General features: G+C 43.4%; 2 protein-coding genes across 2 annotated transcripts; one reads left to right on the forward strand and one right to left on the reverse strand.

Moving 5' to 3' along the window:
• Nucleotides 1–526: 526 nt before the first annotated feature.
• Nucleotides 527–28,904, forward strand: LOC141131552 (uncharacterized). Its single transcript, XM_073618942.1, has 5 exons — nt 527–703; nt 3,993–4,061; nt 6,035–6,158; nt 9,257–9,361; nt 26,064–28,904. Exons 1-5 carry the CDS (start codon nt 605–607, stop codon nt 27,023–27,025), a joined length of 1,359 nt encoding a protein of 452 aa, XP_073475043.1. The 5' UTR covers nt 527–604; the 3' UTR covers nt 27,026–28,904.
• Nucleotides 28,905–35,238: 6,334 nt separating this feature from the next.
• TERB2 (telomere repeat binding bouquet formation protein 2) lies at nt 35,239–64,912 on the reverse strand. The gene is made up of 7 exons (XM_073618943.1): nt 64,849–64,912; nt 60,202–60,283; nt 56,591–56,730; nt 56,454–56,515; nt 48,197–48,258; nt 47,617–47,705; nt 35,239–35,763 (listed from the first exon to the last, which is right to left on the reverse strand). The coding sequence occupies exons 1-7, from the start codon at nt 64,910–64,912 to the stop codon at nt 35,672–35,674; spliced, it is 591 nt and encodes a 196-aa protein (XP_073475044.1). The 3' UTR covers nt 35,239–35,671.
• Nucleotides 64,913–144,179: the final 79,267 nt, after the last annotated feature.

Genomic DNA, 144,179 nt, shown 5'->3' on the forward strand with positions numbered 1-144,179 from the left:
TCATGAACAAAGTGTATTTTCTTTACAGAAAAAAAAATGCGTTTGAAATACCGCTGCACAAATACCACGTTACATAAAAAATTTGCAAAATCCACCAATTTATTCTCTAGGGTCTCAGCTTTAAATATGTAAATATGTAAATATATATATATATATATAATATTTGGGAGTTCTAATAAACTTTCTAGCAAACAATACTGATTGTTACATGTTGTAAACAAAAAGTGCCAGAAAAGGTGGTTATCACAGCTCCCTGCACTGCCTTAACCATCCTGTAGATGTCACTCTATCCACACATCAGGAGGAGTAGAGCACAGTCTCACACTTGTGTACAGAAGGATGTGCATGGTTGACCAGCAATAGGGACCAGCACATTGCATTCATATGGAAAACACAGGCGCTTAGGAAGAGGAGAAGTAGTAATAATAATCATCCTCAATAACTTCATCCTGAGCCTCTAGAAGTCATTACTCAAGCTCAGTGTTCTCCCAAACTACTGCGACTGAACAAATCACGTGACAGTCAGCTGACTTGCTTGTGGCATAGACTACAATTCCCAAGATGCTTTGTGCAGGCTGCTGGACCAGACCAATGTGGGGCTTTTATGATTACCCAGCAGTTGGCACTCCTTTCTGCATGCTGTGCATTGGAGGACCTCATTTGGGCCACGTGGTCAGCAGTTGAGGTTCATACACACAGGGAGGTATGAGCTTGAGTACATGTTTGTACTTTGTAGTTGTGGTGTGTTCTGCTTGTGTGAAAGATGCAATTGAAAACTGTTTGGCCTCGTTCACACGGGGTGTATGGCGATGTACAGGTGTTCCGTGCACACCGGTGCAGGCAGTCCAATAGCTTTCAGTTGGGATGCAGCGGCTACAAAGACACAGCTGCTGTTCCCAATGTTACATCCATACAGGCACATGGCCCCAAATACACTCAGTATGTGTTCAGGGCATTGCACCCACATGCATAGCTGCCAACTGTCCCGAATTTCCCGGGACATTCCCGGGACTTGGACTTCATTCCCGGATTTGTGGCGTCCCGGGAAATGTCCCGAAAAATTCGGTTCCGGTTTTTTGAAACCGCCGCCGCCGCTAGAGGTCGGCAATGTCTCCGCCGGCCGCCATTTTGTTGGAGTTCAGGAAGACGGCTGGGGGGGGGGCTAGACGAAGCTTCTGCGTCGCCGCCCACCCCCTGCCCCGCTCCGCCTCGGCCCGCCCCGCCTCGGCCCGCTCCGCTCCGCCTCGCCCCGCCTCGGCCCGCCCCGCCTCGGCCAGCCCCGCTCCGCCTCGCCCCGCCTACCCCCCGCCCCGCTGCCAGTCTGTTATGGAAAGGGGCGGGGGTTCTAGGTGGGGGGTGAGCGCGCGCACCGCTGTGGGACACGATGTGAGTGGGGGGGGGGCACAGGGGACACCTGATGTGAGTGGGGGGGGGGCATTGGGGACACCTGATGTGAGTGGGGGGGGGCACAGGGGACACCTGATGTGAGTGGGGGGGGCATTGGGGACACCTGATGTGAGTGGGGGGGCACTGGGGACACCTGATGTGAGGGGGGGGGGCACTGGGGACACCTGATGTGAGGGGGGGACACCTGATGTGAGGGGGGGGGCACTGGGGACACCTGATGTGAGGGGGGGGGGGCACTGGGGACACCTGATGTGAGGGGGGGACACCTGATGTGAGGGGGGGGCACTGGGGACACCTGATGTGAGGGGGGGCACTGGGGACACCTGATGTGAGTGGGGGGGCACTGGGGACACCTGATGTGAGGGGGGGACACCTGATGTGAGGGGGGGGGCACTGGGGACACCTGATGTGAGGGGGGGGCACTGGGGACACCTGATGTGAGGGGGGGACACCTGATGTGAGGGGGGGGGGGCACTGGGGACACCTGATGTGAGGGGGGGACTCCTGATGTGAGGGGGGGACACCTGATGTGAGGGGGGGGCACTGGGGACACCTGATGTGAGTGGGGGGGGCACTGGGGACACCTGATGTGAGTGGGGGGGGCACTGGGGACACCTGATGTGAGGGGGGGGGCACTGGGGACACCTGATGTGAGGGGGGGGGCACTGGGGACACCTGATGTGAGTGGGGGGGGCACTGGGGACACCTGATGTGAGTGGGGGGGGCACTGGGGACACCTGATGTGAGTGGGGGGGGCACTGGGGACACCTGATGTGAGTGGGGGGGGCACTGGGGACACCTGATGTGAGTGGGGGGGCACTGGGGACACCTGAGTGAGGGGGGGGCACTGGGGACACCTGATGTGAGGCGGGGGCACTGGGGACACCTGATGTGAGGGGGAGCTCCGCCGGGGACTCCTGATGTGAGGGGGGGCTCCGCCGGGGACTCCTGATGTGAGGGGGGGCTCCGCCGGGGACTCCTGATGTGAGGGGGGGCTCCGCCGGGGACTCCTGATGTGAGGGGGGGCTCCGCCGGGGACTCCTGATGTGAGGGGGGGCTCCGCCGGGGACTCCTGGTGTGAGGGGGGCTCCGCCGGGGACTTCTGATGTGAGGGGGGCTCCGCTGGGGACTTCTGATGTGAGGGGGGCTCCGCCGGGGACTCCTGGTGTGAGGGGGGCTCCGCCGGGGACTCCTGGTGTGAGGGGGGCTCCGCTGGGGACTCCTGGTGTGAGGGGGGGCTCCGCCGGGGACACCTGATGTGAGGGGGGCTCCGCCGGGGACTCCTGATGTGAGGGGGGCTCCGCCGGGGACTCTTGATGTGAGGGGGGCTCCGCCGGGGACTCTTGATGTGAGGGGGGCTCCGCTGGGGACTTCTGATGTGAGGGGGGCTCCGCCGGGGACTCCTGGTGTGAGGGGGGCTCCGCTGGGGGCACCTGATGCAAGGACGGACTCTGCTCGGACATCTGAAGCAAGGACGGACGGCTGGTGGCAGGCGACGTGGCAGGTGACACGCTCAGGGATCCCACTGATTCTGCATTATGGTGAGTTGAATGATTTCATTTTATATTACAATGTAATAATAGAAATAATGCGCTTCAATCATCCTGACACCATAACAACCATGGTGCCGGGATGATTGAAGCATTAACACCAGGTGTCTGGAGTATCTTTATCTGCTGATTGTTAAACTTTCTAGAATACACATATTTTTATTATGTAGGATCTGGGGCTGCTGTCCCGTCATTTCCCTCTCTCTCCCCCTCTCCCCCCCCCTCTCCATCCCTCATTCATTTCAGACTCTAACCACACCCTCTAGAGCCACGCCCATTTAAGCCACGCCCACAATTTCGCGTAAACCACGCCCATTTTTCGGCGCTTCGCGCGCCACACTTGTCTGTTTTTGATAGGCCACGCCTGCTGGTGAATGCCCCGCCCCCTAATTATTGGACAGCTCCGCCTACAGCCACAAAAGTGTCCCACATTTTTTTTTTACAATGTTGGCAACTATGCCACATGGATGTCACATTGGAAACAGCAGCTTTGTCCGTGCAGCCACTGCATCCCAATTACCAGCTTTGGGGATGCACGGTATAACCGAACAGTCACTGCAGTTATTTTAGTTTACTCCCACTTTAAGTTTATGGAATTAAACACCCATCTCTGACCTTTACCTATAGGTAGTGTAAATATCTCTTAAACGTGCACAATTTAGAAGATATTTACTGTACATGCAGCCAGTGACATCACTGGCGCATGCGCTCCGAAGAAGCAGCCACCCTGGTCGTTCCTTCAGAGCCCTGTGCCGTAAACTATCTCCCGTGTGGCATGCGTGAGTGATGTCATTGCCACAGCGGTGAGAGCTCGGCGCTGGAAGGGCTTTGTTTTAAGGTAAGTTTTTAACATGGTGTGCTAGTATGCTATGCTTGCTAGCACATTATGGCTTTATCTTGCAGGGTACAAAAAAAGAAAAAACATCCAGCAGTTTACTACCGCTTCAATGGGATTCAAATTACTGGTTACATCTCGTTTAATAAAATTGCATATAAAAGTTTGGCAAATATGTTACACTTTTTTTTTTTTTAAAGGACATGACTCAACCACTTCGAAAGAAAACAGGTGTCCGAGAACAGAAACAAAACAAGAAAACTACAGATGTATGTAGAAAAACAGCACTGGCAATTTTAAGAACCTGCTAAATAAGTTTTAAAAATGAGTGTGTGTGTGTATATATACAAAATGAGTACACCTCTTACATTTTTGTAAATGATTTATTATACCTTTTCATGTGATAACACTGAAGAAATTACACTTTGCAACAATGTAAAGTAGTGAGTGTACAGCTTGTATAACCGTGTAAGTCCCCTCAAAATAACTCAACACACAGCCATTAATGTCTAAACCGCTGCCTACAAAAGTGAGTACATCCCTAAGTGAAAATGTCCAAATTGGGCCCAAAGTGTCAATATTTTGTGTGGCCACCATTATTTTCCTTAACCAACCCTCTTGGGCATGGAGTTCACAAGTTGCCACTGAAGTCCTCTTCCACTCCTCCATGACGACATCACAGAGCTGGTGGATATTAGAGACCTTGTGCTCCTCCACCTTCTATTTGAGGATGCCCCACAGATGCTCAATAGGGTTTAGGTCTGGAGACATGCTTGGCCAGTCCATCACCTTTACCCTCAGCTTCTTTAGCAAGGCAGTGGTCATCTTGGAGATGTGTTTGGGGTCGTTATCATGTTGGAATACTGCCCTGCGGCCCAGTCTCCGAAGGGAGGGGATCATGCTCTGCTTCAGTATGTCACAGTACATGTTGGCATTCATGGTTCCCTCAATGAACTGTAGCTCCCCAGTGCCGGCAGCACTCATGCAGCCCCAGACCATGACTCTCCCACCACTATGCTTGACTGTAGGCAAGACACACTTGTCTTTGTACTCCTCACCTGGTTGCCGCCACACATGCTTGACACCATCAGAACCAAATAAGTTTATCTTGATCTCATGAGACCACAGAACATGGTTCCAGTAATCCATGTCCTTCGTCTGCTTGTCCTCAGCAAACTGTTTGCGTGCCTTCTTGAGCATCATCTTTAGAAGAGGCTTCCTTCTGGGATTACAGCCAGGCAGACCAGTTTGATGCAGTGTGTGTCTCATACGTCTATTTCCCAAAGACAACCTCTGGATATGACGCTGAGCACGTGCACTCAACTTCTTTGGTCGACCATGGCGAGGCCTGTTCTGGGTGGAACCCGTCCTGTTAAGCCGCTGTATTGTTTTGGCCACAGTGCTGCAGCTCAGTTTTAGGGTTTTGGCAATCTTCTTATAGCCCCTTCCTGTTCCAACATGACTGTGCACCAGTGCACAAATAAGGTCCAAAAAGACATTGGATGAATGAGTTTGGGGTGGAGGAACTTGACTGGCCTGCACAGAGTCCTGACCTCAACCCAATAGAACACCTTTAGGATGAATTAGAGCGTAGACTGTGAACCAGGCCTTCTCGTCCACATCAGTGCCTGACCTAGAAGAATGGTCAAACATTCCCATAGACGCACTCCTAAACCTTGTGGACAGCCTTCCCAGAAGAGTTGAAGCTGTTATAGCTGCAAAGGGTGGGCCAACTCAATATTGAACCCTATGGACTAAGACTGGGAAGCCATTAAAGTTCATGTGCGTGTAAAGGCAGGCGTCCCAATACTTTTGGTAAAAAGGGTGTATATATATATATATATATATATATATATATATATATATATATATATATATATAATGTGTGTGTGTATGTATGTGTGTGTGTATATATATTATATATATATATCTATCTTGTAGCCAGTTATTGCCAACCTGCAGAATTGGGATGCTTTTGCTTTGACCACAGCGTGGGTGCTGTGCAGTGTACCCACAGTTTTTGTGCAAGTTAACTGTACTTTCCCATAGACTTCTATTATGTCCCGTGGTTTCGATTCGCTTTCTGAAAGTGTACCAAAACTGCAGGACATAATAGAAGTCTATAGAAAAGTGCAGATAACCTTCACGAAAACTGCAGTTACACTGTGCTGTGACCAAAGTGCAGTGGATCAGTGTGAAGCTGCCCTTATGCTGACAGAAATATAACTTTGCTATATTTCAGGCAGTCCACTTTGATGATGTAGCCATCTACTTCTCTGAAGAAGAATGGAATTGGTTAGACGCAGAGCAGAAAGATCTCTACAAGTGTGTAATGCTGCAGAACTACAATGCACTCAGATCTCTTGGTGAGTAGTCAGCAGTTTTATAGTTTGAGCATGGGACCTGTATGCTTTGGTTGCCAAGGCTCAGGAGGTAAAGTTTAATTTGATGCACATTTGTATTGTGATGACAAAAAAGTAGTGCAGGAGTGTTTTAGGGCACAATTAGAATTAAAATACTAAGATAACACTGTATGATGAAGTGCATTGCTTCACTGCAATAGAATCAGTTCACAAAGCTCATACTAGGATCCGTATGCTTTCCTATAAAGTGACAACGGTGAGTTATCCCAGATTTGAAAATTAGTCACATGGCCAAATTAGAGCACCTTGTACCCCTTGAAATTTTCCACAATTTGTCATGTTACAACCCAAAACATGTATTTTATTGGGATTGTATGTGATAGACCAACACAAAGTGGCACATAATTGTGAAGTTGAAGGAAAAATGATAATGATAATCGAGCACAAGTTTTCTATCCTCCGACTCAGTGGGATATATGTAGCGCCAGTTACAGGCGGCGATCGCCGTCTGGCCTGGTGGCTCGCCCCCCCCGCAGCTATCGTGCGTGGCGTTGGTGGTAGCCCCTCTAGCGTGCTGGGCGTACATAAGGCGCCTCCCTGGACATGGATTCCTCAGCTTCACATGAGTAGACAGAGCACATCATGGAAACACTGTGCTCCACTGTGCACACATTCAAGGTAATCACCATAGAATCTCCACACACTGTTCTTCAGTGGGCTACTGAATTATTAATATTAATTTTTATAATGGTGCAGAGAGGGTGGGAGCATTTAATAGCTGAAAAAACTTCTCCCTCACAGTGCCACGTACTCCAGACAATATTGCGGTGATGCATTTATGCAGGCTTCATTTGCATGACACTACTTTTGGAAGTCCTACTACACAGAGCTGAACCCAACTATCACATTGAGAACTGATTTCAGCGATTATTAGGTACGGCGAGGGAAACGGCAGCTCTTTTTTTTTTTTGTCCTCTACATTGTACTCTTGACCCTGCTGAAGTGCTCATTGCTACTGCTAGGATATAAGTTCTGCTGTCATGTCTTTAGAAAGGTGCATGGGGACTGCAACATGGGAAGGAAGGGATGTACGTTTGAAGTTCTTACTGCTTATGAAGGACTGTAAGTCTGCTATATTTGCCTTCTCTGCAGCCATGCAACTTCCATGAGCTTCCTTGCTGCTGACATCTTCACCCCTCTTAACTGGATAGCCCGGGATGGCAGAACTCTAGTGAATGTATAGGGGAGTTGATTCATCCCGGCACCACAGAATGCTGAGAGGGTACATTTAGAAGAAACCTTGCTGGCAGCAGTGTTAATTTTGTCAACTAAAACGTTTTAGTCGATTAAATGAATATTGTTTTAGTCGACTAAAATACGACTAAAACAACTGAGTTGACTAAAATGCCATTTTAGTCAAAAGACTAAAACTAAATTGAAATTTGACTTCAAAATTAACATTGGTCTGTAGTGCATGTTCATACCTCAGTGCCATAATAAATAACATTAGATTTTTCACTCCAGCAGTAAATAATGAGTTTGGAAATTGTAGACAAATGTTAACTAATGCATTACAATTTAATTACACCTATTAGATTTTAGACGACTAAAATGAGTTTTAGTCGACTAAAACGTAGGACATTTTAGTCGACTAAAATGTACTGGAGATTTAGTCGACTAAATACGACTAAAACTAAAACAATTGCAGAAGACTAAAATGGGACTAAAACTAAAATGTAATTTTAGTCCTAAGGCTAAAACTAAATCGAAATTTGCTGCCAAAATGAACACTGGCCGGCAGGCAGAATTACAGAATAAACACACATTCATTGCACAAATATAGTTGTGGCAAAACACTACTGCAAGCCCTTCCAAAATTAAGAATTTTCCCTATGATTTTGTTTTGGTGACCGCACAAATTTTTTTCATTTAACCCACCAAAATAGGGGCACAATAAAACCTGACAGGGGTTCTAGCCCTTACCATATCTATCTAAAACGTAAAAAAAAAAGTCTGCTTGCCTAGGACTTGATAGGGCAAAATTACCCAGTAGAAAGGCAGTCAATACAGGGCCTTTTTAGCTTTGGTAAGCACATTCTACTGTACCCTTTGTGGTCTATGTTGTATACAAGTTGTCATGTACCATGTGGCAGAGCCTGACGTGTAGAAGGAGGCCTCCCATACAACCCTGGCTGTGTGACCACTGATAATGTGACAGTGGGTGCGAGAGCGTGGCGAGGTATGAGTGCCTGTAAGATGTTTCGTCAGCTGTGGCAGCAGGTAACAGGAGCGTCATGAGGGACAGGTCGGATCACTGTAACAGCGGATGGCAGCAGACCTGGGCCTGGGCAGGCGGTAGCTGCTTGTCGGGCAGATTGCTGGTGCGGCAATTGGGATCGGTAACACTCAGCAGGTGAAGAAGCAGCAGAGACCAGGTAGCATGCAGAATAGGGCTGGAGAATAACTGGATGCAAGGTCAGACAATCCAGGTGCGCAACAGACGGTCAGATAACGGGCATAGACCGCAGGCAGAGAATGGCCAGGGTACAAGCAGGGGTCGGCAACGTAGAATCAGGCAGATAAACAGGAGATAGATCAAATCCAAGGTCAGGGCAAGAAGCGTTCCAGCAAGGTCAAGATAAGCCAGGTCAATAACACGAGTCAATACAGGGACAGATGCAGGGACACAGGTAATAGCTGCAGATCAGATAGCACTGCTGCAGTTAAATGGTGTCGTTGGCGCCAACGTTAGCAGCACGTGCACGGTTATACACACGCAAACTGGCCCCCCACATCTGCACAACTGTGGACGTAGAAGCTTCAGATGTGCTAGTGCCTTCCTGACCCAAGTTCTCTGCTAAAGTATTAACATGAATGTTATGATTGGGATTATGGTGTTTAAAATGTTCAGAATTCTCTGTGTAATGGGTAGAAGTTATTGTAAGCTACAATTTCTGTGAGGTGCAATGGCTACAGGTAGATGTTTGGTAACATTGTCACAATAATATAATATCCTAGATTTCTGTGAGTTTACAGTGCCTAAAATAAGCAATAAAGAAACATCACGATTACCATAGATGATTTTGCTATTTAATTTCTAGGATATGTTAATGAAGAACCAAGTTTAGTCTCAAAACTTCAGCTTGGAGAAAAACCTTGCTTGGGAGCTCAAAGTCAATGGACGAATCCTCAATATTGTGCTGCAGGTGAGTGAGATCCATATTGGTCTATAGATGTACAGTCCTGAATGGGGACCAAGCTGATGTATAAGTTCCTTGGCAAAAATAACAATAAATTGGTATGCTAAGCAAAATGCACCAACTTTCTGGCAATTTAACTAGCTTTTTATCATAAGAAAAAAAAACAAAAAAAAAAACGATCAAGGCAACTTATCACCAATAGTTGCATAGCAAGACCACTTACTGTTATCTCACATATATATTATTATTATTATAGCCAAATTTACCACCCTAACCACAGCTTTTACATTACATAGACAAGTAATATACCGAAACGTGCGGATTGTTCCCGATTGGTGTGCTATTACTTTGTGGAACGTTTTGCCGAATGGTTCACGAAATATCGTCGTTTTTGCGGCGAAATTGGTCCAATAGGAATGAATGGCGAAATGTTCAAAACTAGAGTGGGAGGTGACAAAAGCTGACAACCCCATGATCAGCCAAAACATTATGACCCCCCCTCCCATGATCAGCCAAAACATTATGACCCCTCCCATGATCAGCCAAAACATTATGACCCCCCCCATGATCAGCCAAAACATTATGTCCACCCCATGATCAGCCAAAACATTATGTCCCCCCCCCCCCCCCCCCCATGATCAGCCAAAACATTATGTCCACCCCATGATCAGCCAAAACATTATGTCCCCCCACCCCCCATGATCAGCCAAAACATTATGTCCCCCCCCCCCAATGATCAGCCAAAACATTATGTCCCCCCCCATGATCAGCCAAAGCGATATGACCACAATATGATCAGCCAAAATATTATGACCACCCCATGAAAGAAAAAATAATAATAAAAAAAAAATCATTTTTGAAAAAAATGTTCAGCTCTTTCAGCTAATGATGGGACAACTTCAGCTTTTTTACTACTATTTATACTTTTTAAAATATTAAGCTTTTTAACACTTTTCACAGTTACTCAAGCTACTCCACCCAGTTACTCCGCCCATTCCACTTGTATACTAATGTAGGTGGAGGCAAGAACACTTCCCACAATTTCCCCAGAAATTGTAGCTTTTCTAGTTTCAGATGTATTCTGCTTCTGATGGGAGTTTGCGGTAGGTTACCATCATCTGTCTGGTCATTTTTCAGGCTTAAACAAAAAGGCTGAAATTGCCATATGGCCAACATGAGGATAAAGTCACAGAGCAAAATTAGTACTGTTGATTAGTACACTTGTCATTTTAAAATGATCACTGCTCACTGGAAAAGAGTGTTTTATTTTATTTTTCTCGAATCGTCTTCCAGGGCAGCATCCGAGAGATAGGCTCCTCCTCCCTAAAACAGGAAACACATTAGTCCACCATTATAAATTTCACACTCTTACCTGTGTGCCTCAGTTGTTTGTGTTTCCTCCGGACCCACAGGAGCTGCAAGAACGTTTGTTATTTTATTTTCACCTGTCTCTGTGCTTGTTGCAGGAGACCCCCTGCCAGCATCCCATACAGCCCAAGGGGCTTTGGGAGGGCGAGCAGGCGCAGCATTGGGCAACGTTGCTCAAAGCCTGAGATTTCGCCCCTACTGAGGGGTCTGCAATCATCCCCCCAGGCTGCAGGAGGACTCTGTCATCCCCACCCCATGCCGCTGTTTAGGCCTGTGCATGCTTCCGCAAGCACCCCCCTCTGGCTTTCCGCAGAATCTGGAGCCCGCCAGGGGGGATGGATACATGCATAGATGGGCGCCCCGCCGCCGCCGACCGCTGCCGAAAACCTCAGCAGCAGAGGGTCTAGCAGGGAGGGGTTTGCATCTCCTAAATTAGGTCCCTGGTGGCTGCGGCTGTCCCCCCAAACGAATCCGCCGCTCTCCAGCAGCGTCCTCACCGCCACAGGCCGCTACAGGAAGTCGGGGGTGTACCAAGATGGCGCCGAGGAAGTTCCGCTTCCGGGTTGGCGGCCATTTTCCCGTAGTCTATCTACTGCGGAGATAGAGCAGGGACACCTAGGGGCGGGAAGTTTAAAAAAAAAAAAAAAAGAGAAAGAAAACAGAATACAAATAGCAAATTTGTTCAATGCTACCCTTCACTACCAACACAGTTACTCTACAATACAGCGGCATGTGCAGGTGTGTCCACCAACCTGCACGGGGTCAGCCGGGGGCGGGGCCGGAACTTATGCAGGAAGCAGATAAAAAGGCCTCTAAGCAGAGGATCCTGGTGGCTGATCATGTCTGACGCTTCCCCACCCTGCCCTGCAGATCCTGCAAATCAGGACAGCTCCAAGGTAAGCCAGAATATTCTTGAATTATCTCTGTCTTAACCTCTTTACTGCCTATCTACAGGCAGTTCCCTTGACCACCTAAACTCACGGGGTTTTTTTTTTTTTTTTTTTTGTTCTCTATGCTCGCTTGCAGGCAAAGACCCCTGAGGAAAGGAAGGCTAAAGGCAAAACATGTGCCTCATGCAGCCACAGGCTTTCCCCAGATTGGAAAAAGCCCCTGTGTCAGAAATGCTTAGACAAAATGGTGGCAAAAGAATCACAGGGATTTTTGAAAGACCTGCTCAATTCTTTTAAGAAAGAAATTCAGAGCACCATGGCACCACTACGCTCAGCTATAGAGAAATTAGAAACGCCAGCAAGTGTCGCTCAGGCCAGTATCCCATCTACCAGCGGAACACACATTCCAAGGGAGAACAAGGTACAGGCAGAACAAGAGGTGGATTCAGATGAATCTGAACAATCTGAATCAGAAGACGGTATCTGTTCAGACTCAGAGGAGGAAGATGACACGACAGACTGCAACCTGTTTCCTTCTGAGGACACAGACAGTCTTCTCAAAGCCATCACTGACACTCTAGGCATTAAAGAACAGAAAACCGCAGAACTCACTATGCATGACAGAATGTACAAAGGGCTCCAGCCCAAGAAGCCAAGAACGTTCCCGGTACACCAAACACTTAAAGACATAGTCAAAAAGGAATGGGAAGACCCAGAGAAAAAGCTTTTCATGCCCACCACAATCAAACGCAGATACCCGTTTGCGGAAGCAGACACCAAAACCTGGGCTAAATGCCCCAAGGTGGATGCCTCTCTGGCAAAAATCACGAACAAATCGGACTTGGCTTTTGATGACGCAGGTACCCTCAGCGACCCCATGGACAAGAAAATAGAAGCTCTCCTGAAAAGGGCATGGGAAGCAGGGGCGGCAAACCTAAATCCGGCTATTGCTTCCACCTGCACAGCCCGAACCTTGCTAATCTGGCTAACCCAGCTGCAAGATCTATTGGAGAACGACACACCCAGGGAGGAACTAATTAAAACCATCCCCACACTAACTAGAGCGGCAGCTTTCTTGGCAAATGCTTCAGCAGAAACTGTCAGAATATCCTCTAGGACCACGGCACTACTAAACTCGGCCCGCAGAGCCCTGTGGTTAAAATCCTGGGGGGGGGATGCACCTTCCAAGAACCGTTTATGTGGCATACCATTCACTGGAGACCTACTGTTTGGTCCCGAACTAGAAACAGTCCTGGATAGGACTGCAGCAAAAAATAAGGGGTTCCCTCAAACCAAGAAGAGACAAGGGAAGGCGCCCTTTCGGCATTTCAAGAAATTCAATAAGCCAGGGGCAAAAAAGCACTGGGGTCAACAAAACAAGAAAGGCAAAGGTGAATTCATCCTCAAGCCTAATACCCAAAAGAACAAAAAACAATGACTGCCTTCAGGTGGGGGGCAGATTGGCGGCTTTCTCCCACCAATGGGAGGAGATAACAGAAAACAAATTCATACTGCGCACCATAGCGGATGGTTACGCAATAGAATTCTCCAACCGCCCCCCAACCAAATACTTAGCGACCATGCTACCCAAGGACAGCAATCAAGCAAAGGTGTTTCTAGAAGCCCTACAGAAACTATTAGATCAGAAGGTGATTTGTCACGTTCCCCAAGAGGAGGAACAAAAGGGCTTCTACTCACACATCTTCGCAAAAAGAAAACCATCAGGCAAACTAAGGCTGATACTAAACCTCAAACCACTCAACCGAGGAATAAGATACAAGAGATTCAGAATGGAATCTATCTATTCAATCAGGAACATCCTACCGCAGGAGACATTCATGGCAACACTAGACTTACAGGATGCCTACCTACATGTCCCCATAAGGAAGGATCACCAAAAGTTTCTAAGGTTCGCAATCCAGGGGCCAGCAGCTACGCTGCACCTACAGTACACAGCTCTCCCCTTCGGAATCTCCTCAGCTCCAAGAATATTCTCAAAAATAATGGCGGAAGCGCTAAAAGGTCTAAGACAGGAGGGTATTGGAATAATACCATACTTAGACGACCTCCTGTTCTTTGCGGACTCAGCAGCAATCCTAGAAAACAACCTGCGCAAGAGTATGATCTATCTGCAAAACCTGGGATGGTTAATAAACGCAGAGAAATCGCAAATGATCCCAAGCCAGAGAGTAGTGTACCTGGGATACGTGCTGGACTCCAGACTGTCAAAAATTTTCCTAACAAAGGAAAAAGACGTAAAAATGACGCAAGCAATTACGTCCCTGCTAAGGAACCATTCCACAACGATCAGACACGGAATGTCCGTACTAGGACTGATGACGTCTTCCATTCCAGCCATCACCTGGGCACAAATTCACATGCGACCCTTACAGAACTACATTCTGTCTCAATGGGATGGCAGGCAAGCATCCCTAGAAAAATCCATTCCCGTCCCCGCCACAGTCAAACAAACACTCCACTGGTGGCTCAACCCACTTCGGGTCATCGAGGGGCGCAGATGGGCTCAAGTCAATCCAGTCAGCATCACCACCGATGCAAGCGCCCTAGGATGGGGAGCCCACATGGAAGGGCGGTTCTCGCAAGGGAAATGGACACCCAAATGGGCACAAGCCTCCTCAAACTTGAGAGAGCTGAAAGCTGTGGGGGAAGCGCTAAAAACCTTCAAGCCAGCATTACAGGGGAAGGATGTAAAGATACAATCAGACAACGCAACGACAGTCGCATACCTAAACAGACAAGGGGGCACAAAATCCCAAAAACTGATGAGACTGACACAATCTATCCTACTGTGGACAGAAGTGAACATAAGATCGATATCCGGTATTCATCTAAAAGGAACAGACAATACAGTGGCAGATTTCCTGAGCCGGAAAACGATAAAACACACGGAATGGTCGCTAAACCAAACAACCTTCACTCAAATCACCCAGAAGTGGGGAATACCCGAAGTAGACCTATTTGCTTCCAGGGCGAACGCAAAATCTCCGATATTTTTCTCCCTGGACCCTACAGATGGCAACAGCGGGGTGGATGCTTTCAACCAAAACTGGAAATGGCATCTGTGCTATGCATTCCCTCCAACTGCCATAATCCCAAAAGTAATCCAAAAAATCAAGGCAGAGAAAACAACAGTAATACTAATAGCACCACACTGGCCCCAGAGAGCATGGTTCAGTCATTTAAAAAATCTCAGCATACAACCTCAGCTGACACTGACGGACCGCCCGGATCTACTGTCACAAGGCCCAGTCAACCATCCGAACCACAAAATCTTGAAGCTCTCGGCTTGGTTACTGAGAGGGTAAAACTCCAGAACAAAGGCCTGTCAGACAGAGTAATCAACACCATCTTAAACAGCAGAAAGCCGGTAACGAGAGCCATCTATGAGAAAATAAGGAAAAAAATTGTTTCTTGGTACGAAGACAGACCAATCTCCAACGGTGGGATAATTCCAATAGTTTTGGACTTCCTACAAGATGGTGCAGACAAAAACATATCACCAAGTACCCTGAAAGTACAAGTTGCAGCACTTTCCTCGGTCATGGATACTAGACTAGCGGAAGACCCGCTGATAAGACGATTCCTCATAGCTCTTAAAAGATCCAAACCAGCCAAATTGTACAAAACTCCCACCTGGGACATGGGCACAGTACTTAAGGGCTTTCTTTCCCCTCCGTTTGAACCTATCGAGGACAGCTCAGACAAAAACCTCACGTTAAAAACTGCGCTCCTTCTGGCCTTAGTATCCGCCAGAAGAGTGAGTGAGATCCAAGCTCTATCTTCAATAGAACCATACTGTCTAATACATCTGGACAAGATAATTCTCTCTCCAGATCCGGCCTTTCTACCCAAGGTCTCTTCTACATTTCACAGAACCCAAAACATCGTCATACCCTCACTTCCAACAACCATGGATAGTAGGAAAAGAAACATTTACAGCAAACTTGATGTAAGGAACACGCTCATAGCGTATCTCGAAAGAACAAAAGAATGGCGTAGAACGACCTCCCTCTTCATCCTCTATGCAGGAATCAACAGAGGGAAACAAGCTTCAAAAAGCACCATCAGCAGATGGATAAGGATGGCCATACAGATTACCTATAAGGCACAGAATCTCACTCCACCTAGTGAAATCAGAGCGCACTCAACTAGAGCCTGGGCAACCTCGGCCGCAGAGAAAGCAGGGGCAACTCCGGAGCACATCTGCAGGGCAGCGACATGGTCGAGCTTCAGTACTTTCGCTAAGCACTACCGCATAGACCAGCTGTCTGACCAAGACCAAGCATTTGGTCGTAAAGTGCTCCAGTCTCTAACCCCACCCTAGTAAGTATTGCTTGATATATCCTCTCGGATGCTGCCCTGGAAGACGATTCGAGAAAACAGAGTTAGGTACCTGGTAACTCTTTTTCTAAGAAGTCTTCCAGGGCAGCACTAGTTCCCACCCTTGAAACAACAAAAAACAGGTACAGAGGGGGAGCTTGCAGCTTACAGGGAATTCCTTCGGTGCTTTAACATAACTGAGGCACACAGGTAAGAGTGTGAAATTTATAATGGTGGACTAATGTGTTTCCTGTTTTAGGGAGGAGGAGCCTATCTCTCGGATGCTGCCCTGGAAGACTTCTTACAAAAAGAGTTACCAGGTACCTAACTGTTTTTTTATCAGAAGAAATTTTTATTGGAACACATTCAAGCATACATGTTCCATAAACACTCAGAAAAGAATGTGAAGTTGTAACATACAAAAATACACAATACAAATGCACAAATAATCAATTGCAGCTTCCAACCGCATAGAGCTCAGGATAGAGAACATACAGCCTCACCTAGAAAAAGAGCATATTTATTTCTTCTTTTTTTTTTTTGTTTTTTTTTACTTTAAAATTTACAGAAAGTGAAATAACTATTGTGATTGGGAAATCACAACCTCTGCTCACAATGAATTCTGGTTTTTTTGAGAACTACAAAGTTAAAAGTAAAGATTAGAATATAGGGTGATTTAACATGTGCAAGTAGAAGCCAGGCATAGTTAAAGGTTAAGTTCACCTTTATGAAAAAGAATAATGAATGCATATATTTGTGTGGCATGCTCAAGAGTCCATTTATTCTGAAACACAGGCAGCACACCTAGAATGTACCTTGAGCTGCGCATGCACAGCCTAGGGGCCATACACACAGGTCGAATATTGGTCTGCTTCAGGCAGTTCAACGGAAGCTGGTCGACTGTGGCTGAGAGTACTGACTGGTGGGAGCGTCATCCCGCTGTCCCCCCTGTCAGAACACAATAGCTCAGCGGGGGAGATTGTTGTACTAACATCAGGAAGTTAGTACAGTTGCTACTGCTGAGCTCTTCAGTTTCTTTGTTTTGTTTTTTTTCTTCCGTTCAGCCCGCTGGGTAAAACGAAAAAAATTGAATAGTGTGTACCAGGCTTTAGTGTAAATTTCAAAGATAATTGTCAACATGCAACAAAGTGGTTTTATTTCAGAAGAGACATGGGCTATTTATTGCATAAAAAAACATGCTTTCTCCTCAATATTATTTTTAATTTTTTTTTTTTTACACCTTGGCTCCACTTTAAGGATCAGTAAGCTGCAATATATTACATTTTTGCTTTTGGGTTTAGATAATCTTTAAACTAAAGAACAAAACTTTAATATGTTGCAGCTTGCCTGACCTTGGAAGTGGTAGCTGCATTTTTCTTGTTAGGCTTTTTTCTGTTATTTACACTGGAGTTACTGTCTGTATCATGGTTCCTGTTGTTGGATGAGAACAAATTTTCACTGTAGGCTATCTAAGGAGCAGCAACATTGTCCAATTTAGACAGTATGTATGTTAGGACTAAAGAACACCTCCCCCTCCTCATCTTCATAACATGTTATGTGTATAGAAGCGAACTGAGAAGGGTAATAAGGTTGCTTAGTATTTCAGGTCATTATAAAAGAAGACCATAGCATTTAGGAGAGATCAGTGGGTATTTTGTAAAGCAGATAATCAATATTTTGCCACTTGCCGACCAGCACACGCACGTATACTGCGTCAGGTTGGCAGCTCTGAGCGAATCGCCGTACCTGTACGGCGGCTCGCCCAGTTGCAAGCGGGAGCGTGCCCACGGGTCAGGTGGACTCTATGTCCGCCTGCGACCTGCGATCGCCTAGTACAGAGGCAGAATGGGGATCTGCCAGCATAAACAAGTGGCTCCCCATTCTGACAAGGGACATGACAGAGCTACTGTGATCAGGATCTTTGTCATGTCGCAGTGAGCCCATCCCCCTACAGTTAGAACACATCTAGGGAACACACTTAACCCCTTGATTCCCCCTAGTGTTAACCCCTTCTCTGCCAGTGTCATTTTTATAGCACTGATCAATGTAATAATGTCGCAGATAAAATCGCCGCCATTACTAGAAAAAACAATAAAACAAATAAGTCCCTAAATCTATCCCATAGTTTGTAGACGCGATAACTTTTGCGCAAACCAATCAATATACACCTATTGCGAATTTTTTAAATGTATTTTTACCAAAAATATGTAAAAGAATATATATCGACCTAAACTGATGAATAAATGTGGGTTTTTTTGGGGTTTTTTTCAAAATTGTCGCTCTTTGTTTTATAGCGCAAAAAATAAAAAGCGCAGAGGTGATCAAATACCACCAAAAGAAAGCTCTATTTGTGGGGGAAAAAAACACGTCAATTTTGTTTTGGGTACAACGTCACACGACCGCGCACTTGTCAGTTAAAACGATGCAGTGCCGTATTGCAAAAAATAGCCTGGTCATTAAGGGGTAAATCCTTCGGGGTTGAAGTGGTTAAGGACTGTTAGGCTGCAATACAGTTACATTTTTGCTCTTAAATGTAGATATTTGAATGAAAATTATGAATAAAAACTGAGCTTCTCTAAGTTGCATTAGGTTTGGCTTAAAAATAAGAGTATGGTCTACCTGTTCGCATTGACATAGGGTAGTGCAATTAGTCCCCTAGCAAGTAGATCTGTGTTTTTTTTGTTTTTTTTTTTGTTTTTTTTTTTTTGTTTTGTTTTGTTTTTATGTTTTTCGGGTCATTCGTTATCGAAATTCCAAAATCTGGAAATTCACAATTTCAAAAATTAAGAAAGACAATCAGAAAATTTGAAATAACTAACTAATAATAACTATTACTAACTATTTAAATTATAGGTATTGGAATTTCCTTTCAAATTTGGCTGTTAGTGAACAATTACGAATTTATCCGAAGTTACGAATTATCCGAAATAACGAATGCCACATCTAAACAAATGAAATGGAACAAATTAATAATAAAAGGTTTTTATTATTGTTACGTTCCATTGGTCCATTCGTTATTTTGGATAATTCGTAACTTCGGATAAATTCGTATTCGTTACGTTCACTAACCACCAAATTTGAAAGGAAATTCCAATACCTATAATTTAATAGTTAGCAATAGTTACATTATTAGTTAGTTCAGGTTTTCTGGTTTTTGAATTTTCGGATTTTCGTTCTTATTTTTTAAAATTTTATGAATTTTTAAATTTCGAATTTTCGCAAAAAAATTGTTAAACGGGTTTTTGTTAATTCAGATATTTCTGAATGAACGAATTTGTTGAAATTCGTTAAAACAACTAATTCGGAACGAAACGAATTGCACATGTCTACTAGCGAGCTGTTGCAGGTTTTAGAAAGGGCCTAGCAGGTTAACCACTTGCCGACCGCCTAACGTATATATACGTCGGCAGAATGGCACGGGCAGGCAGAATCACGTACCTGTACGTGATCTGCCTCCCGCGGGCGGGGGGTCTGATCGGACCCCCCCCCCGGTGCCAGCGGCGGTCGGCATTTGACTGGGAGCGTCGGGAGGCGAGGGGGAGACCATCCGATCGTGGCCCCCCCCCACGCGATCGCTCCCAGCCAATCGGAATCCTCCCCTGCCTGTGTGTAGTTTCACACAGGCAGAGGATGTGATGTCATCTCTCCTCGGCTCGGCAGTTTCCGTCCAGCGCCGAGGAGAGAAGACATGTAAGTGCACAACACACACAAACACACACAGTAGAACATGCCAGGCATACTTTACACCCCCGATCCCCCCCCCGATCGCCCCCCGATCCCCCCCCCCCCCAATCACACACCCCCCCCCCCCGTCACAAACTGACAGCAAGCAGTATTTTTTTTTTTTTTTTTTTTTTTTCTGATTACTGCATGGTGTCAGTTTGTGACAGTTACAGTGTTAGGGCAGTGAATATTACCCCCCTTTAGGTCTAGGATACCCCCCTAACCCCCCCTAATAAAGTTTTAACCCCTTGATCACCCCCTGTCACCAGTGTCACTAAGCGATCATTTTTCTGATCGCTGTATTAGTGTCGCTGGTGACGCTAGTTAGTGAGGTAAATATTTAGGTTCGCCGTCAGCGTTTTATAGTGACAGGGACCCCCATATACTACCTAATAAATGTTTTAACCCCTTGATTGCCCCCTAGTTAACCCTTTCACCACTGATCACCGTATAACCGTTACGGGTGACGCTGGTTAGTTCGTTTATTTTTTATAGTGTCAGGGGACCCGCCGTTTATTACCTAATAAAGGTTTAGCCCCCTGATCGCCCGGCGGTGATATGCGTCGCCCCAGGCAGCGTCAGATTAGCGCCAGTACCGCGAACACCCACGCACGCAGCATACGCCTCCCTTAGTGGTATAGTATCTGTACGGATCAATATCTGATCCGATCAGATCTATACTAGTGTCCCCAGCAGTTTAGGGTTCCCAAAAACGCAGTGTTAGCGGGATCAGCCCAGATACCCGCTAGCACCTGCGTTCTTCCCCTCCGCCCGGCCCAGCCCAAGTGCAGTATCGATCGATCACTGTCACTTACAAAACACTAAACGCATAACTGCAGCGTTCGCAGAGTCAGGCCTGATCCCTGCGATCGCTAACAGTTTTCTTGGTAGCGTTTTGGTGAACTGGCAAGCACCAGCCCCAGGCAGCGTCAGATTAGCGCCAGTACCGCTAACACCCACGCACGCACCGTACATCTCCCTTAGTGGTATAGTATCTGATCGGATCAATATCTGATCCGATCAGATCTATACTAGCGTCCCCAGCAGTTTAGGGTTCCCACAAACGCAGTGTTAGCGGGATCAGCCCAGATACCTGCTAGCACCTGCGTTTTGCCCCTCCGCCCGGCCCAGCCCACCCAAGTGCAATATCGATCGATCACTGACACTTACAAAACACTAAACGCATAACTGCAGCGTTCGCAGAGTCAGGCCTGATCCCTGCGATCGCTAACAGTTTTTTTGGTAGCGTTTTGGTGAACTGGCAAGCACCAGCCCCAGGCAGCATCAGGTTAGCGCCAGTACCGCTAACACCCACGCACACACCGTACACCTCCCTTAGTGGTATAGTATCTGATCGGATCAATATCTGATCTGATCAGATCTATACTAGCGTCCCCAGCAGTTTAGGGTTCCCACAAACGCAGTGTTAGCGGGATCAGCCCAGATACCTGCTAGCACCTGCGTTTTGCCCCTCCGCCCGGCCCAGCCCAGCCCAGCCCACCCAAGTGCAGTATCGATCGATCACTGTCACTTACAAAACACTAAACGCATAACTGCAGCGTTCGCAGAGTCAGGCCTGATCCCTGCGATCGCTAACAGTTTTTTTGGTAGCGTTTTGGTGAACTGGCAAGCACCAGCAGCCTAGTACACCCCGGTCGTAGTCAAACCAGCACTGCAGTAACACTTGGTGACGTGGCGAGTCCCATAAGTGCAGTTCAAGCTGGTGAGGTGGCAAGCACAAGTAGTGTCCCGCTGCCACCAAGAAGACAAACACAGGCCCGTCGTGCCCATAGTGCCCTTCCTGCTGCATTCGCCAATCCTAATTGGGAATCCACCACTTCTGCAGCGCCCGTACTTCCCCCATTCACATCCCCAACCAAATGCAGTCGGCTGCATGAGAGGCATTTTCTTTATGTCCTCCCGAGTACCCCTACCCAACGAACCCCCCCAAAAAAGATGTCGTGTCTGCAGCAAGCGCGGATATAGGCGTGACACCCTCTATTATTGTCCCTCCTGTCCTGACAATCCTGGTCTTTGCATTGGTGAATGTTTTGAACGCTACCATTCACTAGTTGAGTATTAGCGTAGGGTACAGCATTGCACAGACTAGGCACACTTTCACAGGGTCTCCCAAGATGCCATCGCATTTTGAGAGACCCGAACCTGGAACCGGTTACAGTTATAAAAGTTAGTTACAAAAAAAAGTGTAAAAAAAAAAAAAAAACACAAACAAAAATATAAAATAAAAAAAAAAATAGTTGTTGTTTTATTGTTCTCTCTCTCTATTCTCTCTCTATTGTTCTGCTCTTTTTTACTGTATTCTATTCTGCAATGTTTTATTGTTGTTATGTTTTATCATGTTTGCTTTTCAGATATGCAATTTTTTATACCTTACCGTTTACTGTGCTTTATTGTTAACCATTTTTTTGTCTTCAGGTACGCCATTCACGACTTTGAGTGGTTATACCAGAATGATGCCTGCAGGTTTAGGTATCATCTTGGTATCATTCTTTTCAGCCAGCGATTGGCTTTCATGTAAAAGCAATCCTAGCAGCTAATTAGCCTCTAGACTGCTTTTACAAGCAGTGGGAGGGAATGCCCCCCCCCAACGTCTTCCGTGTTTTTCTCTGGCTCTCCTGTCTCAACAGGGAACCTGAGAATGCAGCCGGTGATTCAGCCAGCTGACCATAGAGCTGATCAGAGACCAGAGTGGCTCCAAACATCTCTATGGCCTAAGAAACCGGAAGCTACGAGCATTTTATGACTTAGATTTCGCCGGATGTAAACAGCGCCATTGGGAAATTGGGAAAGCATTTTATCACACCGATCTTGGTGTGGTCAGATGCTTTGAGGGCAGAGGAGAAATCTAGGGTCTAATAGACCCCAATTTTTGCAAAAAAGAGTACCTGTCACTACCTATTGCTATGATAGGGGATATTTACATTCCCTGAGATAACAATAAAAATGATTTAAAAAAAAAAAAATGAAAGGAACAGTTTAAAAATAAGATAAAAAAATAATAATAATAAAGAAAAAAAAAAAAAAAGCACCCCTGTCCCCCCTGCTCTCGCGCTAAGGCGAACGCAAGCGTCGGTCTGGCGTCAAATGTAAACAGCAATTTCACCATGCATGTGAGGTATCGCCGCGAACGTCAGATCGAGGGCAGTAATTTTAGCAGTAGACCTCCTCTGTAAATCTAAAGTGGTAACCTGTAAAGGCTTTTAAAGGCTTTTAAAAATGTATTTAGTTTGTCGCCACTGCACGTTTGTGCGCAATTGTAAAGCATGTCATGTTTGGTATCCATGTACTCGGCCTAAGATCATCTTTTTTATTTCATCAAACATTTGGGCAATATAGTGTGTTTTAGTGCATTAAAATTTAAAAAAGTGTGTTTTTTCCCCAAAAAATGCGTTTGAAAAATCGCTGCGCAAATACTGTGTGAAAAAAAAAAAATGAAACACCCACCATTTTAATCTGTAGGGCATTTGCTTTAAAAAAATATATAATGTTTGGGGGTTCAAAGTAATTTTCTTGCAAAAAAAAATTATTTTTTTATGTAATCAAAAAGTGTCAGAAAGGGCTTTGTCTTCAAGTGATTAGAAGAGTGTGTGATGTGTGACATAAGCTTCTAGATGTTGTGCATAAAATGCCAGGACAGTTCAAAACCCCCCCAAATGACCCCATTTTGGAAAGTAGACACCCCAAGCTATTTGCTGAGAGGCATGTCGAGTCCATGGAATATTTTATATTGTGACACAAGTTGCGGGAAAGAGACAATTTTTTATTTTTTTTATTTTTTTTTGCACAAAGTTGTCACTAAATGATATATTGCTCAAACATGTCATGGGAATATGTGAAATTACACCCCAAAATGCATTCTGTTGCTTCTCCTGAGTACGGGGATACCACATGTGTGAGACTTTTTGGGAGCCTAGCCGCGTACGGGGCCCCGAAAACCAATCACCGCCTTCAGGCTTTCTAAGGCCGTAAATTTTTGATTTCACTCTTCACTGCCTATCACAGTCTCGGAGGCCATGGAATGCCCAGGTGGCAAAAAACCCCCCCAAATGACCCCATTTTGGAAAGTAGACACCCCAAGCTATTTGATGAGAGGTATAGTGAGTATTTTGCAGACCTCACTTTTTGTCACAAAGTTTTGAAAATTGAAAAAAGAAAAAAAATTTTTTTTTTCTCGTCTTTCTTTATTTTCAAAAACAAATGAGAGCTGCAAAATACTCACCATGCCTCTCAGCAAATAGCTTGGGGTGTCTACTTTCCAAAATGGGGTCATTTGGGGGGGGTTTGTGCCACCTGGGCATTCCATGGCCTCCGAAACTGTGATAGGTAGTGAGGAGTAAAATCAAAAATGTACGCCCTTAGAAATCCTGAAGGCACTGATTGGTTTTCGGGGCCCCGTACGCGGCTAGGCTCCCAAAAAGTCCCACACATGTGGTATCCCCGTACTCAGGAGAAGCAGCTAAATGTATTTTGGGGTGCAATTCCACATATGCCCATGGCCTGTGTGAGCAATATATCATTTAGTGACAACTTTGTGCAAAAAAAAAAAAAAAAATTTGTCACTTTCCCGCAACTTGTGTCAAAATATAAAACATTCCATGGACTCAACATGCCTCAAAGCAAATAGCTTGGGGTGTCTACTTTCCAAAATGGGGTCATTTGGGGGGGGTTTATGCCATCTGGGCATTTTATGGCCTTCAAAACTGTGATAGGTAGTGAGGAGTAAAATCAAAAATGTACGCCCTTAGAAATCCTGAAGGCAGTGATTGGTTTTCGGGGGCCCCGTACGCGGCTAGGCTCCCAAAAAGTCCCACACATGTGGTATCCCCATACTCAGGAGAAGCAGCTAAATGTATTTTGGGGTGCAATTCCACATATGCCCATGGCCTGTGTGAGCAATATATCATTTAGTGACAACTTTTTGTAATTTTTTTTTTTTTTTTGTCATTATTCAATCACTTGGGACAAAAATTGAATATTCAATGGGCTCAACATGCCTCTCAGCAAATTCCTTGGGGTGTCTACTTTCCAAAATGGGGTCATTTGTGGGGGTTTTGTACTGCCCTGCCATTTTAGCACCTCAAGAAACGACATAGGCAGTCATAAATTAAAGGCTGTGTAAATTCCAGAAAATGTACCCTAGTTTGTAGGCGCTATAACTTTTGCGCAAACCAATAAATATACACTTATTGACATTTTTTCTACCAAAGACATGTGGCCGAATACATTTTGGCCTAAATGTATGACTAAAATTGAGTTTATTGGATTTTTTTTAGAACAAAAAGTAGAAAATATCATTTTTTTTCAAAATTTTTGGTCTTTTTCCGTGTATAGCGCAAAAAATAAAAACGGCAGAGGTGATCAAATACCATCAAAAGAAAGCTCTATTTGTGGGAAGAAAAGGACGCAAATTTCGTTTGGGTACAGCATTGCATGACCGCGCAATTAGCAGTTAAAGCGACGCAGTGCCGAATTGTAAAAAGTGCTCTGGTCAGGAAGGGGGTAAAACCTTCCGGGGGTGAAGTGGTTAAGTTCTGCCTTTTTAGAAACCTTCATCTGAAGATGTTATAATGCATATCTGTGTATAAGTATCACCTAGTGCATTTGTTTTTGCTTTGATATATATAGTTTAGGGGCATGTAAACCCGAGAAAATGTAATATATTGCAGCTTACTAGTCCTCGGATGTGTTGGCCACATTATTCTTCTTTTTAAAGCCCTGTTTCCCTCTTATTTTCACCTAGTGATCCTGCCAGGATCCACACTTCCTATCCTAGGCTGACAATACTTGCTGTATTTTATCAATAGATAAGCAGTATTGTCATTGAGACAGGAAATGTCAGGGCTATAGATCCCAACCCGCTTTCCTAAGCTTTTTACTACAGAGGGAACCGTAAACTGCGTAGAGGGTTCTTTACGGTAAGAGGGGTAAGAATGTGGAATTTTCTTCACCAAGCAGTGGTTTCAGCAGGGAGCATAGATAATTTCAAAGATTATTAGATTGGCATTTAAATGACCACGACATACAGGGATATACAATGTAATATTGATATAAAAGCGCACACACACACAGGTTGATAGACTTGTGTCTTTTTTTTTTTTCCCAACTTTACCAACTATGTAACTAAGAGGGAGGTTCTCTGTAATTCAAAGGTGACATAGACATGACTGATAATGTTATTTAAGAGAACAATGCAAGGGGGGTTAATGGGGTAACACAGATTTATTTATTTTAGCATGATCTACAGGTATTTATTGCAAATACTATATAACAGCATACTTTCAAGAGAACATCATTGTTAATGTATGATGTAATGGTGTACAGCCTACTCCTACTATACATTTTATTGCTTTATAATTTACTATTAGATTTTCAAGATGACTTGTACTCTCCCCGGAATATAGAAAACCATGACATCAATAAGACAAAAAGTCACAGACCTTCAGAAAAAAAGCAGAAAGATCGTACACAGGGACCTTTGAAAGATCAGATTTTAGCACCATCATTTGCTAAAACTTCAGTATATAATCTTCGGCAGCGTGTGAAGATCCAGAATACACGTGAAGAGAAGGAGAGGACAGGGAATGGACAGTGTGGTCATCACCAGAACATGTCCTCAGTCATCACCAGACAGAAGCAGAGGCCTCAGTCAGCAAAGGCCCCCTATACCTGCAATGAGTGTGGGAAAAGCTTTGCCTTTTCTTTATACTTAGACAGTCACATGAAGTTACACTCAGGAGAAGCACCGTTTGAATGTTCCGAGTGTGGGAAGTGCTTTAAATATAAATTGCAGCTACATAGACACCAGCCCATACATACAGGGGAAAGACCATATGGCTGCAGTGAGTGTGGGAAATGTTTCTCATTCAGGTCTACACTGATGAAGCACCAGCGCGTTCACACTGGAGAAAAGCCCTATAAATGTTTGGAATGCGGCAGACACTTTAGGTTCTCCTCTTCCATAATCGTACATCGGAGAACTCACACTGGGGAAAGACCTTTTACTTGTAAAGAGTGTGGTAAAACCTTCACTCAGGGTTCAGCTCTAACCATCCATCAGAGGTCCCACACCGGTGAAACACCCTACAGATGTGCGGAGTGTGGCAAAGGCTTCAGTCATAAGTCACATCTTATCACACACCGGAGGCTTCACACTGGTGAGCGCCCATATGCCTGCAGTGACTGTGGCAGTACATTTAGCCATAGTTCCCAAGTGATAGTTCACCAAAGAACCCACACGGGGGAAAAGCCGTACACCTGTAATGACTGTGGAAGATCATTCGCACAAAGTTCTCACCTTAATCAACATCGCAAATGCACTCATTCATGACCAACATTGCTGAAGATTGGCAGGAGCAGTTTGTGAAAAAAATTAGCAACACAACTGCATTAGGTTTAGTTTCTTACCCGTTTTAGGTTTATTGCTTTCTGTGGTCGAGCTGGGAAGTGTCAGCCTCCCAATTTGTTCTGGTGACCATTGGCACTGGGACAGAAAAGTTATAGGAAATCCAAAATGTTACAGTTCTCATTCATCAATATTAGACTTGTATAGATTTTCATTTGCTTTCTTGTATTCTAATCTGATGAGTTTTTTATTGTCAATGTCCTTTTTCACTCAGCTGCATACAGTATGCATCTAAGCTACTTGAAAAAGTTATTGGAAAAGGTCATTTGATAATGAGTCATTTTAAGAAACCTGTCAGCCTTTCTATATTCTGTCATACTGATAACCTCATCAGAGAAGAAATGTATTTAAAATGCTGGACAGTATTGTAAAAAGAGATTTTGGAACCATGAAGTGCAATCAATCCCTGCTTTTAACTAGGGTTACATTTACAGGAGTATCTGTACTCGTGCAAATGCTCCGATACCTGAAACCTTTCATGCCCGGTTCTTTCAGCTGCCAGTGGGATTCCCCCAACTGGCAACTAAAATGTAAAGAAAAAAACAGCAATTATCAGTTGTTAAGAAGTGGGCCGCCCCGTTCTTAACAACCGATGACTCATTCAGCTGTCCCTGGGTTTCCCCTGTTGACAGTTGAAGTGTAAACTTAAAGCAGACCTTCAGTATTTTTTTATTTTAACTTTCCATCTATTAAATCTTCTGCTCTTGTTGTTTTAAACTTTGGAAAGTAAATTTTTTTTTCTGCCAGTAAATGCCTTATACAGCCCACTTCCTGTTTCTTGTTTGATCATTAGCCTAGGCTTATGACATCATGCACAGCTCTCTCTCCCACTCTCGTGAGAGTTTGCCAGGAAGTGAGGGGGGATGATTCATAAGAGGGCCAATGAGAGCTGCAGAGCTGGAGGTGTACCTCTGTGTGTCTGTAAATCCAGGAAGTGAACAGGCGGCAGCTTCAGCTGTCCAAATTTAAAATGGTTGCAGCCAGATTCAGTGGAGGGAGATTTCTGCAGCATATGTGGCAAGTACAGAATCACTGTGTGTGTGTGTGTGTGTGTGTGTGTGTGTGTGTGTGTGTGAGAGATAGATAGATAGATAGATATATAGATATAGATATAGATATAGATAGATAGATATATATATATATATATATATATATATATATATATATATATATATATACACACACAGTAGGGACGGAAAGTATTCAGACCCCCTTAAATTTTTCACACTTTGTTATATTGCAGCCATTTGCTAAAATCATTTAAGTTTATTTTTTTCCTCATTAATTTACACACAGCACCCCATATTGACAGATTTATTTTATATATTTTATTTTATATTTTTGCAGATTTATTAAAAACGAAAAACTAAAATATCACATGGTCCTAAGTATTCAGACCCTTTGCTCAGTATTTAGAAGAAGCACCCTTTTGATCTAATACAGCCATGAGTCTTTTTGGGAAAGATGCAACAAGTTTTTCACACCTGGATTTGGGGATCCTCTGCCATTCCTCCTTGCAGATCCTCTCCAGTTCTGTCAGGTTGGATGTAAACGTTTGTGGACAGCCATTTTTAGCTCTCTCGGAGATGCTCAATTGGGTTTAAGTCAGGGCTTTGGCTGGGCCATTCAAGAACAGTCACGGAGTTGTTATGAAGCCACTCCTTCGTTATTTTAGCTGTGTGCTTTGGGTCATTTTTTTTGTTGGAAGGTAAACCTTCGGCCCAGTCTGAGGTCCTGAGCACTCTGGAGAAGGTTTTCGTCCAGGATATCCCTGTACTTGGCCCCATTCATCTTTCCCTCAATTGCAACCAGTTGTCCTGTCCCTGTAGCGGAGAAAAACCCACACAGCATGATGCTGCCACCACCATGCTTCACTGTTGGGACTGTATTGGACAGGTGATGAGCAGTGCCTGGTTTTCTCCACACATACCGCTTAGAATTAAGGCCAAAAAGTTCTATCTTGGTCTCATCAGACCAGAGAATCTTATTTCTCACCATCTTGGAGTCCTTCAGGTGTTTTTTTAGCAAACTCCATGCAGGCTTTCATGTGTTTTGCACTGAGGAGAGGCTTCCGTCGGGCCACTCTGCTATAAAGCCCCCGACTGGTGGAGGGCTGCAGTGATGGTTAACTTTCTACAACTTTCTCCCATCTCCCGACTGCATCTCTGGAGCTCAGCCACAGTGATCTTTGAGTGGTTCTTTACCTCTCTCACCAAGGCTCTTCTCCCTCCATAGCTCAGTTTGGCCTAATGGCCAGCTCTAGGAAGGGTTCTGGTCATCCCAAATGTCTTCCATTTAAGGATTATGGAGACCACTGTGCTCTTAGGAACCTTAAGTGCAGCAGAAATGTTTTTGTAACCTTGGCCAGATCTGTGCCTTGCCACAATTCTGTCTGAACTCTTCAGGCAGTTCCTTTGAACTCCTGATTCTCATTTTGCTCTGACATGCACTGTGAGCTGTAAGGTCTTATATAGACAGGTGTGTGGCTTTCCTAATCAAGTCCAATCAGTATGATCAAACACAGCTGGACTCAAATGAAGGTGTAGAACCATCTCAAGGGTGATCAGAAGAAATGGACAGCACCTGAGTTAAATATATGAGTGTCACAGCAAAGGGTCTGAATACTTAGGACCATGTGAAATTTATTTCAGTTTTTCTTTTTTCATAAATCTGCAAAAATGTCAACAATTCTGTGTGTTTTTTTTTTTTTTTTTTTTTTTTTTGTCAATATGGGGTGCTGTGTGTACATTAATAAGGATAAAATGAACTTAAATGATTTTAGCAAATGGCTGCAATATAATAAAGTGAAAAATTTAAGCTTCAGAATAAGAAAGATTGTTTTTATTACAAATTATGTAAGCAGACTGCAGTTCCGCTTCCTCTTGAAGTCCTGGAAATTGGAGCTGTCAAAAAAAAAAGCAGCTGGGCAATGTTTATCAACAACATTGCTCAGCCAAAAGATAAAAAGAAAGAGATTATTTTTGTATCTTACTGTTTTTCTTCATCTACAGATCAAAGGGATGAACTTTGTTCTGCAGATGAAGTTAGCTTAAAGCAGGGGTCTCAAACTGGTGGCCCTCCAGCTGTTGCAAAACTACAACTCCCATGAGCCGTTGCAAGGCGGACAGTTACAAGCATGACTCCCTCAGGCAGAGGCATGATGGGACTTGTACTTCCGCAACAGCTGGAGGGCCACCAGTTTGAGACCCCTGGCTTAATTAAAGCAACCTGTCAAGTTTTTTTTTTTTTTTTTGTTGTTTTTTTTTCTTATTAAACATTCCTCTGTTTAACCACTTAATTTACTCCTTATGCTCCTCCATTAAATTATTATTTTCTAGCTGATTTTCTTTTTTGTTCACTTCTACTTTATAAAAATAATTAAAACTTTTTGTTTGCTTTGTTCCTTGATATTTTTACACCTTTACCTGCGTACTTTCAAGTTTCAAAGTGCAAAATTAAAACAAAAAAATGTATTTCATTTGTAAATAACTTTTTAATGCTTTTGTAACATTGCTGACAGCTGAAGTATGAACAAAACAGTTGCGGTAGGTATCGGGGAGTACTAAAAAAAAAAAGTATTGGTGCATAGCTACTTTTTACCTTCACTCAGGAATACTGTCTGACAGTACAGCTTACTTTGTGGTAAGGTCTGGAGCAATTCTGGTACTTGCATTTTTTTTAAATGTTTCCATGTGAGAGACAAGCACTCCAAAATTAACAAAGGTATTTTTTACATTATAGCGCTACCCCTGTAGGGGCTTTCTGAACAATTACAGAGGCTGCCTGTCCCTGCAAGCACCAGTCCATTCACACTAGCTTCAATAATACAGTCTCAGCCTCTCACCTGAAGACCATGGGGCAAGTCTTTTTGGCATCTGGTTACTTTGCGCAGATGCAAAACTGCCACTACCCAGAGCAGCTTCCAGAATGATACACGGTAACAGAGATCAGTTTAGGCTCTTTACTCGCAGGTCTCCAGGACAGCTGTCACCTTCCATCCTGCTCCGGACACGGCCCTGTGAGTGAGATGGCACCTCTCCATACCAGATCCCCCGTGGTGAAATTCTTTAATCATCTCCAAGCAAAGCCCATCCAGGCCCTCAGCCCTTGCACTGCTGAGGCCTCAAGAGCAACTATACAGTTAATGGGCAGCAGGGGTGAAGGAACCCTGCTCTCCAGTATGTCAAGCTATTTATCACCATTCCATCTCGCTTCCGGACACTCCTCTCCATGGATTGGCTGGAACCTGATAAATATTCAGGCTGGTTGCTTTGGAATCTCCTTCCAGAGGCAGGGGGAAGCAATTAAACTCCTAGCCTGTGAAACTCCCAAGCAGACCAGGCCAAACAATTACTGCTCCCTTGATTATAGAAGGAACCAGCCTTAATTTACCTAGCATCCTACACTAGTAGGGTGCTACAACATCAAAGGGTGAGCCACCAAGATACTGCTAAAATTAGATAAATGTGACCAACGGCAATTTCACTCTTGAAGAATGTAGCTTTTTCTGCATGAATTGACCATTCCCTGGACTGTAGCGTATCTCATCTTGTCATGCTGCAACGGAGGTCCAGGATCTGACTGTGCAGTCAAACAGCGCAGAATTACAAACCCATTGGCATTTTAAACCTTTCTTATGTATGTATTTTAGTTGTGCATTCAGCTTCTCCTCTGCATTTAGCCCTATAGGCACATCCACACTACAACACAAGGGGCTGTAATGCATAATGCAGTGTACTACAATGGACCTTTTTTCATGCATTGAGCTGTTCTGTGTTAGGCAGCCTGTTCAAAATGATTGGGCTGTAATGCACAAAAGAATGGTGCAGGCGACATTTTTTTTTTTTCCACAGAGCACCACACAGGAAACCATGCGTATTGGAGTGACTTTCACGGTGCGTGGCTCTGCAGGACATGCAACGTATGGGTAACTGCATCATAACTAGGGTGCTAGGTCCTAGGTGGATACTACATTCTGGGTTGTATTTGCCTTCTTGTTCTGCTTTTTTCAAATGCAAGTAACAAGCTAGCAAGTTGTTACAATTCTGTCTACCGTTCCCTTGGGTTGATTGGTGTTTGTAAATCTGGATACAATTGGCTGATTTGCCTGAACCTGTGCATGCAGAACTGTCTGATCTAATGAAATTGCATAAATTGGGAACAGAGAAAAAATGTAAATAAATAAATGTATGATTCTTTTCAGATTAAAAATGTCTGTATGAATATAGTCAGGTGAATCAAAAACATTCATATTAGGCCCCTTACACACAGAGCTGCCTGCGTTTTAGTGCACCGAGAAGGGACAGATGCAGTGTCCAGTCCCATTGCCTGCAGCCCGTTGAAGTCTATGGCTGCAACTGGATGGTGCTGAACGCTGTACCATGTGGTACCCTTGGCCCTATGCATTTAAGGACGAACGCCCGAAACACAGGTCTTCTGTGCTCAGCAACCCTATTCAGTGCAGAAACTAAAACGTCACCTTTATTAGTTTTTCTTTTACCTGTCAGACCCCCAGAAAAGGCTATTAATAACAACAACATGGAGGCAGTTACCAATCTTATTCATTTATATGAAAGGACATTCTGCACAGGTTACCAATAGCGGCGAGGTGCTGGAAATATTTCAACCAAGTGAGAAATTTACCTTGAAGCAGTATTAAACTCAAACGCAAATATTTTATATTGCAGCTTACCAATACTTTAGATGTAGCGTCTACATTCATTTTCTTTTTTAGGACTTCTTTCTTCTATATCCATGGTGATCTAGTCACTAAGTCTGTTTTTCAAAAGAACGAGCTCTCTTGTAGATGTATTGTTTACAGAAATGAGACAAATCATATACCACTGACAGGGGTGCTTACAATGATCAGCTTTTATTTATCTATGTAAAAGGCCTCGTTCACACCGTGGCGCAGACACGTCAGATTTTCCGCACGCGTCCTGAAAGGGCACACAAAAAAAAATTGTTCTCTATGTGCCTTCACAGCAAAACACTGATATCACGTGCGGATTTTTTTAGCATGGGAAAGAAATTGACATGACAACATTGGTGTGAATAGGGCACATAACGGAAGCCCATTAAAACTGATGAAATCTGATGTCAGCTTTGCCATCAGTTTGAATGCATTCTTATATGCAAAAAGATCATTTGTTTGTATACAATATATCAGGCTCAGTTAGCAAAGTTTAACCACCCCAAGTTTGGACACTTTCACCCCCTTCCAATCCAGGCCAATTTTCAGCTTTCAGCACTGTCACACTTTCGATGACAATTACTCAGGTGGTATTTATTCACCACTGGGTTTTATATTTTTTGCTATATAAAACAAAAAGACCAAAAATGTTGAAGGAAAAAAAAGTTTTTCTTGGTTTCTGTTTATAAAATTTTGCAAATATTTATTTTCTTAAATTTAGGCCAAAATGCACTCTGCTACATTTCTTTGGTAAAAATAACCCTAATCAGTGTATATTAATTTAGTCTGTGTGAAAGTTATAGTTTACAAAGTACAAACTATTATATATATTTGAAAATCGATTAGTCCTGCTTAGGGATTGGGCAGCAAGGATTAAAGAGCCAACTTAAAGAGGAGCTCCAGCCCACCCCCACCAAAAAATGACAAATACTGTAGCTGCTGACATTTAATATTAGGACACTTACCTGTCCAGGCATTCTGCAATGTCAGCACTCCAGCCAGTTTTTCAATCGGCTCTCAGGAGCTGCCGCAGTCATTCCTTGTAAGGGAAACCGATAGTAAAGCCTTGTGGCTTCACAGCCAGTTCCCTACTGCGCATGCGCAAAGCGCGCTGTGCTTTGTGAATTACCCGGCGGCGGGGAAACGGGTACCCTCTCCCCTCCCCATGTAAAAACATGGAGTAAACATTCAAAAAAGTTTTAGTATCCTTCTTTAAAAAAAAAAAAAAAAAAAATTGCAGTAATTCCAGGTCCATCCAGGGTGACGCTCCTGGAATTACTGCACATTGCTGTTTTTTATGACTGAAGGATACTAGCACTCTATGGAACTTTTCAATGTTTACTCCATGTTTTTACAATAAACCCACTATACAGTGTTACACTATGTGTGTTTTTGTTTTTTTTTTTTTTTTATACTCCTTTCCATGGATCATCATTTTTACTTCTGACGTGGATCAATATATATCATGGAGTCTGTCTTCTGATGTTGGAACCTCTCTAATACTGGAAGTGGTTTACTCTCAGATCATAGTTATATGCTGAACCTTGTTGAGGTTTTAACTCATGAATGCCTATTTGACTCCTATGCTGTTTAGTATACGAGTCCACCAAGTCCAAGTGCAAACCTTATCTTTTGTTTATCTACATGATCAAAATTTGATATCACCAGGAGAAGTGTGAGACTTTTTTCATGCTGCACAGTCAAGAATCCTTTTGAATTTTGATTTATTCATCTTTTGAACTTTTATCCTGAATTTCAATTTATTTACATACATATATAGTTATATCCATACGATATTGTTGATATTACATTTATTTTTTTTCACAGTTCATTTATTTTTTATTTGTCACCTTTGGAGCACCACATTGTCTACCTTTTTGTATTTACACTGTATGTCTAGTGAATGTTGGCAGCCTACTAGATTTATGCACAATTTTTTTCTAGTCTTTATCCTGCTGATTGATTGACATCTCCTCCTACCGTTAAGCAGCTGACACTGGGACGTCCTATAACTCTAATAGGCAAAGCTATCCTGTAACAGTGGCAGTTAAAGTACTGGTTCTACTGGCAAGCTCAACAGGTAACAAAGTAATTATTAGAATCAAGAGGCTTTGTTTTTCAAACAAGGCAGCACAGAAATGCAAGAATAAAAGGTGTCAATGTGTGTAAAAGCAAATGTTTTCTGTAATATGGCCCTGTGAGAAACTGCACCTGTCAGTCAAAAGCACCCTGTAATTATTCAGGACAAAATGTTGCCACAAGGCTTACAAAGTGGCTGTCGGAATCCATGATCACAGATATTATCTGTTTACGGTTAGAACAAGACTTTCAGAAAAAATGTCTGTTAAACCCCTGCGTCCTAAATGGACAAATTGGCTCACTGTGACTAACTTCATATTGTCTTGGCTTGCCAGCAATGATGAATTAAGTGGCCATCCGAGGCCCCAAGCTCCTAGTCCATTTACTCCTTTTATTCTCACCCACTTTTCATAGGGTTTTTTTTTTTTTTTTTTTTAAGACCATCTCTTAAAAGCAGGGAGGTACACGGCAAAATGGCCTCATCCTACGGGAAGCTAGTATGCTGGTGCAGCTAGTACAATAAAGATATGCTGGCAGAATGTAAACAAACATTAGAGGCGATGGACAGGATTGCAGGCTAAGTATATATCTGGCTTGGCTGTTTCAAGATGTTTCTCTAAATTAAAAGAATGAGACTAAGAATTTCTCAGTAATCCAAAAAAGCAAAACTGTTGTTAGCGTGATCATATTATTTAATTTTTGTACAGAAATCCAATGCAAAAATATTACATAAATATTATAAACAGATGGTAACATAACAATCAACACTTTTTTTCCCTTTAAAATTTGTAACTTGGAGCTTAAATACAATAAACTAAATATTCTGAGGAGTCCGGTGTAAAATCATGCAGCTCTCCTGGGAATTTTTTCAATTGATCAATGGAAATATAACCTATAAGAGATAAGATCTACTTAATATAATGAGAAACACCCCTTCCCCCTTGATGGCAATGCAAGTAAAGAAAGAAATGAAAAAGTTTTAAAAAAAAAATAAAATAAATACAAATATAAAATAAATGTAAAGATACCCCTGTCGCCCCTTATACACTCCCCATGCAAACAAGCAGTGTTGGACACACATGTATGAAAACATAAAGTGCGCTACACATGGGAGGTATTGTCACCAACATTAGAGCAATAGCAATAATTCTAGGGCCATAATTTAAGGTTAACTCTAAACTGATAACCCATAATGGCTTTTAAAACATCACCTAGGGAGAATTTTGGGTACCATCATTTTTGTGATTTCACGGGTTTATGCAATTTTAGGGCTTGACATGTTTGATATTTACTTAATGCAACCCCATCTTTTATATTCCACCAAAAATAATTGGGTATAATATTGTTTTGTTGACACCAAAATTTATTTTAGTGTATTTTTTGTTTTAAAATCTGTGTTTGATAAATGGCTGTGCAAATAACAAAAAAGTGAAACTGCAAAATGTATCTGGGCTCATCGGCCTCTTGCTTCAGGGTATGTGGCCAGATACATTTCTACACGTATGGTGGACTTGTCCTAAATTGCGCCACTTTTGGATGAGGGTACATTCTATTATTTCAGTTTTGACAGTCAGTATTACCAAAGACGCAAGTGTTACCCTACCGAATAAACCAATCGAAAATGTCCCGAGACACAGACAGACGGTAATATACTTCATGTTCTTGGCGGAAAAAAATGCTTTTGTGAAAAGCCCAGTTATAGATATAGCCTTAATATAGCATAAACTCATGTGGATAATGCTAAATGAAAAAATGGTTAGTGTCTTGTGAGACAAACAACCCCTCTTCGACAAAATATGGTCTCCCTGGCTTGCTTATTTACAGGTTCCTGACATGAGGTGCTGACTCCAGGAACGGTTGGCGGTAGATTCCCTTGACGGACTAGTCATCTTTTCTTCTCCCTTCTTCTGACCTCTTTTTTCTTCCTTTCCTCTTGTTATGCCAGTCCTGCGACCAATACCTTTTCACCCCTACACCCCTGATCTCTGATCTCCTAGGCTCAAAAATAGCACATCGCTCTTCCCTAACATTGTTTTGTGTCAGCCTTGAACATTTTTCCCCAAACACAAGAGTAGCTATAAGGACCCAGTTCTAAACCTACAACCTCTGCTGTGTCTGGCAGACAGTTTCTCTTCTTGCTGAGCCACCTGAGATGCTGGACAGCTCCCTGCCTGATTCCTTAGACAACCTTGCCTTGTGTCTTGTTTCTCTTGAACCCTTTGCTCTTCCCGTTAACTTCCCATTTAGGTCAGGCCTTTGCACTTCTTGTTTGCCAGATTGTGTTCTCTCCAGCCAATATCTCACTCTTGACATTCCTGTTGCCATCCCAATCTTCGCTACCATTTGTTATTGACCTTTGGCTAGTTCCATGACTATGTTTCTACTTGATACCAACCTGCAACCACTTGTTACTGACCTTTGACTTGTATTCTGACTAAGTTTCTGCTTGATCCCTACCTGCTATACCTGCTGCTGGACCCCAGCTTGCTTACTTCCTGGTGGGGTGATCCTGAGGACCGTGACCTGATACTAACATGCAGCAAAACCCATCTCCACCATCAGGAGCTCTGGTAAATACCCATTAGTCCTTGGGTGAGCATGTGTCATTCATCAGGGTGACCTGCATATATACCTATCCTGCTGGTCGATGGGAGCCTCTACTGCTTTAGCTACTGATTTCTGAGCCTGCCCGTGACAGTATTGCTGGTCTACTTTCTCCCTGTGGCTAAATTTATCATTGCCAAACCGTGGAACACCATGGACGCTCCCATTATTAGAGATACTCTTTCCATACTGAATCACCTATGTGAAATTGAAAATAAATGATTAGCCTTTAACCACTTCCCGCCCAGCCTATAGCAGAATGATGGCCGGGAAGTGGTTCAGTTATCCTGACTGTGCATCATATGACATCCAGCAGGATAAGCCGTGATTGCACACCCGTAGGGGAGCGCAGCGTGGCGATCAGTGGTGTGGTGTGTCAGTCTGACACACCGCATCACCGATATCGGTAAAGAGCCTCTGACGGAGGCTCTTTACCACGTGATCAGCCGAGTCTAATCACGGATGATCACGATGTAAACAGGAAGAGCCGTTTATCAGCTTTTCCTCACTCGCGTCTGACCGATGCAAGCCGATCGTCAGCTCTCCTGACGGGGGGGGTCTGTGTTGTTCTGTTTATCAGCGAAGCTCCCCCCCAGGCAGATGCCGCTAGGACCACCAGGGATGCCCACAAAGGAAACCAACAGGTATGCCAGCCTAGGCCACCAGGCATATGCCAATCAGTGCCCAGGCAGCTGCCAATCAGTGCCCATTAATATTGCCTGCCAGTTCCATCAGTGATGCCTATCAATGCAGCCTTTCAGTGCCCATCAGTGCTGCATATCAGTGCCACCTCATCAGTTCTGCCTTATCAGTGCCCATCAGTGAAGAAGAAAACTTATTTTTCCTTGTCAAAAGAAGTTTATTGAGTATACAATGTTATAAAGATACATAAAGTAAGTTTACAAGGATCTATAAAGTAAGCTCATTGTTTTACAGTAGGGTTTATATAGGTAAATATCATGAAATTTCAAATATTAAACGTTGGGTTCACGTAAACCTAAATTAAAGATATATATCATTTCCTTAGTTACTTTTGTAGGTATTAAAATGATTTATACCTACTATACATATTGTTTACAAGTAGAGTGTATATAGGTCAAATAAATTCTGATAATAAGCTTTAATCGTAAGGTGGAGAAAAGGAAAGAGAAAGAAGAAAAAGGGTTGAAAGGTAGAGGTATGGTCCACAAGGTTGTCCCGCTCGTCAGTTTATTATTCTTTTTAGTTCTCTTTGAAGCCTTAGAATGGGTGTCTCTGTAAGTCATTTAATCTGTTACCATGGCAACAGGACAGAGTCATTGAAGTTTGACAGGAACTGTTGTTTTATCCAAGGATGCCAAAGTTTTTCAAATTTTGGAATTTGATTTTGATCGATGGCTACCATCTTAGCATGGGACATTGTATTATTCATTCTGTGAATTGTTTCTGCTAGTACCAATGTAGGAGATTTCCATGCCTTGGCCACTGTTTGTTTTGCAGCCGTTATTAGTTGGATCATAAGTTTGAATTGAGAGAGTGTTAACCATTCCGGTTTTAGATTAAGTAAAGTTAAATATGGATCTGGTTGTATTATTTTTTTAAATATTTTAGATGCAATCACGAAGACTTCCTTCCAGAAGGTTTGGATTACTGGGCACGTCCACCATATGTGTAAATATGTGCCTATTTCTGGGCATCCTCGAAAACAAAGAGTTGAGGTATTAGGTGAATATTTTGCCACTCTAGCGGGTACAAGGTACCAGCGAGTTAGGACTTTATAATTTGTCTCCAGTGCTAAGATGTTGGGTGAAGATGACTTAGATGTGAGCCATATGTTAGACCAGTCTGTGTCTTCTAAAGTTCGTCCCAGGTCCTCCTCCCACCTCTGAACGTAAGAGGGTCTATTAAGATTTGCTACTCCATATAATTGATTATAAAGTGATGAAATTGTACCTTTAGCAAATGGATCTTTTGTACAGATTGATTCAAAAATGGATAATTGGGATAATGGTGTATCCCCCTTTAGGAATGGTGTATAGAAATTTTTGATTTGGAGATATCTAAATATCTCAGAGTTTGGTAGATCATATTTTTCTCTAAGCGATGGGAATGAAAGGAATGATTTAGATGCTATGAAGTCATTTAGTGTCTGAATGCCTGATGTTGTCCAAGCTTTAAAAGAATTTGGGTAGATCCATGCCGGATAAAAGGCCGGATTTCTGATAAAAGAAAGGAGAGGATTGTGTGGAGATTGTAACTGATATTTGTTTTTTAGTTTATCCCAGAGAGATAAGAAGTGTTTAGTTATGGGATTATGAATTTTAAAGCGGTCTTTAGGATCAAGCCATAATAAATTTGATATTAATAGAGGGTCATTTTCTGAAGCCTCTATAAATACCCATAATGGGATTTCCTGTTTTGCATGGTATTTGGACAGACTGGCCAAATGTGCTGCTCTGTAGTAGTTAGTAAAATTAGGGTATCCCAGGCCTCCTTTATTTTTGGGAAGATGTAGTGTGTGTATAGGTATACGTGTTTTAGAAGAGCCCCATATAAACGAAGTTGCTCTTTTTTGTACTATTCTCAAAAAATAGGAAGGAATTGGAATAGGGAGGACTCTGAATAGATAAAGCAATTTGGGTAGAATAGTCATTTTGATTGCATTAATCTTCCCTATCCAGGATAAAGGAAGTTGCGACCATTGTTTTATTAGATTTGTGATCTGTCTTAATACAGGAGGATAATTGGTTGAGAATAAGTCAGAATGAGATGCTGTTAAATGAATTCCAAGATATGGGATTGATTTTTCTGCCCATGTGAATGGGAGTGCAGCCCTAGCCGGGATCAATTCCATGTTTGTGAGTGAAATATTAAGCACTAGGCATTTCTTAGGATTAATCATAAGGCCGGATAGGGCTGCAAATCCATCAAGAGCTGGTATTAAGTTAGGACCAGAGACCTGTGGTGATGATAGAAAAAGTAATATATCGTCTGCAAATATACATAATTTGTGTGTAATACCTCCTACTTCAATGCCAGTTATAGTTTGGTTTGTTCTGATGTATTGGGCCATGGGTTCGAGTATAAGGGCAAATAATAAGGGAGATAATGGGCAACCCTGTCGGGTACCTCTTTCGATATTAAAGGCTTCAGATTTGTATCCAGCATATTTTATATAGGCTTTGGGTTTATTATATAATGCTTTGATCCATGTTAAAAAGTGGGGTCCAAAGCCCCATTTTTGTAATGAATATTGCATATATTGCCAGGATACTGTGTCAAATGCCCTCTTAATATCGAGAGATAGAAAACATAAAGGGATTTTCCGTTTTTTAGCAATATGTGCCAATAACACTGCTCTGCGTATATTATCACCTGCCTGTCTATTTGGCATGAAGCCTACTTGATCTCTATGTATTAATTTTCCTATAATGCTATTGAGGCGTTTTGCTATTATTTTTGCTAATAATTTAATATCGAGGTTTAACAGAGAGATAGGCCGATAATTCACACAGGAAGTATCATCAGAAAGGGGTTTTGGGATCATACAAACAATTGCCATTAGTGTTTCTTGCCGAAAAGAATGTCCATCTAGAAGTTTGTTAAAAGTTTCAGTGAGAATGGGAGAGAGTATTTTTGAGAATGTTTTATAGTATAAAGCCGAGTAGCCGTCTGGGCCTGGTCTTTTGTTAAGTTTTAGGTCTTTTATGGCGTTAGCAACTTCATCTATAGTTATAGGCTCATCCAAACTGCTTTTTTGATTCTGAGATAACTCAGGTAAGGTTATTTTTGAGAAGAAGGATTCAGCTTCTGTAGGATTAAATTCATTGTTTGTCTTGTATAAAGTTGCGAGATGTGAGTGAAATTTATGGACTATTTTAACTGGATTACAAGTGTAAACATTTTTTGATAATTTCAAACGTATTGGTTTGAAAGATTTGTTGAATTTAATGCCCGAGCCAAATATGTACCTGGTTTGTTTGTATTCATGTAGAAATTGTGTTTGGAGCGTTTGAGGGATTTATCAACTGACTCAGTGAGAAATAGATCGTATTCCAATCTAGATTTTTCCAGATGAGATTTTGTACTCTGAGATGGATTATCTTGAAATGATATGTAGGCTGCATTAAAATTGAGTTCTAGTTTTTTTGCTAGATTTTTGCGTTCCCGTTTAAATAGTGCCATTTGTCTTTGTATTGTACCACGCAAGACAGGCTTATGAGCTTCCCACAGTGTTATTGGGGAGATGTCTGTTGTATTATTAATTGATATGTATTCCTTTAAAGCTTGTTCAATGGCTATCTGATGTAGTGGGTGTTTGAGCATTATGTCCAGTAAGTACCACGTTGGGTCATGCGCTTTTGGTATGGCTGAGGCTATAGTAGTGTATACTGCATTATGGTCAGACCACGGAATCGGAATTATATCCGATGCAATAATTTCTGGTATCATTCCTATTGTTAGAAAAATATCTATTCTGGTGAAGGTTTGATGAGGGTGCGAATTTCTTTTTCATTGGGTTACTTTCTCTCCATGAATCTACCAGATTGTATTTGGAAAGAAGTTGAGAAAAAGGTAATCTAGAGGTTATTTTGGATGGTGTAAAAGGTGATTTATCTAGAAATGGGAGGAGGACCTGGTTCGAATCCCCACACATTATCACTGTTCCTATTTTGTGTGTATTAATCACTTGTAATATATGTGAGAGGAATGGTGTAGGTTGTTTGTTAGGAGCGTAGTAGGAAATCACCGTGATTGCTGTATCCATTATATAACCCATGAGTATCAGGTATCTACCTTCTGGGTCTTTAATTTCTGATGATAAGGTGAATGGTGTGGATCGGTGAAATGCAATTAGAGTTCCCCTTTGCTTGGTACAGGCAGAAGCCGTGTAAATTTGTTGATAAAAAGGAGAAATATATTTTGGAGTAGAATCTTTGGTGAAGTGTGTTTCTTGGAGGCATACTATGTGAGCCTTCTTGTTATGGAAAGTACGGAAGGCTTTGGTCCTTTTTTGAGGGACATTTATTCCCTGAACATTCAGGGAAAGTATATTCAGTGTTGCCATGGCAATAGATCAAATAGTTTTGACTTACTTTTTGTTATGCAGAGCTGACTGCGCAGATCAACCTGTGTGGACTGAAGAGATGAATAGATAGAAAAGAAACCAGTGAATTCTGGAGTAAAGAGTAAACAAAAAACATATGAGATTAGATGATACATTGTATAAATTATTTTTTGCAAGTAATCACAATTTACCCGTGAAAGAGAATAAATATCTCTCTCAGGGGAATAAGTGCCTTTGTCACACTCCCACATAATATGGTTGGGAGAATGAGGAGGGCTAATGGGGGTACAGGGATCTTCCGCTTACAGGAGAGAAGTGCTATGTCAAAAGACATCAAAATGATGTTTCATTAATTGGAGTGCAGAATATAGTTTTTGTTGAAATTATTTATTCCAGGGTGGTTGTATATGGTTAGTCTTGCCCTAGGCTAAATAATTCAGTTAGAAAGGTACTGTTAATAACTTTGGTATTGATGAAGATAGTTTGAATTATTTTGGGATTTTAACCCTTTTAGAGTAAACAATTACATATTTTATTCATATGTAACTGTTTAGATATGTTAACTCATAAAATTGAGGTTGTATTGCTTCAGATTAGAATAAACAAAAACATAATTCTAGGAACTAGTTAGGTAATAATAGATTTGTTTTAAGAAAAGAAAGAAAAATCTTCCATTACTTCTGGATTATTGAACATATTTGTCCTAAAAAATAATAAATCTATTGTTATTACCTGATAATATATAACTGAACAAGAATTTCCTTATTTCACTTATATATTCTAAGGCTATATGAATCAGAAGTAGTAAGAAATATAACTGGAATGTAACATGATCCCACACAGTGTGTGACTATCAGAATGCAGTTACATTCAGTTATAAATATAGGTTTTTTATAGAGAACCATCTCTTAGTATAATAAATGAAGAGATATCAGGAATTAGGATGTCAGTCCATTGAATCTTCTTGGTCCATGGATGATGTGGCATAACGGCCTCTTTTGTGAGAATGATGATTCCCATTTTGTTCTGAAATTTTCTGGGTGCTGCCTGAAGGTGAAGATGACGCCATTCTTCTGCGTGTGGGAGTGTTGCTGCTTGTGGGTTCTGTCAGATTTAATTTTAAAAGGGTTTGTTGTAGTTCATCTGCTGATCTGCTTCTGTAAATTGTACCTTGGTAGTTAAATCTGACTGAAAAGGGGAAGCCCCATTGATACATAATGTTGTGGCGTTGCAGTTCCATTAGTTGGGGTTTCATGGATCGTCTTTTAGTAATAGTAAGTTGGGATAGGTCAGCAAAAATTTGATAATTGTGTCCTTGAAAATTAAGTTCCTTTTTTTCTCTTGCAGCAATTAGTATTTGTTCTTTCGTTCTGTAATAATGAAATTTTGTGATTATATCACGTGGGGGTCCATCTTTCTTTTTGCCTGTGAGGGCTCTGTGTACTCTGTCCAGTTCTAAACGTTCAATAGGGATATCTGGCTTTAGTTCTTGTAATAGAGCAGTAATAGTAGATTGCAGGTCTGTCACAGTTTCAGGTATTCCCCTTATGCGCAAGTTTGAACGTCTGGCTCTATTTTCGTAATCTTCGAGCTTAGCTTGAAGTATTAAATTCTCTTTTTTTAATTGTTCCAATTCTGTTATATTTTCTTGGGTTGTAATTTCAATTTCATCCATTTTTATTTCTAAGGCTGCGGTGCGGTTTCCCAGCTCTCTTATTTCTTTGGTTAGGCTTTTTGTTATTTGGTCTGAGGTTTGTTTTAAAGCCTTATGAAGCATCTTTTCAAATTGTAATAATATTACTGGGGATACTGAGGAGGCTTGTGGAGAAGTTTGTGAGAGGATTTCTTCTGTATCTGACTCAAATGGAGAGTCTTGCTGTGACATTTTTTGTCTGTGAGAGCGCCCTGATGCTGTATCTTGTGAGGTGACTGGAGCTGCTTCAGCTGCAGTGAGTGCCTGTGAGCTCTTTGTGAGGTGATTTTTATTTCTGCCACGGCTTCCTCCCAGTACCATATTTCCTGCCCAAACTTTCACAGTTTGTTCCCTGGGGCAAAAAGGTTCAAATAGATACCTTTTGAGCCTGCAGGCTCCGCTTTGTCCTTCTCTTCTCTCCTCAGCGGTGTGGAGCTCTAACAATGCATGTCTGCTCCGCTAGGCTCCGCCTCCTGCCTCCCGAAAACTTATTTTTCAACAAAAGATTATAACAGAAACAAAGAAACTTTTTTAATTTTCAGTCTTTTTTTATTTGTTTAGCAAAAAATAAAAAACACAGAGGTATTCAAATACCACCAAAAGAAAGCTCTATTTATGGGAGGAACATTATAAAAATTTTGTTTGGGTACAGTGTAGCATGACCGTGCAATTGTCATTTAAAAAGTGACAGCGCTGAAAGCTGAAAATTGGCTTGGGCAGGAAGGGGGGGTAAGTGCCTGGTATTGAAGTGGTTAAAGATGTATCCAAGCTGAAATTCCTTAACCTTTTGGTCCTTATGGTTGTATAATCCCAACTGCAGCCCTCAAATTTTCTACTCGCATTTTGCAAGTAGAAAATGATGGCTGGCGAGCATGGGCTGTTTCGGAGGGGGGGGGGGGGGGGGGGGGCGAGCACCGCCGGCAGGCAGGGTTGAACGGGAGCCGTTTTCCCAGCCAGGAGAAGGAAGGAGAGAAAGCGTAGGGCTGGCCGATCATCAGAGCGGGGATTGCCCACTGTAACAGCTTTCATTTCATTTGAATTGCTGGGTTACCGGTGTTCTATCAGAAAATTCAACCTTAGTGATGTTCCATCGCGGCCATCTTGGTACACCCACACTCGTCTGCAGTAAGCCTACAGTCTGGAGTCGCCAAGCGGACATCTTTTTACACCCACCAGAGTCTTGCATTTTACACCTATTTTAACCAGTAATCTGAGCTTATATAGTGAAATACAGTATTTATAAATCCGTCAAACTGTTGAATTTGAAAAGCAGCCGTGTTCTATCAGATTAGCAAACCTGTGAGATCAGCAGGCTTGCCGATGCTTCAAAATTCAACATCAAAACAGTCACACGGACTTTCAAATACTGTATTTGACTATATAAACTCAGTTTACTGGTAAAAGGAAGTGTGAGATGCAAGACTTCATTTGGTATAAAAAGATGTCCGCTTGCTGCCTTCTGACTGTAGGCTTACTGCAGATGAGGGCGGGTGTACCAAGATGGCCATGCCGGAATGTCACTTCCGTTACATGGCTGATGGCTTTGTGACTGGAAACCGGCGCCGCTCACCACAACACGGTCCCACCTCCTCACCTGGCGCCGCTCACGTCCCACGCATTTAATAGACAGAACACTGGTCCAATGCCGGGAGGCAGGACTATGTGACGTGAGTGGCGCCGGGAACCCAGCAATTCAAATGAAAGCTGTTACAGCGGGCAATCCCCATTCTCTGATGATCAGCCAGCTCAACTCTTCCTCTGCATCGGCGAAGGCACTGCTCACGCTGTGAAGGGTACTAATAATGTTGTTAATATTTATTTTTGTAACTTAATTCTACACAAAACATTTAAGTGTAATTTCATGAGGTAATTTATGAGGGTGTGTTTAAGGGCGGAGCATGGTTGGGTGGGGCAGCTGGTGGCAAGAAACCCTTAAGGCCTGGCTAGTAGCTAAGGACTTGTAATTGAGCCCTGTCATTTGTACAATTAATCCTTGACAACTGTTACTATATCTTACTCTGTTATTAGGCTGTATATAATGTTTTTTTCACTTTCTTGTTCCCTTTCCCACCAACAATACTGCCCCACCCCCTTTTTCTCTTCTTCCCTCCCCTCTTTGCTTCCCCATGTGGAAAAGATGATGTCCTTCACAACTTTGCTGTCAGCCGCATTGTATTATTGCATTGCTAATTCGTCCTTTATTAGAACACTATACCAGTGGTTGCCACACTGCAGCCCTTGCTTTTATTTGTCTCTTGGGGCACTATTTCATTCACTGACACCAAGATGGGGCACAATTCCTCCCAATGACACCAAAGATGGAGCACAATTCCCAATGATGGGGCACAGTTCCTCCCAATGACATGGAACCAATGACACCAACAATGGGGCACAATTCCTCCCAATGACACAAATGGTAGGGCACAATTCCTCTCACTGACACCAGAAATGAGCCATGGTTTACTCCAAGCAATGCTGATACATTTTCTACTTCCGATGACCACAGTCCGGCCCCCCTAAAGTCTGAAGGACAGTAAACTGGCCCTTTGTATAGAAAGTTTGGAGACCCCCTGCACTATATCCATTCAATTATTTTCTGTGGTTTGTCTTCTCTGCTATATCTCCTGTCCCTGTGTGACATGGGGCATCGTAATGCACTTTTTGCAGTGAGTCCACATCAGACGGGCATTTATAGTTAAAGGCCTGGTAGCCCACATTTATAAAAATGGAAAAACAAAACACAAGTCCATTCAGGATTTCCCCACATAGGGGGTTCAAGCTTCAGTTAAATACACAAAATCCAATTGAAAATGCTAGTCCACCTGGCTACTCTTCAGCAGTACTGCTGCTATAGGTACTGGCCCCTCAAAGGAGCTCCTTGGATGCACACAGTCTTAGGCTCCTTGGCCGCACACAGCATCCATCTTCACACAGAGCCTCGCTCACTAGCAGCCACTGCTCCAGCTCCACCTTCCTCCCCCTTCTACTCTCACCAGCCCCTCATTATATGGGCTGTGTGCAGCTAGGCACACCCTGCTGGCTATTCTCAAGACCCGGACACGGGGTTGGAGATCCCGTCCCACCCAAGACTCTTAGGGATCTCCAAACTACAGAGTCCCATCCGGCAATAGCTAAATCTGAGCAGTTTTCTCCATTTAGAATCTACTCGCTGTAGTTTTGCAGTCAGAAGGCATACAAACTCTGTGTCCATTTTCAATCCCTTTCCATAGGGGCAGAGCCTCGCTCTGCCACACCTGTTATACTCATTTCAATAAAGAAATATTATTTTTTAAAAAAGTAATTTCTAGCAAGAAAAATGCAGATATTAACATAAGCAAAAGATTTTAAAAATTACTTTAACCTGGTAATCAACAATTATGTTTGACGAAAGGCAAGTTTACCTATGTGCATATTATTTCCAGGAAAATTCTGAAAGGTATGGCATATCCCATCATCAGAGGATCCATTATCAGACATCAATTCCTTATTCCTACACAGTAACAAAAAATGGCATTGTGATATTCTACATAGGTCTATGAAGGAGAGATACTGCCTGCATCAATCAGAAGCAACGAATGGATCAGAGTGATTATCCGTGACAGTACTGACCAATCAGAATAATTTCAGCATTCCCGGAGGTAAGTACAGGGGTGACTGGGGGTGTGGGGAGGGTGTTCGCTGTTAGTTCAGCTTTATATTTTTTCTGTAAAGGTGAACGAACAGCTTAAGTAATACTTACAAGTCTTGTCCCTCCCCCAGCCTGCGACTGGACAGCTAAAGGAGAAACATCTGACTGATGAGCACATCTCTGTCACTCTGCTCATTCCGATCTGCATACTTGCTATAGGTATGTGATTTGAAAAGTACTGAAAACGGTGGGCCTGCAAAAGAGCCAGGCATGCAGCATTTTCAGAAGGAAGTCAGCGATTGCAACCTTCATATTTCTCTTATGACAGGTTAATTTCAACTGTTGCTCCTTACCTTAAATCACATTCCGGATTCCCGTGATCATTCTCTTCAGCACCACACAAGGTTTTAACATCCTAAAGCCAACATATATATTTTAGTTGAAGTATAAATCACTGTAACTACAGAATAAATGCCTGGGGCTATACCGGCTATAACAGTGGAGCCGAGAAGAAAAAAGAAGAATTAAAACGTGATGTACTTTGTAGGACACATTGCATTAGTTGGGCTGTTTAAATTGTAAAGAGTTTTATGGTAGCTGCCAAAGCTGACCTCTGGAAAATGCTAGATGTCTGTTTTTTTATGCAGATTTATTGGCTTCTGTACCTTTTGAGTCCTGGACCTGGAAAAATGATGCAGAAAGGAGATCTGACATAATTCTGACTTCTCATCTGCTTCTCCTGGATCAGTAAATAATAAACTCGAAAAACAGCCAGCCGTCCAACATTTTCAGAAGGCAAGGTCACCAATGGCAGCCTCCATAACCCTGTTATCCCCCTCCATACAGAGTTACTTTAACCACCTCAATACAGGGCACTTTCACCTCCTTCCTGCCAAGGCCATTTTTTAGCTTTTAGCGCTGTCGTATTTTGAATGACAATTGCACGGTCATGCAACACTGTACCCAAATACATTTTTTTAATCTTTTTCTTCACACAAATAGAGCTTTCTTTTGGTGGTATTTACTCACTGCTGGAATTTTTTTATTTTTTACTAAAAAAAAAAGACTGAAAATTTTGAAAAACAAAAGTTTTTCTTAGTTTCTGTTAGTAAATTTTGTAAATAAGCAATTTTTTTTTCCTTCACTGATGTGCGCTGATGAGGCTGCACTGATGGACACTGATGAGGTGGCACTGATGAGGAGGCACTAATATGCGGCACTGATGGGCGGCATGGATAGGCAGCACTGTTTGGTACTGATGGCGGCGCTGATAGGCGGCATTGATAGGCAGCACTGTTGGGCACAGATGTTAGGCATTGATGGGCAGCACTGATGAGCAGTCACTGATGGAAGGCACTGACTGGCATCACTTATGGGCACTGATTGGTGGCACTGCTGGGGCTTTCCTGTAATCAGGGCACTGATGATCAATGCAAACAAAGCCTGGGGAATGCCCAGGAAAAAACCAAAGCCTACTTACCACCAGCTCGCAGACAACCAAATTAACCTAACAGTAGGTGTTAAAAACAGGGGTTTAGTCCGCACGCATTTGCAAATGCATGCGTAAGCCACAGAGCCTCATCAAGGCACCCTGATATCTGTGGTCCTAACACTAAAATATGAGTGTCCCAACAGTGGAGGCACATGCATTCTAATGGATAAATGGTGGCAGGTGGACTGAAGGGCAGCCCACCCCTTCTTAAAAAGGTACAGAAGCACACCAAACACCCAGCCGCTTACTGCGATAGCCAGCTATAAATGAAGACGGTGGCAAGTTTTTTTAGATCACCTTGGTGTTTATTGGTCCAGAAACGCACCAGCACCTTTGCAGCCATAGTGCTATTTGCTGGGTGTTTGGTGTGCTTCTGTACTTTTAAGAAGGGATGTGGTGGTAGGGTTGCCACCTCATCCCTTTAAACCCGAACACATATGAATTACACAGGTTCTGAGGCTAATTTAATGCAGATAAGGCACCAAGTGAGTTTAATTACCACCTTAATCAGCCACAGAACCTGTGTAATCAATATGTGTTCGGGTTTAAAGGGATGAGGTGGCAACTCTAGATGGTGGACAGGCGGGAAGTGGTTAAAGTGTCTGTAAACACAAAATGAAAAAAAGGTTGCATTGCCTCTCTATAATATTCATAGGTTATATTAGCTATTGTTTTTTTTTAAAAAAGCATGCAATAAACGTCTAAAATACATGCTGACCTCGTCAGTTTTCTATACTCCCTGCACTGGTATGACAGCACACACCTGAACTCTATTGGCAGCACACACCTGATTTCTGCACTCTATAGGCAGCACACACCTGAATACTGCACTCTATAGGCAGCACACACCTAAACTCTGCACTCTATAGGCAGCACACACCTAAACTCTGCACTCTATAGGCAGCACACACCTAAACTCTGCACTCTACAGGCAGCACACACCTAAACTCTGCACTCTACAGGCAGCACACACCTAAACTCTGCACTCTACAGGCAGCACACACCTAAACTCTGCACTCTACAGGCAGCACACACCTAAACTCTGCACTCTACAGGCAGCACACACCTAAACTCTGCACTCTATAGGAACTCTGCTCTATGTGCAGCGCACACCTTAACTCTGCTCTCTAGGCACAGTGCACACCTGCTCTCTGCACTCTATAGGCAGCGCACATCTGAACTCTGTACTTTATACGCAGCATACACTAGAACGCTGCACTCTATATGCAGCGTACACCTAAACTCTGCACTCTATACGCAGCGTACACTTGAACTCTGCACTCGCAAGTGTGTTTGAGCTTTGGGGTGCACACCTATGGCAGCAGCACAGATGATTATACCTCACTGACACGTGTCCCCTCCTGAGTTATAGTGACAGTCTCTCTCCATGCCAGGTGGTCCCTTCAGTCCACTCCAGCCCAAACAGCACTGGCAGTTCCACTGTCAGTGGGCATGCACAGTTCTGAGCTGAGTGTCACAGCCATATTTTTTACTGCCAACCTTTCCTGTTACTGGCAGGAAAAAAGCGTCCATTTTTTACTGGCTGCCAGTAAAAATACTGGCACACTGGCAGCGGTCTTTCAAATGCATTTTTTGGGGAAAAAAATACACTTTAATTAATAAAAAAAGATTTTCTTGTATAATGTAGATGTGATGTTATGCCGCAAGAATCACAAGAGAATGGAGATCTTTATTCTAGGCAAATTCTAAGCAAAAAAATTGCGATTTTCATTTTTCCCAGAATCATGCATCTCTACGAGGCAGTATGTCCTCCAGAGGCAGCCATCCTATTCTATCAGATTGTAGAGCACATATCTACTGGCTCAGCTTGTGACATAATTTTTAAGAGCAGAGTCCAATTCTGTATTTGCCAAGGATAACTGTGAAGGGTTATGGTGTGAAGGCACCACAAACACCCAAGGCCCAGTTTTTCCACACCTGTGTGACATAATTTTTAAGAACAGAGTCCAATCAAGCATTTGCCAAGGATAACTGTGAAGGATTATGGTGTGAAGGCACCAACACCCAAGGCCAAATTTTTCCGCACCTGTTACTTCTATCCAAAGATTGCAAAAGAGACACCAGGCTTTAACTACTGTAAAAAAAAAAAAAAAAAAAAAAGTTAATCTTCACCTGAATGTACTGTAATTTGGCTTCTTCACATAAGGCTTGCTCACTGTGGAGCAAAACTTTGTTATTTCCATTCAAAGTCTGCAAAGAGATACCAGAATTTATCCAAAAAAAATCTCTAATCTTGTTCCAAGTGCACTAAAATGTGCCCTCATCATCCAGACTGGCTTCCCAAGCCAGTTTACAAAATAAAGCTTGCAGGGAAAATCAAATTTAAATGTAATTTTTTTTTAATATATATCAGTTTTGTTGCTACAGGTTCTATACACGTGTAGCACCCTGGAGTTTAGGCAGGGTTGCTCCTCACAAATTTGCTTGCCAGGAATAATTATCCTGGTTGATAGAGATTCATTGATTTCTTCCTAAGTTTGGCCTTGTTGCACTTTCTCTTCTACCACTAGGTGGCCGGGTAAATTGGTGGTACTGCATATGAGAAGGGCAACGCAAGGTCAGATTATGGGTATATGGGGGCATCTCACCCAACGGGCAGGGGTTTTCTTGAATCCCTTGGCCTGTTGGGAGAATCTATATATTTGGGTGGAGTCAGGCGATATGTGTTCTGTGCCACCTGGACGGCTGTCTGGGTGGATGTGTGTTGTATTGCTGGGGCCGAAGATTGGGCCTATCCCGGGCACATTTGGTTGCTAGGCTGTCTGAGGGCCTATTAGTTAAAAAGGTAGTAGGAAAAAATCCAGATAGTTCTAAGGGATAAAAGGATTGGGCAATCTGCAGTCTTCTCCCAACAGTTAAAAATATCTTTATTGGTATCAAAAGTACATAATGATGTAAGTAAGCAAACTACATACAAGACAAAATAAAATAACATTAAAAAGACAATGCAGGGGGCGTGGCCGGGATGGAGGACTGAACAGACGTGTTTCATGAGCTCTCTTGGAGTGTTATCCAGGAAAACTATCCGTGCCTTGCGACTGAGCCTTCCAGAGGGACCCTGTGCTCTCTGGATGCCTTCCAGAACCCCGGGCTACCAGAAGAGGGGTAAGAAACTAAAATTTCCTCCAAATATCCCGGTACAAAACAACCCGGTCCCCTGCTCCACAGGATCCCCTGCGCACCATGGCGTCGCAAACAGACCATGAGGCAGATCCTGTCTCTGCCCCCACAGGACTGCCGGAGATTATGGCGGTTATCAACTCTTGCCAATCTATTACCTCCTGCCAGACCACCTTGGCTTCTAAGATAGAGGAGGTCCAGTTAGATGTGGGCATAATACGACAGGATCTGGACAAAATCCGCTCCAGGGTCTTGGAGGCTGAACGGCAGGTAGGAGGAGTGGTGGACACAGTAACAGACCATGCTGCCTCTATCCGTACCCTCTAAACAAAAGTATGAGCCCTTGAATATCGGGCAGAAGATGCCGAAAACCGGAGCAGGAGGAACAATCTCAGGATTGTGGGCCTCCAGGGGGGTTGAGGGACGTTCCCGGACCCTCTTTACGGAGGACCTGTTGCGCTTTTTATTGCCAGCTGCTCAGCTTTCCCCGTACTTCGCAGTGGAGAGGGCCCACCATGTGCCGCCCTGGCCGGGGCCTGAGGGAGCCCCTCCTCATACCTTCATCCTCAGGTTATTAAATTTTCGTGAACGGGACGAGTACTGGATTATGGAACCTGGGATCCAAGAGGAACTACCAGAGGCATTGTGTAATTGTTGGATAAATAATGCAGATTCTGCTGGACCTCTGGTGCTGTGGGACACCTTTAAATCTTGGCTTAGAGGTGAATACATGGCTTACATAGCCATGAAAAAGAGGCAGTCTGCGCAGTCTCTGAGGCTACTGGAGGAGCAGGCAAGGCTGAAGGAGGTGGAATATGTGCGGTCTCCTGATCTGGCTCACTATGTGACCTGGCAGGACACCCTGAGGGAATTTTGTCTCTTATCAGGGTTGAGCTCACCAAGAAATCTATGTTAGAAACCGCCCAGAGGGTATTCGAATTTGGGGATAAGAATGGTGGGCTGCTGGCCTGGCTTGCCAGGGGGCAGCATACTGTAACTCACATTGGTAGGCTGAAAGATCTGGACGGCAGTCTGTTGACAGCTCCAGCGGATACCAGTGCGAGATTCCTTGAATTCTACAGGACTCTATATTCCTCGAGGGCAAACTTTGATAACTCACATTTGCTCCACTATCTGAACCAGGTCACGCTCCCCTCTTTGGAGGTGGGGAATTGTGCAGAGCTAGACAGGGACATCTCCCTGGAGGAGGTACAGAAGGCATTGGGTTCCATGCAGCAGGGAAAGGCCCTGGGACTGGATGGAATACCCATCGAATTTTACTCTGTATACCAGGAATTCTTAGCACCTAGATTCACCTCATTATTGCAGCAGTTCTTCACCTTGGACTCCCTACCGGAGTCGTTGTCTGATGCGATTGTGATATTGGTGCCCAAACCTGGCAAAGACCGTGAAGAATGTGCCTCTTACCGGCCTATTTCCTTAATTAATGCTGATGCCAAATTGAGGCTTGGCAAGGTAATAGAGGAGAAAATATCCCTATGTGCGGATGACATCCTGCTATATTTACAAGATGGAGGCGGCCCTGGAGGCTTTCAATGAGTTTGGATGGTTCTCAATTCAATATCAATTGAACTAAGTCTGTCCTTTTCCCTTTGGATGCGCAGGCCAGGGACTCAGCGTCCCAGTCTGCGTTGAAGTGGATAGAAGAATTCACGTATTTAGGGATTAGGATATCGCGTGACCCTCAGTCCTTCCAACGCCTTAACCTCCAACCCATAGTCACACGCCTTAAAGACCATTGCTCCAAGTGGGCTAATCTTCCCCTTAATTTACTAGAGCGAATTAATATGTTAAAAATGATCTCTCTACCCAAGTTTAACTATATCTTTCGGAACTGCCCTGCGTGGATACCCCAGGCCTTCTTCAGGGACATAGATGTGGGAGGTGGCTAGACACACACAGTCGGACTTTGTTCGGACATTCCGACAACAAAATCCTAGGATTTTTTCCGACGGATGTTGGCTCAAACTTGTCTTGCATACACACGGTCACACAAAGTTGTCGGAAAATCCGATCGTTCTAAACGCAGTGACGTAAAACACGTACGTCGGGACTATAAACGGGGCAGTGGCCAATAGCTTTCATCTCTTTCTTTATTTATTCTGAGCATGCGTGGCACTTTGTCCGTCGGATTTGTGTACACACGATCGGAAATTCCGACAACGGATTTTGTTGTCGGAAAATTTTATATCCTGCTCTCAAACTTTGTGTGTCGGAAAATCCGATGGAAAATTTCACATTTCTGCATTTCATCATGTGACAGTTTTTTTCTAGGGTTGCACCGATACTAGTATCAGTGCTGATACCAAGCATTTGCACGAGTATCAGTACTCGTGCAAATGCTCCGATGCTTGATCCAATACCTGTTGTATCGGACCAGGCATCCTTACGCTCAGCAGGGGTGGCCAGGCAGCCTTACAGGTGATCAGTGCGGCGGTGAGGGCAGTTACAAGCACCTATCTCCCTGTATATCTTTTCTGACAGCCGCTTCTCCTCCTGTCCCTCCTTCGGCTGTCAGCTGCTTTATTAAAAGCCACACAAAGAGATCAGTGCTTTTAACTGCCCCCACCACCGCACTGATCACACTGACTGTCCCCCTGTCTCCTCCTCCGGGTCTTCCTCCCTCTCAGCGGTGTCCTCCTCTCTCCAGGCCCCTGGCTCCTTTGCCCACTCTCCAGTATCCTCCTCCCTGTCTCCGGATCCCTGGCTCCTTCCCCCTCTCAGTGGTGTCCTCCTCCCATCTCAGTGGTGTCCTCCTCCCCTCTCTCTGCGTCCCCGGCTCCTCTACCCTCTCCCCAGAGTCCTCCTCCCTCTTAGCGGTGTCGTCCTAGGGAATCTCTGTCCTCGCTCCCTTTCTTTGTCTCACTCCCTCCCCCACACACACACACACACACACACACACACACACACACACACACACACACACACACACAAAGAAAGCATTGCAAAATAAAAAATAACAAAAGAAAAAATATATATATTGTAAAAAATAAAAAAAATAAAATTGTAAAAAATAAACTGTAAAAAAAAATAAAATAAAAATAAACTACTGACACAGTCCAAGCCTCAGTAAGTGCCCATCAGTGCTGCATGTTAGTGCCACTGTCACACATTAAAAAAAAAGCTATCGATAATTGGTACCGGCGAGTACTTAAAAAAAAAAGTATCAGTGCAATCCTAGTTTTCTCTCCCAATTCAATAAAAATTAATAGAGTGTATACTTTAATGGAACTAGACAAGCAAAGTACATGTATTAAGCACACAGCCATGCTTGATAAGTGTGCTGGAGTAGCTTCTAATAGCAGAAAGAAGTAGTAAACCACATTACTACTTTTTAGATGAGTCCCTTAAAAATGTGTAAGCAGGCAGGGTTTTTTTTTTTTTTTTTTTTTTAAAGGGACATGTTGTCTATTCTGCAATAAAACATGCATTGTATGGAAACCCATTCTTTACAGTTCTCTGTTTATACATGGTACATTCTATGGGCTCTGAAGAAGAAGGTGCTACCTTCGAAGCGTGTCAGTAGCAGCAGTCTGCACGTCTTCTCCATAGGATCTGGAGACTGCTACCAGTGGACCGAATACCACTAGCCATAGATCATTTATGCGTGATTTTCATCTACCCTTGTGAGTAGTAGTTTTTACGTGTTCTTCTTTAATAAACTTTTTAAGGATAATGCACAAGACCGGTGCGCCCTCTTTCTTCTGTTTTTGTCTCATTCCATGCATTTGCCTGACAATGATGTACTCGTTATTTTTGTATACTTTTTTCCTGCCACATTCTATGTAAAAATGTTCATATAAATAAAGAATGTAAAAAAAAATGGTGGCTCAAAAGGTGTTGTGCTGCAGCATGCCAACAGGGCCACTCACTGCTCAAATATCAGCCATTTCATTAGAGACAAGTCAAAGCTTGATCAGTGAATGGCCAGCTTAAGACTCTTATTTTGTACTGACCTGCTTCTTCTGTAATGTGTCATCCTGTTCCCAGATAAAGCTGCCAATTTCTCTTCTGATTTCTTTTACATACAAAAATAAGATAGTGTGAATAATATTTTTAGACAGATTTATAAACCTCACGCATGTATACCAACCTTCGTGAAGACAAGCTGGGGGGAGGATAAAATGTCCAAGGGCCATCGGATTGTTAGCTTTAGATCTGGCGCTTGTTTTTAGGAAGCTGGCATGGAAGACAGTAGCCTTGTTTTCAGCATAATCCAGACTGTTATATATTCTGAAATAAATATGTCCCACATATTAGCACCATATCAGCAAATTAAAGGAATATAGTAACTCATGTTATTGTACAACCATCTTTAACAGTACTTACCACAGTAAGGGTTAGCAATACACAGACAGATCACAGACCACATAAGCAGTGAAAGGCTCTGTAAGATGCCTGCTAGACCTGAAGTCAAAACTGAAATGAGGTAATCTGATTTCCTTGCGGCTGCCATTAGAAAAATTGTTGCCCTCTCCCCCAAGGCCCCTTTTTACATGGGGCAGACTCCGCCTGTAGCTTGCCTGCTCAGCAGGGAATCCTTTCTGCTGATTCCCGCTGTGTAGGCGGATTGCTGGTCCGTGTCCACTTATACACAGCTGACACAGACACAGCCCTCTCTCCTCTATGGGCTGTCGAATGTAAATGGACCGCCTGTCCACTTACACCCGACGGACATCCGATCCGCTAGATGGGTGGGGATCCCCATCTGTTTGTTTTTAGCAGATTGGATCGGATCGGATTGGATGTTGGTGGGTGTAAACAGATACATGTTTGGTTACACCCGCCGCTCCATAGAGGATAATGTAGGGTCCGATTAAGTTCACCTGAAAAACTGACAGGCAGACCCGATCAGTCAACCCTAGTGAAAGAGGCCAAAGTGCTCACCCCTGTTCTGTGTGGGTCACCCAATGTGCATGCACCTGCCATTTTACCTAAAAGCTAAGTTCACCTTTACAGAAGCGACTGTGTGGGCTGAGCCCTGCACCACCGCGCTGTTTTTAAAAACTGACATCGGGCGCAGGGAAAAAAAATCCCCTTGCTGGCAGTTTTAAAAAATTGCATGCGCACACTGGGATTGATTTACTAAAACTGGAGAGTGCAAAATCTGGTGCAGCTGTGCATGGTAGCCAATCAGCTTTTCAGCTTTGACAAAAAAGAAACTGGAAGCTGATTGGTTTCTTTGCAGAGCTGCACCAGATTTTGCACTCTCCAAGTTTAGTTATTCTACCCCATTGTGTGTGAACAACAACATCTGTCAGATTTATACTTTGTTAAGAATCAATGGCCAGCCTCCCCGCTGTACAGATGTAATCCTTCATCTGAGTGATTATATGCCAATTGTGCCTCCGACCTACCCTGGACACGACAAACAACGCATCCAGGGTTGATGTTTCTGCCGAGTTCTGGCTACACATTAAGTGGCCATAGCTTATTGTCCAGTTTGTATGCGTTGCACCGTCCAGAAGTTGCATGTAGCGGTCTCTGAATGCAGCAAACTTTGTGCCAATGGCCACCTGTGTAAATTCAGCCTTACCTGATGCTTCCATAGAAGGCTGAGGGCTTGACCAGATATTGTACTGTTCATAAAATCCCTTTAACCACTTACCCACTGGGCACTTAAACCCCCTTCCTAACCAGACAAATTTTCAGCTTTCGGTGCTCTCACATTTTGAATGACAATTACTCAGTCATGCAACACTGTACCTATATGAAATGTTTGTCCTTTTTTCATACAAATAGAGCTTTCTTTTGGTGGTATTTAATCACCGAAAATTCTGTAAAAAAATGCATTTTTCTTTGTTTCTGTTATAAAATTTAGCAAATTAGTAATTTTTCTTCATATATTTTGACCAAAATTTATACTGCTACATATCTTTGGTAAAAATAGCCCAAATCGGTGTGTATATTATTTGGTCTTTGTGAAAGTTATAGAGTCTACAAGCTATGGTGCCAATCTCTGAAAATTGATCACACCTGATGCACTGACGGCCTATCTCATTTCTTGAGACCCTTAGCCTCGGTTCACACTGGGACGACTTGTCAGGCGACCTAGGTCGCCTGACAAGTAGCGTCCCGTTCAGTACAATGGAACCGTTCAGTACAATGGAACCGACTTGCGTCGCTCCGACTTAGAAAAAGGTTCCTGTACGACTTTGGGGGCGACTTACATAGACTTCTATACAGAAGTCGTTTTGCAAGTCGCCCCGGCAGTCGTGTGCAGGTCGCCTCGGTGAGCCGAACTGCAAGTCGTGCCGCCTCTGGTGTGAACCGAGGCTAACAAGCCAGGAAAGTACAAATACCCCCCAAATGACCCCTTTTTGGAAAGTAGACATTCCAAGGTATTTTGTTAGAGGCATGGTGAGTTTTTTGAAGTTGTAAATTTTTCCCACAATTCTTAGCAAAATCAAGACTTTTTTTCACAAAATTGTTATATTAGCAGGTTATTTCTCACACACAGCATATGCATAGCACAAATTACACCCCAAAACACATTCTACTACTCCTCCTGAGTATGACGATACCACATGTGTGAGACTTTTACACAGCGTGGCCACATAGAGTGGCCCAACATTCTTGACTACCTCTTGCACTTTTGAAGGCCCTGGAGAACCAGGACAATAGAAACGCCCCAAAAATGACCCAATTTTGGAAAGAAAACACCCCAATGTATAATCTATGAGGCATAATGAGTCTTTTGAACATGTCATTTTTTTCTATGAGTTTTTGGAAAATGTGTAAAGAAAATAAAAAACGCATTTTTTTTCACAATGTTGTCCATTTACACAATGTTTCTAACACAGAGCATGTACATACCAAAAATTACACCCCAAAATAGATTCTCCTACTCCTCCTGAGTATGGCGATACCACATGTGTGAGACTTTTCCACAGCCTGGCCACATAGAGAGGCCCAACATGCAGGGACATAAGTTTCAAATCTAATTTGACTACCTATTACACTTTTATGAGGCACTGTAGTGACATAGATGAGAACTGATGTGGCATGAATGGGGGTGGCTGTGTATGGATGGAATGACTGAGCATGAATGAGTATGGTTGAGTATGGCCGGGTACGGCTGAGTATAGCTGAGTATGGATGGGATGGCTGGGTACGGCTGAGTACGGCTGGGGTGGATGGGATGGCTGAGCATGGATGGATGAGTATTGCTGAGGATGGATGGATGGATGAGTATGTTGAGCATGGATGGGGAGGGATGAGTATGCTGAGTATGGATGGGTGAGCATGGGTGGATGGATGAGTATGCTGAGTATGGATGGGTGAGCATGGATGGATGGATTAGTATGCTGAGTATGGATGGCTGGAATGTGCACATATCAGCACTATTGCCACTACACATCCAGCCCACAGCGCTGCTGCCACTGATCTCTCCCCATCTCCCCTCACACTGTACAGAGCGGGGAGAGAGGAACCGGACATGACGCCGGTTTGTTTACAAGTGATCGCCCCGTCGTTTGACTCAGCAATCGTGGTAAACGGGCACTATCAGCAGCCGTTTACCGTGATGGGCCGGGTCCTCTGGACTCGGCGGTCACAGATATTCCCGGGTGCGTGCAAGAGCGGGATTCTGGGAGGACGTCGATGTACCCCCTTCCAGAGTTATCAAGCCGCGCTGTAGCCGTCATTCGGCTATAGTGTGGTCGGCAAGCGGTTAAATACCTTTTCACTTTTGGTTGTTCATACCTCTGGGTATCATGGTGGGCTGCATCACTGCTGAAGAGGTAATGAGCATGGTGATGAGTTGTAGTAACACCGCCTTCAGATTCTGTAATGTAAACCACAATGCATTAACTGACTTTATATGTACAGTATGTGTATGGGCTCAGATTTACCATTAAGACCTAGGCCTAGGGAAGCAATAGCTGGGGGATTGTCAGGCAGTTAGCGCTCATTCGCACGGGTGAACGGATCTGTACATCTGTGCAAAGGGCGGTGTTTATCTGTATGGAAGCTAGGGTTGCCACCTCATCCCTTTAAACCTGAACACATATGAATTACACAGGTTCTGTGGCTGATTAAGGTGGTAATCAAACTCACTTGGTGCCTTATCTGCATTTAATGAGCCTCAGAACCCTTGTAATTCATATGTGTTCGGGTTTAAAGGGATGAGGTGGCAACTCTAATGGAAGCACAGGCGGTCTATGCAGCCACATGCCACCAGCCTTGTTTAAGCCTGGGTTCACACTTATGCAAATTGGATGTGGATTTTCACGCATCCAATTCGCATGACAGGAGAATGTGACTGGCTGTAAATGGAGCCAGTTCACACAGCTCCGGGGCGGCCGCTGTCCACACTGGAAAAGGGTCCTGTGCGTCTTTTGGCTCAGTTTTAGGTCCAAATTCAGGCAAAAATTCTGACCTGTTCCGCAGCTGAAACAGAGACCAGGGACGCACTGGACCCCCTGCTGCAAGCCGTGGCCGCAACTAGTGTGAACCTGGCCTAAATCAGTGACAGGCTGATGGCTGCACAGATCTTCATGCATATGCCTGAATGTACATCCATACATCATAGTTGCCAACATTGAAAAAAAAATATGTGGGACACTTTTTTTTGCTGTAGGCGGAGCCAATCAATAATTAGGAGGCGGGGCATTCGTTTGTAGGCGTGGCCTAGTAAAAAATAATAGTTGCGGCGCGCGAAGCGCGCCGCGGCGAAAAATGGGCGTGGTTTACGCGGAAAGTGGGCGTGGCTTACGTGGAAAGCGGGCGTGGCTTACGCGGAAAGTGGGCGTGGCTCAAGAGGGTATGGTTAGAGTCTGAGATGAATGGGGGAGGGAAAGGGGGAGAGGGAAAGGGGGAGAGGGAAAGGGGGAGAGGGAAAGGGGGAGAGGGAAATGACGGGACAGCAGCCCCAGGTCCTACACAACAATAGAAATATGTGTATTCTAGAAAGTTTAACAATCAGCAGATAAAGATACTCCAAACACCTGGTGTTAACGCTTCAATCATCCCGGCACCATGGTTGTTATGGTGTCAGGATGATTGAAGCGCATTATTTCTATTATTACATTGTAATATAAAATTAAATCATTCAACTCACCATAATGCCGAATCAGTGGGATCCCTGAGCGTGTCACTAGCCACGTCGCCTGCCACCAGCAGAGTCTGTCCTTGCATCAGGTGCCCCCGCCAGAGTCTGTCCTTGCATCAGGTGCCCCCGCCAATGCAGCCCCCCCTCAGTTAGTGCAGCCCCCCCTCAGTGCAGCCCCCCCTCAGTGAAGCCCCCCCTCAGTTAATGCAGCCCCCCCCTCAGTTAATGCAGCCCCCCCTCAGTGCAGCCCCCCTTCAGTTAGTGCAGCCCACCCTCAGTGCAGCCCCACTCAGTTAGTGCAGCCTCCCCCCCTTAGTGCAGCCCCCCCAGTTAGTGCAGCCTCCCCTCAGTGCAGCCCCCCCCAGTTAGTACAGCCTCCCCCCTCAGTGCAGCCCCCCCCTCAGTTAGTGCAGCCCCCCTCAGTGCAGCCTCCCCTCAGTGCAGCCCCCCTCAGTTATTGCAGCCCCCCCCTCAGTTAGTGCAGCCCCACTCACTGCAGCCCTCCCTCAGTTAGTGCAGCCCCCCTCACTGCAGCCCCCCCCTCAGTTAGTGCAGCCCCCCCCTCAGTTATTGCAGCCCCCCCTCAGTTAGTGCAGCCTCCCCCCCTCAATGCAGCCCGGCCCCCGCTCAGTGGAGGAGCGGCCGGTGTTCTGCCGAGAAAGTTCCCCTCGGCAATGGCGGACCCCCTGTACTGCGCAGGCGCAGCGCTTGCGCAGTACGGGGCTGGGGAACTTTCAGGAAGACACGGCGCCGGTGTCTTATCGAATTCAGTCCCCTATCGTATAGTGTCCTCCCTGTACTGCGCAGGCGCAGTACGGAGGACAAAAGAGACTCCGAAAGTCTCCGAAGTTCAACAGCTGATCGTCAGCTGTACACGGCGCCTGCGCATTTATTCTTACCCTATGTCCAGGATCATTCCCTACTATCCAAGTGGACATAGAGTTAGAATAAATATTTGCCGAGCGCAGCGAGGCCGTGCCCGAAGCGTGGCGAGCGAAGCGAGCCCGCGAGGGGCCCTCTTACACTGCCATCGCTAACAGGTGCCCGAGCGCCGTGTACAGCTGATGGTCAGCTGATCAACTTCGGGCATTTTCGGCATCTCCTGCTCCTCCGTACTGCGCAGGCGCTGCGCCTGCGCAGTACGAGGCGGACACTATCTGATACGAGGACACTATATGGCAGAACACCGGCGCCGTGTCTTCTGCTCGCTTCAGTGGAGAGGGGAGGGGCCGTGCAGCCAAAGAAGCCGCTTCATTGGCTGCACGGATCGAGCCCCCTTCCCCTCTCCACTAGAGGCAGCTAGAGCGGCAGCGCCGGCCGCCATTTTGCTGGAGCCCGCTGCTCCAAAAAAAAAAAAAAAAAAAAAAAAAAAAAAAAAACCAACATTCCCGATTTTCCTTATGGAAAATCCCGATTCGGGACACTCTCCAATCGGGACGAGGGTCCCAAAATCGGGATTGTCCCGGGAAAATCGGGACTGTTGGCAACTATGATACATGAGTGACTGATGCACAACTCTTACCACAGACAGACTGCAGACAAGGAAAGCTGCACTGCTTGTATCCAAGAATGATAATCTGTCCCTAACATGGATAATCACTCCATGTGCGATTTAAATTTGAACACTTGCAGATGGCTGTAACTGCTGTCAGGTTGTCATTGTGAAGTGCATCCACCTGTGAGTCCAGCCACAGGTATTTTTTGGATTCTTGCTGCAGCTGGCATGTGTGAGTGAGGCCTAACACTAATCTTCGGCCTTGTTTACACTTGAAGAGCGGTCCGCGTTTCTCCAGAAAACATTTGGCAGGTGGTGAGGAGGCATTGCATTGCCTCCCAACCACCTGTTTTAACCCCTCAAATGCCTGACTACCGTGCCGCAACTGTGTGCATTTTGTGCTGATACAGGCTGGTTGCACTGAGGCCCTGTTCACATAAATAGGTCATGTTCAGTGGGAAGTAGTGCTCACTGAGTGTGATAGAGGGTACAATTCCTGCTGCAGTATATCCCCCACACCACCACTGCCCTTCTATCTAAAGGGGGAGTGTTTGAGGGGTGGTAAAAATGTGGCTCAACTGCATGGTGTAACTGCACCCAAGCTGCTAGTGTAAAAGAGTCTTGGAGTTCTCTGAAGGGTAATCTGCATTTGAATTGCTCTTCAATCGCTCTGAATCGCGTTTGACAGGCAATGAGGAGGTGTTATATTGCCTCCTCACTACCTGCTTTAGCCCCTTGATCCCCACACATGCATTGAAAGCAAAAGGGGGCATGATTTCTGTACACCTGTTCAGCCATGTGTACACCTCCAGCTGCTTCCACTACAGCTAAAGGGGGTAGCGGTTGGGAGGTGGTAAAAGGGCAGCCGCAACACAGGGATTTACCACCCCCCAACCACACGTGTGAATGGGCCCATGGGGAAAAAGCCTGAAAAAAGCGGAACTATGGACTGGAGCTCAGGCAGACTACAGCCCAGTAGCTCGAAATTTAAACTAGGGACACTATTGCTTGGGGCAGGAGCCCTACATTTAAAAGAAAAGCTCTCCTACTAAACATATAGAAAGTACTGTAAGGGCTCGTTCATACTAACAGATGAGGGACAGTAAAACCCTGCAATTCAGCTGGATTATTACAGCTCCCCCTTTAGCTGTAGAGGCAGAGGCTGGGGTATACACATGCTGTGGCTGCAACAGTTTGCTTCATGGCTACAGCAGCAATTATACCCCCTGACACGTTCGGTGGGCGCAGCATCTGCCAAATGTGACCCATTCAAGGAAATGGGGCCGCTCTGCAAGCCCTGGACAACTGCGTGTAATAGATGTGGTTTGTGGCACACTAGTGCGGGGTTCAAGAGGTTAAAACAGGCAGTGAGGAGGTAATACAATGCTTCCTCACACCTGATAAATGATCTCTGATGAGCGATCCAAGTGTGGGTTGCTTTTCAGGGACTAAAGCTAGTGTGAAGAAGCCCTAATGCTGTAATATAAACAATGAGTGGTAGTAGAGAACATCCATCGGTTCATCTGTCAGTACTGACTTTAGGAAGGAATCTGGTTGCCATGATGACTGAACTTTGCCCTTAGCACAGTCTCATTGAATAAGACCCCTTGTTATTAATTCCGGCCTAGTTAAGCAGAATTACCTACTTCTAAAAGGTGTTTGTGTATAAACAATGACAGCTTATAGGTAAATGAGAGACACATTCATGTAAGCAGAGGCCCTCCATATTTAGAGGTCAGTTTTCCATTCTAGCACTGTACAATAACATGATCTAAAGTACAAAGTATGAGAGAGATTTTCTAACCCCAAATCTGGATCAGGCTGCTGTTTACACTCTGGGAGAACCAGGCCTTCTTCCCCCGAAACATGTCAGCGAGCCGTACGAGGCAGAAGATGTCAGTCATGTGACCTGTGTGCTGAGGAGACTGACACAATATGAGAGGCTGGACATAAGTATGCAATGCTTTAAGAGGACCTGTCCTGAATAAAAATGTGTACTGTGCCATTGCTGTTTTTTTTATTTCACCACTCAACATTCTAAGATGGGAAAGAGGGACACATAAGGATCATTTCACAAAGCTAACACACCAGGATAAGAATCCTTCAAGGGTTAGTTCACCTTTTTACCAAAATACTGCCTATGCAGGTAAGGGGTGTCTGTAGATAAAAACAAACTGTGCAGCTCTAAATAAAGTTAAATAATGCCCTTGCTATAGGTGTAGGCCATTTACATACCTCATGAAGGTGAACAATAATAGCTAGGCCTCATGAGGTACAGAAATGGTCTACACCTATAGCAAGGGCATTATTCCAATTTAGTCAAAGCTGCAGTTTGTTTTTATCTGCAAACTCCCCTTATTTGCATAAGCAGGTTTTTTGGTAAAGGTAAACTAGTACTGAGGGGAAATTTTTTTTTTTGCCATCTGTGTCCCATTGCAGATAATGTCCTTTCACTTGTTCCTTAGCTACAACAGGAAATGAGAGGAAATCCCTGCAAAGTGAGTGAAATGTCTGGTAGTCACCCAGGTAGTCCACTAGTGTCCCCATAAAAAGATTTCTTCTCTATTCCTGTTTTGGTGACCACTCAAAATGTAGGATTTCCCCTCACTTTCACTTTTAGCGATGACATCACCAGGACAATCAAGGAGGGTCTATCACTGGCAGTGATAAAAAGCTGCCAGGTGTTCTAATCCCTCTCCACTCTATCTGAAACTAACAAAAAAGGCTTTCTATTCAGTTTCATGGGTCTTCAAATTATGGCCCTCCTGTTGTTCAGAAACTACAATTCCCATCATGCCTAGGCATGTCTGTGAATGTCAAAGTTTTACAATGCCTCATGGGATGTGTAGTTCTGCAACAGCTAGAAGGCCGTAGTTTGAAGATCTCTGAGTTATACTTTAACTTCTTGAGTCCCAGCACCATTTTAAAGCGTCACTGGGATCATGGGCTTTTTAAACACACTCCTAGCAGCTATATCTTTAAGCAGGCCATATATGGGTCAAATTTCAAAAGAATTTCCTCATTCATAACTATGAATTTTCTTTTGGATTTTGCATCATTAGTGGGCTGTAGCAACAGCTGATTTTCATGTGGTCATCGATTTTGAGTGATTGGCCATGTTGGAAATTTTTGTAAAAAATGAACAAATTTCTAATCAATGATGGGAGAATCATGCAAAACATATAATCAAAAAAGAAATGCGCATGAGTGCAAGAAAAGAACATTCTTAGAAAGAAAAGAAGATTCCCGGTCACAAAAAAAATTTTCTGTAGCAACATGAGGTGGAATTGAAGGCTTGGTTGGTTGAATTTCAAAATCATTGGTGTCACTATTGGCTCATAAAACGCACAAAATTTCTGATTTTCGGAAGAAAATTTTTTGGGATTCAACCCATGTATGGCCTGCATTATAGTATGTGTACATTTGTTACGCTCAGGGCCGTCTTTAACGCAGGCCAAAAGGGGCAGCTGCCCAGGACCCAGTCATTGTTGTGGGGCCCAAAGCAGCTGCCCCTTGAACCCGCGTGTTGCCATACATTAGACAATTTTTGTTTATTTTACCAGGTGCAGTGACACCTCTGGAGTCTAGCCGCGGCAGTCTCAGCTCCTGCTCTCCGCTGCCAGGCCAGCAGTGATTGGTTGCCCAGCATCTAGCAACCAACCACGTGGTTACTATGAGTCTGCCCTGCCCCCCCCCCCCCCGACATCCGGAGAGCGGAACTTTCTCCTGCAGTCCTGGGCTGGCTGCTGCCAAGCCTCCCGGCTCACTCTTGCAGCTGTTAGTGGTTGGCTGCTAGAAACCAACCACATAGTTTGCCTGACCCCGCCCCCCAGTGTGGAACTTCCTCCTTCACCTGTCCACAGCCAGTGCCCCACCTTCCCCGTTCTTCGCATGTTATGAACTCAGAAAAGGTAAGGAACTGCTGGAGGTTTATATTTAATGTTAGCTCTGGGGTCCCTGATACTGTAAGAAGGGTGGACCTAAAGACCCTGATGTATGCGTGGGGATTTTCTGGGGACCCTGATGTGAGGATAAGAGCTCTGGGGACCCTGATGTAAGAAGGGGGTCATGGGGACCCTGATGTAAGAAAGGTGGCTCGGGGGACCCTGATGTAAGAAGGGGGGCTCTGGGGACCCTGATGTAGGAAGGGGGGCTCTGGGGTCCCTGATGTAAGAGTGAGAGCTCTGGAGACCCTGATGTACGGAGGTGTGCTCTGGGGTATAAGGTAAGGGGCTCTGGGGGCCATGATGAAAGAAGGGGGAGCTCTGGAGACCCCGATGTAACGAGGGGAGCTCTGGGGACCCCGATTTAATGAGGGGGCACTGGGGACCCTGATATAAGGAGGAGGGCTCTGGAGACCCCAATGTAAGTATGGGGGCTATATGGACATTGATGTAAGGAGGCGGGCTCTCCTGGCTCTGGGGACACTGTTGTAAGAAGGGGGAACTCTGGGGGCTCCAATATAACGAGGGGGGCTCTGGGGACCTTAATATAATGAGGGGGGCACTAGGGACCCCGAAGTAATGCGGGGGCTTTAGGCACCCTAATGTATGGAGGGGATAACTCTGGAGACCTTGATGTAAGTATGGGGGCTATAGGGACCTTGAGGTAAGAAGTGGAAGCTCTGGGGACCCTGATGTAATGAGTGGAGCTCTGGGGACCCTGAAGTAAGGGAGGTGGCTCTGGGGAGCATGATATAAGAAGGGATGATTCTTGGGAGGGGACCCTGATGAAGGGGGGAAATGTTTAGACCCTGATGTAAGGAGGGGGGTGGATCTGAGGACCCTAATGTGAGGTTTGGGAAACTCTGGGGACCCTGATCTAAGAAGAAGGCTCTGGGAACCTTGATGTAAGGAAGGGGCCCTGGGGACCCTAATGTATATATAGAGGGGATAACTCTGGGGACCCTGATGTAAGTATCGGGGTGCTCTGGGGACCCTTATATAAGGTGGGGGAATCTGGGGAGCTCAATACAAGGAGGGGATAACTCTGGGGACCCTGATGTAAGTATGGGGCACTGGGGACCCTTATATATTGTGGGGTCATTCTGGGGAGCCCAATACAAGTAGGGGATAATTCTGGGGACCCTTGTAAGGAGGAGGACTCTGGGGACCCTGATGCATGGGAGGGTGGCTTTAGGGACCCTAATGTAAAGGAGGGGTGGCTCATGGGACCCTGATGTAAGGGGGATTGCTCTGGGGACCCTGATGCACAGGAGGGTGGCTCTGGGGACCCCGATGCATGGGAGGGTGGCTCAGGGGACCCTAATGTAAAGGGGTGGTGGCTCAGGGGACCATGATGTAAATGGGGGGTAGGCTCTGAAGACCCTGGAGTAAGGGGGGAGGGAGACTCTGGAGACCCTAATCTAAGGGAGGATATGTGATGGAAACACTTAATTAAAAAAATAAATGATCAGGTTTACTGTATATGTGTCTGTGAAACTGTTTCACATGTGCAGACCGTTCAGATCCGCCTGTCATTTTTTTCAGGCGGATCTGAACGGTCGCTCCATACAGCTCTATGGAGCGTCGAATGTCAGCAGTGACATGTCCGCTGACATCCGATCTGCCCCGATCTGCTCCTCAAAATCCAGATGGATGGATGTCCTATTTTCCATCCGTCTGGTGGATCGGATGAAAACGGACAGGCGGTCCCTAATCATCCGATCCCCCCATAGGGGAGAGCGGACTCTCCAACAGGTCCGTCCCGGCACAGAGTGCAGAGATGGACTTGTCATCCGCTGGCTCAGCGGGGATCAATGGAGCGATCCCCGCTGAGCAAGCAGAGTACTAAAAACGGACAGCCCCATGTGAAAGGGGCCAACTTGTGGTACAAGGACTATATGTGTGTGCAGTGTATACAGCGAGTAGGCACAGATTCTGTTTAATCTTCCCACTGTGAGCTGGGTACACACTTAAAGTGGGAGTACACTCCCATGCATGAATTGTACCTATAGGTAAGCCTATAATAAGGCTTACCTTTAGGTACTGTAAATATCTCCAAAACGTGCACCGTTTAGGATATATTTACTGTACATCCACCTGGGCCGTTCCTTCAGAGTCCTGTGCCGTAAACAGTGGCTCTCGCACACATGATGTCATCACATCTCCGGCCACTCATACAGCTGGAGTTTGCGAACCCGGAAGGAAGACAGATTGAAGCCTTGTCAGTGGTGAAAGCTCCCTGCTGGAAGGGCTTCATTCTAAGGTAAGTTTCACATAATGTGCTAGTATGCAATGCATACTAGCACATTATAACTTTGCCTTGCAGGTTAGAAAAAAAAATTGCCAGGGGTTTACTACCGCTTTAAAGATTTTTCGTTCAATCAGCAGGTTTAAACAAAAAAGAGACAGATCCCCATATTTAGCGATCCTGATGCAGGGATCTTTGCCACTGAGACCTTGTATTCAGATAGGGGGGATTCCCTGGGGCAGGAGCTCCAGGAGATCACTGTGTGATGAAACCCATCTCGGGACACGGAGTGACAGAGAGACAGATGGAGGGAGCTGAGAACTTGCATGTAGGCAGGGAGAACCGAGAGGACACTGACTGACAGGTGACAGCAGGTGAGTGTCACTGATCCAGTCCCCATCCAGCACTGACACTGATCCCATCCACCCCAAGTACTGCCACTGATCCCTTCCCCCCCAAGCACTGCCACTGATCCCATCCCCCCACCAGAAGTGCCACTGATCCCATCCCCCTAACACTGTCATTCATCCCACCCCCCCCCCTTCCCCAGCACTGCCATTGATCCCATCAACCCCCCAGCACTGCCACTGATCACATCCCCCCCAGCACAGCAATTCATCCCATCCCCCCCAGCACTGCCACTGATCTCCCCCCCACCACCACAACCACTGCTATTGATCACACCCCCCAGGCTCAGCAACTAATGGGTGAGTGGTAATCACTAAAAAGTTCCTATATGTGAAATGGCATTGTGAATAAATAGCCCATGAGGGAAAAACAGTCCAAACAGGTGAAATTAAATCACAAGTGTTTAGGTAGATATCAATGTTGAAATTGAAGCGATATTCAACCTCTGAAGCATAGGCCACCATCCAGTAGGAAATTACCATAGATTGTGAATTCATCACCGATGAAAAAAAATGGATACTTTTACTGGACTCAGTGGAGTCAAACAGGCGTGGAACTGGGAATGTGGTCATTCTCAGGAAACAACATGTGAGGTCAGCTTCCGTTCAACCTTGTCACCGGACCCAATCATGGACTCCACCATTCTTAAAAGAAAAAGGCCACCACATAGTGTAAAACCATCAACTATGGGTTTTATTGTAAAAGGTAGAACACACTAAAAGGCATGCCACAGATGATGTTCTATTGAACGAAACCGGTTGGATAGACTGAACTAGCTCCACGTTACTGCGCTTCTTGGATGTATTTGTGATTGCATACCTTATCTTGCCTGTTTATATCATCATTGATGTAAGTGTTCTACCTTTTACAATAAAACCCAATAAAACACCTCCCCACCTGGGTTCAGCCAGGTATTTAAGGAGGCCTGCCCCCTGCCAATCCAAGTTGGGGATTGGTCAAGGCTCCTTAAGATACCCCAGGCAGCCCCACCTCTCATACCCTCCTGTTCTTCTAGCACTTTCTAGAAGGAAGAGGGAGGTGACAGTGAAGTGATGCGACCTGTGAGTCACCAGCTGCTACCCTGAGCCACTCCCGACCCAGAATGAAAACAAACAGGCCTAGCAACCAGCTAGGTCTGCCTAAATTTACCCACCCTGCCAACAAAAATCCTCACTCTAGCACCTACCTAACTAGAGGGTGCTACAAGAGTGTACAGTTGTACAATTACTTTGGGCCCCTTTAATTGAGCTAGCTAAAGACACAAGATTTCTACCATCAAAGGACTACTTTATCTCTCACCCCCCCCCCCCCCCCGACAAATGACAGGAACATTAGGCGTCTATCTGGCCCCATATCACCAAGGAACTCTATTTACTCTAATGCCCCGTACACACGGTCGGATTTTCCGATGGACAATGTCCGATCGGAGCGTGTTGTCGGAAATTCCGACCGTGTGTGGGCGCCATCGGACATTTTCCATCGGATTTTCCGACACACAAAGTTGGACAGCAGGAGATAAAATTTTCCGACAACAAAATCCGATCGCGTCAATTCCGACCGTGTGTGGCCTGTTCCGACGCACAAAGTGCCATGCATGCTCAGAAGAAATTCCGACACGGGACAGCTCGTTCTGGTAAACTTAGCGTTCGCAATGGATACAGCACTTTCGTCACGCTGCAATGTTCAAAATGGTTTAATACAGCGCACTCTCTTCTTCTTTATAATGTGACAAGAATTAAGTAGTTTTGATGCTCATATTCACACACACTTCTCACAAACTTTTATTTGTGTTTTTTTAGTGGGATTCCCTCAATATATTGTTATTAGTTGTCACATCTGACAGTTTTATATTTTTTATGTTTTTTTTTTTTGTATTTTAAGCCTTTTTTTTTCTTTAATGTTTGGATTTTTCCAAGGCTGATCTTTGTTCAATGTTATTTTTATTTTTACTCCAGAATATTTTTGTGTGTGTTTTGTGTGTCAAGTTACCCCAACACCATTATTATCTTTTATTATTTAATCTCCAGGAGATTTTTTGTTGTTGGTGTCCCTTGTTCATTTCACATTGTATATTTGAAATGTACCTGAATCCTCACAAACAAACTGTCATTTTTGAAGGAAAACACATAGGAGAGTATAATTCAAAACAAAAATCCTTTATTAAGGGATCAGAACCAAACAAAGAGGAAGGCAACACTGGAGAAACATGAGAAATTAGTGAAGCCTGGGACCCCCACGGCAGACATCAATTCTTGAACATCAAAATTGGTGGCCTGAGGAGTCCATATGTAAGGGAGGGCAGTCTGGTCCAGAATTCACAGAGATCCGGATAGCAGCAGATGACATCTGTGTCCCCAGGATGTGGTACCACAAGAGGCTGCATTTTTTGGCCGACCAGACTGGATCCAGGGTCCTCACTTTCTGGTCTTCCTTTCACGCTTCCTTCCCGGCTGTGGCTGTGCAGTTGGAGATGTGGCAGGAGGAGGAGTAGGACCTGGAGGAGGACTGGAAGGACCTGGAGGAGAGGGAGGACGAGGAGGAGCACCTGCAGGAGGAGGAGTAGGACCTGGAGGAGGAGGAGGACTGGGAGGACCTGGAGGAGGAGGAGGAGGAGGACCATCGCAAAGGTGTGTTTGAGGTGTAATTTGGCCCCTCATACCTTTCTCCAGAGCCTCCGATATGAGGGCCTGACACATTACTATTTGGCCCTTCTCCATCCTCTGCATTTTATATGCAATGAAGGCAGCAATGTTCTCCTGCATGGTGTGGGGTGCTCCCAGGACCTCTGTAGCCCTCCAAAAGAATCTGATAGCAGCCTCCTCTAGGGTACTCCTCCTACTGCCACTTTCTGTTTTCAGGGGGGGTAGAGGGACCTTGATATCAGCCAGCCGGCTCGGCCCGGCCACCTCCTGGCTGAGACTTCCCTGTGTATGAAAAAGAGACATGGTTTTAGTTTTTGCATCATCAATCACAATCATAAATTAGTACTCCCAACTAACATCTAGTTAACATCATTGATTGGACAAGCAGAAATATTTAGAGGAATGCTATACCTGGCTCAATCTGGGCTCCTCCACATATCGCCTGGAAGGCCCAGGTTGGGCATCAGAAGCCTCAGCCGGACGGGAAGGAAGCGTGGAAGGAAGACTTGAGAGGGATGGCCTGGGTTCAGTCTGGCCTGCCAGAAAGTGCAGCCTGTCATAGTACAACATCCTGGGGACATAGATGTCATCTGCTGCTCCGGATCTCTGCGAATCCAGGACTTTCTTGCGCTCCCTCAGATATGTGCTCCTCAGGCCACCAATGAATTGATTTAAATAGTTGATGTCTGCCGTGGGGATCACCTGCTTCACAATTTCACACAATTGCTCCAGTGCTGCCTTCCTCTTTGCTTGGTTCTTGAAATGGGGGTGGGTAATCTCCCACAGACAGGGCAGCTCCCTTAGCATCTCGAGGAATAATGACATGAAGTCAGTATCTTTTAATAAGATATCCATGTTCACTGCAAGACACAACACAAGACAAAGCCTAATGTCAGACAAAACTCTCCTAATCTTGTTACAATATAGGCCTCAATCTAGAAGCAGTATAGGCACAAGTTTGTCTCTTACCTTTGTTTTTACGATCGGCGCGTGCAATGCTCCTTCCTCCGCTCACAGATCGTACGTAATACGCACGCGTGTTACGCTTTATACACACTGCGCATGCGTGTAACTCCGCCCGCCCCTGACGTTCTTTCTAGTCTATTCCCCGCCCCTTTTCGTTCGGCGCAGTGGGTGAAGAGCATGATGGCAGAGTTACAGCAGGTGCATGCTAATTCTAGCAACGAGGAGGAGGAGGAGGAAAGCCCGGATCCAGGCACGTCCCGATCCAGAAGGAGACGTTTTAAGGCCACAAATATGTCGTTTGGGGAGATGTTGGAGATGGTAGACATCATGAGGAAGTCCGACTATGACGGAAAATATGGGCCTTACCCCCACCCCAACATCCAAAAGGCCAAAATCATTGGTAAAGTGGTCCGGAGTCTGGAGAGGAATTTCGGGGTACGAAGATCTAAAGATCAGCTCAGGAAGCGGTGGTCGGACCTGAAGTTGAGAGAGCCAGAGCAGTACCGAAAGATCCGGAGAGTGCTGCAAAAAAGTAAGTAGTTGTGCTGTGTTCCTATTCTTTCTGTCTTTATTACGTTCGTTCTGCTCCATATGCTTTTATTAATTGTAACGTTTAAAAGGGCAACTTTAATGTTCATGGGCCCATTATTCGTTCGTATCAAACATTTTTATTTCGGCCTCTAGAACACCATTGTTTAGGCCATATGCATTTTCACACATTTTTTGGGGCCTACTTGGATGCCAAATATTTGTTTGTGTAGATGGGTTTGTTACTAGAATGAAATGACAACTAGATTGTATGTAAGGAGAGGACACAGAGCAGCTGTTTTCACATCTGGACACTGGAGCACTAGTGTGGGACCCCAGAACACCATTTTTATTAGGGGGGGCACACAGGTGCTCCAGTGTATACTATAGGGGGGTCTCCATCTGTGAAGCTTGTACCAAACAGGTAAAGTATTGCAGCTTGACAAAGGGCAATAAAAAAAATATACATCTTGGAACTCGGCTAAAATTGACAATTGTACCCCACTTCCAAGCAATGTTTCCTATTTCTAGTTCTGCCATCAAATATCTGTGTGCTAATTATACCATTTTTGTTTTACATAGGGGAGAAAAGACTCGGAGGACACCCCTCATCTGAGGAGACCACAGACCCCCCACCTATGGAAGAAGGTGAAATACCCCCAAACGAAGAAGAAGAGCAGGAGGAAGAAGAAGACGTGGTGGAGATTGGCACCACAACAGGTGAGTGTCTGCGACCACAGACTCAGGTAAACGAGATGGATGGTGGCAGATTTTTGAGACCTTTTTTTTGTTCTTTATCTCTTTTTAGGTGATCGTGATGTGAGGGATCCTGAACGCTTTACTTCAGAAAGTGCCCAGATCCTGATCGGGGAGATCATGGGGTGTAATCTCCAATTGCAAAACATCCAGAAACAAATCAGTGATGTTATTAAAAAAAATAATAACATCATTGATGTTTTGGGGCGAATTTAAACCCCACAAAATCACCTGTTTTATTGTGGTCCAATCTTCCAAAAATGTTTAAAATGTTTAGAAAAGCCAAATTTGGAGGATGCACACAGTGTGCCAACATGTGCTATCTGCCATCACGGGAGATCAATGGACGCGTTTTGGGGGTGCAACACCTTCCTCAATTATAAAGTAGCGTTGAGGAAGGGCTTGCTCCCCCAAAACACGTCCCTTGATCCCCCGTGATGGCAGAAAGCACATGTTGACATTCGTAAATTGGTGTGCATCTTCCAAATTTGGCTTTTCCAGGGGTGATTTCCCCCCATCTGAACGCTATATCAAACACAGTTCCTAAATACTGATGTCTGATATAGCCTTCAGGTTTTACCTAATGTGAACTTTGTAAGTTCAAGTTTTTTGGCTTTCTTGTTGGTTTTACACAGGCCTGTTTTATCTGAAATGGTTATTTCGAGTTTTGATAATGCTACTGCAAAAATTGTTATACAACAAACATGTTGGTTTGTTTTAAAAACCTTTCGTAAATGCACATGTGATTGTGCAGGTATAAAAAAGTGCCTTACTCAAGAATGTGTGGATTATTGTCTCAACACTACAACACTTTTGGGGTGATGTAATTGCTGTTTTATGCAAAAATGGGGGTTATTTCCTAAGGGAAAATACACTTTGCACTACAAGTGCAGGTTCAGTGCAGTTGCAAGTGCACTTGTAGTGAAATGTGTTTTTGCATTTAGGAAGTACCAGCCAACAGTGTTTTTTATAAGGTTACCCAATCACGCCATTTTCAAACTCCACACATTTCTGTCAGGGTCAGCTAAAACAAACACAAGCAGTAAATGGCCACAAAGAATTTCTTTTGGTTGTTTTTTATTTGAAAAAGGTGTCACAGATTGTCTGGCATATTGATAGCCCCCCTACCCGCAAAGAACTCCAGGTATCGTAACCGGACATCATGGGCATTCAGGGAGGGCAAGCCAGGACGGCCGCTTTCAAGCGCCGTCAGTGTTGATGGATTTGGGATTCCGGCCTCAGGCCCAACTGAGCCAGCATAGTTGGCTGAATGTTTTCGTAGAAAATTATGGAGAACACAGCAGGCAAGTATTATATGGTTCAGTTTATACTCCGCGATATGGATGGGTGTCAGAAATAATCGGAACCGGCTGGCCAGGATTCCAAATGTGTTCTCCACCACTCTTCAGGCTCTGGCCAGCCGGTAATTAAAAACCCTCTGTTCCGGGGTGAGGGTCCTCATTGGGAATGGCCGCATCAGGTGGTCCCCCAGCGCAAACGCTTCATCAGCAACGAACACAAATGGGAGACCTTCAACATTGTCCTCTGGAGGTGGCAAGTCCAAGCTGCCATTCTGGAGACGCCTGTAGAACTCCGTCTGGGCGATCACTCCACCATCAGACATCCGGCCATTCTTCCCCACGTCCACATACAAGAACTCGTAATTAGCCGACACCACCGCCAACATCACTATACTATTAAACCCCTTGTAATTATAATAGTATGACCCCGAGTTGGGTGGTGGGACGATGTGGACGTGTTTCCCATCAATTGCCCCTCCGCAGTTAGGAAAGTCCCACCGCTGGGCAAAGTGGGAGGCCACAGTCTGCCATTCCTGTGGCGTGGAAGGAAACTGTTGAGGAAAAAACAATAAACATTACTATTTTTTCACAGAAACATGGCAAGCAGATTAGACACAAACATTATGGGGCAACCTCCAGATAGCATTTATTAAGGGGAATTTAACAACAACAAAGTATAAGGTACACCTATCATATTCCCCCTCCCCCCCCCCTCTCATGGGCCATTTCTAACATTATAGGGAGGAACTCTTGGACAGGTAACCCTCTTCACTTCATTTAGAGATGAATGCCTAAATAATGGGTATTACTTGGAACAGCCCCTCCTTAGTTACACTATTGGCAGCCCACTGGACAGGTAAGAAGTGTCATAATACAAAGATATAAATACACACTGTACACATTTGAGCACATTTGGACATTCTGCTATTACCTATCAAGATCATAATAGGATACAAGAACTTTAAACAGTACCATTGGAAAGTATACAGGCAGGCCCTTGCACTACATGCTTTGGGCAATTCATCCATAAATCTGAGCACTAAAGAGATGGGTATAGTGTGTATGGGTTTGGCAAAGTCAGCAGATAGATGATTGAGGATAGATAGAGAATTGGGATCAGCTGACTTAGCAGTTGGGGGAGGGAGGGTTACAAAAAATTTGGGGACACCACAAAAAAAAGCCTCTGGCCCTCTGCCTGAATTTAAATCAAAAATAACATTTCCAAACATTTTAGGGGGTGTTTGGGGTAAAGCACTACTATGGAGCTGAAAAAATACATTGTTAAGTGACTACATGAGGTGAATATAGGGCCAGGAGACACCATGCTGGGGAGGTTATTGAAGGGCAAATATGTATGAAGGACCTAAAATAATAATTATATAAAAATCCAGCATGCATGAGGACAAAGGGGACATTCACAGCATATTACAATCATGGTAATTAGGGAATGAGGAAAGAAATACAATATATTAGCAAACATTCAATACCATAAAATGTGATATAAAAGGATAAAAATCTTACCTTCATATACTCCTTCTGCAGGACCTGGATGATGGCAGAACAGGTCTCTGGGATAATGATCCCCAGAGCCTGGGGGGAGATGCCTGTCGAGAATTTGAGGTCCTGCAGGCTTCTCCCTGTGGCCAAATACCGCAAGGTAGCGACCAACCTCTGCTCCGGAGTGATGGCTTGCCTCATGCAGGTATCCTACCTGCTGATATAGGGGGTCAGCGAAGCCAACAGACGGTGAAACACGGGGTCCGTCATCCTGAGAAAGTTCCTGAAATCATCAGGATTATTCTCACGGATTTCACGGAGCAAGGTCAGGACCCCAACACCAAGCCCCCGCAGAGCACGAACTCTACGAGGAGTACGCATACGAAACATGGCTAGAAAACGGTCGGCTGCTCAGAACGAAGTAACAGAACGCACTGAAGAACAGCAAGGCCTGTGAAGAGCGACCTGAAAACCAGTAATGAACGAACAAGAATACAGTGACTAAAGTCACGCGGAACTTGCTTGCACGCACTGAAGAGCAGATACAAACCCACAAGCACAAACTGAACGGCAGAAAACGATCTAAAAGCCACGAGTCTGAAAAAGCGCAAATCGTCTCTCACCAAACTTTTACTAACACGAGATTAGCAAAAGGAGCCCAAAGGGTGCCGCGCTTGGTTCTGAACTGGCCTTTTCTAGTCTCGTACGTGGTGTACGTGACCGCGTGGTTGTCGATCGGAAATTCCGACAACTTTGTGCGACCGTGTGTAGGCAAAACAAGTTTGAGCCAACATCCGTCGGAAAAAATCAGAGGATTTTGTTGTCGGAATGTCCAAACAAAGTCTGACCGTGTGTACGGGGCATTAGTGTGTTAAGTATTTGTGTTAAAGAGGGGCTGTGGCATCAGGAGGTTTAAGGGAACAGTCTGACTCCAGACTGGTCATTCTCCTACCCTTTTCTGGCCTGCAGCCATAGACCTTGATTGGTTAAACTGCTAATTTCTTGATACACCAGGAACTTCAGTTGACCATTCCTTTTCATATAAAGAGTGTAATAATAACCTAATTTCTCTTATCTGATCCATTTTCTATTGATTCTATTTACTGCAAAATTCTAAGTAAAACTCAACTTTGCTAAAATGTCTGAACCTAGGGTGTCAGAGGTTTCAGGAGACTTGCAAGGTCAGGGCAACCATTGGGGTATAGTATCTTTAAGCGGCCCTCACGGGGCTAGCGCTACATCAGTATCTGTTCTTATTCTGTATGTATGAACACTGCACTGTAGTGGTTCTCTTCTGTATGCTAGGTGTATTTTTCAGTATATGCTCTATTTCCATATGTATGAACATTGCACAGTAGCACTTCTCTTTCTTTGTACCCTGGGTGTAATTCTCCCTATCTATTCCTATTGTGTATTCAATAGCAGTTCTCTTGTCCTGTATGTTAGGTTTAATACTCACTATCTCTTCTTATTATGTATGTATAGGACACTGTGCAGTTACACTTCCCTTGTCCTGTATGCTAGGTGTAATTCTCAGTATTATTTCCTATTCTGTATGTATGGACTCTGGCACTCTGCACAGTAGTACTTTCTTTGTCCTGTATGCTGGGTGTAATTCTCACTATCTGTTCTTATTTTGTATGGGAAGGGCTTGTAATGGCTTGTACAGTGACACTTCCCTTGTCTTGTATGTTGGGTATAATTCTTACTATCTGTTCTTATTTTGTATGGACATGGTTTGTACAGTGGCACTTCCCTTGTCTTGTATGTTGGGTATAATTCTCAATATCTGTATGTATAGTACAATATACAATAGCACTTCTCTTCTCCTGTGTTTCTGGTTTCATTCTCACTCACTGTTCTTATTCTGTATGTATGGATCCTTTATAGTAGCACTTCTCTTCTACTGTATTATGGGTGTATTTTTCATTATCTGTTCTTATTTTTGTAGAATTCACCTCCGTAACATCTCTAAAATTCGCCCCTTTTTAACAAATGAAACCAAGCTCCTCTTTGCAACTCCCTTCTCATTGGCCTGCCTCTCCATAGGGTATCCCCTCTTCAGTCTATCATGAATGCTGCTGCCAGACTTATCCACCTTACCAACCGCTCAGTGTCTGCCACCCCTCTCCTCCAATCCCTACACTGGCTCCCAATCACCCAGCGAATTAAATTCAAAATACTAACCACAACATACAAAGCCATTCACAACTCTGCCCCGAGCTACATCACCAATCTTGTCTCCAAATATCACCCAAATCGTCCTCTCCGCTCTTCTCAATACCTCCTACTCTCAGCCTCTCTCGTCTCCTCCTCTCATGTTCGTCTCCAGGATTTCTCCAGAGCCTCTCCCATCCTCTGGAACTCGCTACCTCCACCTGTCTGGCTATCACCTACTCTTGCTACCTTCAGGCGATCCCTAAAAACTCATCTCTTCAGGAAAGCCTATCACATCTCTAACTAATCTTTTACCACTTCCATCAGCTCATTCCCCACAGTTACAACCTTTTGTACCACCTGCCCCACCCTATTAGATTGTAAGCTCTTCTCAGCAGCGCCCTCTTAATCCTCTTGTATTTTATTGTATTATAACTGTATTGTCTCCCTTTTACATTTTAAAGCGCTGCGTAAACTGTTGGCGCTATATAAATCCTGTATAATAATAAAATAATAATAATTTTATATCTCGAACATTGTACTTTAGCACTCTTCTTGTCCTGTGTACTGGGTGTAATTTTATCTGTTGTTATGATATATTTATGTACACTGCACTATGATAGTTCTTTTATTCTATATGTTGAATGTAATTCTCAGGGTTTTACATACATGTGCAATATCTGTTATTATTCAGTATGTGTTGCCATTGCATAGTACCACTTCATTTGCATTGCTGATCTTGGTAACAGTTCATTCACTAGCTAGGTACACTGTATAGCTTCCCATAATGTACTCAGCATGTCCTACATTGGCAGCACACATTTCTCCTTCAATAGATTTTATTTAAAGTTTCCTGATAGTAAGCTATTTGATTTTTTTTTTTTTTTCTTTATTCTTCTTAATCTTTCTATTGCTCTAAGTTGGCCATTTCCCCTCAGTGGTTGTGGAAGAGAATGTGTAAAGTGCTGTAAACTGTGCATATCTCCATTTGTCCAGTGGTTTATTTCCCCATTCCCTCGTGATTTCTGTGTATGTGTAAAGTCTATTACCCCTCATCACGTCCTGTAATTGTATTACGCCTTTTTTTGCCCACCTTGTGAAGTATAATGCCGCGTACACACGAGCGGACTTTCTATCCTACTTGGTCCGGCACACTTTCCGACGGACTTTGTCCGCCAGGTGCGCCGGACTTTAAAACGAACGGACTTGCCCACACACGCCGGGATTTTCCGGCGGGCTAAGTCCGCCCGTCTTTCCGACGGACTTTCGCCGGAGTTCCGGCGGACTTTCAGAATGAACGGACTTGCCCACACACGGACAAGTCCGTTCATTTTGAACGTGACTCAGGTGCGACGGGACTAGAAAAGGATGTCAATCTTGCCGCTTTTATCGGCGAGATTGACACCTTGCTAGCCTCGTCGCGGGGCATACCAGGCCCTTAGGTCTGGTATGGATTATAAAGGGGAACCCCGCTACGCCGAAAAAACGGCGTGGGGTCCCCCTAAAATCCATACCAGACCCCGATCCGAGCACGCAGCCTGGCCGGTCAGGAAAGGGGGTGGGGACGAGCGAGCGCCCCCCCCCCTCCTGAACCGTACCAGGCCGCATGCCCTCAACATGGGGGGTGGGTGCTTTGGGGGAGGGGGGCGCCCTGCGCCCCCCCCCCCAAAGCACCTTGTCCCCATGTTGATGAGGACAAGGGCCTCTTCCCGACAACCCTGGCCGTTGGTTGTCGGGGTCTGCGGGCGGGGGCTTATCGGAATCTGGGAGCCCCCTTTAATAAGGGGGCCCCCAGATCCCGGCCCCCCACCCTATGTAAATGAGTATGGGGTACATGGTACCCCTACCCATTTACCTAGGAAAAAAGTGTAAGTAATAAAACACACTACACAGGTTTTTAAAATATTTTATTAAACAGCTCCGGGGGGGGATCTTCCTCCGGCTTCGGGGGTCTTCTTCCGGCTTCGGGGGTCCCTCCGCTTCATCTTCTCCCGGCGTCCGGTTGGTTCTTCTCCGCTCTCCGGCCTCTTCTCCCGGTGTCGCAGGTCTTCGGCCGGCCCCTCCGCTCTCTTCATGTAGCTCTATTGCGAGCGGAGGTCCGGACTTCTTGGCTTCTTGGCTTCTTGGCTTCTCTTCTCTTCTCTTCCCCCAGATGTTGACACGACGCTCTCTCCGGCTGGACTGGTCTCTGAGGGCTGCGTTGTGACTTATATAGGCGGAGACCCCGCCCCCATATGATGTCACAGTCCCTGGGCATGCTGGGACTGTGACGTTTTAGGGGGCGTGGTCGACCACGCCCCCTAAAACGTCACAGTCCCAGCATGCCCAAGGACTGTGACATCATATGGGGGCGGGGTCTCCGCCTATATAAGTCACAACGCAGCCCTCAGAGACCAGTCCAGCCGGAGAGAGCGTCGTGTCAACATCTGGGGGAAGAGAAGAGAAGAGAAGCCAAGAAGCCAAGAAGTCCGGACCTCCGCTCGCAATAGAGCTACATGAAGAGAGCGGAGGGGCCGGCCGAAGACCTGCGACACCGGGAGAAGAGGCCGGAGAGCGGAGAAGAACCAACCGGACGCCGGGAGAAGATGAAGCGGAGGGACCCCCGAAGCCGGAAGAAGACCCCCGAAGCCGGAGGAAGATCCCCCCCCGGAGCTGTTTAATAAAATATTTTAAAAACCTGTGTAGTGTGTTTTATTACTTACACTTTTTTCCTAGGTAAATGGGTAGGGGTACCATGTACCCCATACTCATTTACATAGGGTGGGGGGCCGGGATCTGGGGGCCCCCTTATTAAAGGGGGCTCCCAGATTCCGATAAGCCCCCGCCCGCAGACCCCGACAACCAACGGCCAGGGTTGTCGGGAAGAGGCCCTTGTCCTCATCAACATGGGGACAAGGTGCTTTGGGGGGGGGGGCGCAGGGCGTCCCCCTCCCCCAAAGCACCCACCCCCCATGTTGAGGGCATGCGGCCTGGTACGGTTCAGGAGGGGGGGGGCGCTCGCTCGTCCCCACCCCCTTTCCTGACCGGCCAGGCTGCGTGCTCGGATCGGGGTCTGGTATGGATTTTAGGGGGACCCCACGCCGTTTTTTCGGCGTAGCGGGGTTCCCCTTTATAATCCATACCAGACCTAAGGGCCTGGTATGCCCCGCGCTCGCCGCAATAGGAAGATTTGTTTTTCCTATTGCAGCGAGCGCGAGATGCAATACCATCCCCTCGTGTCGTATTTGGTCTGTCGGACCAGCCCACACACGAGCGGGCTTTCCGTCGGACCAGCACACACACGAGCGGACTTTCCGCCCGAAACTGAGTCCGACGGAAAGATTTCAAACATGTTTAAAATCTAGGTCCGGCGGGCTTTTGGGAAGAAGTCCGCCGGAAAAGTCCGCCGCCGCCCACACACGGGCGGATTGTCCGGCACACTCTGGTCCGCCGGACCAAGTATGCCGGAAAGTCCGACCGTGTGTACGCGGCATTAGTGTTCCTCCTTTCCAGGTTTGAAGTAATTTGTATTAGTGAGTGATATAAGTGGTGAATTATATTCCCATTGGAATCTCTTGCTTAACCTATCCCAAATCCTAAATGTGTTTTTAGTCAAAAAATTAGTGTTACGTCCTAACTCACGAAATTGTGGTGGAATCCATATATTTTTTTCTAAATCTACCCCACATTGTGCTCTTTCTATATTCACCCTTTTTTCTTTTCTATCGCGCAGCCAATCTATGATCCTAGCGATCATAATACTTTTTAAAATCCGGAGCACCCAATCCTCCCTGTCTTTTGTCCCTGGTCATAGTGTCATACGCTATACTAGGGCATTTACATGCCCAAATATACCTCAATATCATAGACTGTAACTTTCTAAATAAATCAGAAGGGAGCGCAATTGGAATCATTGAAAAGGTATAAATCAGCATTGGGAGGACAAACATTTTTACAGCATTTATCCTGCTAATCCATGACAAAGATCGACACTTCATCAAGTTCAATTGATCCTTAATCTTATTAAGCAGGGGGATATAATTGGCTTTAAACAAATCATTTGGATATGATGTCAATTTTATGCCCAAATATCTCAACTCCTTCCTACACCAGGTAAAGGGAAACTTAGGTTGGATTGCCCTCTACTCTCCCATCTGGAGTGTTATAATTAAGAGTTCAGATTTACCCATATTTATTTTAAAATTTGTAAATTCCCCATATCGTTTAATCTCCTCAAGCAGAATGGGGATTGTTGTTCTAGGGCTAGAGATAAAACAGAGCAGATCGTCGACGAACGCTGCTACCTTGTATTCCCTTTCTCCCGCCCAAATTCCCTTAATCTTAATATCTGGGTTTTTGCGGATCGCTGCTAGTAGGGGTTCTAAGGTCATTATAAATAGAATTGGGGACATAGGGCAACCCTGTCTTGTCCCGTTAAATAATTCAAGGGGGGAAGACAGGGTTCCATTTACTCTGATTCTGGCTCCTGGATGATGGTATAGAGAGGTCATCCACCTCAACATCCTCTCACCTACTCCCAAGTACTGCAACGTTTCAAACATAAACCCCCAGTCAACTCTGTCAAAAGCCTTTTCGGCATCAATTGACATGAGGACAGCCGGGGTACCTCTCCTACTTACCTCCTGAATCAAAAAGATTGATTTCAGGGAATTATTCCTCCCCTCCCTGCCAGACACGAACCCCACCTGATCATTATGAACCCACCTAGGTACCCAGGCCTTTAGCCTATCTGCAAGTATTTTGGCAAATATTTTTATATCGGTATTTAATAGCGAAATTGGCCTGTAGCTACCTGGGGATGCTGGATCCTTACCTTCCTTCAAGATGAGAGTGATATGGGCCAGGAGGGACTCCTCTCGAAGTGTCTCTCCTTCTCCTAGAGCATTTAGATAATTACAAAGATTTGGTGCTAAAAATGTCGAAAATTTTTTATAATATAAAATGGAGTATCCGTTGGGGCCTGGGCTCTTCCCAGGAGCAGTATTACTTATTGCTCTTTCTACCTCCTGCTGTGAGATTGGGGTCTCGAGGAGCTCTACCTCTTCTTTATCTGCCCTGGGAAGGTCTAGGCCCCGCAGGTATTCCTGAATACCCTCCTTCCTCCTCTCTCCTTCTTCTTTCCCACCCGCTTTGTATAGAGCACTGTAATAGGAGTGGAATATTTTTGCTATTTTAGAGGAGTAAACTATTTGATTTAAGAATTCAGAATACTTTATTAATCCCAAAGGGAAATTATTGATTTGCAAGGGATTATGCCCCATCACAGGGTGGTATCATGGTACAGGTACGGTGATCAATTAGAAAAAAAAAAGTACACCAGGATAACACTTAATACTATGGAATTACACAGCAGTGATGCCTAAGGTAGGTAGCAAGCAGGCCCGTCGCAACAGGACAGGCAAAACAAGCAATTGCTTGGGGCCCCGAGCTGGCCTGGGGCCCCAGCCGCGCCGCCGGCCGCTGCTTCCTATAAGTTGCAGCCTGTAGCGTGGCCGAGCTCCTCTTCCTTCCTCCTGCTCCCGGCCGGACTGAAAGGAAGTGCACACACTGAGTGCTCACTTCCTTTCAGTCCGGCCGGCTGGAAACAGAAAACTGAATCTCCTGCCACGCGGTAAGTGGTAGAGAGGGGGATTAAAAAGAACACGGGGGGGGGGGGAGTAGTAAGGGGGGGAGGCAGTCATCAAGACCCATTTAGTAATAAAAATATGGTAGCTTGCTGACCATAATAAAAACAATTACCATAGCTTTCTTCCCATTTTCATCTTATCGCTTCTTTTTTGAATCAATGGTACAGTGGTGTTTTTTTGCAAATGTTCAATTGTTGAAAATGTTCAAATTTTATGCACATTATATGCAACAGCAGTATTTGCACTGTAAACCTTTTTTTTTTATATAAAGTGTTGGTGAACTTAAACTGTATCGCTATGCTGTGATTCCTGTAGGCTTTGCGTGCGTGTGGGGTGGGCCTCCATGCCCATTTTGCTTGGGGCCCCCAAATTCCTTCAAACGGCCCTGGTAGCAAGTCATTTTACCCTACAAGAAGGCAAACTAGCAACAGTAATATTTCTATGCTAAATGGTTCCTTTTTTATTCATCTGATTGTTTTCTGTTGTGCACTAGAGGGCAGCACCAGAGCTACTTTATTAACAAAGTCTAAACATCAAATTTCCCTTATGCAGTAGAATGTATAGACAGACTATCATTGTAAGTTAATTGCTATTTAGTTGTACTTTCTAATGTTCTTAAATGGGACATAAGCAACCTGTGGAAAAACCACAGCCATAAATTAAGGATCCTTCTATGGAATCATAACTGTTTAACTGTACTGGGAGAAGTTTTGGAACAAAAGAGCCAGAGTATGTTTAAGATTAGCAGCATGATATATACAAAATGTATAAATGTTTATCAGTTCAGACATTTCTTTCCATATACCATTCAAAGTGGACCTTTACTGAACTGTTAACCTAAAGCTTTGTTAACTAATTAGCTGGAATGGGAGAAGGAGTGATATTATGTTTTCTGGAGATAATGCTGCTTTAGGGCTGCATTCACATTCTCTGTTTTGTGAACATGTGCAAAATCGTGCTGCGTTTTTGAGAGTTTGCGTGTGTTTATTTGCTACACACATAGGGCAGCCCATTGATTTCAGTAGGCTGCCATACATGCGACAAATGTGGCAAAGTAGCTTGAAACCTTTTCGAGCATCAAGCTTTGTGTGTTTTTGAAACCATGTGTTTTGCGGTGTTTAACCACTTGACCACCGGGCACTTAAACCCCCTTAATAACCAGACCAATTTTCAGCTTTCGGTGCTCTCACATTTTGAATGACAATTACTCAGCCATGCAACACTGTACCTATATGAAATTTTTGTCCTTTTTTTCACACAAATAGAGCTTTCTTTTTGTGGTATTTAATCACCGCCGGGTTCTTTATTTTTTGCGCGATAAAAGAAAAAAGACAGAAAATTCTGTAAAAAAAAATGCATTTTTCTTCGTTTCTGTTATAAAATTTTGCAAATTAGTAATTTTTCTTCATATATTTTGGGCAAAATTTATACTGCTACATATCTTTGGTAAAAAATAACCCAAATCGGTGGATATTATTTGGTCTTTGTGAAAGTTATAGAGTCCAAAAGCTATTGTGCCAATATCTAAAAATTGATCACACCTGAAGTACTGACGGCCTATCTAATTTCTTGAGACCCTAACATGCCAGAAAAGTACAAATACCCCCCAAATGACCCCTTTTTGGAAAGAAGACATTCCAAGGTATTTAGAGAGATGCATGATGAGTTTTTTGAAGTTGTCATTTTTTCCCACAATTCTTTGCAAAATCAAGATTCTTTATTTTCTTTTTTTTTTTCACAAAATGGTCATATTAGCAGGTTATTTCTCACACACAGCATATGCATACCACAAATTACACCCAAAAACACATTCTGCTATTACTCCCGAGTATGGCGATACCACATGTGTGAGACTTTTACACAGCGTGGCCACATACAGAGGCCCAACATGCAGGGAGCACCTTCAGGCGTTCTGGAGCACCCAGGCCAATTCTGACATTTCTCTCCTACATGTAAAAATCATCATTTATTTGCTAGAAAATTACAAAGAACCCCAAAACATTATATATGTTTTTTTAGCAAAGACACTAGAGAATACAATGGCGGTCGTTGCAACTTTTTATCCCGCACGGTATTTGCGCAGCAATTTTTCTAACGCATTTTTTTAAAAAAAGAACAGTTTTGTGCTTTAAAAAAAACAAAACAGTAAAGTTAGCCCAATGTTTTTGCATAATGTGAAAGATGAAGTTATGCCGAGTAAATAGATACCTAACATGTCACCCTTCAAAATTGCACGCGCTCGTGGAATGGCGCCAAACTTTGCATACTTAAAAATCCCCATAGGCAACGCTTTAAAATTTTTTACTGGTTAAAAAAAATTATTGCTCTCGCTCTACCGATTGCAGTGATACCTCACATGTGTGGTTTGAACACCATTTTCATATGTGGGCGGGACTTACATATGTGTTCGCTTCTGCATGCAAGCACACGGGGACACGGGGGAAAAAAAAATGTTTGTTTTTTTTGTTCATTTTACTTTATTTATTTTAGTTTGACTCTTTTGTTCAAAAAATTTTTTGATCACTTTTATTCCTATTTCAAGGAATGTAAACATCCTTGTAATAGGAATGTGGCATGACAGGTCCTCTTTACAGTGAGATATGGGGTCAATAAGACGCCACATCTCACCTCTAGGCTGGGAAGCCTGAAATTAAAAAAAAACAAAAAAAAACAATCCTGACTTCGATCGTAGCGGTAAGTCGGTAGAAGCACCTGAGGGCGGCGGGGGGGGGGGGGACATCCCCTCTCGCCTCCCATAAGAACGATCAAGCAGTGGAACAGCCGCTATGATCATTCCTATGTAGCGAATCATCAGTTGAAAAAGCTGATATCTGAATATCTGATATCTGAATGATGCCTGTAGCTGCAGGCATCATTCAGATATCCCCGCACAAAGTCAAGAACGTCGTATGACAGCCGGCGGGCGGGAAGTGGTTAAAACGCATTTTTTTTTTTAACACAAAGTTGTCCGTTTATACAATATTTCTAACACATAGCATGTACATACCAAAAATGACACCCCAAAATAGATTCTCCTACTCCTGAGTACGGCAATACCACATGTGTGAGACTTCCACAGCCTGGCCACATACAGAGGTCGAGTACAGCCGAATACAGCTGAGCATGGCTGGGTATGGCAAAGTATGGCTGAGTATCACCTAGTATTGCAGAGTATGGCTGGGAATTGCAAAGTATGGCTGGGTTTTGCAGAGTATGGCTGGGTTTTGCAGAGTATGGCTGGGTTTTGCAGAGTATGGCTGGGTATGGCAGAGTATGGCTGGGTATGGCAGAGTATGGCTGGGTATGGCAGAGTATGGCTGGGTATGGTAGACTATGGCTGGGTATTGCAGACTATGGCAGGGTATGGCAGATTATTGCGGGGTATTGCAAGGTATTGCGGAGTATTGCAGGGTATTGCAGGGTATTGCAGAGTATTGCGGGGTATTGCAGAGTATTGCGGGGTATTGAAGATTATGGCTGGGTATGGCAGTGTATGCTAACTTGTAGTCCTGTGAGCCTTCAGGTAATTGACCAAATCTGGTCTCCAAAATAGTATATCTTTGCAAATGATCAGCTGCTAACGTTACGCATGTCTCATAACCATGCAAAATAGTTAAACCAAATTGTACACATGCTGCGCTTATCAAAATAAAAAATAAGAAATTTCCACTAAAATATTAATAAAGTGATATTGTGCTTAACATATACAAAATCTATTAATACTATACTATACGTTAATGTGCAATAAATTTCAATTAATGAATAAATAGGTAAAAGTGCTCCAATAAGCCTGTGTATTGCAAATATTCCACAAAGCTTGTGCAATTTTCAGACATTAATAGATAATTCAACACAAACATCCATGTGATTTAGTGTTGCATCCAAGCATATCAGTACTGCATCTATGCAATATGGTGTTAGTGCAATGTTCGAACAATAAAAAGTTAAAAAATACAAAAAAACACATCCATGCGATTTGGTGCTACATCCATGTGATTCTATGCAATTCAGTGCTGTGTTGCTGTGCAATGATTAAATTAACAGTCCGATTTAGTGTTGCACCCATGCATTTCAGTGCTGCATCTATGCAATATGGTGTTAGTGCAATGTTCAAACAATAAAAAGTTAAAAAATACAAAAAAACGCATCCATGCGATTTGGTGTTGCATCCATGTGATTCTATGCAATTCAGTGCTGTGTTGCTGTGCAATGATCAAATTAACAGTCCACAGATCTTCCACAATCCATTCATGTGTTATGGTGAACACAAACTAAAGTGCTGTGCACTCATACAAGTGCTCCCCCCCAGGTGATAGCCCCTCACCTTAGGGCGTGCGACCTTGCAATTAAGCTTGGTCAGAGTGCGCCTTAGAACCTCTCTGGGTTCGATGTTATATGCAGGGTCCTGGATAGATTTGCACTGGTGCCTCTGTTCCTCACAGCAGTCCTGTTTGTACCTCAATATATCAACATAAAAAGGACTTCATGGTGCAGTATGTACTAAATTTAATAAAATCATAAACAAATCCCGCAATGGGTACTCACAGTAACAAGGCGCTTAAGGGCACCACACTAAAACAGCAAAAACGAACGGGCAACAGCGGCCAGTATGGGGTGGCGTGCTAATCTGTCCCAACAGGTTGTATGTATAACGTTCTGTCCTGTCCTGTCCCCTTCCCCTACGCGTGTTCGATACAAGGGGTATTTCGTATCTTCATCAGGGGGTGATTTTGGCAGTGTATGGCTGGGTATGGCAGAGTATGGCTGGGTATTGCAGAGTATGGCAGGGTATGGCAGATTATTGCAGGGTATTGTAGAGTATTGCAGGGTATTGCAGAGTATTGCGGGGTATTGCAGAGTATTGCGGGGTATTGCAGAGTATTGCGGGGTATTGCAGAGTATTGCAGGGAATTGCAGAGTATTGCAGGGAATTGCAGAGTATTGCACAGGGAATTGCAGAGTATTGCAGGGAATTGCAGAGTATTGCAGAGTAGTGCAGGGTAATGCTGAGCATGGAGGGATGGCTGAGCATGGATGGATGGATCTATGGCTGTGACTGCACATGTCACTGCGCAGCGCTGTGGGCACTACACATCCAGCCCACAGCGCTGCTGCCATCCAGTCCCTCCCCCTCTGTACCATTCGGTACAGAGAGGGGAGGAGAGGAACCAGCGTTATGACATGACGCCGGTTTGTTTACACGTGATCGCTCCGTCATTTGACAGAGCGATCACATGGTAAACGGCCGTGGCCTCTGGACCCGGCGATCATGGATGTTCCCGTGTGCGCACCCCATGGGGCGTGCGGGAGCGGTTTTCCGGGATCACGTCATAGTACGTGCTCCCAGAGTTATCCAACCGCCCTGCAGCCGTCATTTGGCTATGGGCCGGTTGGTAACTGGTTAATTCGCGTTCTTAAGATCTAGCCAGTGCTGGGCACTGTTATCTGTGATGTACAGTAAGGGGATAATCAGAGTTTAGATAGGAAGATAAATGCTTTTTTTTAAAAAAAACTTGTGACCAAATGTCTATATCTTTCTGAGAGGCTGAGCCAGGTCCCAGTCCAGGTATCTGGGTGGATCCTGACTATAAAGTCGGGATCTTTCCTGAGCCTAGATCGACTAAGTGACATCAGCCGACAGCAGACTTTAGCCTGCTATCTGCTAAAAAAAAAAAAACGGGTCATGGAGGTGCAGAGCGAACAGCACTCGTGCAACCTACAGGAGAAGTATAGCCAAAATAGCTTTGGCTATACTTCTCCTTTAAGACTGAAAACATAATATTTAACATTTGTATTAAGGCCCAATTTAAAGCAAACCTGAGTGTTATATTTTCACCTAACCTTGCACTGTTGGAGCCTAGTAAGGACTTCTGGCTGCCTGCACATCAGATCTTTGTTCAGTACGGTATAAACACACAAAGTGACTGGAACTCTTGTGTGCTCTAATATGGGCTGCTGGATTCCTTAGTTGGGAGCCTGGTCCCTGTCTTCCTATTGTCTATACCAGTGTTCATCAACCCTGTCCTCAGGACCCACTAACAGGCCCGGTTTTATGTATTACCTTGGGGAGATACGGACTAGAATACTGCAATCACTGAGCAGTAAATGATATCACCTGTGATGTATTTCAGTTATCTTGCAAACCTGGCCTGTTAGTGGGCCCTGAGGACAGGGCTGATGACCGCTGGTCTATACCACACTTTTGGCCACAGTAGTGGACCAATAGTGGTGCTTTATGGACAGGCTCCCCAAACATCAAGCAATAATTGTAAGGGCATATCAAAGAACTTAGGGATTCCAAGCACTCGGGGTGCCTACACTGAAAAGGGACCCAACCTGCAGGTAAACATATAGAGATTCTGGCTTTGTGCTGAAAGCACTGGATTAGAAGGTATATAATACTTCAGGTTTGTTTTATCCAAATTTGTGTTCACGTTAAATCTAAGCCTTTGCAAACATATCAAAGTAGGCCCTTTAAAGTGCATGCATGTATGTTCACTTACAGGATAGAACCTCAAACTTGGCAACTCTAATAAGCAAATAAAAACGTCAGTTCCTGAAGTTGTGCTTGACCTCGCTCTCTCCCCCATCTCACTATTGGTTAGTGAGGCTGTTCGTCATAGTGATGGATCAATAGCATGGGAGGCAGTTCGTCCTCACACATTTTCTGGAATTGCAGTAACAATTTGTATAATAGAGCTCCTTAGGTTTTGTCAGGCTTTGGGGCTGCAGAGGAGCTTTACAGAGCATGTTGACATGCCTACATAAAGCTTTGCAAACTTGTAAAATCAGGCCCTCTAATGTACCTCAATGCATGTTCATTTACAAGGTAGAACTAGATTGGAACTCCAAAGCCTGGGGAACCCTCATATGAATATAAAAACGTCAGTTCCCGAAGATGTGCTTGACCCCACCCCCTCCCACATCTCACTGTTGGTTAGTGAGGCTGCCCAACATAGTGATGGATCACTAGCAAGGGAAGCAGTTGGTCCTACCATAGCCACCATGGAAGACTGTAAGATATGGTTTACTGTCTCGATCAAGGACAAGCTTCAAATATACATTGTTGTTGACATACTACCCATTTATAGATGGGGTAGTCTAGATATTCATAAAAATCACCTTTAAAGAGGAAGTAAACCCTGGTGGGTTTTTCTTCTTTTCTTCTTCCCTGAAAAGTAAAGGCATAATGTGCTAGTATGCATTACATACTAGCACATTATGTGACACTTAACTGCAAACAAAGCCCACGTCATCCCCGCTGTAGGCCACTTACAGGTACAACTTCCCATGGAGGTTTACAACCTCTGTAAGGCTCTTCATGGCTTGGCACCCCATTATCTGTCTGAACTTTTATCAACTTACTCCCCCCCCCCCTTGTAATCACTGCTACTCAAATTCAGGTATTCTGTGTGTGTCCTCTACTCTCCTATGGTCGATGGGAGATAGAGCCTTTTTCTGCTATGCTCCAAAACTCTGGAATTCACTTCCAAAGAACCTCAGGGGTCATATTCTCTAAACTCATTCAAATCAAATCTAAAAGCGTTTTTCTTTAGACATGCTTTCACTTAAAGAGTAAGGGCTCCTTCACACGGACGTGTCCATGTACGGAGCCCGCTCTGCTCAGCGGGGGATCGCTCCGTCAATCCCCGCTGAGCAGGCAGATGACAGGTCTGTCGCTGCACACAGTGACGGACCTGTCAGAGCGCCGCTCACCCCTATGGGGGATCGGATGAAGATGGACCGTAGGGTCCATCGTCACCCGATCCGATCCGCAGACAGATGTAGGTTTTTCCTCTGTCGCACTTTTTCGGATCGGAGCGGGTCGGATGTCAGCAGACATGTCACCGCTGACATCCGGCGCTCCATAGAGGGCTATGGAGCGTCCATTCAGGTTCGCCTAAAAAACTGACAGGCGGACCTGAAAGGATCGTCCGTGTGAAAGAGGCCTAACTCAACTTTTGTTGAGAAAACAATATTCCCCTCTGGTTGATCTATGTACATTGCAGGGATTTTAACAAACTTTGTTGCAGTTTGCCTTTTTGTTATTCTGAAGGAATTGCTGTTTGTCTGTGTGATGAGTGAATCTGTATGGGAGTGTTTTTTTAATTATCAGTCAGCTGCTGCACCTGCAGGGCTCTAATGAGGAAAGCTGCTGGGTCTGCATCCCTTTATAAGAGCACTTTCACACTGGGGCGTTGGAGGCGTCGGCTGTAACCGTCATTTTAGCAGCGTTTTTTGGCTGCTAGCGGCGGCTATTTTTAGCGCTATAGTGCTTGTAAAGCGCCTCAGTGTGAAAGTAGCCTATTAGTGATTTTCCTTTTGAGAGTATTAAATAAAAAATGACATTTTTGTTGCAGGGGATGCCCATATCTAATTTGTATCTTCAGATTACAGATAGAAAGACAGATTGGGATAGGGCATTCCATAGGATTGGAGAGGCTTTGGAAAAGTCCTGGAGGAGAGCATGGGAGGAGGTGATGAGGGAGCTAGAGAACAGGAGGTCTTGAGAGGAATAAAGAGAATGAGTAGGTTGGTATTTAGAGACTAAGCTAGTGATGTAGCTGGGGGCGAAATTGTGGATGGCTTTGTTTGTAGTTGTTAGAATTTAGAATTTAATTCTTTGGCCGAGCGGAAGCCAGTGGAGGGATTGACAGAGAGGAGTGGCAGACACAGAGCGATTGGTAAGATGGATGAGTCTGGCAGCGGCATTCATGATGGATTGAAGAGGTGATAGACTATGTAGAGGTAGGCCAATGAGAAGGGAGTTGCAGTAGTTGAGGCGAGAGATGACCAGCGAGTGAATTAAGAGCTTTGTTGTGTCATTGGTTAGAAAGGGGCATATTTTGGATTTGTAGTTCTTGTGTTTTATTTGTAAAGCGCTTTAAGAAGCTACCTTTGAAGGCGCTATATAAAATAAATCTTTTATTATTATTATAAATCAGAAAACAGATGGAGTGTTCACACCTCCGGATTTGCAGCTCCGAGGAAAGCAGTGTTCTGGCCCTAGAAACACATCAGCTTAATGCAGTGTACACACGATCGGAATTTTCGACGGGAAATGTGAGCTTGTTGTCAGAAAGTCCGACCGTGTGTATGCTCCATCGAACATTTGCTGTTGATATTTCAGCACACAAATGTTTGAGAACTGGTTCTCAAATTTTCCGACAACAAAACTTGTTGTCGGAAAGTCCGATCGTGTGTACACAAGTCCATCGCACAAAACTTCACGCATTCTCTGAATCATGCAGAAGGCTATTGAACTGGCTATTGAACTTCCTTTTTCTCGGCTCGTCGTACGTGTTGTATGTCACCGCGTTCTTGACGTTCGGAATTTCCAACAACATTTGTGTGACCGTGCAAGACAAGTTTGAGCCAACATCCTTTGGAAAAAAATCCACAGTTATGTTGTCGGAAAATCCGATCGTGTGTATAGGTTATTACTGTGCTGCAAAATTGACTATATAACAGGAGATTTCACATGAACCATTGTGGGATCTAGGAAGGAAAAACTTATAGCCTCTTTGCACTATTTTAACATTTGTCAATAAATACTTTACCTACTTCACTAGCCCACTGCATTCTCTCTGTTTTCTGATATAGGAGGCCTAAGGCCTGAGGAACTCCAATATGCAAGTAGAAACCTTAGTTCCTGAAGTTGTGCTTGACCGTACTACTTCCATCATCTGTTGGTTAGTGAGGCTGTCTATTATAGTGATGAACCAATTGCATGAGAGGCAGTTGATCCTAACACATATTAGATAATATTGCATATTGCATATTAGAACTCCTCAGGTTTGGGGTTCACGTTGAGCTTTATAGGGCACGTTAACATACCTATAAAAAACCTTTGTATATAGTATCTGTAATATATGTCTGCAGTTGGAACTTTGACATGTACATAGGTTCACTTTTAGAGTTTCACAATAGAAAGATCCCAAGGGCTGATGCATGTACAGTTCAGGAATAGTCTACTTATCGAAGAAAATTGAGTACTATCCGTGATACTTTTTTTATTTGCACTAACATATCATTTTTCATGGACGAGCTTTCGGGGTGTCCCCCCTTCTTCAAGGTCCAAGCAGTACTGATTCACAAAAGTACTACTTATCTACTTATCAAACACACTCATATACACAGCCAAACCTCTTCTCCACGGGACTCAGTGTACCATATGTGCAGCAGTGTCTACACTTCATTCACCTAAAGAAATTAATCAGACAAGCCAAATACTATCATGAATCTTGTGCTTCTATTAATAAGCATTGCAGTAAACTCTAATGCTCTCGTAGTATAGGGTAGAAGACTGAAGCATGAAAGCAAATTGATTCTTCAGCCTGCATTCATTTTGACGTGATGAGTACGAAACACTTTCTGAGTGGCCAACTGTACTTAGTTGCTTAGCCAGATGCAAACCTGGTGGACCAAGCACTTTCTTTGGTACCGCACCATGAGTATGTGGCCATTGTTTCTGGCTAGGTGATTATTCTAGGTCATGTACAAAGTTCTACAGTAGCTAACAAGCCATGAGAGTTCTTGAAAAGCTGTCTTGAAATATAAAGCATATGACTATATATATGTCATCTTGAGCCTACATGTGAAAAATACTTGAAGAGTTTTTGTATGTTTAAAAAAAAAAATGAGGGTAGGTTTCTAAGTTCCTCTATATATCTGTAAAAAGCTTTACCTGACCCTTTATTTTAGGGCTTGGCTGGCTAGGTCTGCTCTGGCTGTCTGAGCAGAGCAGCCTTCTGAGGGAGGAGGCCGGAGACTGTTCATGAAATATTTAGCAACTGAGAAAGCTTCACACAGCCTGGTGCTGATCGGATGTGAAAGGTGCTTCTGTAACACATAGTCCCGAGAGGAGTGGGAGAGTGGGAGTTCAAAAACGCACACACATACCTACTGCCATTTTAGCTCATTTTTTACTTTGACAGGACTCTGCAGGGCTGTTAAAGGGAACTGACCCTAGAAAAGTACCTTAGGTTTAAAGAAGACGGAGGCATTATTATTTATTATTATTATTATTATCATACAGGATTTATATTATTATTAGCTTTAGCTTTAAAGAAGATGGAGGCATTATTATTATGTTCATTAATTTAAGCTGCAAAGTTCTGCCTTCTGGACATTGCAATTCTTTTTAAGGTGCTTTTGTTGTTGGCTTTGCAAGGAAAACAGTTTATAGAAGTTGAATTCTGTGGTTGTATTGTTCGTAGTATGTCTTATAAACAGCTCTCTTTCTATACAATGGGTTCGCTAAAAGTAAAAAATATGCATTCTTGACTCAAAGACATACCTTCTTTTGTTGGCAGGGTCTTCCAAATCTTTGAATACCTTTTTGTCTTCTGTGATCTAAATTCCTGTTAGCGGATGGTGATCTGGTTCCTGTTACGGGGTGGCTATATTCAATCTCCATGCTCCCACTATATGTCATAATGTAGCCACCCTCTCTTGCCTGCTCCTGAGATGGACTACATGGTATTTGTAGTGTGCATAGAGCAGTGCACATGACCACAACTACGTTTTTGTTCCAAACAAACGGAATCAAGGGGGCAAAAGGAGAAGTTCAGAAACTCAGAGGATGTTACAAGGGGATAGAAAAACACAGACAGAAACCATTTCATTAAAATAATATTACAGGGTCTTTAAAGTGGTTGTAAGCCTCAGGCATAAAATATGAACAAAGAATATCCTAGTGTCTACTTGTCTCTATCCAGAGCATGAAGTGTCATTCCTGTCTGCTGCCTCATGTCTCTGCTATCTGTATGAGCCACTTCTGACAAGCTTTCCTGGGAGAGAAAAAAGGTGACAGGGGAGGGAACTTGTCTGGCTTTTTTAGACTTTTTTTTTGGTCTAATCTAGCTTTTCTATTCTTCAGGCTTATGAATGGTTTGCACCTTGTGGCGAACCCTCTGTATTTGCTCTTGTGAAGTCTTCTCTTGATTGTAGACTTTGACAATGATACACCCACCTCCTGGAGAGTATTCTTCACTTGTCTGGATGTTGTGAATGGGTTTTTCTTTACCATAGAGAGGATCCTGCGATCATCCACCACTGTTGTCTTCTGTGGACATCCAGGCCTTTTTATGTTGCTGAGCTCACCAATGCTTTCTTCTTTCCTCAGAATGTACCAAACTGTTGATTTGGCCACTCCTAATGTTGCTGTTATCTCTCTGATGGATTTGCTTTGTTTTTGAAGCCTTACAATTGTCTGTTTTACTTGCATTGACAGCTCCTTTAAAAGCACGATGTAGGTTCACAGCAATAGAATCCAAATGCAAATACCACACTTAGAATCAGCTCCAGACCTTTTACCCGATTAATTGAGGAAGAAATAATGAAAGAGTAGACCACACCTGGCCATGAAACAGCTTTTGAGTCAATTGTCCAATTACTTTTGGCCCATTGAAAAAGGGGGTGGCTATTCTTAAGAGCTGTAATTCCTAAACCCTTCCTCCTGATTTGGATGTACATACCCTCAAATTAAACCTGAGAGTGTGCACTTTCAGCCCATATACATCATATAACTATATAACTATAGCTTGAATATGTTTTGGTAAATACCTGAAAAAAACTAAAATTGTGGCTGTGTCCAAATATATATGGACCTAACTGTATGTAAGGGTTTACAACCACTCTTTTTCGGAGAAAAGGGAGATCATTTAAAGATTCACCCAAAAGGGTACATTCTGCTTTAGCCCCCCTTTTTAAAAATGGCACTTTTTGGGGAGTGGGTACCTACCTGGCTTTGACAGGTATTTGCTCCTCCTTCTGTTCGGATTACCTAGTTCTCTTCCTCCCTTACCCTGCCCCCCCCGCAGTCATCTGGAAGACATCACAGGTCCCAGAAGACTATGGGACCATTCACAAAGCGCAGCGCGGCTTGCGCATGAGCAGTGGGAAGCCAGGTGTGAAACTGCAAACTGTCACAGCTGGCTGCCCACAGTTGAGATGTTGATACCAGGGACTAAAGACTGGTGGACCAAAGAAAAGCTCAGATGAGCACCTGGATCATGGGACAGGAGAGTATCTGTTTATTAACGCCTTCCCACCGACCGTACGCACATATGCGGCCTCGGCTTTAAGGGGTTATACCGGGATGATGTCTTCAGCTGCATGCATAATCCCGGTACCGTTTTTTAGGGCGTTCAACTCTTCAGGGATAACAACCGATGTGGCTAAAAGCCGCTCGGCTGTTATCCCGAAGGGGCAAGAGGGGATGTCCCCCCTCCCGCTGCCTTCGGCTGCTCTTCCCAGGCCTCCCGTCCCACCGGGAGACTCAGTCCGCGATCCGGCACTTCCGCCGGCTACAGTGAGACTGGAAGGAAGCTGGAAACAGCTTTGATCCAGTCTCCTTTGTGTAAACACGGAAGTGACAACACAACGTCACTTCCGGTTTACTCGGCTGCCAATGGCGCAGTTTAAAAAAAAAAAAACAGTATTTAGAATCACCGTTTTTGGTGATCTGAATACTTTGAAGTGCAAAGGAGGGATCGGGGGTCTTTTAGACCCCCGATCCCTCCATAAAGAGTACCTGTCACCACCTATTACTCTCACATGGGATGTTTACATTCCTTGTGACAACAATAAAAGTGATCAAAATCTTTTTTTTAAAGTGACAATGTAAAAAATAAATTTCCCCCCATCCCCAAGTGCTCGCGCAGCAAAGAAAACCCACGCGTAAGTCACGCCCGCATATGTAAACGGTGTTCAACGGTGTTCAAACCAAACATGAGGTATCGCCATGATTGTCGGAGCGAGAGCAATAATTCTAGCACTAGACATCCTCTGTAACTCTAAGCTGGTATTTTTTTTTAAAGAGCCGCCTATGGAGATTTTTAGGTACCGTAGTTTGTTGCCATTCCATGAGGGTGCTCAATTTCAAAACATGACATGTTAGGTATCTGTTTACTCGTCATAACATCATCTTTCACATTATACAAAAATCGGGCTAACTTTACTGTTTTATTTCTTTTTAATTCATGAAAGTGTATTTTTTCCAAAAAAATTGTGTTTGAAAGATCACTGCGCAAATACAGTGTGACATAAAATATTGCAACAATCGCCATTTTATTCTCTGGATTCTCTGCTAAAAAATATATATAATATTTGGGGTTTCTAAGTAATTTTCTAGCAAAAAATATGGATTAGGCATGAAAGGGTTAAACGTCAACAGCTACAGTTTTTTCAGCTGCTGACTTTTCATTTTTACAAAGGTGACTGGAGCTCCTCTTTAATGTCACTTATAGGCCTCTCAGAGACATAATCATTTACATGAAGCTGGATTACAGCAACAAAAAAAAAAAAAAAGGAATTTGGAGATTGGAAGTCTTGAGCGCAATAGAAGGTTTTTCTTTGAGTTAATACATACTGTATTTAAATACATTTTATATTTATAAACCAGAGTTTAGTGACACATTAATAATGTAAATAGGTAACTATGCGGCTAATGCGTTTAAAAGTCTTTTCTCTTTCGCAAACAGATTGGGATAAGAACTTTATAGAAAAATAATTGTTTCTTCTCATGGTAGTACACCTGTATGTTTTCTACCCGGCATATAACTGAAATGTGTTGTTCTACTGCTTATTGCTATGAACATGCAGTATCTAACCCTCTTGTTTTCTACTGTATATGGCCCTTTTATGTTAACTTTATAACATTTTTTTTGTTAGTATCTCAGTTTCATATTTCGCAGTGTGCTGCATATAAGTTGTATCTATCTGTTTACTGTTAGCATTTGACCAGCATCATGTTCATTGTTTTCCATGTAAAGAATAGTCTGATTGCCCACTTTAAACAGGAGATATTTATATGACATCATTTCCACCTGAAAGACAAAAAAACAGGGGATTTAATTGTTCCATAAACCAGCATTTCTGGCTGCACAGCTGACCACAAGCAAAAGTATTAAATATTTTTTAAAAGCATGTATAGCATCAACAAGACGGAATATAAATCACTCAGACCAGTACCAGTGCTTTCTAAAGGCAAGAATACATTTTGTACATCTGGCTTGAGAAAGTACCAATACTGGTCCAAAAAATCTCTATAAAATGTAATGATTTATATTGTCTTGCTGCCGCTATTTCTGCATTAGAGCATTTTATTCTTTTGAATCAGGCGTCCCATGATGCGGGTTACTTGTAGAGATCCATGATGTACTCGCTTTGTTTATGCCAACAAGGGTGAGACCATTACATTCTTCTGTAGCTCTCCTCCAACTGTGTCTGTTAGTCCCATATTGGCACTATATTTCCATTAAAGTATACTGAGCAAGTAAGTATTTAGCGTTTTGCAAAGTAAAGTAGAGAAGGCCGGGGGGGGGGGGGAGGGGGGCATGGGGATCACTTTGCCACGGTTGGCTAGATTGCAATATATAAACCAAGGCAAGCCAAGAATCCCTGTTTTTATGCAAAGATTTTCTAGATTTAAGTGTTCACTCGGGATCGACAATGACCATTGTCTTGGACAACTATGGATAATGTATGCAACATATCTTTCTGCTGGACAAGTTACAGGGCCTTAAATAACTACTTCCATGGCTCTGCTTGTTTTTTGGAGGAGTGTTGAAGGTGATGACATCTAAAAACCCTCTGTTTTAATAATGCTATGCTTACCTTCATTGGTTCAGTGCAAGTAATTTTGCAAAATGTAAGAGTCAACCTCATTATACAGAGTTAATTATTTACTTGATAGTTTTCATTTGTCTTAGGGCAATTTTTAAACTTCTCCAAGTAAAAAATAATAGAAAAATGTGGTTTCACCTATCCTGTTAAATATTTACATTTAGTAGCTTGAAAATGTCACTCGATTATGATTGACTCCTACTAGTAGTACTGCACCACTGACATAAATGTTGCATAGTGTACAAATCTAATTTTATTGATATTTCCAGTTCTGAAATGTTCATAAAAACAATCCCTTTCACTCACACTTGTAGAAAACACAGAGAGGTGAAAGGTGACAGCTCTTGGTGAAAGTAGGCCAGGGCTGCTTACTCTCACATGTCAACTAGGGTGGGGGAGAGCGGCCTGTGAAGCATATGATATGCAAATGGCAGCAGAAACTTGGAATGGTGACCCTGCAATCCCATCAGGTTACATCAGATAGCACTGTGTACTGGAATTGTTTTTTCTTCCTTTACTCTGATGACATTAGATTGATTACCAGTTTGCTTTATGAGCCACGGATCCGAAAATTTAGGAATGCACGTATGTTGTTATTATTATTATTCAGGATTTATATAGCTCCAACTGTTTGCTCAGTGTTTTACTATTTAAAGGTAGACAGTACAGTTAGTAACAACACAATTCAATACAAGAGGGTTAAGAGGGCCCTGCTCCTGAGATCTTACAATCTAATACAGATATTCTAGATCAAGATGAAATGCAGTGTATATAAAAGTATTATGCTTTAAATAAAAGTACAGCTTATTCAGTAAATAAACTAAGCTTGCCTTTTAAAATTGTGTTTTTTGGAATAACAAGGACGGTATGCATTAAGAACATTTCAAGTATACATGATAACAGGTAACCACCCCCTTTTCCCTCATAATAATTTGAAAGACTCCTGCCAATATGCATTTTCAGTTATTGATAACGCTGATTCAGAAGCATTAATTGCTCTTGCAAGAGCTTGATCAATGTTCTCCTAATTTTCAGGTGTCATTTTCTCTATAAATGAAGGGATTGTGTATTTTTGGGATGCCGTGGTGTGCAACACTTCCTTACTTGAAGATATGGCTGGTGAAGAAACACATTCTGTTGATCCAGAAGCAGCAGAAAGAGTGTTTCTGGAATGATAATTCTGGAGGGAAAAGCTACTTGCAATTTCATTTATATTTCATAAAGTATTTTTAATGTCTTTAGGGCACCTCTGTCATGCAAGGATGTGTTTTGTCATTCTTGTAGCATTTGGAAAAAAATATTTCTTCTCACAATAGTGAGGAAAATATTTCCAAACCCTAGATGTTGGTCTCTCCATTTTACTGAGAGGAGGAAAAATCAAAACCAATTAACTGACCAGAAGATAGGTAAACATTATGCTGTAATGGTGGAGAACATTAATAAGAATCATTTAAAGGTTAAATAAGATACACTCATTTGCCAGACAAATTTACCCTTTTACCTGTCAATTAAGACCTGAGAAGACAGAAACTATCATCTATTGTATCCCAACAATCGCCAAACTGTAGGAGGTACAAGATGGAGCCCACAAGTAAACTATAATTGAGCCTTTCCCCTGCTGTGCCTCCTATTGGCAGAAATGCACATTCTCTTGTTTGAGAACTGCATTGAGAAGTACAGCGTTGCTTGAATTGTATTCCAGGATTTACTTGTCTTCAGCTGAGAGAACTTGCAATAAGTTAAGACTTTACATAAAGTTTCAGAAATCTTTCACTAAGGTCTTCATGTTATATAGTTTTAATACCATGTCACATACAGTATATTATTATATTATTATACTAGTATATTATTTATCATTGTAAAAGAACATATTCCACATTTCTGGGGTTCACTTTTTCCGAAAAAAAAAACAACTTTGTAAAAAAATAGAAAAAAACATTTTCCCCCAATGTTTCTGTTTTATTTCAGGCTTTCTCATCTCTAGGTTTAATGTTAGAACATTACAAATGTAATTATCTATTAATTGATCCATTTTAGTATTATGTGTTTCCCTGCATTGATCTTTATCTTAGTTGTATTTTTCATCTTAGAATTAATTTTAATTTCTCTCACCTGCCTTTGATTACCAATCTTGTGGGTGGTGTTGTTATAAAATGGTGGCATAGTGTTATGTAACCAGCTATGATTAAAGTGGTTGTAAAGGTACAAGGTTTTTTACCTGCTGGCATTCTATGCCTACAGATAAAAAAAACCTGTGTGCAGCAGACCCCCCAGCCCCCCTAACACTTACCTAAGCCCCATCTCTATCCAGTGATGTCCACAAGAACCTTGCATCTCCTTGGGGGACTCACACTCCTGATCGAATTTTGGTAGCAGCGGGAGCCATTGGCAGCTGGAGCCATTGCTGTCAATCACAGCCAGTGAGCCAACCAGGTGACAGAGGGGGAGGGGCCAAATCGCGGCTCCATGTGTGAATAAACACACAGGGCAGCGGGTTGGGAGCACGCCTGCTTGGGTGCCCCCAGTGTCAGCTGCTTACTATGAGGGCACCCGGCAAGAGGGAGGAGACAGAAGCACCGGCGTGGGACCTAAGAATAGGAGGATCCAGGCTGCTCTGTGCAAAACCACTGCACAGAGCAGGTAAGTATGACATGTTTGTTAATTTTTAAAAAATTTTTAACAAGACTTTAATATCACTTTAAGGCCATGGTTCGCTGAAACGCGTCAGTTAGGCTACAATTATGAATTGTATACTCTGTTTACAATAAAGTTATTATACTGCAAAGTTCCTGAACGAGTGCTGGTTTCAGTGTACAGCTTCATGGACATACATGCCTGTTCTCACAGCGCCTCATTCATTTGTTACTGACCATGTGTTCTTGGAGTTGCCTTTTGTTTGCAACATGTTGTCTTGTTTGAAAGAATTAAAACCTAAATGCATTAACTTGGTTTAGTATTTTTAATAAAAAAAATTTGTATTGGTACTATTTCCCATAGCAGTACCCAGGTTTTGACATTAGTTTGCTTATTAGCCCTAAAAATTAATGTAATTTACTCATGAGATTCACCCCAATTTGCCACTAAGTTTGCTGAACCCTTGGCAAATTCAACCAAGACAGATTCCCTCATTCCTAATGGAAGATGGAGACTCATACCTCTTCTCACACTGACTGTCAGTGCAGTGCCTCTTCTAACAGTGGCAGTCAGTGTAGTGCCCCTCCTCACACTGGAGGTTAGTGTAGTGACCCAAACACCCTGACAGTTAGTGTAAAGCCCTCTGTAACATTGATAGTCAGAATAGTATCCTTTCTGGAGGTCAGTGCAATGCACCCCTGTAACATTGGCAGTCAGTGTAGTTCACCCCATTACATTGGCAGCCAGCTTAGTTCACCCTGTGACAAATTTTAGGTTTTTCTATCGTGGTAGTCATGGCTGGCCCAGTCTGTGTGCTTACTTGTCAGTGATACCAATTGTCACATGGAAGGAATGATAGGGAGATAGGCAAAGGCAGGACCATTCTCTATTTCTACAGGAAATGTTGAGAGTTGCATATACTGTATCTTCAGGTGCTATCTCTGAATCTAGTTATCATTTTTCTGGTTAACCTCTACTTATGTATTTTTTATTATATTCTAATTTTAAATTGCACAGGTTGCTAACAAGGCTGACTTTAACCTTTGCAGCCTCTCTGCAGCCGGGCCTTGGTGCCAAGCGGATGCATATTTGCATGCAATAGCCCCGATAGAGCTGTGCCGAGAGCACGTCCTGCACGCTCCTGAAACAGTTACTGGCGGCTTTCAGAAATCTCCCGTTCACTGCTTGCGCTCAGGAGCTTTCTGATCATGTGACAGCCAATCACGTCGGTCACATGACCATAAGGCCTGCCCAGCCTCCCAGAATTCTAAAGCCCTTAAAGGGCCGTCAGACACCAGTTCCCAAATTACATTCTTTCTGTAGTAACATTGCTTGAATTTGTTAACTCGTGTTACTGGAAGATTATTAAGGTAGGGTTGGCCTAGGGTACCTAAAAGTCCTGCACTAGAGGTACCAGGGAGTTGTTCATACATTTTTACATACAACTCCAATTCCAAAAAAGTTGGGACACTGTGTAAAACCTACAAAAAAAACAGAATGCAATAATTTACAAATCTCATAAACATATATTTTATTCATAATAGAAAACATATCAAATGTTTAAACTGAGAAAATGTACCATTTTAAGAAAAAAATAATCTAATTTTTAAATTGATGGCAGCAAAACAAAAATTTGTGACAGGGCAACAAAAAGCTGGCAAAAAAGTAAATGGTACTAACAAGGAAAAGCTGTAAGAACTTTTTGCAACTAATTAGGTTAATTGCCAAAAGGCTAGTGGCATAACTGGCTATAAAAAGAGCATCTTATGCCCTGTACACACGATAGGATTTTACGACAACAAAACTGTGGATTTTTTTCCGAAGGATGTTGGCTCAAACTTTTCTTGCATACACATGGTCACACATGTGTATGCAAGATAATATTACCAATGTCAAGAACGCGGTGATGTACAACACGTACGACAAGCCGAGAAAAATGAAGTTCAAAAGCCAGTGCGGCTCCTTCTGCTTGATTCCAAACATGGACATGGACTTTTGTGCGTCGGAATTGTGTACACACGCTCGGAATTTCCGACAACAAGTTTTGTTGTCAGAAAATTTGAGAACCTGCTCTCAAACATTTGTTGGTGGAAATTCCGACAACAAATGTTCTATGGAGCATACACACGGTCAGACTTTCCGACAACAAACTCACATCCAACATTTGTTGTCGGAAAATCCTATCGTGTGTACAGGTCATTTGGGTGTCAGAGTGTCTCAGAAGTAAAGATGGCCAGAGGTTCACCAATCTGTGAAATGCTGCTTCTAAAAATTGACAATTGAAAATTGATGTAAAATTGCAAAGAATTTATCATCATCTATAGTGCATATTATCAAAAAATTCTGAGAATCTGGAGAAATCTCTGTTTGCATTGGACAAGGCCAAAAAGCAATATTGCATTTAAAATTTCCTATTTTTTTTTCCTAAACTAGTACGTTTTCCCAGTTTAAACATTTTAAATGTTTTCTATTTTCTATTGTGAATAAAATATAGGTTTATGAAATTTGCTAATTGTGTTCTGTTTTTTTATGTAGATTTTACACAGCATTTCAACTTTTCTGGATTTGGGGTTGTACTTCCCAATATGCACTTTTCCTTTGGGGTATTGTAGGCAAAGACGTAAAAATATCTTAATATATGAAAAGCTTTTATACTCCATACGCATGAGGCCCGAGATATTACAATTACAGAAAATTCAAACTGACTACCGTATAATCACAGTATTTACAGAAAAGGTACTCTATAAATTGCCCTAATGATATAAAAAAAACAAACAAAAAAAAAACACCAACAATGTACTTGTTTTTTGATTTAATTTTTTCCATGGATTTCCCTAAACGCTTTGTTGAGTTTGACCTCACTTTGAACGTAATGTGGAACTTCACTTCAAGTTGATAGGCCCTCCTCTGCTATTTGTGGGAGAGAAAATAGAATTCTCACAGCCTCAGAAAAGTTCTGCTCCCTTCCTCCATGTCTCTTGTCATTCTAATTACGAGTGCTGTTTGTTTATCCTACCCCCATATCTGCCAGAAAAGGGCCAGCTTGAGGTCTTCAGTGTTTAAAAAAGGAAACTCAGTCCCAGGAGTCTGTTTCCATGGATTCCTGAGAATGATGTGAATTTGTATATATTCTGTATATAGATCCCCTTGTTTCTTTTAAACAGAGTAAAACCTCTTGGTAAATTATAATCAGATAAACATATTCTTAGCAGCACTCTGGGCAGTTTTCCACTTGTAGTAATCTCTCAGGCATAGTAAGATTTAGTTTTTTTATAGTATGTGCTTTTTAAGTTTCTATAAGAAGACTCACAGGTCGCACATTTTCCCACAAACTATCACATCCTGTGATTTCCAATAAGCTTGGATTGATTTGTATGACTCCCCCAGTACATCTGCACCATTATAGAATAGACTGATTAAGTGGTAGTGCTGCAATAGAATAGAATGTATTATGAAATACTCACCTTAGATCGAAGCCCCCAAAGCGGTCCCCGTACACAGCTTCAGCTGGCGACATCGCTCCCAGAGTTAATTCCGGGTATCGTGGGCTCCGGCGATGTGATTTGCCGGAGCTGCGATGCATATGCGCGGGAGCCGCTTCAGTGCGCATGTGCCGATGATGTTGGCACATGCTGATACAGGGGATATCCAGGATAGCTACAGGTAAGCCTTATTATAGGCTTACCTGTAGTAAAAAGTGGATTGTAAGGGTTTACAACCACTTTAAGTAGTTGCAATCTTCTTTCCAGGTACAGCTTTTGTGCACACTTTTTTTTAATCGACGGGGTTCCTTTAACCACTTGAGGTCCGGGCCATAGCCGAATGACGGCTACAGCGCGGACCTCAATCTCCGGGAGGACGTCATATGACATCCTCCCCTATGCACGCGCACCGCGCGCACCCTGCAGGGCGCGCGGTGTGCGCGCTGTGATCACCGAGTCACGGAGACTCGGATGATCACAGATCCGAGTAAGGGGCCGGTCCCGGCCCCTTACAATGTGATCAGCTGTCAGCCAATGACAGCTGGTCACATGATGTAAACAAAAGCTCGGTGATCGGTTTCGTTTTCTCCTCACGCTGACAGCGTGAGGAGGAAAAAAAAGCCGATCACCGGCTCATGTCAAAGGGACATCGGTCCCGAAGAGGAAGGAGGCACAGATGCCTCATCTGTGCCTCCAAGTGCCATCTGCCAGTGCCCACAGTGCCCACAAGTGCCACCTATTAAAACCCACAAGTGCCACCTATTAAAACCCACAAGTGCCACCTATTAAAGCCCACAAGTGCCACCTATCAATGCCCACAAGTGCCACCTATTAGTGCCACCTAGCAGTGCTGCCATCAGTCAGTGCCCAATCAGTGCCCAACACTGCCACCCATCAGTGCCCATCACTGCCACCTATCGGTGCCCATCAGTGCCGCCCCATCAGCGTACATCAACGAAGGAGAAAAATTAACTGTTTGCAAAAATTGATAACAAAATATAAAAAAAAATATAATTTTTTTTCAAAAATTCTGTCTTTTAAAATTTTTTTAACAAAAAATAAAAACCGTAGAGGTGATCAAATACCATCAAAAGAAAGCTCTATTTGTGGGAAAAAAATGATAAAAATTTCATTTGGGTACCGTGTTGTATGACCGCGTAATTGTCATCCAAAGTGCGACAGCGCTGAAAGCTGAAAATTGGTCTGGACAGGAGGGGGGTTTAAGTGCCCAGTAAGCAAGTGGTTAAAGTCTTAACTACCCTACATGCTAATGACTCACAAGGTTATACAGCTAGGAATAGTAACAGCCATGCGGTCAGCAGTGACAGCCCCTTATTTGTATCCTCAGAGTTTCCCTTTCAATAACTCATTAGTATTAGTAGTAATAATAATATAATAACATACAGTATTACGTTGCTGCACTCAGTGTGGGTCAATAATGCTATGCAATACTTTCTCGTGTAGTACTGTGTGTTACATATTTTTCACAGTTCTTATTACATTTTATAGTTCCTCACAATTTATCTAAATACATGATTATAATAAATATTGAGTCCTTGCTGTTCCTAAAATAGCAAATATGTTGTCTTAAAGATAAATGTTCTTCCATGTCTGCTGTATTTATTATCATAAGACCTCGTAGGCTAAGTCATATTAAGTGAATGGATACAAATTACTGACATGTTGGCGTAAAACCCCAAAGCTATGACATCAAATACACACTCCTAAAAATTTCTGGGACTATCAATTAAACACTACAAGAACTCTCTTCTCAAACACTTGAACGCATCAAAGGCTTGTATTCATTGATTTGGAAACAAACAGAACTGCCCAGTAAAATATAATTGCTTACCAAAAAAAAAACCATACAACAAATGGAACAGCTTACTTAAAGCAGAGCTCCACCCGAAACAGGCAGCTCCAATTGTCTGCCTCCTCCCCCCTTCTGCTACAACATTTGACACCTTTTGTGGGGGAGTGGGTACCTCGTTTCGGCCCCCTTACTCCCCTCCTTCCCCTGCAGCCTCCTGGGATACTTCACAGGTCCTAGAAGACCATTCACAAAGTACAGCGAGATTCGCGTATGCGCAGTAGAAAACTGTCTGTGAAGCCGCAAGGCTTTACTGCCGGTTTCCCTTAGTTAAGATGGCGGCACCAGCACCCAACAACTGATTGATCAATCAGCTCAGGTGAGCATAATGCTAGATGCCTGGATAGGTAAGTGCCATAATAGTAAAAGTCAGTAGCTACAGTATTTGTAGCTGCTGACTTTTAATATTTTCTGAAGCAGCCTGGATCACCTCTTTAAGTCCTAATAGACCAATTAGAAAAGTACTTTCAAGTTTGGATGATGTGGTTCCTCTACAAGGACTCCGTGTCTTAATCTCATAACTCTTGATAGGAATTCCCTGTCACCGTGGCCAATGGCACAATGCTAGTGTGGTGCACACCAGAGAGGGAGTCTGGCACCCCCTCTTTTAACCCACCACCCCTACTCCTCTCCTGTTGCACCCCCCCCCCATTTCTGCATACCCAGCTACCCTACAGATTGAAAGATACTGGTGGGTGTGTACTTCTATTGGGCGTGTGTCAGTGTGCTAACAATACAACCTATCTTATATAAAGGGCTGCAGTAGGGGGGGGGGTTGTTTGGCCTGAGAAGGCCAGGTTTTTTGCTGTGATTTGTGGGGGAGAAAGAATGATATTGTGCATATTGACAAACTTCCAACTAGGGCTGTTTGTTTGCTGAAATTCTTGTGCATTTTTTTCCATCAAAAGTGGATTTATGTGGCCATGCTGTCAATGTTGTGTGTGTTTTGTTCCTGTCTGACCATGCAAACATGGTTTGGGTTTGGGAGCATGTGCTGCTGACCTTCTACTCTTTGATCTCATTGCTTAATCATGTAAACAGAAATGTAGCTTCCAGCAGAACATGGTCACCAATGTATGTGTGTGGATTGTGGGCTGGTGGTGGGTGTTATATTTTGAATATATGCCTTTTTTTAATAATATGTTGGAATGCTTTGTAAGAATAATGCCTGTTAAGTATGTTTCTATAATCTTGCAGATAAAAATGAAGTGGGCTGGTGGGTGAGTTGTAGTATGAAATGTTACCTGTTATATACGGAAAGTAAAGCTTTGTCCACTCTAAGGTTTAGACACATTTTATATTGTAAGCTCCTATGAGCAGGGCCCTTAAAATCCAATTGCTAACTGTTTTGCTACTGTTTTACTTTCACACTGGGGCGGGCGTCGGCGGTAAATTGGTGCTATTTTTAGTGCCGCTTTACCATCGTTTTAGCAGCTCTATACCGCCGCTAGCGGCCAAAAAAAGGGTTAAAACCATCCGGAAAGCACCGCTGCAATGGCGGTTTGGCGGCGCTGCCCCATTGTTTTCAATGGGTAGGGGCGCTTTAGGAGTGGTGTACAGCGCTGCAAAGATGCTGCTTGCAGGACTTTTTTTACTGTCCTGCAATCGCACTGCTCCAGTGTGAAAGCCCTCGGGCTTTCACACTGGAGAGACAGGAGAGGCTCTTTACAGGCGCTATGCAGGCACTATTTTAAGCGCTGTAGCGCCTGTAAAGCACCTCAGTGTGAAAATAATCTAAATGTAGCACCATGTATCCTGTAGAAATTTTTTTTTTTAAGCTAGTAAATGAATGTACATAATTTTGTTTCTGCTGGCAAAATAAAAGTTCATTGAGCTTGTTGTGTGTTTTTATTTCTCTCTTTTCTTTCTTCTTTTTAATTAGTTTTGGGGTGGTGGTTTTGGGGAAGTGCAATATCTATCTTTTATATCTTATAATTTCTATATGTATTTGTGCGCCAAAAAAAAAAAGAATCTCACACCTGCAAGTAAATGATAAATGTGGAATCTTTATATATAACAGCTGTGGAGAATTACAGGTAATTAATTCAGCTGGTGGATAGGCAGTGTTGTATGTGTCAGCCCTGGTTCACATTGGTGTGATTTGACATGTCAAATTGGCGCCACTTTCACCGTTCTTATTGGTGTGGCACCGCAATTTCCAAAAGTAGTTTCTGTACTACTTTTTGGTGACTTCGTGGTGCAATTTTTATTGACATCAATGCATAAACCAGCACAGATGTCTCTGAAATGCCCACCGCATGCAGGAATAAATTGTGTGAGTTCAACTAAACTTGCACGAATTCCTCCCGCTGTCAGTGTGAACCAGGGCTCAAACTGGGCCTTTGTCTTTGTAATTCACCTGCTGCTATCCCAGGGACACCATTTCTTATCAAACTCCCTTAAGTTTCCCTTCAAATATCATATGTAGAAATACAGATTGGCATATCTGCAAATAAACAAAAATAAAAAAATACTAATCGTGGTTGCGATCAAATATTCGCAGCTGAGATCAAAAGAGTGTGGTTTCACCTTCATTGTAATTACCCGGAAGTTCCTGTGCTGGTCAGGATCTCCACCTAGGTGGACATGGCGAGGTCCCTCTTTAGCAAATAAGAGGTGCTGCTCATTTGCCGGGTAAGATATGTACTTGTGGTTACTTAATGTGGGGGTGGATGGGGTAGTTAGATTTGGTGTGGGTGGGGTTCATTGATTTGTTAGGGATCACCACACATTTGCTTCCGTCCCATGTACACACATACCTTCCTGCATTTGTTCTGCTGATGTAAATCAGTAAGGACTATGCAAATATAAATGAGAGCTTCTTTCTATTAAAATATATATGACTTGTTTCACAGTTGGGTAACTTTTCCAGCAAATTTGGACCTCCAAGTTGCATGACAAATTGTACCCCATGATTCTCAATGATAACCATTCATATCTGTGCTACTTCAAGTTGCAACAACTTCAAAGTAGTCCCTGCACTACTTTGGTGTGACTTTCATGTGACTTGAGGTACATAGGGCGCAATATTACACAGGCATTCCCAGAAGTTGGGGCCAAGTTGCAGCAGCAAAGTGGCAGCAAAATAGTGTGACTTTCAGGTCGCAGCAGTGTGAATGAGATTCATGGATAATACCTTTGAATTAGCGACTATACTCACTTGTGCATCCTGCAAGTGGGTCAAATTTGTCCCTGCACTACTTTGGTTTGACTTTGATGCGACTTGAGGTCCATATACCACAAAATTACACAGGCATTGGTCGCACAAGTGCAAACGGGGCCTAATTCAAAGGTGTTATCAATGAATCAAATTAGGTTCCTTTCACACGCCGACTTTTCATACAACTTGAGGTCCATAAGGCCCCTTTCACACGTGCGACCTGAAAGTCCTGCGATTTAATAGCGGTGTTTGCCACTAATTTAATGTGATTTGAAGCAATGCCAGTGTAATTTCGAGGTCTAAGGACGCTGGAGTTGTAGGACAAATCGCACAAGTATGAAAGGAGCCTTAGGGCTGGTTCACATTGCCGTGCTGTCCGACATCGGATGTGATTTGCCCCGCACTGCAAATCACATGCGATGATTGTGTGATGCAAACTCAGCCATACAGATTGTATGGATGAATTTGCATCGCATTCGGACAAACCTCGCACAGCACCATTTTTTTGGTCCGCAGCAGAATCGGATCACATGGGTGTTGTCTGAATTTGCAGTTCGCTTTGCGATATGGGAACTGATTTGGGGGTGTCATTAGCTTTCTACTGACACTCCCAGCAGTTTGCATATGGTAGTGTGAACTGCCTGTGAGTTGTATGCGATGCGGGAACCCGCACTGGATTCGCAGGGTTCCTGCATCGCTCCAGTGTGAACTGGCCCTGACCCTAGGTTCACACCTATGCATTTTTTAGTGCGTTTTGCAGTTTGCAGAAACACTCTACAGTCCATTTAACATGGTTTCCTATGGTACTAGTTCACATCTATGCATTTTGCGGCCAGTGCCTTTTTGGAGATTTTTTCACGCGATTTGCGGGTAATAGATTTCAATGGAAGTGCAACTGTTGCGTTTGTGATGCGATTTTTGATTTTAATTTTTGTTTGGCGTATGTTAGCTGCTTGCTAACCGGGGGGCTGGGAAGCCAACTGCTGCGTCCCTAACAACCAATGAGTCATCAGCAGTCAGCGGCTTCCCCACTGAACGTAAAAAAAACTGCCAGCCAAAAAAAATCGCAAAAAAACTGCATGGGGTCCCCCCTCAGGTCTATACCAGGCCCTTCAGGTCTAGTATGGATTCGGAGGGGACCCCCCAAGCCAAAATTTAACAAAAATGGCGTGGGGTCCCCCCCCAAGTCTATACCAGGCCCTTCGGGTCTAGTGTGGATTCGGAGGAGACCCCCTCACACTAAAATTTAAAAAAATGGCGCGTGGTTCCCCCCAGGTCTATGCCAGGCCCTTCAGGTCTAGTATGGACCCGGAGGGGACCCCCCCACGCCAAAAGTAAAAAAAAATGGCATGGGGGTTCCCCCAAAATCCATACCAGACAGTTATCTGACCACGCAACCTGGCAGGTCGCAGGAAAAAAGGGGGGGCGAGAGAGCAACCCCCCCCTCCTGAACCGTACCAGGCCACATGCCCTCAACAGGAGGAGGGTGCTTTGAGGTCCCCCCAAAACACCTTGTCCCCATGTTGATGGGGACAAGGGCCTCATCCCCACAACCCTTGCCTGGTGGTTGTGGGGGTTTGCAGGCGGGGGGCTTATCGGAATCTGGAAGCCCCCTTTAACAAGGGGGCCCCCAGATCCCATCCTACCTATGTGAATGGGTATTGTACCCCTACCCATTCACCAAAAAAAAGCAGTGAAATGTGACAAAAGACATTAGCCGGTTTTTGACAATTCCTTTATTGTAAAATAGCTCTGAGTGGTATTCTCCCCCGAGCCGTGTCTCTCGCCGTCATCTTCTCCTGGGGCTGTCCCTTTTGCCGCCATCTTCTGTCACCTTCTTCTGTCGCCGTCTCTCTCGCCCCCGCCTACTTCTGTGGCTGCTGTGTTCTTCCTCGCCGCCGTCTTCCTTCGTTGTGTTGTTCCCCGCTGTCTGGCATCTCTTACACAGCCATGGGGCGTGACCATCCGTTGACGTCCCATGCAGAGCCCGCCCCCTGTCTCCAACTATTTAAGCTCATTGCTCTGGTCTATTTTTGACTCGACTATCTTAACACCTTTCTAAACCCTGCCTGTCCTCTTCAATATCATCATCTACATTTACAGTCTAATGCTATTCTAATATGTTTTGAATCCTAAAAAAATAATTTCTCTCTGTTCTCATACTGGCACCCCATTTTCAACAATGCAATAACAGTCTAGCATATAAGGTACAATCTGACATCTTCTTTGTAGTTCCTACATCTTTATATCCATCTGGAACCTGCAGAACTCTCACAATCTATTTTCTTTCTCACTTTTCGTAACTTTGCTTCCTTCAAATGTTTGCCTTTCCCAATCTTTTTACCATTGGGAAATCCTTTAAATAATTTTCAGGTTTCAGGGAACCCCTGCAAAAAATATGAAATTTACAGCTCACAATACATTACCGTGATCATGATCAGTAAGTCTAATGCCGTGTACACACGAGCAGACTTTTCGGCCAGACTGGCCCGACGGTCTATCAGACGGACTTCCGGCGGACTTTTGACGGACTTTCCGAACAAACTGACTTGCCTACACACGATCACACCAAAGTCCGACGGATTCGTACGTGATGACGTAAGACCGGACTAAAATAAGGAAGTTGATAGCCAGTAGCCAATAGCTGCCCTAGCGTCGGTTTTCATTCGTCGGACTAGCATACAAAGGAGTGGACTTTTCGATAGGACCTGGGTCCGGCGGAGTTCCGACGTAAAGATTTGAAACATGTTCCAGATCTAAAGTCCGTCAGATTTTCGACCGAAAAAGTCCGCTGCAGGTCCGATGAAGCCCACACATGGCGGAATTGTCCGCCGGACTAGGTCCGGTCGAAAAGTCCGCTTGTGTGTACGCAGCATTAGATATGATAGATAAAAGAATAAAGAATGTGGTTTACTTAGCTTTATTTATACTCATAGTAGGTGAGGTTGAAAAAAGGAAAAAATTGGATGACTCGCGCTATACAGATTAGTGGATGTGTGGCCAAAATGCCACACTAAAAACACTAAATACAACCAGTGTTAGTGAATGCATAAACCAACTGTGCAGTAATATATCACAATTAGTGCAAACAAATGTCAAATTAAAGTCCAAGCATAATAAATGTATTAGAAAATCATTGTGAATGGTTAAAAAAATAGTCCATAAGAAGAACCCAAAAAAAGTGAAATAACAATCCCGGGTCTTTCAACCGCATTGGAACCTTGGATGTGTAGGACCACCACCAACAGTAAGAGCCTGGCCGCTTACCAGAACCCCATGACCCCCCGTTACAGAGGGTCTAGGAGGGCTTTTGAGATCCTGCTGGTCCAGGATTCCCAGGGACAGAGATGGAGATGGAAACTGGAAAGGGCGTCAGGTGCTGGGATGGAGATGGATGGGTCCACAGGAAGGGGGCTCAGCCCTCAGCATAGTATTGTCATCATAGGAGAAAAGAAAGGGAGGGCTCCTCTGCTGTTTCATCCAGTAAGCATCTCTTCTCCAGATAGAATAAGTTCAGTGCTCGCAACCTTTCCTCATAACTAAGATCCTCCAGACCCTTTATTAGCTTTGTTGCCCTTCTTTGTACTTGCTCCATTTCCAGTACATCCCTCCTGAGGACTGGTGCCCAGAACTGGACAGCATACTCCAGGTGCGGCCGGACCAGAGCCTTGTAGAGTGGGAGAATTATCGTTTTATCTCTGGAGTTGATCCCCTTTTTAATGCATGCCAATATTCTGTTTGCTTTGTTAGCAGCAGCTTGGCATTGCATGCCATTGCTGAGCCTATCATCTACTAGGACCCCCAGGTCCTTTTCCATCCTAGATTCCCCCAGAGGTTCTCCCCCCAGTGTATAGATTGCATTCAAATTTTTGCCACCCAAATGCATTATTTTACATTTTTCTACATTGAACCTTGTTAGGTTCAACTTTTAAATAAGTTGCTTATAGTTTATATTGCTTTGCCAAATTATTGCTTCATATAGGAATTAAGACACAGAGTCAGGTATGTCTGTATCAAAGTTCTGAGCATCCCCAAAAGGACTGCTCCCTTTACTTCTTTTATAGGCAGTTCCAAAAGCAGTAATCTTATCGGCATTACCAAATGAGGTTAAGGTACAAAGAGTTTCTCATCAGCGAACATGTAATGATTATTCAGCAGTTCCAAATTCCATCTAGATACAGATTGATAGAACAATTGATACGTACATAGGTAAGAAAGGAGCACAAACAATTTAAATAGAACAATTGATACGTACACAGGTAAGAAAGGAGCACAAACAATTTAAATAGAACAATTGATACGTACACAGGTAAGAAAAAACAGAAACAATTAAAGTGGAACTCTAAGTCATTATTTCAACCCTATCAATTTCCCCCTTTGACATCATCCTCTCCTTCCCCCTGGGTCCTCATGAATAAGTTCTAGTCAGTTTTTCCCCAGAGTCCTTTCCCTGACCGCAAGTTGTCAGAGGGGTAGAACCCATCCCCCTAGGTATTACCAACATCTTAAAATTCAAGAAGAGGAGTTTTATAGGAGTAGGGTGATGTCAATACACATTTATCAGTATACCCTGTCTATTCTCCTAATTTTCCTATTTATTTTCCTGTATACACATATATTCGTGATTGTAAGTGATATTAATATTAGAATAATAATTACCATTGGACTTAACAACCAGTGAAAGGTATTGGTTGCTGTAGAAGACATTCCACTAAATATATCCCACCAATGTGGTGCAGTATCCTGTTGTATCTGTGAGGAAAGATGTACTAGTCTACCTTTGTCAATAATAATTTGCTACTTTAGGATCATCTATAGCCCATTCGAAAGTTGTTGTTTCCTCTACTTCAAGTACATTAATACCAGGAGTCCATGCATATATTTGTAAAACAACAATCTTCAACAAAAAATATGTAAGTAGATATTTCATCATGTTGTTTTCTCGGGTTGTTTCTTGCAATGTGATGCGTGTATCCAGGTAGGTTTTCCTTCCAGCTTTACTGAGGTGGCTGTGGTCAAGAGTACTTGGTAAGGACCTTCAAACCTGGGTTCCAATGTCTTTCTGGTGTGTTTCTTCACATATACATAATCCCCTGGTAGCAGAGTATGTGTACCTGTTATTGAATTAGGGTCTGGAAGAGAAGAATACACACTTTTGTGGATCTTAGTTAGACGTTGTTGTAATTGTATCACATATGCAGTCAAACTATCACATTGCAATTGCATACTCTGTGGAAAGTATAAACCCAATCTAGGTGCATTCCCAAAAAGTATCTCATATGGGGATAATCCTGTCTTTCCTGTTGGAGTGTACCTTATAGAGAACAAAGCCAAAGGCAGGCATTCTGGCCAAGGCTTGTTTAACTCTTGCATGGCTTTTTGTATTTTTAACTTTATTGTCCCATTTACTCTCTCCACTGATCCTGAACTCTGTGGGTGGTAAGGGGTGTGAAAACTTTGTTGAACCCCTAACATGGTCATCACATTCTGCATGATTTCTCCTGTAAAGTGTGTCCCCCTATCTGATTCTATGGTTTCAGGAAGACCAAACCTAGGTATTAACTCAGTGATCAGTTTCTTAGCTGTGGCTTTAGCTGTAGCTGATTTTACTGGATAACTTTCGGGCCAACCTGAGAATAAATCGATACACACGAGGACAAATTCAAAGGGGCCGCTCTTAGGCATTTGTATGTAATCAATTTGCAGTCTCTGGAAGGGGTATTGGGCCCGGACCTGGTGTTTTCGTGGGGTTTTTACTCTCTGTCCTGGGTTATTCAGGAGACAGATTTGGCAGGCTGCACAGTAGTTTCTTGCAGTGCTACTGAATCCAGGGGCGAGCCATCCTTGGTTCACAATCCTATACATGGAATTGGAACTGATGTGTGTGGGTAGGTGAACTGCCGCTGCCATTTCTGGGTACAGAGAGGCAGGCAGGCATATTTTGCCTCCTTCCCTCCATACATTGTCAAGGTCTGGTGCTGCTCCCATCCTGACCCACTTATCTTTCTCGCTCTCCCCTGCTTGCTCCTGTAATTTACTCAGCTGCTGCCATGTTGGTTCTGGGATACTCACCTCTACCGCTGCTAAGGTCTCAGGGCTTCCTTCCCCTAGAGCTGCCTGTTTTGCAGTCAAATCTGCAAATGCATTTCCTTTTGCCTCAATTGTTTTTGCGCTCGTGTGTGCAGCTATCTTCATAATGGCTACTCGTTTAACCTTTTGAAGATTGTTCAGGACTCTCTTAATCCCTTCTCCATGTTTTACAGGTGTACCTGCTGCTGTCAGATAACCTCTAGCCCTCCATATGTGGCCATAATCGTGCGCTACGCCATAAGCGTAGGCAGAGTCAGTGTAAATATTCCCTTCTCGTTCTTTTAAGTATTCTAGGGCTTGTTCTAAAGCTTTTAATTCTGCTTCCTGTGCTGACATGTGGGCTGGTAAGGGCTGTGCTTCAATTACCTGCGTATCAGTCACTACAGCATAACCTGTGTGATATTTACCCTTGTCATCAGCAAACCTACTACCATCTATATACAAGGTGTACTCAGCATTTAAAATCGGTGTATCTGTAACATGTGGGAATCCCATTGTCTCCTGTTCCATGAGCTGAAAACAATCGTGCTGATCTACTTTTTTAAACAAAAGAGTGTCAGTGTCCTCATTTCTTTTCTCACTAGTACTATTAGTACTATCATTCCCCCTTGCCAAATCTGGTGACTGAAGAGGCAAAAAGGTGGCCAAATTTAAGGTTGTACAGCGCTGAAAAGTAACATTTGGAGGTAAGAGTAAAGTACACTGTAATCTTAATTGCCTAGCCATTGAAATGTGTTTGGGCTGTACCTGAGACAAGATTGCATGTATGTCATGTGTGGTATGCACTACGACTGGATTGTCTAGAACAATCTCTGATGACTTATCTATGATAATTGACACTGCAGCTACCGCCCGTACACAAGACGGTGAACCTCTAGATACTGGATCTAATGCTTCTGAAAAGTAAGCGACTGGTCTTTGTTTTACATGTGCCTGTGTCAGAACACCTGTGGCATGTCCAGTGATCTCAGCAATGTACAGATTAAATATCTTGGTGTAATCTGGTATACCAATAGCCGGGGCAGAAATCAACAACTTTTTCAAAGTGATAAACGACTCATAAGCTACTTCTGTAAGCACATACGGTACAATTTTCAAACAATCGTATAATGTCTGCATCAAAGCGCTAGCATGTGGTATCCACTGTCTACAATATGACACGATACCTAAAAACATACGCAATTGTTTGAAATTCCGTGGGGGTAACATTCCCTTTATCACTTGAACCCTCTCCTCAGTGAGATGTCTCGTACCCTGTGATATACAATGTCCCAAAAAGATAACTTTTTCCTGACACACTTGTAACTTTTTCTTATTAACCTTGCAACCTTTTTCTGCCAAAAATCGCAACAAATTAAGGGTGGTGTGCAGGCTTTCAGTCTCTCACTTATCTGTGGAATTAATCCTTCCATAAACTGTCTATTGAAGGCTCAGATCGTGACTGGCAGCTCTAAATCCATTCCCTCATCTGCCATCATACTTTCTATAGATAAGTAAAAGTCTGATACAGTCTGTCCTGGCATTTGTTTCATGGGTGATATTGACCCCCCCTCTTGTTGTTTTGCCTGACAAAAAGCTTCTAATCTAGCAATAAAAGGGGCCCTTGAGTCTATGTGTCTGACGTGTGTCCTGTCTCTAAATTGCCATCCCCCTCAGCTTGGTCTGCAGGTCGGTCATAAACTGGTTAAACAGGGTCAGAGTCATTTTATGTCTGCATAAATCCTCCCCATCCTGCCAGGTCGCTTCATGTGTATTCATTAACTGTGTCACAAATCTACAAAAAGCAGCTGGCTTTGCTACCGGGTCTGGGGCGCTCTGTATTAATGCCATAAGGGTGTCTGCCGACCATGGTGCCCAAGTCCTTATTTGCATTCTACGAGTGACAGTAGGCGGGGCATTTGGATGGGCTGCTTGTCCAAATTCTGGATTGTTTACCTGAACAATGCATGTATCAGTGCGTACGGGAGCTACAGTTTCTGGATGAGGTTTTTGTGCCCCACAATGCACACATTCTACTGCCCATTCTGGGTTTTGTGCTCCACAATCCTGACAAACCCATCCTCTCCCCTCAAGTACCGGATATATCTTGTGTGGTTTGCGTTCTACGTCAGTGTATGGGGGTGGGATGGCTGAGCTGGGAGCCTCGACATTTTTTGTTCTTCTATCTTTCATATCCCAACCATCACAATCTGGATTATACTTCCACCCCTCTTCTTTCGCTCTATTTGAGACCTTAATTAAGCATTGAACCTGACGCATCCATTGCTTCTCTAACACCTCTCCTTGTCTGTCCCTTTTTATTTCACTCCATACATCCGGGTCTAAGCCCGCTGCTCCTTTCACCTTAAATTTACGAAGGACATCCTTTAAGTCCTGTGCTTCGGTTTTCCCATAAATGTTCTTAATTATCTGTGGCACCGTATAGTGCGCCACAATTCCCTGACGGGGTTTTGTGTTCCTCTGGCCCATTCTAACAGTCCTGCCTAGGTAGCGTGTGGGACACTTAGTGTACAATATAATGCGGCTACAACATATACAAGAATGAATAATTACTTTATATGCTAGCCCAATAGCAAACCAGCTAAGTTACACTAGTTCCTCGTTGCCTTCCTCCTAGGGTGCTAGAATTCTAGAAACCTCTCCGGAATGAGATTTCTGAAACCAAATTACTTTATATGCTAGCCCAAAAATAAGTAATTACTTTATATGCTAGCCCAATAACAAACCAGAATGCGGCTACAACATATACAAAAATGCGGCTACAACATATACAAGCATTCCTTTAAGTGGCCAGGTATCCGACTAGATCTCGGGACTTTGTTGAGACCTTATTCCCTCCCCGTATCTGGGAATCCCTCTCATACACTCTTATCCCTGCTTTATGGAGCAGACAGGGCTTATACTCTCAACCCGTCTATGGTTTATGAGTTAGATGTGAGGTTAAGCATAAGCGTCAGACCCCCAAGCTCACAAGCCCTCAGGTTCCCAATCGTGTGAGGTAAGGCGCATTCCGTTGCTTAGTTCGGCAATCCCCTTCTAACTCATACCATCCTTGACAAGGCTCATTCACTTTCTCAACAAGACAGACAAGACAAACACAGATAACAAAACAAACAAATAATTCCAGCAATATAAACTAAAATATGCAGTAATTCTAGACTCACCACTACAGAGGCTGGTGTTTTAAAACCAGGAGAACCGTAACTGACAGAACGGATAGGCACAAATCAGGGGAGCACAGAATATAAGAAAAATAAAGCTTTTTCTTACCTGCGCAGGTTTTTTTTGATCTGTGGTTCCCGGAATGCCTGTCTTTTTGTTCCGTCAGCCGCGTTCGTCCACCTCTTGTAGTATCATCGGTGAGTCCCTGTTTCGGGCGCCAAAATGTTAGGTTCAACTTTTAAATAAGTTGCTTATAGTTTATATTGCTTTGCCAAATTATTGCTTCATATAGGAATTAAGACACAGAGTCAGGTATGTCTGTATCAAAGTTCTGAGCATCCCCAAAAGGACTGCTCCCTTTACTTCTTTTATAGGCAGTTCCAAAAGCAGTAATCTTATCGGCATTACCAAATGAGGTTAAGGTACAAAGAGTTTCTCATCAGCGAACATGTAATGATTATTCAGCAGTTCCAAATTCCATCTAGATACAGATTGATAGAACAATTGATACGTACATAGGTAAGAAAGGAGCACAAACAATTTAAATAGAACAATTGATACGTACACAGGTAAGAAAGGAGCACAAACAATTTAAATAGAACAATTGATACGTACACAGGTAAGAAAAAACAGAAACAATTAAAGTGGAACTCTAAGTCATTATTTCAACCCTATCAACCTCATTTGCCATGTAGTTGCTCACCCCATTAATTTGTTCAGATCTTTTTACTTGATTTGATTGTAGCCGTATTAGTGCAATTGTGACAGAGAAAATTGAGTACTGTCCGTGATACTTTTTTTTATTTGCACTAACATACAAGTTTTCAGGACAAGCTTTCTGGGTATGTCCCCTTCTTCAAGGTCCAAGCAGTACTGATTCACAAATTTTTTTTTTTTTTTTCTTCTTTAACATTCTGCTTAAAAATTTGTGAATCAGTACTGCTTGGACCTTGAAGAAGGGGACATACCCTGAAAGCTTGTCCTGAAAAATTGTATGTTAGTGCAAATAAAAAAAGTATCACAGACAGTACTCAATTTTCAGATCTTTTTGCAAGGTTTCCACATCCTGCGGAGAAGTTATTGCCCTGCTTAGCTTAGTATCATCTGCAAATACAGAGATTGAACTGTTTACCCCATCCTCCAGGTCGTTTATGAACAAATTAAATAGGATTGGTCCCAGCACAGAACCCTGGGGAACCCCTGACCATTCCGAGTACTCCCCATTTATCACCACCCTCTGAACTCGCCCTTGTAGCCAGTTTTCAATTCATGTACTCACCCTATGGTCCATGCCAACGGCCCTTATTTTGTACAGTAAACGTTTATGGGGAACTGTGTCAAATGCTTTTGCAAAATCCAGATACACCGCCTTCCTTTATCTAGATGGCAACTCACCTGCTCATAGAAGGTTAGTAGGTTGGTTTTGCAAGAACGATTCTTCATGAATCCATGCTGATTACTGCTAATGATACCGTTCTCATTACTAAAATCTTGTATATAGTCCCTTATCATTCCCTCTAAGAGTTTACATACTATTGATGTTAGGCTAACTGATCTTTAATTCCCAGGGATGTATTTTGGGCCCATTTAAAATATTGGTGCTACACTGGCTTTTCTCCAATCAGCTGGTACCATTCCAGTCAGTAGACTGTCTGTAAAAATTAGGAACAACGGTCTGGCAATCACTTGACTGAGTTTCCTAAGTACCCTCGGATGCAAGCCATCTGGTCCCGGTGATTTATTAATATTAATTTTCTCAAGTCTAATTTTAATTCTGTCCTCTGTTAACCATGGAGATGCTTCCTGTGTTGTGTCATGAGGATAAACACTGCAGTTTTGGTTACTGAAGCCCCTCGATTCACTCGTGAAGACTGAGGAGAAGAATAAATTCAATACCTTCACCATCTCCCCATCCTTTGTAACCAGATATCCTTCCTCATTCTTTATGGGGCCAATATGGTCTGTCCTCCCTTTTTTACTGTTTACATACTTAAAGAATTTCTTGGGATTTTTTTTGCTCTCCTCCGCTATGTGTCTTTCCGGTTCTATCTTAGCTGTCCTAATTGCACCCTTACATTTCTTGTTGCATTCTTTATAAAGTCTGAATGCTGAGGATGATCCCTCAACCTTGTATTTTTTGAAGGCCTTCTCCTTTGCTTTTATATACATTTTTACATTGGAGTTAAGCCATCCAGAACTTTTGTTCGCTCTTTTAAATTTATTACCCAATGGGATGCATTGGCTAATGCCCTTATTTAATATGCTCTTAAAGCAAACCCATCTCTCCTCCGTGTTCTTTGTTCCTAATATTTTATCCCAATTTATGTCTCACTCAAAATAGATTTCTTTTTACCCTCCTTATCTATATAACAAAATTATCATCAATTATAATTATGAAATGATTCTTATAAAGTGGTCAGTGTAGTGCCCTTTTACATTGGCGGCCAGTGAAGAAGGGCCCTTTATTTTGGTAGTCAGTGGGAAAGGTGCCCCTTTTCATTGGTGGTCTGTGGAAAAGGCGCCATTGCAACGATGGTCAGTAGTAGAAGGACCCCCTTATAGTTGTTGTTGACAGGCTTTCTTTAAAATGCAGTTTCCTATTTGAATGCATGCTTTCAAATGATAAACACATAGTTTGACAATAAAAAGCAGCCTTTAACTGTTTCTTCCTGCAGTTTAAAAAGGACATACTGTCTCAAAGAAGCACAGCGCAATGCAATGCAAAGCAGATCAAACACAGCTTCTGAACTGCTATGTGTACTGCTCAGTTAAAGTCAAAAGGAGTTTTACAGAACTACATTTGACGTGCTTACCAAACAGATAAAAATACAACTGATGTCAGTATTTACTGATAGGAAAGGCTTCACTAGGCCCATGCTACCAAGTGAGGTTTGTGCCAAAACTATGCAGGTACCATCAGGTGAGAAATCTGGTAGTTGGTAATGTTGGTAGTTTCATGGATACAGTGCTGTATTACATGTTAATTATGAGTTGCATAATCTCTCCAAGCCAGCATGACATGATGCATGTCTAGGAAGTGGGAAAGCAGATTAGTAATCTGCCACTTCCTGCTGACCCAGAATACTATTGTAAGACTTTGGTGGAAGATGAGAGTAAATAGCATGAGAGTAAACAGACAAGTGGACATTAGCCACTGAAAATCACATTCACCACCACTATTAGATCAAGGAATAATTAACACAATATTGTACATAAGGATTGTGACTACCACCTGTAGACATAGAGATCATCACTAAACTGCCAAACCTCATAATTGAGCTCTGCAGCAGCCAGAAAACAAAGAAGACCACAGTCAAGAAGAAAATGTTATCACTCCAGCCAGGAAGCCAGCACTTCTTGAAAGAAATACGTGGCAATCAGCTCTATAGGCAGGTGGAGACCACTATAGCCACCCTTGCAGTCTGCAACCCAGATAGCAAGGATAACTTGCCACAAATTTGTGGCAGTGTTGAAATGTAAGTCTTTTAACTTGCTGCACATTTTCACTGGCAAGTTGTACACATGCAGATTTGCGTGGCAAGTATCTACCAAGAGCAAAGTTGCAATGGTGAGTCTACAGCAAGGGCTCTGCAAGTCTTCAGGATGAAAATTCAGCCACAGTGACCCCTGTGGTGGGATGACTATTGCACAACATAACTGAACCAGAACTTGCAGCAGACTTGCAGAATGTTTGCAAAGAAAGTTGATCTGCAATGTGGACTTGCAGCAATTGTGCAACAAACTTGTGAAGCTTGGAAAGTCTAACAATAGCTTAGCAAGTCATTTTCAAACTTGCAGCACAATTTCTTGCTATCTGGGAAATGACCACCAACAACTTTACCACCTACAGGTGCAAACATCACAACTACAGCCAGGGAATGACCACCCCGCTATAATAATAAGGTTACCATTGTTAATGTGACGCTAAACAATATCTTTAATAGCGCTGTATTCTATTTTCATAAAATCATTTCTTTCCCCCTTCACTTGCATATGTTTAATACTAGTAGCGCACGTTAGTTGTGATTATGTTTACTGCTCTATGCACACTACAAATCCCATAGCCTCTAGTCCGTCTCAGGACCAAGCAAGAGAGGGTGGCTTCATTCCTACATACAGTGGAACCATGGAGAACCAATGTAGCCACCCTCTAACACAAAGTCAGACCACAGAAACAAAACAAAGGAATTTGGAGGAGACCTAAGTAGATTTTTTTTTAAGCAAGAGTTCAATGTCAATAAAAAGCCAAGAAATGCTGTACCCAAGTGGTAAGTAATAGTTGCTGATACAATTACATGAATTAATTCCGTTGTTATTGGGCTTCATCCATACCCATTTGCTGGCTCCCAATATTAGGCCATACCCACCTTGCATTTTCAGAGAAGTAGGTTAACATGGCTGCCAACTTTAAAAGTGCCATCAGCATTTCTGCAAATGTCTCATTATGCTAATCTATTACATAGTTACATAGTTAGTCTGGTTGAAAAAAGACACAAGTCCATCTAGCTCAACCAATAAAAAGGGGGGGGGGGAATTACAATGCTATATACAATCCCATTCAGAGGAAGGCAAATAATATGGCAAAGCATGATCCAACTTGCTCCAGCAGGGGAAAAAAATCCTTCCTGATCCCCCGAGAGGCAATCTGATATTCCCTGGATCAACTTTACCTATAAATGTTAGTATCCAGTTATAAGAATCCAGGCCTTTTTTAAAGCAATCTACTCAGCTGATCAGAACCAGCTCTTGAGGGAGTCTATTCCACATTTTCACAGCTCTTACTGTGAAGAAGCCTTTCCGTATTTGGAGATTTTATTCTCTTTTCCTCCAGACGTAAAGAGTGCCCTCTTGTCCTCTGTGATGACCTTAAAGTGACAACGCCAAATTCACTATATGGACCACTTATGTATTTATACATGCTGATCATATCCCCCCTTAATCTCCAATTCTCAAGAAAGAATAACTTCAGTTCCTCTAATCTTTACTCATAGCTGAGCTCTTCTATGCCTGTTATCAGTTTGGTTGCCCTTCTTTGCACTTTCTCCAGTTCCCCAATATCCTTTTTGTGAACTGGAGCCCAAAATTGAACTGCATATTCCAGATGAGGTCATACTAATGATTTCTACAGGGACAAAATTATATCTCTCTCTCTCGAGTCTATATCTCTCAATACAAGAAAGGATTTTACTCACTTTGGAAATTGCAGCTTGGCATAGCATGCCATTATTAAATGGGTTGTAAAGGTAAAAGTTTTTTCACCTTAATGCATTCTATGCATTAAGGTGAAAAAACTTCCGACAATACTGCCGCCCCCAGCCCCCCCGTTTTACTTACCTGACCCCTCGAAATTCCCGCTCCCGACATCCTCTTCGCTGCTCAGCCTGGCCGCTGATTGGCTACAGTGGATGGATTGAAAGCAGCGCAGCCATTGTCTCGCGCTGCTGTCAATCACATCCAATGACGCGGCGCGCCGGGGGGCGGGGCCGAGTGATACAGTGAGCGGCTATAGCCACCGGCTGTATCACGGGACTGCGCCCGCAAGAACTAACCACCATGCCAGGGAGCTCGCATTAAGGTGGTGAGTCCTTGCGGGGAGGAGCTGAAACAGCTGCCGAGGGACCCCAGAAGAGCAGGTTCGGGGCCACTCTGTGCAAAACGAGCTGCACAGTGAAGGTAAGTATAACATGTTTGTTATTTAAAAAAAAAAAAAAAATTACCTTTACAACCCCTTTAAGCTTATGATTTACCAGAATACGCAGATCCTTCTCCACCATTGATTCTCCCAGTTGTACTCCCCCTAGTATGTATGATGCATGCATATTCTTAACCTCAAGTGCATAACTTTACATTTAGGCTCCATTCACACCTAGGCGTTTGGAATCGTGGGCGGATTTGGCGGGATTCTTCCCACAATTCCAGAATCATGGCAAAACACGGGATGCAATTGTAATGTCAATGCTTGGTAACGGCGCCTCAATCGCGGTGCTATTTTGGAGCGCTTGGCTGGCGATAAATCATGCTGCAATTGCGGCAAAATCACAACACACTATGCTGTCGCCTGAAAGAAGCTCCTGTTTCTTTTTGAGCAACAAGCTTCACGCGTTGTGATTTTGCCGCAATTGCAGCGTGATTTATCATCCGCCAATCACCACAAGATCGCACCATGAACAAGTAATGGCATCACAACTGAGTCCCGCGTTTTGTCGTGATTCTGGAATCACGGGCAGAATCTCAGCGATTCCGTCCGCGATTCCAAACACCTAGGTGAATCCAGCCTTATCAACAATAAACCTCATTTGCCACACAGTTGCCCAATTAAACAGTGCATTGAGGTCAGCTTGTAAGTTGGAAACATCCTGTAAGGACGTTATTCCACTGCAAAGCTTGGTGTCATCTACACAGAGCTAAAGAAGGTATTTAACAAATTTGCCTTCTCTTTGTTCCCAGTCACACACTCTAGACTATTTTGTAAAGGGCCTACATGCTCAGACCCGACCTTTTTACTATTAATATATTTGAAGAATTTTTGGGGGTTTGTCCTGCTATCTTTTGCAATCTGCTGTTCGTTTTGAATTTTTGTGGCCTTGATTTGCTTTTTACATATTCTGTTATATTCTTTGTAACATTTAAATGATGATAGTATTCCTTCATTTTTATATTTTTTAAAAGCTCGTTTCTTATTCTGTATAGCTTTTCTAACTTTGGCCTTGAGCCATATAGGTTTTTGTTTTTAGCCTTTTAAACTTCTTGCCCATGGGAATATATTTTGCATTGTGTTAACATACCGTTCTTTTGAAAAATTCCCATTTCTGTTCTGTGTTTATGCCACTATTCCCTCCCAAAAAACAAACTAAAACTTAGTGGAATAAAAGGAATATAGAAAATTATAAAACCGTAGCTGCTGCTGCAAAGGTACTAAAACAGTGGTTCTCAACTCATGTCCCCAGGACCCACTAACAGGCCAGGTTTGCAAGATAACTAAAATACATCACAGGTGATATCAATTGCTGCTCAGTGATTGCAGTAATCTAGTCTGCATCTCCCCAAGGTAATACTTAAAATCTGGCCTGTTAGTGGGTCCTGAGGACCGGAGTTGAGAACCACTGTACTAAAACCTTAGTGATAAAAATATATAAGTGATAACAGCGCTAACGGAATAACGTGCTAGTATAACACAATATGACACACTAGGTAATATGAAAAAATGTGTAAATGTTTGAAGCACCCAGCACCCAGCACTTTACACATTTTTTTCATATTACCTAGTGTGTTATATTGTGTTATACTAGCACGTTATTCCGTTAGCAATGTTATCACTATTCCCTCCCAGTCTAAGACTAGAAGAGCAGCTCTCATCCTTGGAAAATTAACTCTCCTAAAGTTAAGTGTTTTTTATCTTTCCAGTATGTGTTTGGTTCTTACAGCTAACATTAAATGAAATCATGTTATGGTCACTGCTACCCAGGTGTTCTTTTATATGAACATTAGTAATAAGCTCTGCATGGTTTGAGATTACCAGGTCCAGCAGAGCATCATTCCTAGTCAGGGCCTCTATGAACTGGACCATAAAATTTTCTTGTAATAGGTTTATATATTTTTGCCCTTTAACTTTTCCGGCAGTGCCATTACTCTAGTCAATTTCCAGGTTAAAACCCCATATTATCACTGTCCCAGCCCTTGCAGCCCTTTCTATCTGTGCAAGGAGCTGGGTCTCCACCTCCTGATAAACACTGGGATGTCTATAACAAACTCCAATGATAACCTTTGTAGTACCCACACCCATGTGCGGTTTCAACTATAATGCCTAAGCCTCATCACACTCCCCTGGGTCCTCATTCATACTCGCTTTGAGATCACTTCTCACATAGAGACAGACACCACCACCCTCCCTTTTTACCCTGTCTTTCCGAATATTCTAAGAAATATATATAGACATGTTGTTTAAATTGTTCATTAGGCAAAAAAGTATAGCTATTGTATAATCATTTGTAATACATTTCATACAAAGTAAGCAAATCTCACCAACACTTTACTTTACTCCGGTTAATTTAAACCTTGCAATGAATCTTGAATCTTTTTTGAAAAGCAATTTTACCGGTCCGTCAGTCGATCGGTCAGCGGGCGGGTCTGGTGCACTTACTCCATCTATGCAGCGCTTCACTGGGGGCTTCCCTTGCTCAGCGGCGGCCACAGATTTCCCTTCCTCTGCTCTCCACGGGCATCGGTGGCTTCCATTTCCTCCATCCTCCTCGGAGGCCAAACGGGAGTCTTCTCTTTTCAGCCAATCGGCAAACGGGTCTCAGACCTGCTTCTGATTGGCCGGATTAAAGATCAGTGTTACAACAGCGAATATTCATTCGCTGTTGTAACACCTGAGTGAGCTCATTGTGCAATGCTCTGCGCTCCAATCCCACCCTATTTTAAAGCCTATTAGAGCCCATGGCCCTAATCAGGTGCTTCAAAAAAACACCCTCGCCGCTGTAATTCAGGCGCCGATGTCCAGAAAGGGGCCAGACGCATGAATAGGGGGTGGCTGCAGCAGGTGTGGATAGATTCATGCTATGCATGAATCTATCCATTATTCATATAGGGGGTGGCGTGGATAGAGGGGACGGCACCTGGGTGCCCCTAAAGGACGGGCCGCCACTATATAAAACAATATTCATGAAATTCACACAATACACAAATGTAAAATTTGTAGTATATGGAATGTAATGCTTGAGCAAATATATTGGCTTTATCGCTAAAGGAAAAACATAAGGTACTGTATTTACTGCAGGTCAGAAATCTCCTAACCAACCAGTAAGATGTTGGTTCTAGGAGTCCAGAAACGTCCTAACACTGTATTTCTGAACTTTCCTTTTCTTGAAGTTTTCACCCATTAGCATAAGTTGCTTCGGGAATTCTATATTTTTTACAGTACAACAAAAGACAATTTGCACACATGTTACTTGATCCGAGGGGAGATGTACTATAAATCAATGTCTCCTTAATTCGTAAGAAATCATAAATAGTTGATACTTCAGAATGAGAAGCTTGTTTTGAAGCCATTTCTGATTGGCTGGGAGCCCAGTGGGCCGTGATAGAGATTTTACACATGAACAGACTAATCTAAAGCTCATGGTTGTCTATGTAAGCTCACGGCAGGGGAAGAAGGCTAGGCTGTCATTTATATGCTTTAAAATAGGACATAAAAGTACAGTTGGCATGTATTAAAACATTTAAGTGATAAAGAAATATTACATATTATATTGCTTACAATGCTGTTACTTTGGGCTAAAAATGTAATAATTCTTTATAGATAATAATTTTTAAGAAATTCCATGTTATGTTCAATAGTATATGCAAATATAATCAAATATTTTATATTGATATAAAAATCAACTGCCCAGCAAGTCTCTTTCTCCCTTTCTTTTTTGAATATATATTGTGACAGCGCTGTTCCCTACCACTCTGTAAAAAAAGAGGTAAATGGCATGCAGGGCTCTCAAATATGAAAATTGAGGGTATCTAGAATAACGGCGAAAATTTTTGTTTGGTTTTCTTCGGGTTTTGTAAATCCTAGATTGTGTTCTGGTGTCCAGAGGCTTCAAAAAGTGATGAGAGTACAAAGCCTTTAACCCTGTGTTCAGGTTTTACTCAAGAGGTTGTCTGCAGTTCAGGGCTCCACCCATGAGACAGGAGGTACCCTGCCTAGAGGCCATGGAATGGGCCAGAGCAGCAGGGAGCTACAAGAAAGAGAGAGATAGAACAAGAGAGGTACAGAGTTGTGTATGGGAGAACAGCGATGCTGTGAATTGCAGGACCAGACAAGAGGCTGAAGCTTGGGCATAGAACATTAACACTGCAAGAAGAAGCCAGGAGGATTAATAGTAGTTTTGCTTTTGTGTTTGAAGTGATGATGAAAACCAATGCAAGGGGAACCATTTTTTGAACTTTCATTCTCCTGTAAATAAAATTGGGCCAACAAGCCCTTAAACAGTACTTCCTGGCTGGAGTGAACTCACTGGAAAAGCACTACACTTGACGGAAACCCCTGTAATATCACTAATAGGTACATATACTGTGTATATGTATATATATATATATATATGAGAGAGAGAAACTTTTGGACACATGGATCAGGTACAGGGGTTAAACCAAGAGTATAGTTGCTGTGGAGTTCCTAAGGCCGGTCATAGACGGATTGAAATTTGTCTGGTTCAGCAGGAACCAGACCAATTTCAATCCATCTATGGGCATTTTGGTTGTACTGAAGTTATTATTATTATTATTATACAGGATTTATATAGCGCTGACAGTTTACGCAGCGCTTTACAACATTAGGGCAGACAGTACAAGTACAATACAATTCAATACAGGCGGAATCAGAGGGCCCTGCTCGTTAGAGCTTACAATCTAGCTGATCTATCGTTCGACTTTAATGCAACCAGCCTGTTGGGTTTTTCACGTGCAAACATTGCCGATAGCTGCAGTGATCATTGTATAATGATGGCGGGGAAACCTCCTCCTTTCAGAGTTCAATAATGCAGCAGGAGGGATTCCCCCATTAACAGTGACTGTGTCGATGAGGGAATCAAGTGATTTTCTTTCCTTCAACTCAAAGAAAATTGCAAAACCTATGGCTTGCTTAAGTGGTAGGAAGACACTCAATACATTACAGGTCATCAAACTATTCACTTTTCCATATCACTATGATTGTCTGTTTTTTTCTGTATACTCTGCATTTAAACCTTGCTTGTATGAAGATGTATTTCGATAAGAAAATTGTTTATTCCTCTGCTCAACTATTAAATAATTTATACATATAAAAAATAATAAAGGAAAAAACACCACCACCACATCTAAGGACTACTTTATAGGATCACTAGGACTTAAACAGTGAAGTCATCCTACTAGAGTTTCATTTCACTCTTTCCCTCTGTCTGGCTTAGGTTTACGCTTCACAAAGTATTTACTCTCTAACTACTAAATGCTGCATAGGGACTTAAAGTGAAGTCGGTGTATGTATTACAAACTTGATCAGCAGTTATCCTTTACCAGAATTTTTTTTTTTTTGTTTAAACTTGTGTCCCACCATTCCCCACAGTTTGACTCAAAAACATTTTAATAAGAAACTCATACTATTTTTCTTTTGTGGTTCCACAGATAGACTTTGTTGTCCTGCTGTCTGTGGAAGTCAAAGTTAGCCCCGTAAACTTCCCACTCCCCAGCCAACTGTTTCATTAATGAATACCTAAAGGTAACACTTTAATATTATTATTATAATACAGGATTTATATAGCGCCAACAGTTTGCACAGCGCTTTACAACATGAGGACAGACAGTACACGTACAATACAAATCAATACAGGAGGGATCAGAGGGCCCTGCTGTTAGAGCTTGCAATCTAGAAGGGAGGGTCAATTGGAACAAAAGGTAATAACTGGGGGGTGAGCTGATGGAGAAAATGAAAATACAGTTGTTAGGTGTGGGAGGATACGCTTCTCTGAAGAGAAGGGTTTTCAGGGATCATCTAAAAGCTAATAGAGTAGGAGGTAAGCAGATAAGGCATTCCATAGGATTGGAGAGGCTTTTGAAAAATCCTGGAGGCGAGCATGAGAGCAGGTGACGAGGGAGCTAGAGAGCAGAAGGTCTTGAGAGGAACGAAGAGAACATGTAGGTTGGTATTTAGAGACTAGGCTAGTGATGTAGCTGGGGGCTAAATTGTGGATGGCTTTGTAAGTAGTTGTTACTTGATTTGATTGTAGCCGTAGTTGTTAGTAGTTGTTAGTATTTTGAATTTAATTAGTTGGGTGAGCGGAGGCCAGTGGAGGGATTGACAGAGAGGGGTAGCAGACACAGCGATTGGTAAGGTAGATGAGTCTGGCAGCAGCATTCATGATGGATTGAAGAGGTGATAGACTATTTAGAGGTAAGCCAATGAGAAGGGAGTTGCAGTAGTCGAGGCGAGAGATGACCAGAGAGTGAATTCAGAGCTTTGTTGTGTCATTGGTTAGAAAGGGGCATATTTTGTAGATGTTGCGGAGGTTGAGGCTGCAAGATTTGGACAGTGATTGGACGTGGTGCTTAAAGGAGAGTTCAGAGTCCAGTACTACACCTAGAACCTTGGCATGCGGGGATGGGATTATAGTTGTGCTATCAATTTTTGACAGAGAGATCAGAGGAAGGGAAAAGGGCATACAGGCGGTCCCCGGGTTACAAACAAGATAGGGTCTGTGGGTTTGTTCTTAAGTTGAATCTGTTTGTAAGTCAGAACAGGTACATTTTTTAAGTGTAACTCCAGCCAAAGAAACAATTTTTTTTGGATAGCATACGGAAGAGTTAACACCCCTGTAAGGTTTGTTTTGCTGTCTGTGCCCCTGTTCAGAAGATTTCACCTCACTTTCTGCCCCAATGACAATTGGATTTTGAAAATTTTGGGTTGTTGTGGAGACAAGGATTGGTGATAAAGTATCAGTGGGGGTACCTTTTTCCCATTATAACTCTTACAGGAGTAAATTTCCCTTCCTAGGGGTAGATTTCCTCTCACTTCCTGTTGTCTCCCTCCGTTTGTAAGTAGGAGTCGTTTGTAAGTCGGATGTTTGTAACTAGGGGACTGCCTGTATGGGGGAGGAAAAATTATAAGTTTGGTTTTGGATAGATTGAGTTTGAGGAAGTGGTGTGACATCCAGACTGATATATCTGATAGTAAATTAGTGATACGTGAGGAGACAGAGGGGGTGAGCTGAGGGGTAGAGAAATAGATTTGAGTGTCATCAGCGTAGAGGTGGTATTGGAAGCCATGGGAGGCTATCAGCTGACCCAGGGAGGAGGTGTAGATTGAAAATAGGAGAGGTCCAAGAACAGAACCTTGGGGGACCCCAACAGAGAAAGGAAGAGGAGAGGAGGAAGTAGAGTTGTAAGAAATGTTAAAGGTGCGGTTGGATAAGTAGGAAGAGAACCAGCGAAGAGTACAGTCACGGAGACCAAAGGCATGGAGTTTTTTGAGGAGGAAGGAGTAGTCAACCATATCAAAGGCAGCAGAGAGGTCCAGGAGTAGGAGTACAGAATAGTGTCAATTGGTTTTGATCGTTAGTAGATCGTTTGTTAGTTTTAGGAGAGCAGTTTCCGTGGATTGTTGAGGACGAAATCCAGACTGATGGGGATCAAGAAGGCTATTATCAGCAAGGTGGACGCTCAGTTGGTTGTAGACCAGATGTTCAAGGAGTTTGGATAAGAAGGGGAGCAAGGAGATGGAGCGTAGGTTGTTAAGATTGGATGGGTCCAGTGAGGGCTTTTTAAGTATGTGGGTCTGACAAGTGCATGTTTTAGAGAGTTGGGGAAGATGCCAGAAGAGAGGGAGAGATTGAAGATGTGGGTTAGAAAGTGTAGCATAGAGCCAGAGGGTGAACGTAGCATTTGCAAGGGAACAGGATCCAGAGGGCAGGTGGTAAGGTGGACTTTAGCAAGTAGTTTAACAACCTCGTCTATAGTGGTGGGGTTGAAAGAGGGAAGTAATGATTGTACCTGTGGGCATGAAGTTTAAAGCGTGGATAGTATCTGAACAGTAGAGATCTCCTCACAAATTGTATCAATCTTCTGTTTGAAGTGATTGACGATCTCCTGGGCAGCAAGTAAGTTGGCAGGTGGAGGCAGTGGAGGACAAAGTAGAGAGTTGAAGATATAGAAAAGTTGACGGGGGCTCGATGATAAGTTTCTAATGACAGTGATAAAATAGGTATGCTTGGCAGTGGGCAGGCTGGAATTGTATTTTGGAGCGCAGATTTATATTGGTTGAAATCTTTCTGAGACTTAGTCTTATGCCACAGGCGCGCATGAGCACGACTTTGTTTTTTCAGACTTCTAGTATCATCTGTTTGCCAAGGTTGAAGGGGTCGGGGCCTGATTCTGTGTGTAGTTAGGGGGGCCAGTGAGTCCAGTGAGGCTAGAAGTGAAGCGTTGTAGACAGAAGTGGCTAGGTTCGTGCAGGATAGGGGTGAGATTTTGTGGTAGAGGTTGTCGGTAGCAGAGTAGAGAAGAGAAGGGTTGAGATGACTTAGGTTTCTGCGGATAACTTTTAGGCGGTTGGAGGGAGAGGAGGTGAAGGAGAGGGAGAGAGTGAAACTAATAAGGTAGTGATCAGAGAGAGGGAATGGATAGTTAGACAGGTTGTATGGAGTGCAAAGGGAGAGAAAACAAGGTCAAGGGTATTGCCTTCAGAGTAATTAGGAGCGTGTATCCACTGCTTCAGGCCAAAGGAGGAGGTTAAGCTGAGAAGTTTGGAAGTGGCAGGAGTGTTAGTATTAATAGGGATGTTGAAGTCACCCAGAATGATTGTGGGGATTTCAGAAGAAAGAAAGTAAGGTAGCCAGGCAGAGAGGTCATCAAGAAAGGTTGATACTTGTCCAGGGTGCCTGTAGATCACAGCTATCCTTAGAGAAATTGGAGTGAAAAGACAAATGCAGTATGCTTCGAAAGTGGAGAGTGACAGAGAGGGAGGTGGTTGAAGTACCTGAAAGGTGCTATGTGGGGCTAGAAGGATTCCAACACCTCCTCCCTTACATCCACTGGATCTGGGGGAGTGAGTCCAGGGAAGACTACCATGGGATAGGGCAGCAGAAGACGCAGTGTCATATTCATGAAGCCAGGTTTCGGTAATGGCGAATAGATTAAATGAGTTAACAATAAAGAGGTCATGGAGAGAGGTGAGTTTTTGCAGACAGAGCGGGAATTCCAAAGGGCACAAGAGAAAGGGAGTCTGGTCCTGGTAAGAATAGAAATGGGAACTAAATTGTGTTGATTGCGGCTGCTGCCAGAGGGTGCAGGGTGATGGGTGCATGGGGTACAGTTAAATGATGGAGGCCAGGGTTTGGGGATAAATCTCCAGAGGTTAGGAAAAGCAGGAGGGTGAGGGAGGTAATATGGGTTGGAATTTATATGAAGGGACATGCCCCAGGGTCCTGGAAATTTTTTGTGTGTGTAGATTTAGAATTAGCAGGAGTTGTTGGATGCAGTAATAAGGCGAGGACAGAAGTGATATATGCTGTGGGGGGGAGAAGAGGGGTGAAGGAGAGGTAGTTTAAGGATAGAGGACAGAGTTGTCCAAAGGAGTGGTAGAGAGAGCATGTTACAAGGTGAAAGAGCTGAAGGGGTAAACAAGGTCACCTGATGTCTGTGTGGTGTTTTTCAAAGAATTTTCTTGTGTTCATTTGCTTTGTGCATTTGCTGAAGTGCAGAGTCAGAAGTGCTCCCACTTATAGAAATAGCCCCACTTTGAGAAAGAGCCCCAGTTGCAAACGTGCCCCCTGCAAATGCTTCCCCCAAAAGATGCTTATATTTATACTGCTAGAGATGGGGGGTGGGTGTATTTCAATTATCAATCAGGAGGTAATAAAGGTTGGCTGGTTAACAGGGCAACATTCTTACTTCAGAAACAGACTATCAAGAGGGCACTAAAGTTAATGGGCCATAATTTTTGGTAAGACAAGGAAGATAATAAAGCATTGTAATGTGGACAGGTCTACAGATGGTTAAGCAAAAATAACATACCAGCATTATTAAACAGACATAAGCAAAAGCAGATAGCAGTGTTTGAGTTTTTGGGCTTTTTAAATATGCAAATTAACATTTTTTTTGCATTTTCAGTTTAAGAAAAAAAATTCCTTTGTTTTTATAAATCATAATATATTAGGCTTTTTGAGATAAACGTGCAAATGTCCCCATCACTGCTGGATTGGATATTAAACCTACAAGGGAGTACCTATAACTTTGACACAAATTAACATGAGGAAAAAAATTAAATGAATGGCTTCTGGTTACCCCAACACTTCAAATTCTTGACTTGGGCCTGCCGTACCATGTACTTCAATGAGAAATTATTCTGTTCTCTGTGTATTGCTTTCTTTATGTGAAATATGTGGTATTCCTGCTAGTCCCCTTGCTTTCCTATTAAAAACTGACCACACTAAGCAGAAGAGCACACCATGGTCAGTTTTCTAGCTATGCTTGGAACTCAGTATGCTCTCCTCCAATGATCAGACATGTTCTGACACTCCTACCGCTGCACAGTCATTCACTGAGAATCTCAGTGTGCTGCTGCTTCCCCCCCGCCCCCAGTTCTTATGCAACTGAGGACAGAGGGAATGTGATCACCTATAAAAAAAAAGTGAAAAAAGGTATTTATAATGTTTTTTATATCTATACAAAAATGTTTTGTTTTTAATTTCTATTTTAAACTGGGTTCTTTTACAAGGTAATCGTTTACAATCACTTTAAGGGTTTGTGTCGATAGGCCTTTGTTCAGATGGGCATTGCATTCCTATACAAGTTTAAGAGAATGTAAACCCCTTTTGTAGCAAACAAAAATCAGAAGGTGGTCAACTGTAAAACAAATGCACCTGTCAATGAATTCTGAATGATCTCGGACACAAGACCAAAGCATATAGATACAGGCCCTGAAGCAAACAGGTGCTTTGCCCATTCAAGGTAGGTCACTCACTCCAGGTCAATCAGAGCTGTTGTATGGGGAGCCCATAATCCATGTAAGCTATGACCCCAGTGACTGAATGCAATGGGAATGAACATTAAGTATATGCTGCTGGCAGGGTCTAAATAATATCAACCTGTTGCTTTCCCTGAAAAATGTGTGGGAAAAAAGGCAGGCAGGGGCAAATGACTAGCCACCAGTATTGCCTGTGGTCTCGCTGCAGCTGATCTTTCCCCATTGCTGACTTACCATGCCTTGATCCACACCTTGTCTGTGTGTGCAGACAGCCATCTTGGTAGAGGAAGGCCTTTTGCTTCCTCATGTCAGAGACTCTAGCAAGAACAACAGTGAGCTGCACAATAGTGACCTCACCAAGTCCCACACCATTTTTTTTATGAGACTAGCAGTCAGAGGCAGTGGTGCCTTAGATCTTACACAGATAGCAGGCAGTAGGCCTGGAAATGCCTAGGTACCAGGGGCGGCCCGTCTACTAAGGGCGCATGGGCACCATCCCCCTCTATCCATGGGTCCAGCCCCTCGCAGGATGCCGGATGCATGAATTACAATGTGGGGGTGGGGGGGGGTTGTTTTTTTGAAGCACCTGATTAGAGCCAGAGGCTCTAATAGGGTTCAAAATAGGGAGGGCTTGGGGCGCAGAGAATGCGAACCGAGCCCACCCAGGTGTGTTACAATAGCGAATGAATATTCGCTATTGAAACACTGATCCACCTCCCGGCCAATCAGGAAGCGGGTCTTGATACCCGTTACCCGATTGGCTGAAAGGACAGGTGATCCTATTGGATGCCTAGGTGGAGGGGAGGAGACGCACGGCAGAAGCGAGGAGGAGGAGAGGACACAGGATCCGCTGCCCTCTGCCCACCTGCCACCTAGCAGAGGTAAGTGCCAGATCGACCGATAGGCAGCAAACGGGGGTTGGGTTTGAGGTGCCACCTGGGGGGGTGGTTGTTTGCCGCCCCCGCCAAAAAAAACACTATCCCCGCCACTAGGGTATTGCTTAGGCACAATTAAGATTTCTAAATTTTCCCTATAAAATAGCTAACCTTCTCTTATTAAATTCAGTTCCACTTTAAAATTTGTGAAATATTTGCATTCATAAATTTAATCAACTCATCCTCAAGGTGGAGGATATCTGTTTTGCTTAAATATGGCAAACATTATTCTATGGTTTATGTTTTTAATGTATTGATGGGTCCTACATATTCCAGCTTATTGTCTAAGGGTGCACTTGCAACACCAATATGAGGACAGAAAAAATGAGATATTATAGGGCAAGGTCATTAGATAATAAATGCGGTATGTGCTGTATAGTGACCAATCTGTTGTTGTGCAGCATGTGTTGTTCTATATACATAATTGATAATAGAGTATTTAGAATGCATTAATGTCATATAAAGAAGTTGGTGAATTCTTGGCTGTTTGATCACCAGCTTATGTTTTATTACTCATTATAAATGCTCAATCCATGCCTCTCCTTCCCCCAACATCCCTGAGCCACATCTCTGGGACACATGCTCCATTGCACTGTCACTACTTATTATTGTTAAAGAGAAGACTAAGCACTCAAGCCCTCACATAACATCTTAATGTACGTTACATCAGCAGCAGCAGGACTATTTTCTGAACGGTTCAAATGTACAAGTACTCTGGTGCTTGCTCTATACCATTTATGGATTCTTACCTATGTGCTGCCCTATAGTTTTTTCATTACATACTTAGGCTTTTGTATATATCTGTATATATATATATATATATATATATATATATATATATATATATAGTAGTTTTTTTTAATGAAGTATACATGCCATCTAATTCCAGGTTAGGTTGAGCATTTTATTTTTATGCTTTTTCTTCCTTTCTTTCTTTCTTTCTTTATGTCATGTATCCTTTTTATTTGTCAGGGTCAAGATGAGCAAAGATGCATTTGCAACTGGAAGGTCATCCAAGGTTAGATAGTCCTCTATGAGTTACTTTGATTTCCCAGATTTCTAAATGTACTTGCTTGACCTGCAGCTGATGAACATAACTCCAGGAAACATATATAGCAAAAGGGGACAAATGTACCGCAATCTGGACATTTTTGAATATTTTAAATATGCCTAGCTGTAAAGGGTAACTCCACTTTCATGGGGAAAAAAATAGCAAATAAAAAAAATATATAGCGTATACAATTGCAACTTAAGTCATATTGTAATTGAATGCTATTAAAAATTATCATTCCTTTTAATCTGCAGCTCTGCCTTCTTCTGTAAAATGCAACGCAATATGGCTACCTGGAGGTGTTCTGTACACAGGTGGTGTACATAACGCCCCCTGAAAATGTAATTTCCTGTTTGTGTGATTGGTTCACTGATTTTCCCAGAAGTCTGCACAAAGGCACAACTAGGAATTTTGCCATCCCCTGAAACATAAATTGTCATTTTGGTGAGATGCTCCTAAAGGGAAATCATGTCTAATGGGATGCAGATCCTGCAACTTTCCTCATTAGAGCCCTGCAGGTACAGCAACTGATGGATAATTATAAAATCACTCCTATACAGATTCACTCATGGACACAGACAAACAAACAACTGTTTCTTCAGAATACCAAAAGATCTGCAACAAACTTTGTTAAAATCTTTGCAATGTACATAGTTTACCCAGAGGGGAATCAAATTTAAAGGCACACAGTTATAAATTCCTGGCACTGAACTTGTGTAAAATAGAGATTACAGTGTTTGAGATGCATCCAACAGTTACACAATGTCTACAAATTTGATATATACTGTAAAAGATACTCATGAGCTAAGATGCTTTTGCACTAAACTTGTGTTGTTTGAGTATGCAAGTTTTTTTTTTTTTAAACCTAGTTAATATATTGCCTTCTAGCCTTAACTGTAAAATAAATGCATATTGCGCCACCAACAACCAATGGCTTAAAATTCTGAGCAGCAAATGTAAACTCCAATAATAAAAAATGCTCAAGAAGATGCATTTTTAAAATCAAGTAATCAGATTCTCTTACTACATTAAAAATCACAGTGCACATAGAATTTGCAAGTACCAAAGCCTATACAGGCAATCCCCGAGTTACTAACACAATAAGGACTGTAGGTTTGTTCGTACAGTAAGTGGAATTTGTGTGCAAGTCGAAACACTGCATTTGTAAGTGTAACTTCCGCCTGTGCAGAGATATGGGATGTTCCGGGCACTTCTGGGCATGCAGTTATGTTATCTGGGGCTCTTCTGGCCATGCAGTACATGTGGGATGCAGTGTGGGATGTGTCCGGCACTGCAAGATAGCTGCTCAGAGGTATCCAGGACCAGTGTGGAGCACAAGTGGTCGGCATTGAGGCTGTTTGTAAGTAAGAGTCATTCGTAACTCGGGTGTTCGTAACTCGGGAAATGCCTGTAATCCAGAGGCAAGTGGAAGTGAAACCCAGGCAACAACATTTTTAAAGCTCAACTTCAGGAAATCTGAATATTCTCCATCACAGTGGGGCTCTCCCCTATAATAAGGGTTAACTGATTTTTTATTCTATGGGACAGTAAAAGCAGTTTTACTTAGTTGATTCTCCACTTCCTTTGCAGCCAATGCACCCTTATGCTCTGGCAGTGGACTGCCCCTTGGCACCATGATTGATGTCCAGTGCAGAGCTATGGACCCTACATCAGTCTTGAGTGCAGCAGGACCTTAGAATGCTGAAGTATAGGAGAGATAATATTGCATGGACCAGTCTCGTAGTACTGAGGATCGGGTAGATAAATCTTCTTTTCTATACCCCCTAGACCTAAATGAGCAACTAACCCTTGCAGTGTGGGTGCAGTCCCAGTGCAAGGGAGAATCGTCATGTTTCCCATAGTTGGGTTTAAATTCAGTGTCTTATGGCTTTTCCAGAAGGTTTTCTATCTGCTATGCAGGGATCTGCTGCCCTCAACTGTTAGCTGCTAATGTCACAATGTTATGTATAATTATGTATTAGCACTTCCTGTTTCTGGGGATGGCTTAAAATACCCAGAAGGAGAAAGATGGGAGAGAGAGAGGAGCTGACATCACATGTTCACATACAAGACCTGCATTACCGCAATACTGTATTTTATCCAGACCAGAAGCAGAGACTATTATGTAATTGTTCCTGTGTTCTGGCTGTTTAATTGTAGCTACTAGCTGCCCATAATTTCTTGATCTGAATTCTAGTGACAGACAAATCTCTGTCCTATTGTTATTATCTCATATGCACAGTGCCAGATAACTAGGTCTGTGTTACTGTATGTGTATATTGGTCACCTTCTAGTATATTAGTAGGTGAACCTGTTTATTGCAATGGCCACTTCTGGTAGTTAAAGGTTTGGTTGCATGCCAGGATTAGAAGCTGCTAGGGAAGGACTAAAACATGTTGATAGGTGACACATTTCCAGTGCCACACCACAATCTCTACTGGTGAGAAGCTGCATTCCAGGCTGGTTGGACAACAGTTGGGGGACCTCCCCATCACCACTGATCTCTTTCTTGTGGTGTCTGACACAAAGATGGATGTCACCCCATGATTATCCTCCGGGGCCTCTGCAACTGGAGCTTGCTGCAACATTCATCTGGAGGTACCTTTAATAATAGCTATATTAACCCCGTTATACATTCAAAATTCCAACAGGTTTCTTGTTGGGCCCTTTGTTGATAATACCTGTTTGTACATTATATGTATGTGCTATTATAAATCTTTTCTTTTATAAAGATTGTATTATTTCCATACTGGTGTACATCTATATATTTATGGTTATTGATATATGCTGGTTGCAGTAGTTCCTGTGCTCTCAATTACTTTGATTAGAATACTGTTTAATTTCCCAGGAAGGGAATCCACTCTGGTCAGGGGCCCTCTCCTGGGTGGAGACACTGCCACGTTTTTCTATCAAACCCAATCTGCCACTTAGTGAAGGTTCTGGTTTTCTTATTTACCTATAGGTCTAGTGCACTATCATGTTTCGGGAGGGTCATTTATCTTAACCCCCCAAAAGAGGGATACACAGGCATAGCAGCAGGGCCTAGATTCTCTGACCTCTTGGGTTCAAATCTGGCTGCTAAGCCCAGAAGTCATAAGATTTCCACACTTCACTTTAGGTATGTTCTTACTGGTGGTGTAACAATAGCCATAGCAGTTTAAATGGCAGCTATGGGGCCTGAGGTATGGGGGGCCCATTAGGGGGCTGTTAAAGAAAACTAAACTGTTAGGCTCTGTTCACATCTAGGCGTTTTTGGGTGATTTTTCTGCTCTAAGCCTCAGCTCTAAAAACACCCAACAAGACAAATCCCATTTTTTTTTTTAAATGGCTCCTGTTCACATCTGAGCATTCTGTCGCCTAAAGCATAATGCCTGTCACTATTAAAAAGTACATAAGCTCCTTTTTTGGCAATTACAGGCGTTTTACTACTTTTCCTTGGTCACTTGTCAACTCAAAACGCCTGCACAAAAACGCTGCACAAACCTTGCAAAAACACCAGAAAAAACGCCAGAAAAACACCTGTAAAAATAGCAGTGCCTAGATGTGAACGGAGCCTGAAGTTCTCTGTATAGAAGGACATTTACATTTTGCTGTCCTAGCAGTGTAAACTTCTTGCCCTCTGCTACAGGCTAAAATGATACCGGATGGGGGTCAAAAAGTCAAGCGTTCTCTTTAGGTAAAGGCTTATCTGATACCTAATATCATTTTGGTTACTATTATTATTGCTACTAAAACTACATTTTTATCCTAAGCACTGGTTCCTTGTTGTGTACTGATCATGCTGATAGCTCTACTGCCTCCTGTCCTTGATTTAGGAATACTTTATTTTAACATCAATGTTTGCTACAGGGCCTCATCAAATTTTTGCTAGGGAGTCCCATTATTTATAGTTATGCCCATGGTCATTTTTCACCTATGTTTGAATAAGAGGCAGAGACCATCACTGCAAAGAACAATGTAGCCCTTCCCAGTTCTGTCCTATGTTCTCCCTTCTCATTTAATAGGCAGCTCTATTTAGTAAAGCAAGTTATAAGTGGCTGGAAAAAGGATAGAGGAAGGATAAGGGTGGAATCATAATTGCCCTATCTTATGGCAAGTGTGTGGCAAAGAATGAAAAGATCCCACAGAGATATTCCAGCGAAGGGAATGCTTCCCTTAGCACCTCATCACCTCCCACTAATGCTGAGCAACTGACAATGCAAGATGGAACATAGATAATATATAATATGGATAATGCAAAAGGTAACACAGATTTGCAAGTTTGCATGCATGTACCAATTTGTAACTTTCGAGGTTTCTGAATTAAAAAAAAAGATGATTACCTTCTGCTTTAAGTGCAAACAGGAACAGGGACCAATGCTGCAGGTGTTGCTACATTGATTCAGGCATTGTTAAAAAAATGTGCTCCACATGCATAGTGATCTGGCCACTTCCTCAGGAGCCAGTGGCCATAGAATACCCACAGGGGAAATACTGCTGACAGTGTGCCATACCCAGGGGCGGACTGACCATTGAGCCACTTGGGCACTGCCTGAGGGCCCTGGGCCACTAGGGGGCCCCATCA

The sequence above is a fragment of the Aquarana catesbeiana genome, linkage group LG03, assembly GCF_042186555.1.
Source record: "Aquarana catesbeiana isolate 2022-GZ linkage group LG03, ASM4218655v1, whole genome shotgun sequence".
Lineage (NCBI taxonomy): Eukaryota > Metazoa > Chordata > Amphibia > Anura > Ranidae > Aquarana > Aquarana catesbeiana.

Excerpts from the sequence above, each read along its gene's own strand:
- LOC141131552 (XM_073618942.1), top strand. The coding sequence starts at position 605 with ATGATTACCCAGCAGTTGGCACTCCTTTCTGCATGCTGTGCATTGGAG. Across the intron at positions 704-3,992 it reads AGGTTCATACACACAGGGAG|GACATGACTCAACCACTTCG; the intron begins GTATGAGCTTGA and ends TTTTTTTTAAAG. Across the intron at positions 6,159-9,256 it reads CAATGCACTCAGATCTCTTG|GATATGTTAATGAAGAACCA; the intron begins GTGAGTAGTCAG and ends TTTAATTTCTAG.
- TERB2 (XM_073618943.1), bottom strand. The coding sequence starts at position 64,912 with ATGTTTCGGGGGAAGAAGGCCTGGTTCTCCCAGAGTGTAAACAGCAGC. Across the intron at positions 60,284-64,848 it reads CAGCCTGATCCAGATTTGGG|AATCTGAAGGCGGTGTTACT; the intron begins GTTAGAAAATCT and ends TTTACATTACAG. Across the intron at positions 47,706-48,196 it reads AATCCGGAATGTGATTTAAG|GAATAAGGAATTGATGTCTG; the intron begins GTAAGGAGCAAC and ends GTTACTGTGTAG.